General features: G+C 32.2%; 3 protein-coding genes across 4 annotated transcripts; 1 reads left to right on the plus strand and 2 right to left on the minus strand.

The window, feature by feature from the left end:
* Positions 1-14,382: 14,382 nt before the first annotated feature.
* LOC127708480 (protein ecdysoneless homolog) lies at positions 14,383-77,619 on the minus strand. Of its 2 annotated transcripts, XR_007985279.1 has the most exons (15): positions 77,418-77,619; positions 71,243-71,360; positions 69,995-70,082; positions 69,241-69,419; positions 68,562-68,703; positions 66,423-66,473; positions 63,184-63,312; positions 60,257-60,391; positions 39,581-39,666; positions 38,303-38,412; positions 33,077-33,254; positions 28,578-28,639; positions 27,801-28,039; positions 23,753-26,865; positions 14,383-17,324 (listed from the first exon to the last, which is right to left on the minus strand). XR_007985279.1 is itself a non-coding variant. In XM_052213356.1 (14 exons), exons 1-14 carry the CDS (start codon positions 77,617-77,619, stop codon positions 26,488-26,490), a joined length of 2,097 nt encoding a protein of 698 aa, XP_052069316.1. In that variant the 3' UTR covers positions 14,383-26,487. The 2 variants fall into 2 exon arrangements, 1 of the variants encoding a protein (XP_052069316.1); XM_052213356.1 differs by having other exon boundaries at positions 14,383-26,865.
* Positions 77,620-77,764: 145 nt separating this feature from the next.
* LOC127708501 (ragulator complex protein LAMTOR2-like) lies at positions 77,765-84,521 on the plus strand. The gene is made up of 4 exons (XM_052213392.1): positions 77,765-77,882; positions 81,743-81,905; positions 83,168-83,257; positions 84,316-84,521. Exons 1-4 carry the CDS (start codon positions 77,815-77,817, stop codon positions 84,370-84,372), a joined length of 378 nt encoding a protein of 125 aa, XP_052069352.1. The 5' UTR covers positions 77,765-77,814; the 3' UTR covers positions 84,373-84,521.
* A 4,134-nt stretch (positions 84,522-88,655) lies between these two features.
* LOC127708484 (apurinic-apyrimidinic endonuclease-like) lies at positions 88,656-99,416 on the minus strand. The gene is made up of 7 exons (XM_052213361.1): positions 98,374-99,416; positions 97,891-98,027; positions 97,158-97,317; positions 94,322-94,417; positions 93,059-93,190; positions 91,015-91,119; positions 88,656-90,086 (listed from the first exon to the last, which is right to left on the minus strand). Exons 1-7 carry the CDS (start codon positions 99,407-99,409, stop codon positions 89,899-89,901), a joined length of 1,854 nt encoding a protein of 617 aa, XP_052069321.1. The 5' UTR covers positions 99,410-99,416; the 3' UTR covers positions 88,656-89,898.
* Positions 99,417-103,097: the final 3,681 nt, after the last annotated feature.

Raw genomic sequence — 103,097 nt, forward strand, 5'->3', positions numbered from 1 at the left:
ACATTTCAAGTTTGGCACATTGAATTCGAAAATTACTGTAAAAGAATTATAAATTTATCAAATAACATCCCTTTCCCATCGGAAGATACCAAGACCTTGTTGATAAATATTCCGTATCAACTTCACAAATAATACATGATGGTCTTGAAGTATAGATTCTAGATGCTGACGTTGTTTATCATCTTAATTACGTGTTAAAGTGTTCTTTTATTTTCCTTTGTAAATTATTAACCTTTACTGTTTAATTCATTTTTGATAATATCCTTTTGGCGTGGCTCGGTACTTATGCATTCCGCCAATGTGTTGTTGTGCTGTGGTCATTTTTTTTTATTCTCGTCTTTTATTTTTGCTTATGTGCTATGTCTATATGCCATTTTGTTTTTCTTTGTTGACATATTTGTTTGTTTTCGTAGTGATTAAGATTATAACACAATGTTGACTGCTGTACCCCTATTTTTGACATTTTTACCTATTTTGTCTGTTTGTTTTGTTCACACATTGTTGTCAATATAATGGAATTTTATGCGACTGTCATAGAAGTGAGAGGTTTAGCTAGCTATAACACCAGGTTTAATCCACCATTTTCTACATAATGAAATGCCTGTACCAAGTCAGGAATATGACAGTTGTTTTCCATTCGTTTGATGTGTTTGAGCTTTTGATTTTGCCATTTTATAAGGGACTTTCCGATTTGAATTTTCCTTGGAGTTCGGTATTTTTGTTATTGTACTTTTTTCCTTTTATAAATATGGACACTTAAGATTATTTATCTGATTTCTTTTAAAAAGTTAAAAACACTACTGATTAGCATGACTATTACGTTTAGAATATAAAAGTATTCGGTAAACAAGAAGTGATGAGCGATGAATCTGAAACAACGGTATATTATGCTGAAATAAAGCCATATAACAAATTTCAGGATGCTCTGATTTGTAGTTCCTGAGGAAGATACGACGGAAATTCCATAGTACCGACGGACATACGGACACACAGGGATAAAACAGTATAACCCCCGTTCCTTTTTTGTATTGTTTTTAGTATTTTTGACCTAAAATATAGTAGATAAAGAAAAATTGTAAACAGCAAAACTGATCGACAAGACAAGATTTGGAAATATATTATATTACCATAGCTGAAATTAGCAATTGAAACCATATAGGAATTAGTGACCTTAAATGACGATTTGTTTTGGTTGTGGTTATAACCTATAGAAGATAAAGAGAAACTGTAAACAGCAACAAACTGATCAGCAAGACAATATATACAAATAGGTCGACAAAGCTGAAATTGTAGGTCCACTTCTAATAGCAGTTATTGCCCTAAAATAACAATATTTGCCCATTTTTGTATTTTTGAATTTTTGACGATAACTATAGTAGATAGAGATAAATTATCAACAGAAAAAAGAGCATCAGCAAAGAAGATCAACAAAAAGAAATCTTAATCGTGAATCCTATTCTAGTCCTCGATGTTGAAAATGCACTAAGATCCCGGTGAGTCTCTATCTAGTCTTGAAAATCTAATGCATGTTTAAAAATAATATATTTTTTGCAGACATTTATATTAAAACCGTTCTAGTAAGTGCAACGTTATTATAATCTTTATAGCCCTATCGTAGTGTTTTGGAAGTTAACTATTCTTTTATAATTTTCTAAGTAAAATATTTGTACAGTGCTACATATCATATGGGTGCGTTTTTTCAATTAGTTGCATGTGACAATTCATTACATTATTTCTGTATTCTTTCATTTCTTTTGTTGAAGGATCGAAAGTTTTTAACTGGGTGTAAATTGATAAAACATTTAATTAGTGGCCTACTTTTACATTGATGCCCACAAATAATGTATGACCATATGAGGTTTTGTTGTATAGTTATAAAGACTTATTAAAAGGACACATACAAACTCATTTAAAAATGCAAGTGTTAAACTTTACACTTCACACTTTACTGACAATATTACATTTCTTCCATTTATTTTTATTTTTCATGGCACAAGGTTCTATTAAATTATCTGTTTAATCATATATAACAGTTTATAAAATTTTAGATAAAACATAAGTTATCATAGTGCAATGATATGTTTTTGATTGTATGAATTCTTTTTCATGAAAAAACAATAACAAACAAAAATCAATCTGGTTATAAAAGCCTTCAAAATCACATGGCCAAATATAGCATTTCTTTGCAGTAGAACTTATTGGGAGTGCTTTGAAAGTTACTGAATAATGGATACAACAACAGTGTACAAAACACGACATAGAAAACAAAAGACTGAGCTACATGAACCTCACAAAAACTTGGTGTGATCTCAGTAAAATAAGGTATGATATAATTTCTCTTTGCTGGAACAAGTCCGGAAATAACATATTCCATAAACGGATCATGTTTTGCTAATTAGAAACCCCTGATGGTTTCGTCTCAATTAAACTATGACCTGTGATGTAGATAAACTATTGAAAATATTATCTATTGCATTTGGACGGCAAGCAATATCAAGATCTGAATAAATCCCACCGAAGCAAAAAAGAAGAAATTAAAAACCAATTGTTCAGAGAACAGTTGAAGGTCTTTCCATCCAAAATGTGTATCTTTTGATAGAAAAATATTCAATTCTGATTTATAATGTCAGATGATAGCTTGATTTACGCTTATTCTACGCTGATTCTTAAAATATATGGTTTTTATATACTTGTACTCAAAATAAGAGAGATAAGTAGGTTCTTCCGGTTTCAAATGAACCCAAATTCACAATGATTCCTAAAATATAAAGTTCTAAAAAAAATTCTATTAAGATAATGAAAAAAATGGCTACTTCCCGTCTGTTCAAGGTCATTTCTGGTTGACCTTTCAAGGTCTAATGTCTAACAGCCTAATGCAAAAAAAACATGACTTTATCATGAACAAATAATAAGTTACAGTAAAGGTCAAAATAAATCTAGAGCATCAAATTAAACTCAAGGTCATAAAGTAAGAACCTCAAATCACAAGACCTTAGGTCTCTACTATATATGGTTAATGAATTATATCACCGTACAGCTAGTTTTAAATATGAAAGGGGAGAAAACTCCAATTTAATGTCAACGTACCCTTTCAACCAAAATATATGTGTTACGACATGTTGCATATAACAATTTAGAAAAATATTTTGTCGATATCTTATACGGCTTCAGGTAGTAAGTAATAACAAGCCAAAATCAAATTTTAGAACATGACCTTGGCATCATTTTTCTTTTAGTGGACCAAGGACCTCAAATCAAAAGACCCTAGGTCTCTATCACTTATGGTTTACCAGTTACAAATACATATCACTTATTTCAAATACATAAGGGGGAATAACTCTCATATGGAGTCTCTGTAACGCTTCGGTCAAATTTAACGTAACATTCTGAGGATATAACAAGCAATTTGGAAAAATAAATGTGTCACTATCTATTACTGTTGCAAAGGAGAAGTCATAACAAGAAAAACAGTGTTCCGGGAGATAACTTTTAAAAAGAAAAGTGTTCAGCTAAAAAGGGTCAGTTTCAAAAGCGTATAAACTGTATGATGGCATATACAAAAAATCTAAGCGACATCTTTTGAAACAACAATACAGTGCAAAAAAAATCTTGGCGGAAGAAAAATAAATTAAAAACCAATTGTTCAGTGAACAATTGAAGGTCTTTCCACCTCAACTTCGATAATAAAGTTTTAAATTTAAAACACGGTGTTAGAAGATGTCTCTTCTGGTTCATTTTGATTTGTTATTTCAAACTGATTTGCAAAATATAAAATTTCTAGGTACTTTTCATTAAATAAGTATGAAATAGGCTACTCCCGGTTAAAATAATGTTACTTCCGGTTGACCTTTTAAAGGTCATATGTCTACCAACATAATGCAAAAGACCTAATGGTCTTATAATCAACCAGTATGAATTTTTAGCAAAGGTCAAAATCTAGAACGTCAAATTGATATTTAACCTTGAAAATAATTTCAAGGTCATAGGTCCGTGATCTCTAATCGAAAGATCCCAGGTCATTCACTTTTATGGTTTAGGAGTAATACTGATTTCAAATACATAAGGTGAGAAAACTCCTTTAACGGGTGACGGAAACACTTCCACTCAAACGGGTTGAAATTGCGCCATGTCGTGAACAATTATTTGGCAAAAGCATCTTATCATTAACTGTTACGGTTTCTTTGGAATAAAGATAACAAGCAAAGTTCAAAATTAAGAACACGATCTTGACCTATGACCTTTACCTCAATTTCCTCCTGATGAACCAAGGACTTCATATCAAAAGAAGTTAAGTGTCTATGACTTATGGTGTATGAATTTATTCAACATATCGCCTATGTTAAATTTGAAAAGGGAAACAACTCCCATAAGATGTCATTGGATCACTTCGGTTAAACTTAACCAAAACATCTTTATGAGGAGACAAACAATTTGGAAAAAAACCATTACGGTTACAGAGAAATAAAGATAACCAAAAAAATCAGAACAAAAGCAATAGGTATTTCCACCGAAAAGTGGAAAGGCCTAAAAAAAAAACACAATCCGAACAAAAGCAAAAGGTCCACGCAAAGTGGAAAGACCTAAATATCTGGCAACATTTACCCTTTGAATATTAAAGAGGTAACTGTCGTATGAATCTATGAACCATGGAAATGTATCATTTATAAACTTCCTAAACATCAAGTCGTCCCAAAATAAGTACGTTATCTCTATGTTTCCGCATTTTTGTTTATGCTATGTTTTTGGGCTGCTAACCATATTTCCGGTACATTTCTATCTTTTAAAGTTTGATGCACTATCATAGTTATTCCTTTATACGTTGCAAAATTATTCCATTCGTGTGATATCAATAAACCAGGATCTTTCATCATCGACGAACGTGTAACATAAATGAATGTAATCCATAAATAAAAGCTCAACATTAGGAGAAACAATACCAAAATCACATTTAAAACAAATATTTTTTTAATTCTCGATAAACATGATAAAAGAACATAATGTCCCATTTAGTGTTACGAGATGAATTGTTAAAAAATGTATAAAAACAAAAAGATATAGGATATGCATTTGATCACATGGCATTTAAACCAAACTAAATCGGTCATGGATCATAATTTTGATACAGTTGGCTGATAAAATAATCAATAATGTAAAACATCCGAAATTTTATTTGGCGAATGTACCATGTACGGCCACGGCTAACAATAAAATTTGTGGGGCTGCCGAGCAAAATGTATATGGCAAGCCCCTTACTTAAAACATTAATTGTTATTCTTATCCTTACATGTAATTATCCTACATCCTAATAATATTTATATATCATTATCCGTATCCTTATAACATTTATATATTATTATCATTATCCTTATAATATTCATATATTATTATCCTTATCCTTACAATATTCATATATTATTATCCTTATCCTTATAATATTTATATGTCATTATCCTTATCCTTATAATATTTATATATTATTATCCTTATCCTTATAATATTCATATATTATTATCCTTATCCTTATAATATTCATATATTATTATCCTTATCCTTATAATATTTATATGTCATTATCCTACATCCTTATAATATTTATATATTATTATCCTTATCCTTATAATATTTATTTTTCATTATCCTTATCCTTATACAACTTATATGTCATTATCCTACATCCTTATTATACTTATATATTATTATCCTTATCCTTATAATATTTATATATCATTATCCTTATCCTTATAATATTTATATATCATTATCTTTATTCTTATAATATTTATATATCATTATCTTTATTTTTATAATATTTATATATCATTATCATTATCTTTATTTTTAAAATATTTATATATCATAATCTTTATCCTTATAATATTTATATATCATTGTCCTTATCCTTATAATATTTATATATCATTATCCTTATCCTTATAATATTTATATTTCATCATCCGTATCCTTATAATATTCATATATCATTATCCTTATCCTTATAATATTTATATATTATTGTCCTTATCCTTATAACATTTATATATCATTATCCTTTTACTTCGTATTTTCACTAATCGTGTTACTTTAAAGTCCTATGATACTTCAATTTTTTTTCAAAGTTGAATACGTTTTATATAATTAAATGGCTAATTTTACAGCCCAAGTGCGAGGGTAGAACGGTGATAAAAGAGGGACGAAAGATACCAGAGGGACAGTCAAACTCATAGATCGAAAACAAACTGACAACGCCATAACCAAAAATAAAAAGACAAACAGACAAATAATAGTACAGATGACACAACATAGAAAACCAAAGACTAAGCAACACGAACCCTACCAAAAACTGGGGGTGATCTCAGGTGCTCCGGAAGGGTAAGCAGATCCTGCTCCACATGTGGCACCCGTCGTGTTGCTTATGTTATTACAAATCCGGTAAATAGTCTAATTCGGTAAGTACATTCGTGAAAAGGGAGGGTATTGTAGTTACGTCATAAGGAACATATCCGATATCATAATGTGATAAAATGATGTTTAACAAATGTGCACTGTAAGGTAAATAGTAATTATTGATTCTTATAGAACAAATTAAATACACCAAATCATTTAACAACTGTTATGTAAAATGTTTCAATTAACAAATGGGAAAGCTTGGAAAAAATAGAAAAAATCTTAACATCGCTCTATCAATTCACTTATTTTTCACATGATCCACGATTCAGTGTTGATTGTTTTTCGATGTCACTATCCGGTAAACTTCACCAATAAACTCTAAAGTTAATAAGCTGGCGATGAGCAATCACTGACTGAAATATAATTTGTCAATAAATGTAAAAACTGTGCATAGAGGACTTAGTTTTAGTATATATGCATGCATTGGTTTAATAATTTCCATAACATTATAATTACAAGAATCTCGTTTCATGATTTTAAACACTAACTGTTAAGTAAACACATGTTTATTTAATGAACATTTAAACGATTCTTGAATACAAATTAATCGGATACTGGCCCAGGGATTGGAAGTTCAGTATAAAAAAAGGAAAAAAAAATAATAAGTCACGTTACACATTGATAGTGTCTATCTTGTGTCGCTAACCTTGCGCCATACAAAATTCCGTACAGGCAAAATGTACCTTCGTCCTTTCCTTTTGACTAGCTTTACAATCATCAATGTAAACGCAAAAACTAAGGTCAACAAGAAAATTTTATAACAGGATGACCATTTAAGTTTTGTATAAAGAAACCAAAGGACTTTTCCGTCAACACCATGCCAACTGCCACCTTTAAAATGTTTTAAATATTTGTGTCCATATAAGGAGTAATTGATATGTAAAATCTGTGACTTTCTGTTGTACAACTGAGCTTTTCTAGTCAAATATATTGATCCAGTGGTCAACATAACAGTAAAATAAGGTATGATATAATTTCTCTTTGCTGGAACAAGTCCGGAAATAACATATTTCATAAAAGGATGACGTTTTGCAGCAATTATGAGGTCATTAGAAACCCCTGATGGTTTCGTCTCCACTAAAACGATACCCTGTGATGCAGATAAACTGTTGAAAATCTTATGTATTGCATTTGGACGGCAAGCAATATCAAGATCTGAATAAATTCCACCGAAATAAAAAAGAAGAAAATATCTGGCAACATCTACCCTTTGAATATCGAAGGGGTAACTGTCATATGCATCTATGAACCACGGAAATGTATCATTTATAAACTTCCTTAACATCGAGTCGTCCCAAAATAAGTACGTTATCTCTTTCCCGCATTTTTGTTCACGCCATGTTTTTTGGGCTGCCCACCATACTTCCGGAACATTTTTATCTTTCCAAGTTTGATGCACTATCATTGATATTCCTTTGTACGTTGAAAAATTTTTCCATTCATGTGATATCAATAAACTTGGATCTTTCATCATCGACGAACGTGTAACATAGATAAATGTAATCCATAAATAAAAGCTCACCATTAGTAGAAATAATACTAATATTACACTTAAATCAAATACTTTCTTAATTCTTATATAAAAAAACATAATGTCCAATTGAGTGTTACGAAATAAATTGATAAAAATGTATAAACAAAAATACAATAAAACACCATAAATATGATATGCACTGGATCACATTGTATTTTAATAAAGCTAAATCGGTCATAGATGATGATTTGACATATACTTGGCTGATAAAACAATCAATGAAGGCATAATCTTTCAATCAGTTTAATTGAGGTCTGGAGCTGGCATGTCAGTAACTGCTAGTAGTCTTTTGTTAATTCATGTATCATTGTCATTTTGCTTAGTTTCTTTTGTTAACGATTCTGACATCGGACTCGGACTTCTTTTTAACTGAATTTGATACGACTGTCATACAAGTGAGAGGTTTAGCGCTATAAAACTAGGATCAATCCACATTTTTCTACATTTAAAAATGCCTGTTCCAAGTCAGGAATATGACAGTTGTTGTTCTTTCGTTTGATGTGTTTCATCATTTGATTTTGCCATTTGATTAGGGACTTTCCGTTTTGAATTTTCCTCGGAGTTCAGTTTTTTTGTGATTTTACTTTTTACTTGCGTATTGCTGTGTGTTTGTTTTTTCTACATTGGCTAGAGGTATAGGGGGAGGGTTGAGATCTCACAAAACATGTTTAACCCCGCCGCATTTTTGCGCCTGTCCCAAGTCCGGGGAGCCTATGGCCTTTGTTAGTCTTGTATGTTTTTTTTAATTTGAAATCAGTTATATGTTTCGAAGTTTAGTCTGACGTCCATCTTCACTGAACTGGTACACATTTTTGTTAAGGGGCCAGCTGAAGCCCGCCTCCGCGTGCGGGATTTTCTCGCTGTGTTGAAGACTCATTGGACGCCTTGGGCTGTTTTGTGCTCTTTGGTCGGGTTGTTGTCTCATTCCCCATTTCTATTCTCAATTGTATTATTGATAATGTAAAACATCCAAAATTGTTTTTTTTTGCGAATTTACAATGTATGGCCACGGCTTACAATAAAATTGGTGGGGCTGCCGAGCAAAATGTAAATGGCAAAAAACACCAAACTTAAAACATAAACCGTTATCCTTATCCTTGTATATCATTATCCTTATCCTTGTAATATTTATATTTCATAATCCTTATACTTCACATTATGTAGCTTTAAACACTAACTGTCATTTAAACACGTGATTATTTAATAAACATTTAAACGATACTTGAATAAACATATAAACGATACTTGAATAAACATATAAACGATATTTGAATAAACATATAAACGATATTTGAATAAACATATAAACGATAGTTGAATGAAAATTAATCGCATACTGGCGAAGGTATCAGAACCCAAACACAGAAAAAGAAAAGAGTTTATTTTTAGTAACGTTACACATTTATAGTATCTATCTTGTGTCGCTAACCTGGCGCCAATCAAAATGCCGTTCAGGCAAAATGTACTTTCTACGTTATATACATTCTTCAATGCATTCAGCTTTGCGCAAAATTTGGTTTGTAGACCCGTGACAATTTTCTTTGGTTTGTTTGGTAACACAAAACTAATAATAAATCAAAAGAGCAGCAGTATTGTACCCAATATTTTGCAATATTTTGCATAATAGTACTATTATTAATAGCATTATTATTAATTTGTTTGCACAATTGTTTGTGGAGGATGGGTGGGAATTAAAATAATTCCTATAACACATATGCAATACTTCGCTTGAGCCAAAATGTATGCTGCCGTTGTCTCCAGACGTTCAAGTTGAAAAGGCAGCTTGATGTTGAATTTTCTGTGACGTATATATCAACTGTTACTTGGATACATTTAACAGATTGAAGTTATCAGTTTAAAGAAATTTGGTGAAAAATGTACGTGCTGTGCAGTTTTGCAACGAAAATTTACAGGCAACAGACCCTCGGTGGTTAACGTCTCTCGCTGGTTAACTTTAAGTGCCGATGCAACAGATAGGTACGTGCAGTATTGTGTGATTTACCGACCAATGATAAAAAAAAAGCAATGAAAACAGTTCTGTGTGATAGTCCAAAAGAGGTTAACCCATATGCTTCTGTTGTATTCTCCGAAATAGATGCGTCTATAAGTCGTCCAATTTCATTTTCCGAGAAAAGACGAATGAAATCTTCTGGTAATTGCTTAGGGTGGTTGTCTGCACCCGGTTGTAGATCTCTGAATCTGGTCCACTGAATTCGAGAAATGGCATCTGCTATGCAATTGTGTCGACTTTCAATTAGGCATGCTTTAAACTGCAGCTTAAATAGCATGGTTTGCAGGACAAAACGCTAGACCAATTGCAAAATAAGCTTTGATGTGAACGATTTCTTGTTTATAATAGATATTAATGCTTTGTTATTTGATGTGAACGATTTCTTGTTTATAATAGATACTAATGCTTTGTTATTTGAATGAAAAAATATGAGTTTTTAAGCCAGCTGTGTTTTGAACAAATAAATGGAAAGTAATATTGCTACAATTTCTAAAACAGGGATGTCCTACACAATATCAAACCGACCACAGTAAAAATGTCCAATAGCGAGACATCCAAGTTCAGAATTTTCAGCACTATCATTGAACAGGTTTAGCTGCCCGTTTGTAAGCCAAATGTTTTCTCCAAGTTTTACATGTGCCATTACGCTTGTCAAAAAAAGTTATCATCTGCAATCACTCTTGAAACCCTAATAAAGCTCCGGCTTTTGAATATCCCACATTGCGTCACAAAACCCCAATTGAATGCCCTGATTGACGGAATAGCTCTAAAACAAAAATGTGACAATTTAACCACCCTTAATTTTTATAACATATATACAATACTTTGCTTTAGCCAAAATGTATGCTGCTGGTTTCTTCAAACGATCTATTTGAAAAAGCAACGTCACGATAAATTTTCTGTGACGTAATTATCTACTGTTGCTAGGATACATAAAAAAGAGTGACTGATACACATTAAATTACATGTTATTTACATAAAATCAATTCATCAAAAATAATCTTATTCACCCATTTACAACCAATTGAAACTGTTAAGAAAATTAACATTTTGTACACGCTTTTCGGCCGTCGCGACAAAGTTATCTCTCAAATTGAAAAGAAGTTGACGACACAGGGTCCTATTCCCAAAATGTAGCGAATAGTAGGTCCCAAAACTCGATGTGTCATGTCAGTCGTCAATCCGGACAAGTGACCCTTTATCTGTATTTTATAGTAGATAACCCCAAAAAATAAAATCAAGATCTGCAAGCATTACAAAAAACTAAAATTAAAAACATTTGAATCGGGAAGTCATCAAATTAAACATTTCGGAAGTAGCTTTACAAAACTATTCTCATTACAAAGTCGAAATTGAAAAAAAATAATGAAATACTGGACGACAGGGTTTTGCAATTGTGTCAGCTAACAAAACAGAAAATAATGCCATCGCATGTTGTGTACTAAAAAGTAATGAACCAAGGTACTAATAACAAACATTTCAAGTTCAAGTACGTTTATACCGACTACATCTACTGGAGATAAAAATCGTACATTTATACAATTCAACAACGAGTGAACTGCAAAAGTCTGCTTAACAGCGCATGGTCTTATTTGCTTCCTAAATCATACAAGAAACCATACAAGGAGAAGTATAGGACCACATTTCAAGTTTGGCACATTGAATTCGAAAATGAAATGAATTATGAATTTATCATCCTTTTTCCATTTATAACTATGGACACAAAAGAATTTGATTCCTTGTAAAAAATTAAAGACAATTAAATAACAAAAGTATTCGGCAAACAAGAAGTGAGCGATGACATCTGAAAGAATTACGTCACAAGCTGGCATAACGAATTTAAGGAAACTCTGATTTGTAGTTCCTGGGAAAAACACGACGGACATTTCATTGGACAAACGGACATACGGACACAGGGATAAATCAGTATAACCCCCATTCGTTTTTCGTATTGGTATTGTATTTGAGCCCAAACTATAGTAAATAAAGAAAACTTGTAAACAGAAAAAAGATCGCCAAGACAAAAATTGCAAATATATTATATTAAGATACCTGGAATTTTCAGTTGACTCCTTATAGGAGTTATTGACCTTAGATGACGACTTTAACCGTTTTGTTGTGGTTATAACCTATAAAAGAGAAAGAGAAACTGTTAACAGCAAAACTGAGCAACAAGACAATATCTAAAATAGGCCGACAAAGTTGAAACTCTACGTCCACTTCTAATAGGGAATTAGGAGAACTCGGACCAAAGACAAATCGGACCAAGACATCTCGGACAAATTTAAAGACAACTCGGACTAGTTTGAAACACTGTTCAGACCAGTTATTTTGTCTAGATTTGACTGACCTTGTTTTATACATATACATGTATAACATTGAAATTAAATCGAACATTTAAAACTATAGACTCTCAACAATTTTGTTACAATATTTTTAAAACACTTATGTTATCTTTTAACGTACGTGGAAGTCTGTGAACCCAATTTAAGATTTAATGCAAGTCAAACAATTTTTAAAGCGTTGAAATTTTTTCCTATTTCTTTATAAATAAAGTAGTTATATATTATAAAAAAAAATCATATAACATCATTCTTGACTTTAGTTCTCTTTCAATGTATAGGTAATTGATTGAATAAACTCATCATAGATACCAGGATTAACATTTTGTACGCCAGACGCGCGTATCGTCTACAAAATACTCAGTGACGCTCGAATAAACACGGATATCAATTGGATCCGAGTCTAAATCAAACACATGACACATCATTTATAACGAAGTATTTTTTTATATATTTCATTAGGAATAAATTATTAGCTGATATTAAAAAAAATCGCCAACTCGTTATTTCCTGCATGTATATCAAAAATATGTGTTGATCAGCATTTAATGGGAGAATTAAAATAAAACACTGTGACAGTCTTAATATTTTCCGTTGTACTTTGTCAATAAGACAGATGAAATTAACAAACAATTAATTAAATATGACTATTTTGCAATTACAGTGATAACTATTTAATTGCTCTTATCAAATATTTTCCATCCTCCTTTGACGACTGTACTCTTTACAGCAAAATTAAATTATGTACTTCCATGTGATAAAATCGCGTCATTAGTCCAGAATTTTATATGAATTAAGTGCGACTGTACAAGTAAAAAATCTCATCATCAAGAGGTTGGTTTATCTCTAATATTTTTATATTTAAATGAGATGTCATAGCTGATTAACGCATCTCTCTGCTGTTGTGGTATATTCTTTTTTATATAATGTATTTAATGGCTGTTTGGCATTAAACATTTGTATATCAGCATTTTATATTTAGTCATTTATTACATGCTTTTGTAAAATTAGTTATGGTAAAGTATGGTTTTATACTAATGTCAATGTTCTGGGCTATTTAATTTACTTAAATGCTATCTTTAAATTTGTAAAATAAGATCAATCTGAAGCACCAATTTTTGGTGGGGTTCGTGTTTCTCAGTCTTTACTTTGTTTTCTATGTTGTGTTTTGTGTACTGTTGTTTGTCTTTTTCTCTTTTTTGCCATGGCGTTGTCAATTTATATTTGACATGAGTTTGAATGTCCCTTTGGTATCTTTCTCCTCTCTTACATGTAAATTATAGAACTTTCTTTTTCACATTGAATTTTATCATCTTGCTTGCCATCACCAGTTCATAGATATGCTAGGATATACAAGAGATATGCGAGTTTCTTACTACTAAGAGAGAAACAATATCAAACACACTATACTTATAAGGCAGGCTTTTATTACATCTTCAATGATCTTCAGTCTTCATATATCGAGTAGGAGCTGAATGGTCATATAGCCCTACCGTAATGTTTGGGAAGTTAACTGTTCTTTTATAATTTTCTAAGTCAAATATTTGTACAGTGCTACATATCATATGGGTGCATTTTTTCAATTAGTTGCATGTGACAATTCATTACATTATTTCTGTATTCTTTTAATTTTTTTTAGAAATTATTAAGCTATAAAATCTTACCTGATGATCCTGAAATCTATTTACTTATTGTACATGTTGTATCAACTTATTAAAGATATCAGGCTTCTAACTTTGTATAACAGACACTTGTTTAGTCTATATAGTATATTGCCAGCATAAATTTTATTTTCAATGTTGTGTTGACCTGTGCTGTCTTGTTTGAAGGATCAAAAGTTTTTAACTGAGTGTAAATTGATAACACATTTAATCAGTGGACTACTTTAAAATTACATTAATGCCCACAAATAATGTCTGGCCATATGAGGTTTAGTTGTATAGTTATATAAGACTTATTTAAAGGACACAGACAAACTCATTTAAAAATGCAAGTGTTCAATTTTACACATCACACTTATAAAATAATTGACTGATAGAACAACAATATTACATTTCTTCCATTTATTTTTATTTTTCATGGCACAATGTTCTATTGAATTATATGTATAATCATATATAACAGTTTATAAAATTTTAGGTAAAACATAAGTTATCATAGTGCAATGATATGTTTTTTGATTATATGAGTTCTTTTTCACGAAAAAACAATAAACAAAAATCAATCTGGTAATAAAAGTCTTTAAAATCATTTGTCCAATTATAGCATTTCTTTGCAGTAGAAATTATTGGGTGTGCCTCGAAAGTTACTGAATAATGGGTACAATGTATAATGATGAGAGTACCACACTTTCTGCAAATTAAAAACTCCATAAATAGCTATTTGAAAGTATGAAGGTGACCCAGTGAAAGAAGAAAAATCAGCATCAACAACATACCTTCTTTTTCCAAAGGCAATCCAAAATGTTCCCCCTACATCCAGGTTGACCTAATTTGCAGAACCTTCCTAACAGGTCTACTGTTTACATATATCACAATAAACATGTTTACATAATTTACCTCTTCAGCAAACAGCAATCCATCATAAGCCATAAAGGCAGATATGTATACTCATCTTCTTAGGGATAGGAACCAGAAAAATCAAGTAAGTTAGTGAATATTTACACTTTGGGGAAACACAAATTATGAGAACTTTTAGAATATTGCAAAAGGAAAAACATTGCACTATGAGATAAATATGTTTACAACAATCCTTAGGTAAATGGACATTATAATAGTAAATAAGTAGCAAACAACATTTCCTAAACAAATAAAATTAATACTGACACAGAATGCATTACAAAAAGTATAAACATGCATGTCATCATGGTTAAATTGGAACTCTTGAATAAAATGTAGATAACTTTCCTGAATTATTATACTATGGAAATGTATATTATATAAGTTGTGATTTTGAATTTGAGTGTGTCTGCCTTTTAACATCATGTAATTACATTACATATATGTTTCATAAGAATCTGTAATTTTGATTTGCCTACAACACCACAATGTATTCCAAATTATATCTTATTTCCAAATAAAATACAACATTCATGTGCAATGCAAAAGAATCAAAAAGCTTGATATAGCTTGTAATTTTATGGTTTTAACATTAAAAAGTAATTATAAGATGTAATAGAATAGAATGCTTTTTGTAATTATATAGGGTCATAAAAATATTGATTGTGCACATATTTTAGCATAAATGCTTCTTTTTTAAAATATAATAGGGGTGTAAAAGCATTGATTGTGTGCATATTTTAGTATAAGTGCTACCAGGAGTCACACTTTTACACCCTAATAAAATTTAAAATGAAAGAACCTTAGTGAGCGCGCTCACATACCCCACGTCCCCACATTGTCATTGGAGAAATAAAATAAGTGTAAGAAAAAAAAATTGTATCAGAAAAAAAAATTGAATCATAATTTCCTGTCAATATGCACATCTACATAGTATGTCCTTATTATCTACACAGTTTCATGAAATTCTGTAGTGTGGTTTGAGAGGAGTTGCGATGACAAAAGGTTGCAGTAGTATATTGGGCAAATAAGTTCAAAGGGGCGTAACTCCTGGAAAAAAAATTGAATCGTAATTTCCTGTCAATATGCACATCTACGTAGTATGTCCTTATTATCTGTAAAGGTTTCATGAAATTCTGTTGTGTGGTTTGAGAGGAGTTGTGATGACAAAAGGTTGCAGTAGTATATTGGGCAAATAAGTTCAAAGGGGCGTAACTGCTGGAAAAAAATTGAATCGTAATTTCCTGTCGATATGCACATCTACCTAGTATGTCCTTATTATCTGAAAAGGTTTCATGAAATTCTGTTGTGTGGTTTGAGAGGAGTTGCGATGACAAAAGGTTGCAGTAGTATATTGGGCAAATAAGTTCAAAGGGGCGTAATCCTGGAAAAAAAATTGAATCGTAATTTCCTGTCGATATGCACATCTACATAGTATGTCCTTATTATCTGAAAAGGTTTCATGAAATTCTGTTGTGTGGTTTGAGAGGAGTTGTGATGACAAACTGTTGCAGTAGTACATTAAAGTAAATAAGTTCAAAGGGGCGTAACTCCTAGAAAAAGAATTGAATCGTAATTTCCTGTCGATATGCACAACAACATAGTGTGTCCTTATTATCTAATAAAATAGTTTGCTGAGCGCAGCCTGATACGACCGCAGAGGTCGAACCCTGAACAGTTGGGGCAATTTTGGACACAATATTGAAGCTTGATACTGTCTGAATTTGGATTGTGATCAAATTTTTGACATAATATAGGTTTCTGACACAAAATAAATGTGGTCAAAGATCTTATAAATCCATTGCCCAATACTGTGCAATTGAAATTTTAAAAATTTTGAAAAAAAAATATGAATCCCTTAAAAAAATTGGGGAAAAAATTCCCCCCCCCCAACTTTTTGAAACCCTTAGAGCAATAACCCCAAAACTCAATCCCAGCCTTTCCTTTGTAGTATGGAACCTTGTAGTACAATTTCAGAGAGATCCATACACTAACACACAAGTTATTGTCTGGAAACTAGAAAAATGCTTGTTTTTGGCCCCTATTTCCTACATAATTGGGGCAATTAACCCCATACTCAATCCCAGCCTTCCCTTTGTTATATGGAACCTTGTGGTACAATGTCAGAAAGATCCATACACTTACACACTAGTTATTGTCTGGAAACTAGAAAAATGCTTGTTTTTGGCCCCTTTTTGGCCCTTAATTCCTAAACTGTTGGCCCCATAACCCCTAAAATGAATCCAAACCTTCTACTTGTGGTATTAAACATTGTGGTACAATTTCAGAGCAATAGAAATACTTATACACAAGTTATTATCCTGAAACTAGAAAAATGCTTGTTTTGGGCCCCTTTCTGGGCCCCTAATTCCTAAACGGTTGGGACCATCATCCCCAAAATCAATCCCAACCTTCCTTTTGTGGTATTGAACCTTCTTAAAAAATTTCATAGAGATCCATTAACTGAAACTAAAGTTATTGTCCGGAAACCAATGTGTCTTCGGATGACGACGCAGACAACGACAACATCATACCATTATACGATCCCAAAAATTTTTTTGAAGTCGTATAAAAAGGTTTCGTGAAATTCTGTTGTGTGGTTTGAGAGGAGTTGCGATGACAAGAAACAGGACTGACTGACGGACGGACAGACAGACGGACGGACGGACAGACAGACGGACGGACGGGTCAAAAACATTATACCCTCCGCAACTCGTTGCGTGGGGTATAATAAATAGAGAATGTGTCCATGGGACACATATGATGCTCCTGCTTACATATAACATTATAAAGGGACATAACTAGAAAACTGTAAATATGACACCACCCAAATTCGAAATTTGATCTGTGTGTATAAGTTTCATAACATTTGGTTGAGGCAAACTTAAGTTAGAGAAAGGAAACTAATTTTTGGAAGTGCGTACGGACGGACGTACAGACAGACAATGGTAACATTTAATGCCCACTCCGCCATGGCGGGGGCATAAAAAGAAGCATTCAATTCTTAAATACATGATCGATAGTCTATTTAAATACTGAGATAATTTAACCCTGAAATAGTGATGGGTTAGATAACAAAATGTATGATATACTGGTTTTATGTTAACTAAAGTTTTGTATTGTTTTGAGAGGTTTTTGAATCAGAACATTCTTGAAGACTGGTACTGAAACCAGACATTTAAACATTAAAATAGCACAAGACTAGACAATTAAATCATTCAATTACTATATACATATAATCTGCATCATTTGCATACATAAGCAAGACATAAATGCTAAATAAAGTTAAAATTTAAATTTGACCAAATTTATGAAATTATCTTTTAAAATTTACAAAAATTGCTGTTTAGTATCAATTTTCTACTTATCTTTATTAACAAAACTATCATGCAACCAAGCAATTTTCAAATCACTAATTTCTTATTTTGCCTAAATTTAAAACAACTGTCAGGAGAAATGGAATGTGACGAAGCTTTAACAGTTATATTTTGTTAGGTTGAAGATGTTGTGCTAGATCATCTGACATACAGTAATAAATAACCAAAGATGTAGTCAATGTTGCAATATATTTTTTCATTGTGATAATTTAGCTCAACTCATAAAACTAAAAGCAACCGGTTTTGTATTGTACTGATTGCTGATAGTTCATCAGAAGTTAAAATAAAGGACCTATGTATTAATAAACTGTTGAAACAGAGATATAACTCGCTTTTTTGTTATTCTGACAGTTAAATGCAAATGTTCAAATTAAAATAGCAATATGTTAGTTATGCAAAATATTCAAAGTCAATTTACCATGAATGAAGCTACAGGGCCAAACAATCTTCATGGAAATGAGATGTGCCAATGCTAATTCAACTGCATACCAAATATTGACCTACCACTAATGGTTCCCCATAAACTGACCTAACCACAAACTAGTACATATAAACTAAGCAAAAGTTTCAAAGTCAATAGACTATGGCTGAAAGATTGGGGCCAAATTATCTCCATGGAAATGAGATGTGTCAATGCTAATACAACTGCATACAAAATATCATTGACCTACCACTAGTGGTTCCCCATAAACTGACCTATTCACAAACAAATACGTTGTTGGTGCGGCCACTGACACAGGAAACAGCATCCTATGTCTTACTTTTTTACTCTGTCAAGGCGAGACAAAGATACAAAAAAATAAAAACAATCACACAGAGATTTGTCAGGTTTGCCATGCAACACATTCAAAAATAGATACGTGTTAAACTGACGTATTCTAGGAGTAGTATTAATGAAGAAGGATTCCTTCAATCTTCTTTTCTAACTTTTTACTTAACTTTGAATTCACAATTATAGACTTAATTCTTACAACATAAGGAGATGTAATATGATTGTCGATGAGACAACTTTCCATACAGACCAAAGAAACAAAAATATGAACTATTACAGGTCAATGTAAAGCCTTCAACAATGAGCAAATCCTAGCTATAAAAAGCCCCAGTATGACAAAATGTAAAATAAATAAAAAAAGAAAACCAACAGCCTGATTTACACTACAACAAGGAATGAAAAACAAATGTTGCAGATAGCAACTAACAACAACCACTAGATTACATGTTCCTGGCTTAGGGTTGGCAGAAAAAAAATGAGATGAGGTTTAACATGCTGGTGAGTTCTGAACTGTTTCCTAACCAGGGACAGTTGTATTACAATATAACATATGAACAAACTGTAAAAATCAGTTGGAAAATGCTGGACTCATCAGATCAGTACTAAACACAAAAAAAAATCACAATAAGACAAAAGACACAAAGTACTGATGAAAGAGTATTGACCGACTTAAAAATTTATCAGTTATACATAGATTACGTTAATTGAAATCTATAATGTCACTACACAAGTCATTAAAAAAGAAAACACAAAATGTGACATCACAAAGAGGTAAATCTACTCATTATGCTGATATCGTACATATAATACGAAGTGATGCTTCCTCTCCATCAATACATAAAATATGAGTCAGAACAAATAAAAAAAAAATCCAAACATTTCCAAGATATAAAAAAAATAATAAACATTAGGAAAAAAAATACAACAAAGTTTCAAGTTAGCTACTTTACTGGGAAATTTTTAAAGTTATACATATTTATTTATCTATATATGGAATAACCATTTATTGTCTTTGAATATAAAATATATTTGTACAAGCCTAAGAAACAAGTAGAAATGCAAGGTTCCCAGAGCATTTCTATCCTGTTTTTTGCTAATTCAGAATATAATTCCTATTCCAAACAATTGTATAAATATAGATTCTACCACTGCATCGAGTGTGATACGATATTTATCCACTCGAGACAGTTAAATATTTAAAATTTAACTGTCGAGAGTGGATAAATATCGCTGTACACGAGATTTGGTGGTGGAATCTGTTTCTCTAATGATTTTCAAACAATATGCAGGCAAATTTATTCCTTCTTTTCGAATGATCTGCAAAAAGATGTGCTCTTTCTATGTGACATCATCAGGCATGGTCGCCTTTTTTCATGCTGTCACAATAGGAAATTCAGAGGAAAGCAAGAAAATTCGACGTCATAATCGGATTTTAACCAATGAAGAACTGAGATCAAACGAACCACACGTTGATTAAATTTTTTTTATACAATGGGTGCAGAAAGGGATAAATTGACGAAGAATTAGAGAAAGGATTATTCAGATGGAAGATATGAATATCCAACAATTCTATACACCTAAGCAAAAGCATGAATCAAATTCCATAAAAACATATTGGCAATATAACAAACAAGGCTTTATACAGTCAGTGACTATGTCACAAATGATTTTACAGTAAATACAATCTGACTGTAAACATAGCATAGTTGAAGTATAAATGATTATATTCTTCCATCAGTTAAGAAAGCATAGATAAAAAAAGCAACATGTCCGTATCACCTACTAAATATTGAAGTTATGCGTACTGTATATCAAACAATTTTAATGTGAATTTTCCAGGTACACATTGAACCATGATTATTTATCCTACATGAACATTTCAATGTTCATTTAAATGCCTTTTACAAGGTCATGAAATGCCAATAATGAACATAGCACAAACTTTACTGCCCAATCTAAGGTCGAAGCCAAATCTAAAACCTGATGCTAAAATACCAAAAATATGGTATCTCAATGAATAATAACATTATTTTCATACAATAAATTATGGACATATTGTACATAAATACAAAGTCAGCATGATTTGCATTGTAATATGCAGATACTTCGTTAAATGTGAAAATTGTCTTAAATTCAAATCATAAAATATACTACAAAACTGTATTCAGAAATAAATGTCAGGATGCATTAGGGGTAGATAGGAAGGCATAATTCTATCCTACATTGTAAAATAAATCAAACGAAATGTTTAATTCTTTCTAAGGCAGATTTTTAACAAACAAGAATACACCCAACAAATTTTAATAGAGGTAAATTATACCTCCCTATCCACCTCTCAAATATTTCTTAAAAAGAGCTAATCATTAGATAGACATAAATTTGTTGGCCCTATTATTTCAATATGAAAATGCAACCTTAATGAACATAATTATATGTGTAAAGGTTTGGGTAAAAAAATAACTTTACAAAAATTTTAAAAAACACAAAACCACAATAAAGTTGACCTTGACAAAAATGTATAAGTGTATAGTCTTTAAATTCAACATTCCATTGTTAAAATCCACAATCGATGCTTAATTTACAGTATGTGTTTTGCTCATCGTATGATGATCTATCATAGGTAAAAATACAACCTTCAACAATGAGCAATAAAATGCTCCGCAGGGCGCAGCTTGATACGACCGCAGAGGTCGAACCCTGAACAGTTGGGGCAAGTATGGACACATTATTCAAGCTTGATACAGCTCTGAATTTGGATTGTGATTAAATATTTGACACAGCATAGGTTTCTGACACAGAATGAATGTGGTCTAAGAACTTAAAAATTTTAAATTGGACATTCACCTATTATGGTCCAATATCCAAAATCTAAATACATGGTTAGATTCAGCATATCAAAGAACCCCAAGAATTCAATTTTTGATGAAATCAAACAAAGTTTAATTTTGGACCCCGATTTGGACCAACTTGAAAACTGGGCCCATAATCAAAAATCTTAAATACATGTTTAGATTCAGCATATCAAAGAACCCTAAAAATTCAATTTTTGTTAAAATCAAACTAAGTTTAATTTTGGACCCTTTGGACCTTAATGTAGACCAATTTGAAAACGGAACCAAAAATTAAGAATCTAAATACACGGTTAGATTCGGCATATCAAAGAACCCCAATTATTCAATTTTTGATGAAATCAAACAAAGTTAAATTTTGGACCCTTTTGACCTCAATGTGGACAAAGTTGATAACGGGGCCCAAAAATCAAAAATCTAAATACATGGTTAGATTCAGCATATCAAAGAACCCCATATATTCAATTTTTGTTGAAATCAAACAAAGTTTAATTTTGGACCCCGATTTGGACCAACTTGAAAACTGGGCCCATAATCAAAAATCTAAATACATGTTTAGATTCAGCATATCAAAGAACCCTAAAAATTCAATTTTTGTTAAAATCAAACTAAGTTTAATTTTGGACCCTTTGGACCTTAATGTAGACCAATTTGAAAACGGAACCAAAAATTAAGAATCTAAATACACGGTTAGATTCAGCATATCAAAGAACCCCAATAATTCAATTTTTGATGAAATCAAACAAAGTTAAATTTTGGACCCTTTGGACCTCAATGTGGACCAATTTAAAAACGGGGCCCAAAATCCAAAAACTTAATACACGGTTAGATTCAGCATATTAAAGAACCCCAAGAATTCAAGAATAAAACCCCATTGAAATTGATCAAGAAATAAGCAATTTATACGAAGTATCTTCTTTTGCACAATACTGTGCAATTGAATATTTCTTGCTATTGCGCAATACTGTACAATTGACAATTTCTTGCTATTGCGCAATATTGTGCTATTGGATATTTCTTGCTATTGCGCAATACTGTGCAATTGAAGATTTCTTGCTATTGCGCAATACTGTGCAATTGAAGATATCTTGCTATTGTGCAATACTGTGCAATTGAAAATTTCTTGCTATTGCACAATACTTATTAGATAATAATTTACACATCCTGTTTGGTGTGTATCTCCTACCATATCATTATTATTTGCTTTTAAATATTAATCAGAAATAACCAACTTAAAATGGAAAATTTTAAAAGAAAAAAAAAAGGAAAAAAAGAAAAAAAAAGAAAAAAAAAAAAATCCCCCCCCCAAATTTTTTGAACCCCCTTATGATTCATCACCCCCAAACTCAATCCCAGCCTTCCCTTTGTGGTATGGTACCTTGCAGTACAATTTCAGAGAGATCCATACACTTGAACACAAGTTATTGTCTGGAAACTAGAAAAATGCTTATTTTTGGCCCCTTTTTGGCCCCCAATTCCTAAACGTTTCAGGCAATTACCCCCAAACTCAATTCCAGCTTTCCCTTTGTGATATGGAACCTTGTAGTACAATTTCAGAAATATCCAAACACTTACACACAAGTTATTGTCATGAAACTAGAAAAATGCTTGTTTTTTGCCCCTTTTTTGGCCCCTAATTCCTAAAATTTAGAGGCAATTACCCCCAAAATCAATTACAGCCTTTCCTTTGTGATATGGAACCTTGTGGTACAATGTCAGAGAGATCCATACACTTACACACAAGTTATTGTCTGGAAGTTACAAAAATGCTTATCTTTGGCCCCTTTTTGGCCCCTAATTCCTTAACTGTTGGTACCATAACCCCCAAAATCAATCCCAACCTTCCTTTCGTGGTATTGAACCTTATGGTAAAATTTCATGGAGATCCATTCACTTAAACTAAAGTTAGAGTGCGAAAACCAATGTGTCTTCGGACGATGCCGGACGACGCCAGACGACGACGACGCCGGACGACGACGACGACGACGCCAACGTCATACCAATATACGACCAAAAATTTTTTAATTTTTGCGGTCGTATAAAAACCATACTGTTAAGTAAGTAACAACTACTGCTATACATTTCCTAGTTGTTTATATCCTTATCATTTCATATATGGTGGATAGTTGTCTCATTTGTAGTCATACTACATCTCCCTACATATATATATATTGAAAGCAATTAATTGTAGTTACATATGTTCTATGTAAAACTGTAAACTAAAGTTAATTCGAAGAAATAAAACAAATGTAAATTTATATTCATTTTTGCCACAAAGAATGCAAAACTTTTAACAATTTTTTTTAAAATATTCTAACTAACATGATACATTTGTTTAATATTTCACAAAACTGAAATATATGAACACTTTTGTCAGTAAATAACCACAGGTTGCATACATTTTTCTTCAATAAATCAACTTTTTTCAAAATTTATGAAAAGAATACTGCTCTCAGGTCCTGATGACACCACTCATTTGTGAAACATGTAGACAAATCAATCTTTATTCATGCGGTATAACATGGGTGTTGTCTTTGATTTCTATAATTGTATTTACATGTAGAAAGACAACTATCAAATACCACTTTGGTATCTACCCCAACTTTACCCTACAACACGTCAACTACCTCAGGGTGTTGGTTCACTATACCCATTACTATTTAATAATTAAAGAACCTTTGTGAGCACGCTCAGATATGCACATCTACATAGTATGTCCTTATTATCTATAAAGTTTCATGAAATTCTGTTCTTTGGTTTCAGAGGAGTTGCGATGACAAGAACAGGACTGACGGACAGACGGACGGGTCAAAAACATTATACCCGACGCAAAAATTGTGTGGGGTATAATTACAGATAAAGTACTTCAGTACAGGTGATGACAACAAAACAAAAACATTCAGGAAATATTTATTTACAAACATTAGAAGAAATTCTTAAAAAAAAATGTATGATTGATCTGTACAGAGACAGTTTTTTAAAGTTTATAATTGCACAAGATATTAATTTAAATTGCAAGTTACATGAATAAACTCAAATGAACTTTATGGATGCTTTTCAGTGAAGAAAAATAGATCATATAATGCAAGTCTCTTCCTTTATTGCACTTATTAATATATCTATGAAAGAGAGAAGAATACATAAACATATATATATCAAAAACACACATTTAAAATGTGATGTTTTTATAACTACTTATAAATTTCAAAAATCCTGATTGTATTTCTCATAATGTTAAAACACTATACTTTTGTGATGGCTGACAGTTTTGTAACATGTTTCCTTTTGTCACATAATATTTGCTGTATTTGCATGTGAGAAAATATATATTCTATGCTATTTCATTCTGCAGTACATCAACGGATTTCATAACTGAACACCTTTGTTAATATGTATAAAAAATCCTTTAAAAATGCCATATTTGATTTGTGTGGTCCTGAATCAAATCAATTAAAGTATCCATTCAATGAACAGTAAGCCATAAAATGGAATCAAATTGAAATCATTTCATGAACAGTGACACCTACTTTTTCAGAATTTATACATCAAACTTAATAATGAAATATCAACTCTTTGTATTGGCAACTGAATCAGAAACTGTTCTGTCAGAGCTGCCATCTTAGAACTTTGATTGAATACAGACATTTAACAAGACTATCTAGTCAAACAACAAATAACTTTTATTATTTAAACAAATATTACATCAAAACCCATCTTGACCTCTGTTTTTGTTATGAGAAATAACATAGTACATTTTCTAATGGATAAGATCAAGAATTCTCAAGTTACAGCATGGAATCTATATTAAGTCATCTTCCAATCAATCAAGGACCTTACCTTTTGAACAGCAAAAGTTAAAATCAAAACGTTACCTCCATTTTTTCATAAGTAACAACATATTAAAATTCTAAATGCAATTATAGAACAGTTTTCAAAATATTGCACATAAACAACATAAAGTGCCATTTTCCAATCATTCAAGGACCATAATTCCTGAATGGCAAAGGTGAAAATCCTCTATATTGAATTTGACCTCCATTTTGTCAGCAATAAAAATATATTCAAATTTGAATAGCATTGGTTGAATGGTTCTTAACTTATATCATGGAAACAACATAAAGTGCCAATTCCCAATCAATCAAGGACCATAACTCCTAAATGGCAACAGTGAAAATAGTCAATAATGACCTCAAATTTGTAAGCAGTAAGAATATTTTAAAATTTGAAAAGCTTGGTTGAATGGTTCATAACTCATTGCATAGGAAACAGCTGGAGCAGCCAGCAAACCTATTGTACTACTCCAAATTAATAACTGGATTTTTGGCCAAAAAACCTGGTTAAAAAGCAAAAATATCAACTTATCATAAGTGGTCAAATTACAGAAATAAGATTGTATGATAGTTAAGAAGGTTAGCTTTTAGAGGTAATATTTCCACAACATAAAAGTCTTGGCTGTATTTTTGATTATAGGTAGAGGTAAATTTCAAATGATATGGCATTTTTAAAGTAATCATTGAATCAGAGTATAATTATAATATATATTATGCAATCATAATAAAATCTCTGAATTATAACAACCATAGTAAATGTAAAAAAATTAAACATTAGATTCTTGTCTTACAAGCAAAGGGGGTTTAGAGTCTGCTGACTTTTTTGGTGATCGATGATGTCGTGGAGGTGCTACCGGAAGATCAGTAGGTTTTGGCCGAGGTGGAATTTTAGGACCAGATTTCTTCTTTTCTCTTGAAGCCGAACTTCTAGAAGGAACTATTGTGTCATCATCTTCCTCAGCCATTGGTGCTGGTGCTTTGATTCCCATGGACCCCAGTATGTTTGAGGCTGGACCAGCCAGTCCTTGCTGGGACTCCAGAGATTGTAACATATTTTTTACAACAGTCATATCAATGTCAACAGGTTTGAAGCCATCATCTTCTTCTTCAATACTTTTCTTACTTTTTTTACCATTACCATTTACCTATAAAACACATTTTGACATGCTACAATATGAAATCTAGCATAAGACATATACCCCTTATCTTATACAAGCATAACAAATAAGTCAGCTAGAAACATCTTACAGTGTAAATAAAGTAATGGTACACATCTTTCAATTATATGGAGTAAATCTAGATATTATTCAAACAAGAGAGAACAGCAGTCACACACATTTTATTAAAGTAATTTTGGGGAAGTTTTATGCACAAATATATATGTACTTTGAAATCAGACTAGTGTCCTTGCAACATTTGTTCAAATAAGTAAATAAGCATGGATTCCCCCTCAATTGACTTATTGTAAAAATCCTCTTTCAAGCAAACTTTTCCTAGGTCTTTAAAATAACTTATGTCTACAAAATGGTTGAAAAAGGCTTGACTTATCAGATCAACATAATTTACAAAAAGACTGTAGATAGAGAGTCCCAATCTAAGAGTTTTTGCAGTTACTGAAAGTTAGTTCAAAGCTAATAAACAAATTATGTTTCCCAGACTAGTAACTCTGTTTGTGCTGTTATAACTTTTACATAACTAAGTGAGTACACATTGTCTGTCATTGAATTTTAAATGTAATCATAGTATTTCATATACATATATTAATTACAAGCACAGCATATACAGTGTTGTGATCCATGTGATATGTACTTGATGGGTATGTGTATATTCTTTAACAGCATTACTGTACCAATTTCCTCATATTTACAAAATAAAAGAAGAATGTGTCTGAGGACACGAATACCCTAGCTCATGCTTTGCAACTAAAATGGGATAGACGGACGGAAAGACAGACGGTCAAGGGTAACACTCAATGCCCCCATAGCCCCCGGTGGGGGCCTTAAAAAACATAATATCTTGTCCATATCCTTTCTCAGTTTGTGTTAACACCTTGATTAAGAATTTCCCAACAATATGTTACCTTTGGTTTTGAAGCTGTGCTTTCACCTCCACCTACTCTTTCAAAACTTTTACCAACATCTGTTGTGGATAGTTCCCTGTCCATCATGTTCATATAATCTTTAACTGTAGGCTGAACTGGTCCTTTTCCTTTCTTCCCTGACTTTGAAACAGGTGGCTGATCATCAACATCTTCATCAGATTCCTCCCATCCATACTCACTCATGTCAGAACTTGATGCATCATCATTGTCATTAAACTCTGGTAACATAATTAAATACAATACATTACTTTCATGGAGCATTCTGTTCTTTCGTGTCTTTAATTTATTGAACTTAGAAACCTGGCCTATGTTTTACAAAAAAAAAATCTTATGACTAAAATTGGTCACAAGTCATGAACAATTTTGTTAAATAATGAACAATTTTGTTTAATTATGATCAATTTCAGTGTTTATGAACAGGCCTGGCCCTCATTAAAACTCTTTAACACTAAAATCTAAACTGCAGATGACATGAAAGCGTTGACTTTAGTAACACATGTTCTCAGGCAGTCATTTTGATCTTAGACACACCTGCTTTCATCTTAATATTTGATTCTGACAATGTTTCAAGTTTCACCAATTTAATGAATCATGTAAAAGGAATTGCAACTACAAGGTGGATTCTAAAATGAATTGATTTTACATAACAAATATAACCAATAATTTCTGAATTTAAAAGTTTTTTCAGTCATGAATTCAAAGTTTCCAACATTCAATATAAACTTATGTCTATCAGTATTTGTATTTACAACATACCAAACATTTTCTGCATCTGTGTAATAAACCCAGTACCATCAAACTGTATATCATCATCCTCTCTGGAAAAATTAAAACATATATTATTAAAAAACAGTTTTATTTCTTATCAAAATATATATACAGTGATGTGCCATTTGAATATTTATCATAAATCTCATATATGACAATAAATATTTTAAAAAATTTCTTCCAACTATAAAAAATACTGTTTTGAAATGTACAAGTCTAAAATGCAATATTCAATAAAATGCTTCGCTGGGCGCAGCTTGATACGACCACAGAGGTCGAACCATGAACAGTTGGGGCAAGTATGTACACAACATTCAAGCTTGATACAACACTGAATTTGGATTGTGATTAAATATTTGACACAGCATAGGTTTCTGACACTGAATGAATGTGGTCTAAGAACTTAAAAAATTTTAATTTAACTATTCAAATGATATTATTATTATTTGCTTTTATATATAAATCAGAAATAACCAATTTAAAATGGAAAATTTTAAAGAAAAAAAAGGAAAAAAAAATCCCCCCCCAAAATTTTTTGAACCCCCTTATGATTCATCACCCCCAAACTCAATCCCAGCCTTTCCTTTGTGGTATGGTACCTTGCAGTACAATTTCAGAGAGATCCATACACTTGAACACAAGTTATTGTCTGGAAACTAGAAAAATGCTTGTTTTTTGCCCCCTTTTTTGTCCCCAAATTCCTAAACGTTTAGGGCAATTACCCCCAAACTCAAACCCAGCTTTCCCTTTGTGATATGGAACTTTGTAGTACAATTTCATAAAGATCCATACACTTACACACAAGTTATTGTCATGAAACTAGAAAAATGCTTGTTTTTTGCCCCTTTTTTGCCCCTAATTCCTAAAATTTTGAGGCAATCACCCCCAAACTCAATCCCAGCCTTCCCTTTGTGGTATGGTACCTTGCAGTACAATTTCAGAGAGATCCATACACATGAACACAAGTTATTGTCTGGAAACTAGAAAAATGCTTAGTTTTTGGCCCCTTATTCCTAAAAGTTTTGGGCAATTACCCCCAAACTCAATTCCAGCTTTCCCTTTGTGATATGGAACATTGTAGTACAATTTAATAAAGATCCATACACTTACACACAAGTTATTGTCATGAAACTAGAAACATGCTTGTTTTTTGCCCTTGCCCCTTTTTTGGCCCCTAATTCCTAAAATTTGGAGGCAATTACCCCCAAAATCAATCCCAGAATTCCCTTTGAGATATGGAACCTTGTGGTACAATGTCAGAGAGATCCATACACTAACACACAAGTTATGTCTGGAAGTTACAAAAATGCTTATTTTTGGCCCCTTTTTGGCCCCTAATTCCTTAACTGTTGGTACCATAACCCCCAAAATCAATCCCAACCTTCCTTTTGTGGTATTAAACCTTATGGTAAAATTTCATAGAATTCCATTCACTTAAACTTAAGTTAGAGTGCGAAAACCAATGTGTCTTACGACGACGATGACGCCAACGTCATACCAATATACGAATTTTTTTGCGGTCGTATAAAAAAACAAATTGGCATCTGATACCCAAAAACAATTGCCTAGCATTTTCAACTTTCAAGAATGGAGAAATACTGAATCACATATTAAAAAAAGAGACAGTGTTTGAATCAGTTTCTCCTATATATAAGAAGACATAAACATTCTTTTTTAAAGAGGTGCAAAATTGTTTTTCTTCTGTGAGATGTGTCAGTCAGCATGGTTGATTTTTTAGGACATCACTATTGCTAAATCAGAAGACAATAAGACACTTTGACATCATGTGTGAATTTTGACCAATTTAAACAATGATGAATTGAGAAAAGGAGAACCACACATTGATTGAAAACAAAAAAATTATCAATCAGTCCTAAAAGTATAAATCGGTTAACAATTAAAAGTAAACTAGAGGCTCTAAAGAGCCTGTGTCGCTCACCTTGGTATATGTGCATATTAAACAAAGGACAAAGATAGATTCATGACAAAATTGTGTTTTGGTGATGGTGATGTGATTGTAGATCTTACTTTACTGAACATTCTTGCTGCTTACAATTATCTCTATCTATAATGAACTTGGCCCAGTAGTTACAGTGGAAAATATTTTGTAAAAATTTACAAAAATTTACAAAAATTTACAAAATTTATGAAAAAAATGTAAAAAATTGACTATAAAGGGCAATAACTCCTTAAGGGGTCAACTGACCATTTTGGTCAAGTTGACTTAATTGTAGATCTTACTCTGCTGAACATTATTGCTGTTTACAGTTTATCTCTATCTATAATAATATTCAAGATAATAACCAAAAACGGCAAAATTTCCTTAAAATTACCAATTCAGGGGCAGCAACCCAACAACGGGTTGTCAGATTCATCTGAAAATTTCAGGGCAGATAGATCTTGACCTCATAATCAGTTTTACCCTATGTCAGATTTACTCTAAATGCTTTGGTTTCAGAGATATAAGCCAAAATCTACATTTTACCCCTATGATCTATTTTCAGCCATGTCGGCCATCTTGGTTCGCGGGCGGGGTCATCTGACACATTTTTTAAACTATATACCCTAATGATGATTGTGTAAAAGTTTGGTTAAATTTGTCTCAGTAGTTTCAGAGGAGAAGATTTTTGTAAAAGATTACAAAAATTTACGAAAAATGGTTAAAAATTGACTATAAAGGGCAATAACTCCTTAAGGGGTCAACTGACCATTTTGGTCAAGTTGACTTAATTGTAGATCTTTCTTTGCTGAACATTATTGCTGTTTACAGTTTATCTCTATCTATAATAATATTCAAGATAATAACCAAAAACAACAAAATTTCATTAAAATTACCAATTCAGGGGCAGCAACCAAACAACGATTTGCCTGATTGGTCTGAAAATTTCAGGGCAGATAGATCTTGACCTGATAAACAATTTTCTCATGTCAGATTTGCTCTAAAGGCTTTGGTTTCAGAGATATGAGCCAAAAACTGCATTTTACCCTATGTACTATTTTTTAGCCATGTCGGCCATCTTGGTTCGCGGGCGGGGTCATCGGACACATTTTTAAAACTATATACCCTAATGATGATTGTGGACAAGTTTGGTTAAATTTGTCTTAGTAGTTTCAGAGGAGAAGATTTTTGTAAAAGATTACAAAAATTTATGAAAAATGGTTAAAAATTGATTATAAAGGGCAATAACTCCTTAAGGGGTCAACTGACCATTTTGGTCAAGTTGACTTAATTGTAGATCTTACTCTGCTGAACATTATTGCTGTTTACAGTTTATCTCTATCTATAATAATATTCAAGATAATAACCAAAAACGGCAAAATTTCCTTAAAATTACCAATTCAGGGGCAGCAACCCAACAACGGGTTGTCAGATTCATCTGAAAATTTCAGGGCAGATAGATCTTGACCTGATAAACAATTTTATCCCATGTCAGATTTGCTCTAAATGCTTTGGTTTCAGAGATATAAGCCAAAATCTACATTTTACCCCTAAGTTCTATTTTTAGCCATGGCGGCCATCTTGGTTGGTTGACCGGATCACTGGACACATTTTTTAAACTAGATACCCCAATGATGATTGTGACCAAGTTTGGTTAAATTTGACCCAGTAGTTTCAGAGGAGAAGATTTTTGTAAAAGTTAACAGACGACGACGACGGACGACGGACGCAAAGTGATGAGAAAAGCTCACTTGGCCCTTCGGGCCAGGTGAGCTAAAAATGAAAACCTTCATAAATAAGAAACTGATAGATTATTTAATAAGTATATGTAACATCTTGTATCAATGAACTAACATTATGAATTATTTGTCAAAGTTGTTTGAGAAATGGTTTAACATGCACACCAAATTGTTTAATGGAACAAATGATCAGTCTAACCTATAAATACCTATGACAATAAGTTATATATTTACCCTGGGAATTCAGCTCTCTCTACAACAGATATTTTGTTGTCAAAAGACTTCATACCATTACTTACCCTGAGAATTCCACTCCCTCTACACCAGATACTTTGTTGACAAAAGACTTCATACCATCACCTACCCTGGGAATTCAGCTCCCTCTACACCAGATACTTTGTTGACAAAGACTTCATACCATCACTTACCCTGGGAATTCAGCTCCATCTACACCAGATACTTTGCTGACAAAAGACTTCATACCATCACTTACCCTGGGAATTCAGCTTCCTCTACACCAGATACTTTGTTGACAAAAGACATCAGACCATCACTTACCCTGGGCTCCTTCTACACCAGATACTTTGTTGACAAGACTTCATACCATCACTTATCCTGGGAATACAGCTCCCTCTACACCAAATACTTTGTTGACAAAAGACTTCATACCATCACTTACCCTGGAAATTCAGCTCCCTCTACACCAGATACTTTGTTGACAAAAGACTTCATACCATCACTTACCCTGGGAATTCAGCTCCCTCTACACCAGATACTTTGTTGACAAAAGACTTCATACCATCACTTACCCTGGGAATTCAGCTCCCTCTACACCAGATACTTTGTTGACAAAAGACTTCATACCATCACCCATTTTATTTAAATCTGAAATATCTCCTGTTTTAGCCATGTTTGTTGGATCTAGACCAGATGATTTGAACATTAACCTATCAAGCTCTTCTGGACTTATCTGTAACCAGTTATCATCTAAAAAATAAACAGATTAACAAATTATCAATGGTCTTTTAAACTCAAGGATGTTTCTCTGCTATATCTCATCTCAGGGCTGTTACCCTTTTATCTTTAAACTCAACGAAGTTTCTCTGCTATACCTCATCTCAGGTCTGTCACCCTTTTATCCTTACATTCAAGGATGTTTCTCTGCTATACCTCAACTCAGGGCTGTCACCCTTTTATCTTTAAACTCAAGGATGTTTCTCTGCTATACCTCATCTCAGGGCTGTCATCATTTTATCCTCATTTGAAGTACAATAGATAATCTATAAGTCTCTTAATAACTGACAACAGAACCTACCACAAATTCAAATAGTGAAATGTATTCATGCAGGATTCTGATATAGTTCCCTTTTACAATAAACAAAGCCATATGATTTTATTCTATTTAAGACTATAACAATGCCATCAGATCTATTCCTCTGATAGTCAGCATTCATGATCTCATACCTTAACATGGACATCAGATTAATAATCTTATATCCAGAAATAAATCTTTATATCAAAATATATTCTTATATTAATATATTGTATAGTGGGTTTTATTTATTGGTATAAAATTCCACCGTTTTGGATCAAAAAGGTATCCAAACATTTAGGCTAACTTTTGGTTGCAGATTTGATTTTCCACATACTCATTTTGGGGGATGCCTATATGTAAAATGGATTGTCAAATAACACTGTAACATACCTATATATCTAAGATCTAATTCTGTCTAGATAAGAAATTCAAAAGACAAAAACAGCAGTTTTATGCACAACAAAAAAAGCCAAAATTGGATGAATGTGCAATATGTGAGTCACTATACATTTCAATGACAATATATCTAATCATATTATTGGTGATTTAAGCATCCCAATATAACATTTGATAAATTAATCATCTTGTTACAATGTGTATATGGTTTATCAATAGTATTATCTAGATATTGGTCACTATTTGTTTAAATAAACAGCTGCACCATGAGTGCATGATACGCCCGTCGCTTTTTCAAAGAATAAAGTTCAATAACTCCTCACTGTCATATCAGAAATTTATAAAATAAACTAAAGGGAGGTTGTTTTAATAGATATAAACCAGTCACCAAAGTTTCATGAAAACTGCTCAAAGCACTTTTGAGTCATTGTCTGAAAACTGGAAAATCACCCCTTTTTTAATGAATAAAATCCCATAACTCGGAAACGTAAAATCTAAAATTTATATAAATCTTAAGGGAGCTTATATCAATAGATATAAACAATACACCAAAGTTTCATGAAAACTGCTCAAAGCGTTTATGAGTTATTGTCCGAAAACTGGAAAATCCCCCTTTTTTAATGAAAAAAAAACCCCATAACTCAAAAACTGAAAATCTAAAGTTTATAAAAATATAAAGGGAGCTCAAATCAATAGATATAAACAATTCACCAAAGTTTCATGCAAATGGATTAAGCGTTTTTGAGTTATTGTCCGACATGTTGATAATGGATGGACGGACAACGGTATACCATAATATGTTCCGTAAACAGGCATATAAAAACACATGAACAATAGACCACTTGCACATTTAATGACGTTTCGTTTTCAACTGTTAAATAATTAAAAATATGTTGGGACCTTTGATGTACCTATAAAGTTATGACTTTTATGAACTTATGACAAACACCTTTATTTAACTTTGACCTTTCTTAAAAGTTAGTTCAACCAATGATTAAAACTCATAAAGTCTAATAAGTGAGAAACTCAATTATACCTCATGACATCATTTTAAAAAATAAACTGCTTCGCTGAGGGCAGCTGGATACGCCCGCAGAGGTCCAACCCTGAACAGTTGGGGCAAAAATGGACACAATATTCAAGCTTGATACAGGTCTGAATTTGGATTGTAATTAAATATTTGACATATTATAGGTTTCTGAATAAATGTAGTCAAAGAACTAGAAATTGGTTATATGAATAGAATTTATATTCAATTAAAGATTTCTTGCTGTTGTGCAATACACTGTGCTGTTGCACAATACTTAGTAAATCTGTTGTCAGACTATAAACAAATAAAAGTTCAATTAATTCTCAATATCGTATTAGAAATTTATGAAAATGTAAAGGGAGCTTACATTAATAGATATAAACAATTCACTAAAGTTTCATAAGAACTGCTAAAGTTATTGTCCGAAAACTGGAAAATACCCCATTTTTTAATGAATAAAACCCCATAACTCAGAAATGATAAATGAAAAATTTATAAAATTCTAAACTGAGCTTACATCAATAGATAAAAACAATTCACCAAAGGTTCATAAGAACTGCTGAAAGCATTTTTGACTTTTTGTCCAAAAACTGGAAAATCCCCCTTTTTTATGAATAAAACCCTGTAACTCGGAAAACGTAAAATCCAAAATATATAAAAATCAAAAGGGAGCTCATGTCAATAGATATAAACAATTCACCACAATTTCTTGCAAGTTGGTGAAAGCATTCTTGAGTTATTGTCCGAAAACTGGAAAATCCCCTTTTTTTAATGAATAAAACCCCATAACTCGGAAACGTAAAATCTAAAATTTATAAAAAACGAAAGGGAGCTCACGTCAATAGATATAAACAATTCACCAAAGTTTTATGCAAATTGGTTGAAGCGTTTTTGAGTTAATGTCTGACATGTTGAAGACGGACGGACAGACGATATACCATAATACCTCCCGTAAACGGGTGTATAAAAATTGAAAATGTACCATATTATATAGATCTGACAACCTTACCATAATGAAACTTTCCCAAAATCCTTCATCTATTGAAAAGTACTAACATGTGCATAAAAATTGGCAGAATTTATTTTGACAATTTTGGTTGATCTGTTTAAAATAAGCAAAAATTAACATCCCGGGAAAACAACCTGGTATACACTATATGATTGTTGGTCACTTCTTTGCTTGGAAAGAAACTGACATTCAGAAATGGATGCATAGAGTACTATAATGCCCCTCTCCCTTTCAGAATTGATTTGGTAGTTTAAATTTTAACTATAAATTCTTGCAGTATGTATAACAAAACCTGCATGTTATGATAAATCAGAACATTAAAAAGAAAACAGTTGTGCCTATAATCTTTTATATGCAAATTTCTTATCGCAAGTTAACATAAAGTACATATCTTTTTTATGTTGTTCACAGAGTAAATATTGACATTAAATTTATTAACTCACATGCAAAGTTTAATCAAAAAAGAAAAAAAATATATGGATCTTTACATCAAACAAAAGATCATACATTGATGGCACACCTTCTGCTGTTGAATAATATCAATGGCATGTCACCAAGTACAATATCATTTTAATGTTATAACAAAAAACTTTCAAATCATGAATTTGTAATGATTAATTCATTACTTGTTTTAAAATTTCTATAGTTTTTATACTGTTTTATCTACAACTACTTAATTATATATAAGCATTATTTACAAACCTCTTTAAAGAACTATACAAAATCATCCACTTACATCAGAATATTATGACTATAAATATTTTTTGTAAGAATCAATGAAATTAATGTACCGTGAATTGTACATATATAGAAAGCCAACAGATGCAACCTATAAAGAGAAACTATCCTCAACTTACCATTAAATATGAATCAACTGAAGTTACCTTGTATTCAATCATTTACCTTTCATTGGAAAACTGCAAACAAAATTCCATTACAAAAACCTGCTGGAAACTTAACCTGCTTTTTAATAATAACAAACATTTTCCTTTGAACATGTAATTCAATAAAATGAAGTTTGTCCTTAAAACGTAATAATCTGTTACAGCCTTAGGATATGTATCGATTTTATACCTGAATTATAAAACAGACTGTAAAAGTTTCTGTTCACTTCATTACATCTTCTTTGTAAATTGACTCTTCACTTTCATAGTTCTATCTTTGGAACAGAAGCATATGTGGGTCATACTAATAAATGATTTCTATGTTGCCTGTTTCAATTAATATGTAAGTTCTATTTTTAATAACAATATCTTTTTGTGATTTGTGTTTGCCAAACTGTCATTTTTCAGATTTGTTTTTGAATGACTTTATTTAACCTATATGCCTTAGAGTAAACCTTTAAACATTACTCTACCAATTGTAACTTGAATTGTCACATTAATTATGTCCAAAATAAGTACCAATATAATGTGTACTTATACATAAATAAATGTTAAATTGAACCAAAGTATATAATTATTTATGGGAAGATCTTAGTCTCTTGACCACAACAATTAATCCAAGTAATTTGATCTATCTAATGATTACACAGTATAGACAGAAGACCTATAGTTCTTTCAAATATGTCTTCAATACTTAGGATACAGACTGGATACTTCCCACCTAAATATACAAACCAACAATTACTTTCTCCTAATTTTGATCATTACCATATAGAGATGATTAAAAGGAGATGTGGGTTATATATGAATGAGACAGCAACCCAATGACAGTAAAGGTCAACATAATGTATATTCACATTAAATAGGTCTCTCTCTATATATACAATCAGTCAAATCATTTGTGAGGAAGTAACAAGAGATTATCAAAGATCTGTCATTAATGCTAAATTCCACAAAACTGGTATATATATACATATATATATATTTTATCTGTCCAAGAGCAAGAACTCAAATAAAAACTTTGTTTTGGGTTCTTTTAAGCTTTTTAGTAAATATCTTACAAGAAATGTATGCATGAGATTTCTGACAATGTTGTTTCCAGATAATTTTCAAGGGGCATAACTCTATTAAAAAAAAGTTGGTCGTCACTCTTCCAAGACCTTGCTGGTAAGCCTTTGATACTTTCATAGGAATTAGACGAGAAATGTAGGTGTTAGAGTGCTTACAATGCAATGTGCAATATTTATTGTATTTCGAAAGGACATTACTCCTGTAAAAAATTCAAGGTATTGGCAAACAGGAAGTATGTGTCTGAAGTCATTCTGTTCAGTAATATCTGAGAAATGTGTGATGTTATTAATTGTTGGATAAATAGACAAAATAAAACTAAAAAGTACAAACCATCAGGAGGTTGGAGATCTGTCTCAGCGTCTCTCAGTTGTTCTATGTCTACTGTTATCCTATCTAAGATGTCTAATACTTCTTCTCCTTGGCAGCTGGTACTGTCACTTCTATTGTCATAAAAAATAATCATTACTGATGGGTTGATATAACAAATATGTATAAGTGAATTTCCTGATAACCAAAAGACTACAGGAAAACACTTTAAAATGGGTCAAAGTCTCAAATAGTAAAACTGTAGAAGTTGATAACTTGTATCCTCGTTCATAAATTTTACAGAAAAATTACTATGTAAGAAAGTCTGGAAAAATGAGAAAAAAGTTCTCTAATAATCTCGTAATAGCAGGTGCATAAATTCAACATATGTGCAATCTTCCTGTGAAGTTTCAGGGAACTGGGTTGAACACTGTAGTAGAAGCTGATTACACAAGTTAGGTTCCTACTTTTCCCCCCAGCCCAATATCACTATACTATGAGCCATTTTTGGACTTTTTTCAACCCTGCCAAAAATGGTACAATATAATTAATCTAAACAGCATTGATAGTGCACTTTGACTCTGTATAATACTTCTCTATAGTTATTGGTGAGAAAAAATTGCAGTTTGTAAGGAGTAGTCTTATTAAGCTATGAAGAACATTGTGTACTGTACAATCATTGTTTTATACTACATGTATATAGCTATGAAGAACATTGTGTACTGTACAATCATTGTTTTATACTACATGTATACAGAGTACGATAGTTCTTTATAATTTGCCATAATTGATTAAAAATGTAAGAAAAGCCACAGTCAAGTCAAGTTTCAAGAAATAAGGAACCCTTCAGAACTTCATCACTATTTCATAGGCTTGATAATTGTAAATACTAAATAAAAAGGTCTTTGGCATAGTGGTCCTGAATGAGCAGTTTGTAACCTGGTTTCACTAAAATTCTATATGGTATGAGGTAATACAGAATTATGAAATGTAGATTTATCTTTTAATATATTTCATGGGTGTATATGATGTTCATAGCACTTTAAAAACATATATTTTTAATATAGAAAAAAATCCAATCATTAGTCTTTGAGAAAAATACCTCGGTAATTATAGATGGCACTTTTGTTATCATAAGAGTTTGCAAAAATACTACTTGCATCTTATCATTCTTTATTTTATTTAGTATATCTATACACTTTTCCTAAATAAAAACATAGGCTAGCAGAATATTGTTGGGCATACATTCATTTTTTTTCAAAAGAAAAATTATCCAAAAAATCCAAAAGAAAAATTAGTTACCTATTTGTCAACTCTATCTGTTCCGAGAAGAACTGTCTGGCCTTTTCTAACAACTGTTTATATAATATAGATCCCTCTAATTCATTCTAAAAAGTATAATTTATTACAGAATGAGGTAATTGACAATATAGTGACTACTCAGGAATGAATGTAACAATAATGTGCTACTAACCTGTAGTACAAAGTCCAATATATTAAATGAAAGGTTATATAACAGTTATCATCCAACATTATTTGTCCTGAAAATCACAAGATAATGTCATCAAAAAATTAAAATAAACATGTCTAACTCAGGAGATGAATGTTTTGAACCTTTGAAATTCAACCATTAGATTACTACATAATCATGTTACAAAAACATCCGTTTTGACAAAATACAATTTGTTTTTTCCAACAGTGCAGCAGGAGGCTATTTATGGGAGAGTTTCATTGCAGAGATTAATATTACTCTCACTATCACTACATTCTTTAGATATGGTGAATTCCTTTCCATATCAATTAAAGTTATCATGCCCAACTTTTTGCAAACAAAAATATTTCATTCTTTCAACACAATAGTTTTTGTACAAGACTTATCAAGAGCAGTTACAGTAATGATGATTATACAGAGACAAACACAAGATTTAGTTGATCTATTGATCAAAAGATACCTCCATCCACAGTAAATGAATTCTTAGAAGTTCAATATCATCTGTAGACAGGAAACCCTATTCTTCAGATAATAAAGGTGCTAATTATTGAATGGTAAGTGCCATTTGACTTGAACTGTATTTTGTAGTTCATAACATTGCATTAAAATCTAAAAAGGATTTTGTTGAATGCTATATGAATTATCATCTGGAAACCAGAAACAATTTCAATTGTTAAGGTAACTAATGGGGCATAACTCTTGATAAATTAAAAATAAATTGCTTCACTGCGTGCAGCTGGATACGACCGCAGAGGTCCAACCCTGAACAGTTGGGGCAAAAATGGACGCAATATTCGCACTTGATACAGGTCTGAATTTGGATTGTAATTCAATATTTGACACATAAAAGGTTTCTGACACAGAATAACTGTAGTCAAAGAACTTAGAATTGGTTAATACACTTTGCTGTTGCAAATTGACCCCCCTCCCCCCACAAAAAAAAAAAATTTACCCCCCTTTTTTTTTTGCTTTTGTGCAATACACTATGCTGTTGCGTATTAACACGATGATGCAACATTTGCAGATATTTTTACTGGTCTTCCTTTATAAATATGCATTTCTTTAAACATAATTTAAAAGCAGTGTAAGGGAGGTAATCAAAACATTGTATTTGGATTACCTCCCTTACACTGCTTTTAAATTGTCTTAATTGTTCATTAACCATTACTTTATACATAATTCAAAAGCAGTGTAAGGGAGGTAATTCAAATGATGCATTTGAATTACCTCCTTAACACTGCTTTAAATTATGTTTTGTACTAAAGTATTTGTCCATTAACCAGGACACCCTTGTTTTCCCCCTTTTTTGCCCCTAATTCCTAAACGGTTTGAGCCATAACCCCCCAAAGCAAATCCTAACCATCCCTTTGTGGTATGGAAACTTATGGTATAATTTCAGAGAGATCCATACACCGTTCCACAAGTTATTGTCTGGAAACTAGAAAAATGCTTATTTTTGGCCCCTTTTTGCTTAATGGTTGATACCATAACCTCCAAAATCAATCCCAACCTTCCTTTCGTGGTATCGAACCATATGGTAAAATTTCATAGAGATCCATTCACTTAAACTTAAGTTATTGTGCGAAAACCAATGTGTCTTCGGACGACGACGCAGCCGCGGCCGCTAACGACGATGCCAACGTCATACCAAAATACGACTTTTTTTTCAAAAGATTTATCTAAGCAGTACTTAAGTGCCAGTCTTTGTAAGAATCAGGCAATTTAGAAAAAAATCAAAACGTGGCCAAAAACACCCTTATTTGAAAGTACCCTCATCCTGAGTTAGAAATGGGAGGTCTTTCGTTTTTGCGCGTCTGGTAATTCGAGAAATATTTAGTTGGTTAGAACGATAGCAAATTACGGAGTTAGCTCCCCTTAATTGTTAAATTCAGTGCATTTCAACCAAATTATATCTTGAACTACAAGAACAGGAAAAGGAAATGAATGTTATATTCGTGCACAATTATACATTTTGAACATAAATTAATGTCAACTTGAGTGGGTTTTTGTTTGTCGTGTTTTCACCACTGTCTGATTCTTAGGCAGATTATCACCAGGAAATTAAAATTGTGACAGATGGAAGAACAGAGGAATATGTGTATTCCCCCATGTGAAGAAGAAAAATTCCTTTTTCTATACATAAATAAAATGCTTCGCTGAGCGCAGCCTGATACAACCACAGAGGTCGAACCCTGAACAGTTTGGGCAAATTTGGACACAATATTCAAGCTTGATACTGTCTGAATTCGGATTGTGATCAAAATTTTGTCATAATATAGGTTTCTGACACAAATTAAATGTGGTCAAAGATCTTACAAATCTATTGCGCAATACTGTGCAATTGAAGATTTCTTCTTGAAACTTTTCAAAAATTCAAATTTTGAAAAATTTTGAAAAAAAAAAATGAATCCCTTAAAAAAAATCCCCCCCCCAAACTTTTTGAAACACCCCCCCCCCCCCCTTGGAGCAATAACCCCAAAACTCAATCCAAGCCTTTCCTTTGTAGTATGGAACATTGTAGTACAATTTCAGAGAGATCCATACACTTAAACACAAGTTATTGTCTGGAAACTGGAAAAATGCTTGTTTTTGGCCCTTTTTTGGTCCCTCATTCCTACATGTTTGGGGCAATTAACCCCAAACTCAATCACAGCCTTCCCTTTGTTATATGGAACCTTGTGGTACAATGTCAGAGAGATCCATACACTTACACACAAGTTATTGTCTGGAAACTAGAAAAATCCTTGTTTTTGGCCCCTTTTTGACCCTTAATTCCTAAACTGTTGGTCCCATAACCCCTAAAATAAATCCCAACCTTCTATTAGTGGTATTAAACATTGTGGTACAATTTCAGAGATATCGAAATACTTATACACAAGTTATCATCCTGAAACTAGAAAAATGTTTGTTTTGGGCCCCTTTTGGGCCCCTAATTCCTAAACAGTTGAGACCATCATCCCTAAAATCAATCCCATCCTTCCTTTTGTGGTATTGAACCTTCTTACAAAATTTCATAGAGATCCATTCACTTAAACTAAAGTTATTGTCCGGAAACCAATGTGTCTTCGGACGACGACGCAGACGACAATGACGCAGACATCATACCATTATTAGATCCCAAACAATTTTTTTCAGTCGGTCGTATAAAAATGGTCTTGCAAGGAAGACATGTGTCACCTGCCGTCTCTAAACAATATCAGCAGAAATGTGAACTTCATGCTGATATGGCAAGACCTAAAATAAAAACTTGATCCTGGTGTGCTACATCAGGTCTTCTCTCAGATGACAACAAATTTCAAAGATACTACAAATCACAGGTCATTGCTCCATTTTAAACTCCCAAACTACTACCAAAACAAACCCATAAGATGTCATCATTACTATTTACAAATGATGCAAACCACATCTCCTTTTTTCTATATTGATTTAAATTGATTTTTACATTTTTCAAGCTTACTATTAAAGCGAAAAGTAACCAGAGATGTTTTGAACAGAAAACAGGAAGCAATTGTCTGGCAGATATAATAAAATGCTTCGCTGGGGCGCAGCTTGATACGACCGCAGAGGTCGAACCCTGAACAGTTGGTGCAAGTATGGACACAACATTCAAGCTTGATACAGCTCTGAATTTGGATTGTTATTAAATATTTGACACAGCATAGGTTTCTGACACAGAAAGAATGTGGTCTAAGAACTTGAATTTTTTTAATTTATCTATTATAGTCCAATGTCCAAAATCAAAATACATGGTTAGATTCAGCATATCAAAGAACCCCATATATTCAATTTTTGTTAAAATCAAACAAAGTTTAATTTTGGACCCCAACTTGGACAAACTTGAAAACTGGGCCCATAATCAAAAATCTAAACACATGTTTAGATTCAGCATATCAAAGAACCCCAAGAATTCAATTTTTGTTAAAATCAAACTAAGTTTAATTTTGAACCCTTTGGACCTTAATGTAGACCATTTTGAAAACGGAACCAAAAATTAAGAATCTAACTACACGGTTAGATTCGGCATATCAAAGAACCCCAAGAATTCAATTTTTGATGAAATCAAACAAAGTTTAATTTAGGACCCTTTTGACCTCAATGTGGACAAAGTTGATAACGGGCCCAAAAATCAAAAATCTAAATACATGGTTAGATTCAGCATATCAAAGAACCCCATATATTCAATTTTTGTTGAAATCAAACAAAGTTTAATTTTGGACCCCGATTTGGACCAACTTGAAAACTGGGCCCATAATCAAAAATCTAAATACATGTTTAGATTCAGCATATTAAAGAACCCTAAGAATTCAATTTTTATTAAAATCAAACTAAGTTTAATTTTGAACCCTTTGGACCTTAATGTCGACCAATTTGAAAACGGAACCAAAAATTAAGAATCTAAATACACGGTTAGATTCGGCATATCAAAGAACCCCAATAATTCAATTTTTTAAAATCAAACAAAGTTTAATTTTGGACCCTTTGGACCTCAATGTGGACCAATTTAAAATCGGGGCCCAAAATCCAAAAACTTAATACAAGGTTAGATTCAGTATATTAAAGAACCCCAAGAATTCAAGAATAAAACCCCATTGAAATTGGTCAAGAAATAAGCAATTAATACTGTGCAATTCAATATTTCTTGCTATTGCGCAATACTGTACAATTGACAATTTCTTGCTATTGCGCAATATTGTGCTATTGGATATTTCTTGCTATTGCGCAATACTGTGCAATTGAAGATTTCTTGCTATTGCGCAATGCTGTGCAATGAAAGATTTCTTGCTATTGTGCAATACTGTGCAATTGAAAATTTCTTGCTATTGCACAATACTTATTATATAATAATTTACACATCCTGTTTGGTGTGTATCTCCTACCATATCATTATTATTTGCTTTTAAATATAAATCAGAAATAACCAACTTAAAATGGAAAATTTTAAAAGAAAAAAAAAGGAAAAAAAGAAAAAAAATGAAAAAAAAAAAAATCCCCCCCCAATTTTTTGAAACCCCTTATGATTCATCACCCCCAAACTCAAATCCAGCCTTCCCTTTGTGGTATGGTACCTTGCAGTACAATGTCAGAGAGATCCATACACTTGAACACAAGTTATTGTCCTGAAACTAGAAAAATGCTTGTTTTTTTCCCCTTTTTGGCCCCTTATTCCTAAAATTTTGAGGGAATTACCCCCAAAATCAATCCCAGCCTTCCCTTTGTGGTATGGTACCTTGCAGTACAATTTCAGAGAGATCCATACACTTGAACACAAGTAATTGTCTGGAAACTATAAAAATGCTATTTTTGGCCCCTTTTTGGCCCCTTATTCCTAAATGTTTTGGGCAATTACCCCCAAACTCAATTCCAGCTTTCCCTTTGTGATATGGAACCTTGTAGTTCAATTTCAGAAAGATCCATACACTTACACACAAGATATTATCATGAAACTAGAAAAATGCTTGTTTTTTGCCCCTTTTTTGGCCCCTAATTCCTAAAATTTTGAGGCAATTACCCCCAAAACCAATCCCAGCATTCCCTTTGTGATATGGAACCTTGTGGCACAATGTCAGAGAGATCCATACACTAACACACAAGTTATGTCTGGAAGTTACAAAAATGCTTATTTTTGGCCCCTTTTTGGCCCCTAATTCCTTAACTGTTGGTACCATAACCCCCAAAATCAATCCCAACCTTCCTTTTGTGGTATTGAACCTTATGGTAAAATTTCACGGAGATCCATTCACTTAAACTAAAGTTAGAGTGCGAAAACCAATGTGTCTTCGGACGATGCCGGACGACGCCAACGTCATACCAATATACGACCAAAAAATTTTTAATTTTTGCGGTCGTATAAAAATATAGTGTCAAATCTTTCATATGGATTTTTTGGTAAAAAAAAAAGATGCAACATTTGCAGATATTTTTACTGGTCTTCCTTTATAAATATGCATTTCTTTAAACATAATTTAAAAGCAGTGTAAGGGAAGTAACCAAAATGTTGTATTTGGATTACCTCCCTTACACTGTTTTAAATTATCTTTATTGTTCATTAACCATTACTTTATACATAATTTAAAAGCAGTGTAAGGGAGATAATTTCAATGATGAATTTGATTTATCTCCCTTACACTGCTTTAAATTATGTTTTGTACTAAAGTATTTGTCCATTAACCAGGACAACCTTGTTTTTCCCCCTTTTTTGCCCCTAATTCCTAAACGGTTTGAGCCATAACCCCCCAAAGCAAATCCTAACAATCCCTTTGTGGTATGGAAACTTGTAGTATAATTTCAGAGAGATCCATACACCGTTCCACAGTTATTGTCTGGAAACTAGAAAATGCTTATTTTTGGCCCCTTTTTGGCCCCTAATTCCTTAACTGTTGGTACAATAACCCCCAAAATCAATCCCAACCTTCCTTTTGTGGTATTTAACCTTATGGTCAAATTTCAAAAAGATCCATTCACTTAAACTAAAGTTAGAGTGCGAAAACCAATGTGTCTTCGGACGACGACGCCGGACGACGACGACGACGCCAACGTCATACCAATATACGACCACAAAATTTTTTTGCGGTCGTATAAAAACAGGACCCAAAATTAAAAATCTAAATACTCGGTTAGATTTGGCATATCAAAGAACCCCAATAATTTAATTTTTGATGAAATCAAACAAAGTTTAATTTTGGACCCTTTTGACCTCAATATGAACCAATTTGATAGCGGGCCCACAAATAAAAAATCTAAATACATGGTAAGATTCAGCATATCAAAGAACCCCATATATTCAATTTTTGTTGAAATCAAACAAAGTTTAATTTTGGACCCCAATTTGGACCAACTTGAAAACTGGGCCAAAAATCTAAAATATAATTACATGTTTAGATTCAGCATATCAAAGAACCCCATATATTCAATTTTTGTTGAAATCAAACAAAGTTTAATTTTGGACCCCAACTTGGACCAACTTGAAAACTGGGCCCATAATCAAAAATCTAAACACATGTTTAGATTCAGCATATCAAAGAACCCCAAGAATTCAATTTTTGTTAAAATCAAACTAAGTTAAATTTTGGACCCTTTGGACCTTAATGTAGACCAATTTAAAAACGGGACCCAAAATTAAAAATCTAAATACACGGTTAGATTTGGCATATCAAAGAACCCCAATAATTCAATTTTTGATGAAATCAAACAAAGTTTAATTTTGGACCCTTTTGACCTCAATATGAACCAATTTGATAGGGGGTCCACAAATAAAAAATCTAAATACATGGTTAGATTCAGCATATCAAAGTACCCTAAAAATTCAATTTTTGTTAAAATCAAACTAAGTTTAATTTTGGACCCTTTTGACCTTAATGTAGACCAATTTGAAAACGGAACCAAAAATTAAAAATCTAAATACACGGTTAGATTCGGCATATCAAAGAACCCCAATAATTCAATTTTTGATGAAATCAAACAAAGTTAAATTTTGGACCCTTTGGACCTCAATGTGGACCAATTTAAAAACGGGGCCCAAAATCCAAAAACTTAATACATGGTTAGATTCAGCATATCAAAGAACCCCAAGAATTCAATTTTTGTTAAAATCAAACTAAGTTAAATTTTGGACCCTTTGGACCTTAATGTAGACCAATTTAAAAACGGGACCCAAAATTAAAAATCTAAATACACGGTTAGATTTGGCATATCAAAGAACCCCAATAATAATTTAATTTTTGATGAAATCAAACAAAGTTTAATTTTGGACCCTTTTGACCTCAATATGAACCAATTTGATAGGGGGTCCACAAATAAAAAATCTAAATACATGGCTAGATTCAGCATATCAAAGTACCCTAAAAATTCAATTTTTGTTAAAATCAAACTAAGTTTAATTTTGGACCCTTTTGACCTTAATGTAGACCAATTTGAAAACGGAACCAAAATTTAAAAATCTAAATACACGGTTAGATTCGGCATATCAAAGAACCCCAATAATTCAATTTTTGATGAAATCAAACAAAGTTAAATTTTGGACCCTTTGGACCTCAATGTGGACCAATTTAAAAACGGGGCCCAAAATCCAAAAACTTAATACACGGTTAGATACAGCATATTAAAGAACCCCAAGAATTCAAGAATAAAACCCCATTGAAATTGATAAAAAAATAAGCAATTTATACGAAGTATCTTCTTTTGCACAATACTGTGCAATTGAATATTTCTTGCTATTGTGCAATACTGTACAATTGACAATTTCTTGCTATTGCGCAATATTGTGCTATTGGATATTTCTTGCTATTGCACAATACTGTGCAATTGAAGATTTCTTGCTATTGCGCAATACTGTGCAATTGAAGATTTCTTGCAATTGTGCAATACTGTGCAATTGAAAATTTCTTGCTATTGCACAATACTTATTATATAATAATTTACACATCCTGTTTGGTGTGTATCTCCTACCATATCATTATTATTTGCTTTTAAATATTAATCAGAAATAACCAACTTAAAATGGAAATTTTAAAAGAAAAAAAAAAGGAAAAAAAGAAAAAAAAAGAATCCCCCCCCCCAAATTTTTTGAACCCCCTTATGATTCATCACCCCCAAACTCAATCCCAGCCTTCCCTTTGTGGTATGGTACCTTGCAGTACAATTTCAGAGAGATCCATACACTTGAACACAAGTTATTGTCTGGAAACTAGAAAAATGCTTATTTATGGCCCCTTTTTGGCCCCCAATTCCTAAACGTTTCGGGCAATTACCCCCAAACTCAATTCCAGCTTTCCCTTTGTGATATGGAACCTTGTAGTACAATTTCAGAAATATCCAAACACTTACACACAAGTTATTGTCATGAAACTAGAAAAATGCTTGTTTTTTGCCCCTTTTTTGGCCCCTAATTCCTAAAATTTTGAGGCAATTACCCCCAAAATCAATTACAGCCTTCCCTTTGTGATATGGAACCTTGTGGTACAATATCAGAGAGATCCATACACTTACACACAAGTTATTGTCTGGAAGTAACAAAAATGCTTATTTTTGGCCCCTTTTTGGCCCCTAATTCCTTAACTGTTGGTACCATAACCCCCAAAATCAATCCCCACCTTCCTTTCGTGGTATTGAACCTTATGGTAAAATTTCATGGAGATCCATTCACTTAAACTAAAGTTAGAGTGCGAAAACCAATGTGTCTTCGGACGACGCCGGACGACGCCAGACGACGACGACGACGATGCCAACGTCATACCAATATACGACCAAAAAATTTTCAATTTTTGCGGTCGTATAAAAAGTGCTCACACATTATAAGTCATCACTGTCAAGCGGCTGATCTGATATATATGTTACAGTGAATTTGTATAATCAGGGATTATGAAGAATCCCTGATTTTTCAGGGATTATGTAGAATCACTAAAATCATTAGTGATTATATATAATCCCTGAAAATGACCAGTGATTTTACATAATCACTGAACATTTTATTAATCATTCTACAAATTCCCTGAAATGATTTTAGGGATAATCAATAATTCAAAGATCCTTTGTTTGATAAAAATTAAATATAGACAAATTATCATTTGCTTTTTTCTTATTTCTTGAAAGTTTAAGTGAATAGTAAGCCCGGATTAAAATTGTTTAAAGGCTCCTACCATCTCTTATATTTCATACAGCCTACACTCTATACATCGTTATACATTAACATAGGATGGGGGCTGTTGGACATGGATCTAGAAAATAATAAATCTAAAATATCTGACGAAAAAATGAATTTTGTAAATTGCAAAAGCAATAAAAAACTAGATAAACAGAAATAAAAGTACTAGTTATCAAGTACATGTACATATTTCCACAATTGGCGTCTCATTAGTATACTAATGTTTTGATCATATTTGGGACTTGTTGTTGTTAAACCTGTTGTACGTTAGTTATGGCGTTGTCACTTTATTTTTGATTTTTTAGTTTGAATGTCCCTCTTTAAGCAAAGAATTAAATTCACGTAGACAAATTTTATCGACCGCAAAAATACATTGGTATCACATCGTCGTCGTTGTCGTCGTCAGTGTCGTCCGAAGACATATGGTTTCCGGACAATAACTTTAGTATAAGTTAAGAGAAATCTATGAAATTTAAACACAAGGTATATAACCACAACAGGAAGGTTAGGATTGATTTTTGGGGTTATGGTTCCAACATTTTGAGAATTAGGGGCCAAAAAGAGGCCCAAATAAGCATTTTTTTAGTTTCCAGACAATAACAATTGAGTTTGATGGTTAATGCTCCAAATGGGGATTAAAAAAGTTTAAAAGGGAGGGTTCAATTCTTTTTAAGGGGTCCATAATTTTTTTGAAAATTTTCCAGATTTCAAATTTTTTAAAAGTTTCAAGAAGAAATCATCAATTGCACAGTATTGCGCATTAGATTTGAAAAATCTTTGACCACTTTTATTTTGTGTCATAAACCTATATCATGTCAAAAATTGGATCACAATCCGAATTCAGATAGTATCAAGCTTGAATATTGTGTCCAAATTTGCCCCAACTGTTCAGGGTTCGACCACTGCGGTCGTATCAGGCTGGGCTCAGCGAAGCATTTCATTTTTAGTTGATATGCAATCTTCTTGATTTTAAGTCCATCATGATTTAACAAGATCATATGACAAAAATGTTCTAAGTGTAAATCCACAGTGTATGATTGTGGTAAAACAAATGGTGTAGAATGTTATGGAACATCTGTTTTGTGTATTTTGTGTTCCAATGAACACGAAATTCTAAATGATAGAACTTGCTCAAATAATGCATAGAAAAACATACAGAACGAACGATCTGTTATGATTTTAATATATTTTTACATGATTTCCAAAACCAAAGTAGAATAAGGTGAGCGATACTGGCTCTTGGGGGCCTCTAGTTTTGGTATCTTAGATGTTTGTACGTAAAACTATTTTTCTCTTAGACGTGTAGTAAAATCTCATTCAATATATGAAGGACAAGGTTTTTAAAAATGTGGATGTTGTAGTAAAAGCAGATGTGCCACGATCAAATAGATGTGCCACCAAAAAAAGCAGGACAAACGTGCAATAGTCGATGTCACCCAAATTTAGTTTGTAAAAATAGATGATTGTTTTTGAAATATTGTTCTTAACATTTTAATATAATTTGTGCTTTATATTTAAGTTTATTGTTCCTAACATTTTAATATGTTGTGCCTAAAATTTTCAATGTATTGAGGTTATCATTTTAATATATTGTGCTTAACATTTTACAATTTATGTTTATAATGTGGTTTTAATATGATTATTTAAGAATTAATTATTCAACTTTTATTCATTTCCTATAAAATAAATCGTTTTTATCATTTCAGTTATTATGTATAATCCCTGACATTTTTTCTAGTGATTATACATAATTCCTGAAAATTTTAGTGATTATATATAATCCCTAAACTGACCAGTGATTCTACATAATCCCTGAAAATTTTAGGGATTCTACATAATCCCTGATTATACAAATTCACTGTAACATATATAGGAATTCATTCTGTTCAGTAGGACTGGAGGAATGTGTGACAAAAATATTAAGTTTAATTCACTATATTGAAAAAAATTTTTAAATCAAATATTTTTCTTACTGATTTTGTGGCAATTTTTTGTTGAAATATCACTACAATATCTATACAAGCAGGTAACTCATCATGACCCCCAAATAGACATATTTTACCCTTCTTTATAAAATCTAATTTAGCACTGTCAGTTAATGATAGATTTATTAACTATAACTACCAGCATTATTGGTCAATAATAGCTTGATGAGAAAAAAATTACCAATTTATTACATATTTGGTATTGATTACATAGACAATCAACTGACGAAATGTCAAATTCAAGGTTAAAATTAATTACTTTATTCATTTGATTAAGTGTTTAATTATCTGTGTTGTTTGTCAACTTAAAAATTGAAGGCTGCAATCAATAAACTAATAACATTGGTATCAGTGAAACAAGTTACAAGGTGACCATGACACAGCCAAAGTTCTCCCAAGGCCTTATAGTACCATGGTACTACCTGAATAGATTTTATAAAAGAATTATTGTAAGTGATGTTCCAGAATTAAAAGCATGGGGGGTGGGAGGCACTTTTTTAAGATACAGACCACCCATAAAAATAATGTTTTTCGTTTTACTTCTAATTCTTGCAAAGTTTTAAGGAAAATGCAACCACCCATATTTAATTACTTTGATTGCCTCCAATCCCCCCACCGTATTAGCTACTATTTGGACAAAAAATCAAAATACGATTCTTTTTGTTTCCAGTATTAATAAAAGCAGAATTTTGAAATAATATTTCGTGTAAGCAGTCAGTTTGGCCCAAATTTCTCAAAATAAGCTAAAACAAGAATGTGTCCATAGTACACAGATGCCCCACTCGCACTATCATTTTCTATGTTCAGTGGACCATGAAATTGGGGTCAAAACTCTAATTTGGCATTAAAATTAGAAAGATCATACCATAGGGAACATGTGTACTAAGTTTCAATTTGATTGGACTTCAACTTCATCAAAAACTACCTTGACCAAAAACTTTAAGCTGAAACGGAACAGACGGAAGGACGGACGGACGGACGGAGGGACGAACGGACGCACAGACCGAAAAACATAATGCCCCTAGGTGGGCCAGGGGCATAAAAATATCGCTGATGTATTAATGACTTGCAAGTCAATCATTCAACCTCAATTGAATCTGTATTCATGTGACTATCAATTTAACCCCTTAGCTGGAGATTGGTTACACATGTATTAGGCATTTTTAGCTATTAAAAGGCAAAGAATGTCAACATTGAAAGTGAAACAAGGGTGAACAATTTCAGGCATCTAGGCTAAAATACATATGAAATGCTGATATATATTATCAAGTCCATGCATTGTTTATTTTAGACTTTTTGCAATTTGGACATACATTTTAGTATGTTATAAATCAAATATGAGAATTTGAGTCAAATCAGTGAACATGGTTTTGACAGCTAATGCCCCTTTAATGTACTGCTCATGGTCATCAAAAGAGGTCTTGATCTTTCTAGAAGGTAAGAACTCTCAAGTTCCTCAATGAATACCTTTAATTAACAAATGAAGACCAGCAACAAGTTCTGTTCTTTTTACATATTTGTTATTTTCTAGTATTTCATTGTATATTTGTTTCAGGTATGGCCATCTATATTTCTCTATTGAAATTCAAATAAAACTTTTTATTATTATCTTCTTGTTTGCAAATCCATTCAAAATAATGCGTAATCCATCAAATTCCTCATGGAGATTTGCAGAAGATGTTTACAAAACAAACCCTAACCATTGTTAAAGACTGATAGAAATCTTGTCAGTCCATAATTATCTCCCTTTAACTTTATAATGTTATCTACCATTTTGTAAGTAAGTTTCAAAGAAATAGGAGCAATGAATACTATAAAATGTATACATCTATAGTCACTATTCAAATGTTAGAAAATTAAATATCTTTCACATGTATCAGGCATCAGTTATCTCTTTCATTAGGTTTGACCTCTTTTTTCATTCTTTTTGTCACTTTTTTCGACCCCATAATACACACTATTAAAAAAAAAGAATTCTATTGATGTATAAATTTTCTCATTCTTACTGTTTTTTTTGCAAGGATTTTTGTGCTTACTGTTTGTCCATTTGTAAACCTGAAGTTCTGACTAAGTACTCATTTCTATTTGAATATCACTTTCCTATAACCATATACAAAGACAAAGATATCAGATGATTAACAGTAAGCCTCCATGGTACTGTAATCTCCCTGTTGTACTGTTTGGTATTAGACATACAGTTTAATAAAAATCAAAGTTTTAAAGAATTGTTATTATTTACATCTCTAGTGATACAAACAGTTCTGCAAATTGTACCAGTGTTTGATTGTCTATTTTCAGTTTTCCGAATCCTTAAAAAGTGATAAACACAACTTTATGACTACTTAGTGTAGTAAACTATTGACACAGAGTTATGTCTCTTCTGTATCATGAATGTAATTTTGATAGTAAAATACCAATGTTGAAGCTAAATTTGCAATATTTTATCATGTAAACTATGCAAAACAATCAAAGTCAATGAACCATGCATCAAAATTTTAACTAAGCAAAAGTTTCAGTCAATAGACCATGACTGGGGGACAGGGTGAAATAATCTCCATGGATAATAGATGTGCTAATGCTGATACAACTGTATACCAAATATCATTGAGTTATGGTACCACTGATGGTTCCCTTCAAACTGACCTAAACACATACTGTTACCTTGATAATATATTTGCCTTAATTAATCAAGAATTTTTTTAATTTTTCTGTGGAAAATTAACCAAGAGAACTTACTTTAAATAAATCGAACACAGACAGCAATAATTGTCCATTTCTTTAATTCAGTTTCACACGAGAAAAGTATATACAAGTATTTACGAAAAAAAAAAATTTTGTTCCCTATTGCTAATTTTCCCAATTTGGACTGTGATATTTCTTTGGCCCCTTCTTACAGTGTGTATATTTCACAATTTGTTTGTTATGCCTGTGTCTGTTGTGAAATTTTAGATTTCAATGAACGTAATCTATGTATAACTGGTAAATTATTAAGTCAGGAATTTCTTTACCACAAATTAATTTAAACTTTTACTAAATTCTTCCAAAGATACAGATTTGGTTAGGAAGTTTGCTGTATCTGAATATCACACTCTAAATTTTAGGATTATATTGTTTAAAAAGCCCGTAAATTTAGATATGATCCATGTAAACCCATTGATCCTTAAGAATAGATTTATTCTTAAAGGTTATCAATTTAGTATTGTAGTAAAATCTTTTAATATTGTTTTTATCAATACTAACATTGATTTTGTTTTTTTATTTTATCTGGGCAAGAATAACCACTACAGATTTGAATAATTAAAGCCAATTAATAAATTCTCCAGGTGACAGAGAAAAGTCATCTAACCAAGCCTACTACAGGACAAAAGGTATTACACCTCATTTGTTGATTGTTGACTGTCAGCTGATTATTGTTATTCCATTATTTTTTTGTGATATGCTCCACTTAGCTATTGGTAAACACGCAAGAAATTTTTGATCCAAATGGCAATCCAAATGTAAACAAATGAAAATGGCGACCTCCATGATGGAAAACAAAAAATGTTTTTGCAAAATTACTTCATCCATTTGTTTAAATTTTGCTTATTGAATTTGTTAACAGTCAAGGGTAATCTGTTTATGCCTATATTCATACAGTTATCTACATTACAATGAAGTTTTATTGAAATCCATCCAAATTTACATTTATTTAAGAGGGGTTTCAATTACATTTATAGATAGCCAAATACATGTAGCTGATCAGTGTTCCCTCCTGGCCGTTTTAGTGCTGCAGTATTCAGCGCTATTACATTTTAGTGCTGTACTATTGGGCATACTGCAGCACTAACCAATCACAACACAGCACTATTGATTTTTTCAATTTTCAAATTTCCTGTGATTACCTGTACAATTTCAATCAAGTGCATGTGATGGCCTGGTTGATTTGTCTGAGATTTTACCTTACAGTGTCAAATATTGGAGGGGCCAGCTCAATGAAAGAACAAAATGGCGTCAATGGCAGAACTTTTACTTTCAAAAAGACATTAACTGGACCAGACTCTTTTTTACAGGACATTTACACATATGATTGGGTCAAAATACAAAAATTTACGGGTCATTTGGTCCAGTAATGTATATCACTTCACTGGACCAAACCAATTTTTACTGGTCTTTGCCCAATATCCAGCGACCTTGGGAATGACTAGGATAAGCAAAACGCAAAATCGTGTAAATTTACATACCATTATTGATAATCAAGTTAACTATCCAATTTTCAATTGATTTTAATTAAATATCATTTCAAATCAATATAAACAGAGGATTGCTTGGGTTTGAAATGGCATTTAATTATTCATAGAAACAATCATGTAATTAATTTGTACCAGTACCAACTGTGTCATCTCTATTTTTCTCTGAGTGTATAAATATTGTTATTTGTCTGTTCCTGAAAGACCTATCTCGGAATTGGAACTCTTTCTATGCTTTTGCATAACTTTTATTTTTAAATAGAATTATTTCTTATGTCAAATTTTGGTTATGATATCTATAAAGGAGAATGTTTGTAGCCCAATTCTTGAATTGTTCCTGACTGCTTTGAATTTGTATTTTAACCAGTGAGATGAATCATGTCCCCTTTCTTTCACAAAATTAGTATTTAAATAGAAAGTTGTATCCTTTCCAATATTACTTTCTAAAAAAAATAAAGGTTATGTTATGTTAAAATGTTTGAATTCCTTGGTATGGGCCTGTCAGAAAAATAAATTTCACTACAAGGCAGTAATACTTTCACTATATTAACTCATGTTTCTTGCATATTATTTTAAATAAATTCTCACATCAATACATATAATACATTATTCTATTTTCTAATTATTTGGTCAGCATTTAATAAAATGCTTCGCTGGGCGCAGCTTGATACGACCGCAGAGGTCGAACCCTGAACAGTTGGGGCAAGTATGGACACAACATTCAAGCTTGATACAGCTCTGAATTTGGATTGTGATTAAATATTTGACACAGCATAGGTTTCTGACACAGAAAGAATGTGGTCTAAGAACTTCAATTTTTTTAATTTACCTATTATGGTCCAATGTCCAAAATCAAAATACATGGTTAGATTCAGCATATCAAAGAACCCCATATATTCAATTTTTGTTGAAATCGAACAAAGTTTAATTTTGGACCCCAACTTGGACAAACTTGAAAACTGGTCCCATAATCAAAAATCTAAACACATGTTTAGATTCAGCATATCAAAGTACCCCAAGAATTCAATTTTTGTTAAAATCAAACTAAGTTTAATTTTGGACCCTTTGGACCTTAATGTAGACCAATTTAAAAAACGGGACCCAAAATTAAAAATCTAAAAACACGGTTAGATTTGGCATATCAAAGAACCCCAATAATTCAATTTTTGATGAAATCAAACAAAGTTTAATTTTGGACCCTTTTGACCTCAATATGAACCAATTTGATAGCAGGCCCACAAAATAAAAAATCTAAATACATGGTAAGATTCAGCATATCAAAGAACCCCATATATTCAATTTTTGTTGAAATCAAACAAAGTTTAATTTTGGACCCCAATTTGGACCAACTTGAAAACTGGGCCAAAAATCTAAAATCTAAATACATGTTTAGATTCAGCATATCAAAGAACCCCATATATTCAATTTTTGTTGAAATCAAACAAAGTTTAATTTTGGACCCCAACTTGGACCAACTTGAAAACTGGGCCCGTAATCAAAAATCTAAACACATGTTTAGATTCAGCATATCAAAGAACCCCAAGAATTCAATTTTTGTTAAAATCAAACTAAGTTTAATTTTGGACCCTTTGGACCTTAATGTAGACCAATTTAAAAATGGGACCCAAAATTAAAAATCTAAATACACGGTTAGATTTGGCATATCAAAGAACCCCAATAATTCAATTTTTGATGAAATCAAACAAAGTTTAATTTTGGACCCTTTTGACCTCAATATGAACCAATTTGATAGCGGGTCCACAAATAAAAAATCTAAATACATGGTTAGATTCAGCATATCAAAGAACCCCAAGAATTCAATTTTTGATGAAATCAAACAAAGTTTAATTTTGGACCCTTTTGACCTCAATGTGGACAAAGTTGATAACGGGGCCCAAAAATCAAAAATCTAAATACATGGTTAGATTCAGCATATCAAAGAACCCCATATATTCAATTTTTGTTGAAATCAAACAAAGTTTAATTTTGGACCCCGATTTGGACCAACTTGAAAACTGGGCCCATAATAAAAAATCTAAATACATGTTTAGATTCAGCATATCAAAGTACCCTAAAAATTCAATTTTTGTTAAAATCAAACTAAGTTTAATTTTGGACCCTTTGGACCTTAATGTAGACCAATTTAAAAAACGGGACCCAAAATTAAAAATCTAAAAACACGGTTAGATTTGGCATATCAAAGAACCCCAATAATTCAATTTTTGATGAAATCAAACAAAGTTTAATTTTGGACCCTTTTGACCTCAATATGAACCAATTTGATAGCAGGCCCACAAAATAAAAAATCTAAATACATGGTAAGATTCAGCATATCAAAGAACCCCATATATTCAATTTTTGTTGAAATCAAACAAAGTTTAATTTTGGACCCCAATTTGGACCAACTTGAAAACTGGGCCAAAAATCTAAAATCTAAATACATGTTTAGATTCAGCATATCAAAGAACCCCATATATTCAATTTTTGTTGAAATCAAACAAAGTTTAATTTTGGACCCCAACTTGGACCAACTTGAAAACTGGGCCCGTAATCAAAAATCTAAACACATGTTTAGATTCAGCATATCAAAGAACCCCAAGAATTCAATTTTTGTTAAAATCAAACTAAGTTTAATTTTGGACCCTTTGGACCTTAATGTAGACCAATTTAAAAATGGGACCCAAAATTAAAAATCTAAATACACGGTTAGATTTGGCATATCAAAGAACCCCAATAATTCAATTTTTGATGAAATCAAACAAAGTTTAATTTTGGACCCTTTTGACCTCAATATGAACCAATTTGATAGCGGGTCCACAAATAAAAAATCTAAATACATGGTTAGATTCAGCATATCAAAGAACCCCAAGAATTCAATTTTTGATGAAATCAAACAAAGTTTAATTTTGGACCCTTTTGACCTCAATGTGGACAAAGTTGATAACGGGGCCCAAAAATCAAAAATCTAAATACATGGTTAGATTCAGCATATCAAAGAACCCCATATATTCAATTTTTGTTGAAATCAAACAAAGTTTAATTTTGGACCCCGATTTGGACCAACTTGAAAACTGGGCCCATAATAAAAAATCTAAATACATGTTTAGATTCAGCATATCAAAGTACCCTAAAAATTCAATTTTTGTTAAAATCAAACTAAGTTTAATTTTGGACCCTTTTGACCTTAATGTAGACCAATTTGAAAACGGAACCAAAAATTAAGAAACTAAATACACGGTTAGATTTGGCATATCAAAGAACCCCAATAATTCAATTTTTGATGAAATCAAACAAAGTTAAATTTTGGACCCTTTGGACCTCAATGTGGACCAATTTAAAAACGGGGCCCAAAATCCAAAAACTTAATACACGGTTAGATTCAGCATATTAAAGAACCCCAAGAATTCAAGAATAAAACCCCATTGAAATTGATCAAGAAATAAGCAATTTATACGAAGTATCTTCTTTTGCACAATACTGTGCAATTGAATATTTCTTGCTATTGTGCAATACTGTACAATTGACAATTTCTTGCTATTGCGCAATATTGTGCTATTGGATATTTCTTGCTATTGCGCAATACTGTGCAATTGAAGATTTCTTGCTATTGCGCAATACTGTGCAATTGAAGATTTCTTTCAATTGTGCAATACTGTGCAATTGAAAATTTCTTGCTATTGCACAATACTTATTATATAATAATTTACACATCCTGTTTGGTGTGTATCTCCTACCATATCATTATTATTTGCTTTTAAATATTAATCAGAAATACCCAACTTAAAATGGAAAATTTTAAAAGAAAAAAAAAAGGAAAAAAAGAAAAAAAAAGAAAAAAAAAAATCCCCCCCCCCCAAATTTTTTGAACCCCCTTATGATTCATCACCCCAAAACTCAATCCCAGCCTTCCCTTTGTGGTATGGTACCTTGCAGTACAATTTCAGAGCGATCCATACACTTAAACACAAGTTATTGTCTGGAAACTAGAAAAATGCTTATTTTTGGCCCCTTTTTGGCCCCCAATTCCTAAACGTTTCGGGCAATTACCCCCAAACTCAATTCCAGCTTTCCCTTTGTGATATGGAACCTTGTAGTACAATTTCAGAAATATCCAAACACTTACACACAAGTTATTGTCATGAAACTAGAAAAATGCTTGTTTTTTGCCCCTTTTTTGGCCCCTAATTCCTAAAATTTTGAGGCAATTACCCCCAAAATCAATTACAGCCTTCCCTTTGTGATATGGAACCTTGTGGTACAATGTCAGAGAGATCCATACACTTACATACAAGTTATGTCTGGAAGTTACAAAAATGCTTATTTTTGGCCCCTTTTTGGCCCCTAATTCCTTAACTGTTGGTACCATAACCCCCAAAATCAATCCCCACCTTCCTTTCGTGGTATTTAACCTTATGGTAAAATTTCATGGAGATCCATTCACTTAAACTAAAGTTAGAGTGCGAAAACCAATGTGTCTTCGGACGACGCCGGACGACGCCAGACGACGACGACGACGACGAAGACGACGACGACGCCAACGTCATACCAATATACGACCAAAAAATTTTCAATTTTTGCGGTCGTATAAAAAGTAGAAAATAAAGCAGAGTATACAATATATAAATATCTTCTTACCTTGAAGTAGCCATGTTTGATCAGAGATTTGAGGTATCTTTGCCATCTTACATCATCCACTGATAAGTTGTGGCCATTTGAATTTTGTTCTTGTCTCTCAGAACACTTTGAACATAAAATTTCAAAGCCATGAGCCTATAAAAATATGATAATATATAAGTTGATTTGTAACAAGATTAGATTTGTGTGTAGGACATACACACTAAATACGAAATTTTCATGTGTAGGTCAAGAGTTTAATGCTGTTCATACTTTCCTAAACATTCAAGAACTGTGTTTCACAATATAGTAAGACTGCAGATATGTATATTTCAATAATGCCTGTAAATAGACCATAAAATGTGTGTCATTGTTACCAATTTAATTGAATTATTTGTACCCTACAACAAAATCATTACAATGAACATCTCTCTTATTCCATCATAGAGTTTCTGAGATATAGACCTAAATAAAATGCTCCGCTGGGCGCAGCTTGATATGACCGCAGAGGTCGAACCCTGAACAGTTGGGACAAGTATGGACACAACATTCAAGCTTGATACAGCACTGAATTTGGATTGTGATTAAATATTTGACACAGCATAGGTTTCTGACACAGAATGAATGTAATCTAAGAACTTAAAAATTTTTAATTTACCTATTCAAACCATATTATTATTATTTGCTTTTATATATAAATCAGAAATAACCAATTTAAAATGGAAAATTTTAAAGAAAAAAAAGGAAAAAAAATCCCCCCCCCCCAATTTTTTTAACCCCCTTATGATTCATCACCCCCAAACTCAATCCTAGCCTTCCCTTTGTGGTATGGTACCTTGCAGTACAATTTCAGAGAGATCCATACACTTGAACACAAGTTATTGTCTGGAAACTAGAAAAATGCTTGTTTTTTGGCCCCTTTTTGGCCCCTTATTCCTAAACGTTCAAGGCAATTACCCCCAAACTCAAACCCAGCTTTCTCTTTGTGATATGGAAGCTTGTAGTACAATTTCATAAAGATCCATACACTTACACACCAGTTATTGTCCTGAAACTAGAAAAATGCTTGTTTTTTTGCCCCTTTTTGGCCCCTAATTCCTAAAATTCTGAGGCAATTACCCCCAAAATCAATTCCAGCCTTCCCTTTGTGGTATGGTACCTTGCAGTACAATTTCAGAGAGAGATCCATACACTTGAACACAAGTTATTGTCTGGAAACTAGAAAAATGCTTATTTTTGGCCCTTTTTTGGCCCCTTTTTCCTAAACATTTTGGGCAATTACCCCCAAACTCAATTCCAGCTTTCCCTTTGTGATATGGAACCTTGTAGTACAATTTAATAAAGATCCATAATCTTACACACAAGTTATTGTCATGAAACTAGAAAAATGCTTGTTTTTTGCCCCTTTTTTTGCCCCTAATTCCTAAAATTTGGAGGCAATTACCCCCTAAATCAATCCCAGCATTCCCTTTGTGATATGGAGCCTTGTAAGTTATGTCTGGAAGTTACAAAAATGCATATTTTTGGCCCCTTTTTGGCCCCTAATTCCTTAACTGTTGGTACCCTAACCCCCAAAATCAATCCCAACCTTCCTTTTGTGGTATTGAACCTTATGGTAAAATTTCATAGAATTCCATTCACTTAAACTAAAGTTAGAGTGCGAAAACCAATGTGTCTTCGGACGACGACGACAACGCCAACGTCATACCAATATACGACCACAAAATTTGTTTGCGGTCGTATAAAAAATGACTTAACAAAAGTCACTCATGCTAGAAAAAAAATTGCTCATAGTGACCAAAATATTTCTAAACTGCACTGATCAATCTGTATGGATTATAGTAGTGGTCATATACTATTGATGAATAATCCAAAATTTCTGAGAAATGGACTTAAAAGGACATAAATAGGTAATCAATTTTCTCTTTTGAATTGTTTTTACATTTTGTCACAGTGGGGCTTTTATGTCCATTTGAGCATTTACCAGAGTATATCTATTGTAACATAATCTTATTGTGCTGCATAAGACTATGTAACATTGAAATGATGCTAAAATATAGATATATTAAAAAAATCACACAATAAGTCATCAAACCAGTGGGAAATAGACATATGCATATCCAGATCTTTAACTAATTCCTCATTCCATGACAGAAATAGACTTATGCATATTTAGAACACTCACTAATTCCTCATTCAATGACAGAAATAGACGTGCATAATTAGATCCTTAACTAATTCCTCATTCCGTGACAGAAAAGGGAAAGCAACATTTGAAGTGGGGCATATAAATAATCATCTATTAACATACTATAATTAATGTCAATTAAAAATATCAATTTTTGAAATAACAAATGAAAATTTGTGTAACGGCTTAATCATGTGATCTACTAACATATTTTGTTGTGATATCATTTGAAATTGCACAGCAATCTAAATTATAAAATATAATAGGGGGTTTGATATCATTTGAAATTGCACAGCAATCTAAATTATAAAATATAATAGGGGGTTTGGAAAGCACTACAATTCACGTTTGATATGTGGTGATTATAATAGAAAATTATCCTTAACTGTTATAGGTAATAATCAATTAAGATCGTGTGCATGGCAGGGTAAAGAAAAAAGTTCCAACCTACTGACCCCCCCCCCCCCCCCCCCCCCCCCCATTTCCCACATGCCACTCTCATTTAGTTATTTCTTGAACAGCCCTTATAAAACTTTAAGAAAAGAGGTTCAAGTAATCAAGTAAATCCAGGAATTTCTGCAATGTTTTTGTAAGCACAATATTGCAACATGATGACAAATCAATCACTCTTCTATTTGTGTAGATAGATTTTTTATTAGTAAATAAAAGAAGACAAGAATCGAGTTTGTCTGTCACCCTACAGTAGCTCTTATCAACATATATTTTATGGGGAGACAGACTCCATAAGATTGGTGCTCACCAATTTCATGCCGAGATCATGTGACAAATATTTAGGGTTTGATGTGCTGGGCATCTGAAATCCACTGCGCTTGTCAGGTTGAAATTCTTGTTGTACCAGCTGAGCATACAAACATCGTGTGAATTTTACCTGTAAAAATATTGTAGTTTCACAAATATGTTATATCTGATTTCAATATCTTTTTTTATCTACTTATAATACTATTATTAGCAATATAGCTGTCAATACAGGCATTTGTCTCACTGGTTCTGCTACAAACATAAAACAACAATTTGATGGGTTGCACTATTACTGTCTGCATATGGGACTGGATCAGTCACACTCTTTGAATCTTATCTTGGATTGTCAGTGGGTTTAACCATTATCCTACTACAATTCATTAAGGCAGCAATGTCATGCTTTAAGTGAGTCTGATTTAAAATTTGAGGAATAAATGCACCCCGTCCCAAACTAGCATCCTCATTAATGGTTGTCTGTGGTAAAACCATGCATGATTTTTTAACAGAATTTGGTGCTGATGGTAGATATTTGGTTTTCTCCTTTCCATTTATTTCACAATCTTTCTATACTGGAGCTTAACATATTGTATAGACACTTGTTGATTGTTCAAGACCAAAGTATGCTACCACTATTACTACTTTGGTTTTTTGTGTAATTGGGTTTCTGTCTTGTTGAAAAATTCAGTAAACAAACTAATTTGCAGGACTATTTTATTTATGAGACTTTCTTGAGTAGGAAAATAAGGCCAACTAAAAATAATTAGATTTTCATCCAGATTTTTTTTTTAAATGAGGCGGGTGGGAGGATTTTATTTTTTAATTTTTATTTCTTCTGAAACCCTTTTGTAATGTATTCTTCATATGCAAGGGTAATAATAAGCTTATTTCATATATATATATATATTTGAACGTTGTTTTCAATTTAGACTTGTATATATACAACTTGTCTAAACATCAGCCCAACAATGTTAGATTTGTAAATTTGCTTTACATTGTTGGGCTGATGTTTAGACGAGTTGTATATACAGAATGTACACAGCCATGTATCACCATCACTGCTGGTGATCTGATGGATAAATCTGTTGTAGAGTTGTCACTGGTTCAGACGTACTTATATATATATATATATAATCTGGATCTGGTGTACAAATTTTAGCACCTCATGTTTGTGGTTTACCAACTTTGCCGCAAGTTTATTGTTTTCTATTTGGTATTAAATTAATATGAAGATCCACTTTGTTACATCTTGTGATCAATTTATTTGGCAATTGTCAATGGCAGTCAGCAGGGTTTAAGAACATCAGTTGTTCGTCCTGTTAGTCAAATGCGTTTTGTTAAAATATACTTTTTCACTTTTTCGGTCTTTTGGAAAATGTTGTTTGTGCTGTATTTAGACCCTTCTACAACGAAATTTGTTTTACATGCACACGTATAAAAATTGCGGTTTTTATCCAACGCAATCATAGGTTTGAACGTAGTTTTCAATTTAGACTTGTTTATATTTTTTCGTTTGGGCTTGTATCATATTTTCCCTCCGGTTTATATGATCCGTTCATCCTATTTTGACTCTTTAAAATTCAAGAGTCTATCCTAAATTGAGGTAAATTATATGGCCTTCCAAATACCATTTCAATCCCTAACATCACTGAAGAGACATTTATTGTTGAAATCTGGATCTGGTGTACAAATTTTAGGACCTCATGTTTGTGGTTTACCATCTTTGCCGCAAGTTTATTGTTTTCTATTTGGTATTAAATTAATATAAAGATCCACTTTGTTACATCTTGTGATCAATTTATTTGGCAATTGTCAATGGCAGTCAGCAGGGTTTAAAAACATCAGTTGTTCATCCTGTTAGTCAAATGTGATTTTGTTAAAATATACTTTTTCACTTTTTTGGTCTTTTGGAAAATGTTGTTTGTGCTGTATTTAGACCCTTCTACAACGAAATTTGTTTTACATGCACACGTATAAAAATCCAACGTGGTTTTGATACAGACCTTGATACAGGTCTGAATTTGGATTGTAATTAAATATTTGATATATTATAGGTTTCTGAATAAATGTAGTCAAAGAACTTGAAATTGGTTATATGAAAGATTTCTTGCTGTTGTGCAATACACTGTGCTGTTGCACAATTCTTCTGTTGTTAGACTATAAACAAATAAAATCTTATTACTCGGAAACGTAAAATCGAAAATTTATAAAAATCAAAAGGGAGCTTACAAAAATAGATATAAACTATTTACCAAAGTTTCATAAAAAAATGCTGAAAATGCTGAAAACTGGAAAATCCCCCTTTTTGTAATGAATAAAACCCCATAAATCGGAAACCTATATTCTGAAATTCATAAAAATCAAAAGGGAGCTCATGTCGATACAAATAAACAATTCACCAAAGTCTCATGCAAATTGGTGAAATTCTTTTTGAGTTATTGTCTGAAAACTGGAAACCCCCCCCCTTTTTTAATGAATAAAACCCCAAAACTCGGAAATGGTAAATCTGAAATTAATAAAAAAAGGAAAGGGAGCTCACATCAATAGATATGAACAATTCAAAAAGTTTCATGCAAATTGGTGAAATTTTTTTTGGGTAATTGTCCGAAAACTGGAAAATCCCCCCTTTTTTAATGAATAAAACCCCAAAACTCGGAAACAGTAAATCCGAAATTTATAAAAAAACAAAAGGGAGCTCACGTTAATAGATATGAACAATTCACAAAAGTTTCATGCAAATTGGTGAAATGTTTTTTGAGTTATTGTCTGAAAACTGAAAAATCCACCCTTTTTTAATGAATAAAACCCCAAAACTCGGAAATGGTAAATCTGAAATTTATAAAAAACGAAAGGGAGCTCACGTCAATAGATATAAACAATTCACCAAAGTTTCATGCATATTGGTTAAAGAGTTTTTGAATTAATGTCCGACATGTTGGCGACGGACGGACGGACGGACAGACGAACGGTCAACGGTATACCATAATACGTCCCGTAAATGGGCGTATAAAAACTGAAATTCGTAGAAATTCTTAAATAAAAAAAATCGGGGCGGGACGATTTTAGAGAGGCGGGCAGGGATGAAAATCTATCAATTAATCTTAATTGGCCAAAACTGAAAAATTTTAACGAAGACCTTCCTTTCATTGTATACATTTGTCATGTATCTTACTGAACAATTTCTACTTTTGGAATATATGGTATAGAAATATTATTGAAAACTGAGATGTTGGATTAACTTACCCTGGATACCACTCTAGTTCCTGGTCTAAAATATCTCATTGTTCTGCATGCCTGAAAGTATACCAAAGAAAAAAGTTGCATGTGTTGTCCTGCTAAGCATACTCCACATGTATTTCATAGTATAAAAAAAAACAGGAAGAAGTTGTCTGACGTTCAGAAAAGCACTCACATCTCACAACTTTTAACTGACACACTGCTGACCAAATGTGGTCATTATGTTTAGTATTTCATGAGAAAAGTGCTACGTAAATATTTATTTTCATACACACACTGAAAATTCAAAGTATCTGCAAACAGAAGGTGAGTTTCTATAGAGAGGAAGTAGGCGTCTGAAAGATCCAAAAATTGCTCACTTTTAAACTCAATAATGTCAAGTTGCTTACCAAATATAAAGGCATTCTGTTCAGTACTTCCTGAGAAAAGTGGGACAAAAATATCCTTTGTTCGATGAGTTGGAACAATGGACAAATGAGAGACAAGGTGATTGCAATAAAGCCCCACTCTAAGATTAGAGATATAATTATTCATTTAAGTTTACTAAGAACTATGCCAGAGCACATTTACATAACTAAACCAGCACTCTGACATCAGAGGTTGAAGTACAAACAAAGATTCATCACTCAAACATTTGCATTTTATATAAGCATATACATGATGCATCCACTTATTCTATCATGTATTTATCAAATATACAGCTGACTTCAAAATAAGTATTCATTTATCAAACATACATTAACAAAAAATCAAAATTTCGCAAGAAGTTAAAAACAACCAAATGAACAGATAATTTGTTTATCTTTAGTATACTATATAAAATAGAGTGGTAGCTAAAGAAGCTACATGTAATAACTATGTGTCTCGTATACAAATTCACCAAAACTGACCTAGAAATAAATGCAATGTGGGGTCTAGAAGCACATTTTTCAAAAACATACCATCCATAAAAAATTCAATATAAACCTCTAAACCAAAAATACATCATCACCAATAATAATTTTAATAATGTGCCTCCTAATCCCTTTATTTGATTATTTAGTTGCACAAAATTAAATTCTATTTACCTGTTTGGTAATTGTGTTAAGTATCAGGTACTAGCTTAAAAAAACAGAAGTTAGACAGATAACTGTGTAACCCTATAAATTGTTGGACAAACAGCTGAACAGAATATATAACAATATGCCTCTCAATTATTATAAAAGGAGCATAAATAAATCAGTTAATCAGAAAATCTTTAATAAATAACCCTCTTCCTTAGCAATGACCTTAAGGGACAAAGGAAATGAGGGTTAAAAGTCAATAAGACAGCATCCCAACAAAAAAATTATCAAAGTAAATTTTTTAGGGACAAAGGAAATGAGGGGTAATAAAGAGCTGCGTCATGAGCGTCACTTTTTCAATCGAATAAAGTTCAAGAACTCCTCAATGTCACATCAGAAATTTATAAAAAACTAAAGGGAGCTTATCATAATAGATATAAACCCGTCACCAAAGTTTCATGAAAACTGCTTAAAGCATTTTTGATTTATTTTCCGAAAACTGGAAAATCCCCCCTTCATTATGAATAAAATCCCATTACTGGAAACGTAAAATCTAAAATTTATAAAAATCTAAAGGGAGCTTACGTCAATAGATATAAACAATTCAAAGTTTCATGAAAATTAGTTAAAGTGTTTTTGAGTTATTGTCAGACATGTTCACGACAGACGGACAGACAGGCGGACGAAAGGACAGAGGTATACCATAATACGTCACAAAAATAGGACCTATAAAAATCAATAAGACAGCGTCCCAACAAAAAAGTTATCAAAGTAAATGTTTCTAAATGTCAAATGTTTCTAAATCCAATTTTCCCCATATTAATTTTTAAGGCTTCATCTGCCTCTTCTTTTACCTGTTTCCTTGATTTTCTGTTTGTGTGTTTCTATAAGACATAACTATGTTTTATTATATATTACAGAGGAGAAAAGAATGTTCTATCGCTAGGGTTATCACCCAGTATTATTAACCATCAAGTAAATCAAAAGTTTTTCAAACTGAGAATTCATTAAACATTGAAAAACAACTGAAATGAAAGTGGAGCAGAATTCAATAGATGAGCTAAAGGATATTTACTACTTTGTAAATTACCAGTATATTTACCTTCAAGTCTATGGGATCTCTGTAGTAGAATGCATTAACCCCTGCAGCTATTAATGATGGTTTTGTATCTAAAACAACAGCAAGATTGGCTGGGATGTAACAGTGAGCATAATGGACTTCTTTCTTCACTCTATCAGATAATCTACATATACAATATAATCATATAAATTATAACATAAACTTTGGGCAACACCTGTTTTACATGCATGGACCATAGTGATTGCCTATAATTGCTTACATCCACTTTATTTGAACTTTGGTGGATAGTTGTCTCATTGGCAATCATACCTCATCTACTTTTTATATATCCATTTTCTTTTACTGCACTATTTTCAAATGAAAATGACAAAGACAAAGCACAATTAACCATGAGTGGCCATTGGGCAGTAAATTATAACATTTTGTTATGTATTATGGGATGGTTATTTATTCCACATTTCACACCATACTGTATGGCAGGTACACCACTGGGGAGGTTATCTAAACAGGAGATTGTGGGATAGACTTTTAAAACTTACCCCTCAAACCTTTGTCTTACAGCATTATTTATTTCAGTGCTAGCCAGTGTGGCAGTGTTGTAGTTTCTGACACATTTCACAGCATACTGTATGGCAGTTATACCACTAAGGGTGGGTGGTTATCTGAACAGGAGATTGTGGGATAGACAGTTAAAACTTACCCCTCAAACCTTTGTCTTACAGCATTATTTATTTCAGTGCTAGCCAGTGTGGCAGTGTTGTAGTTTCTGACACATTTCACAGCATACTGAACGGCAGGTACACCACTAGGGAGGGTGGTTATCTGGGCAGGTGATTGTGGAAATGGAATTATGTGCAGATTTCCTTGAAAAATATAAACCTGAAAAAATAAACAATTCATTTGAAAAATTCAGCATTTTTACATATTCTTGATTGATATGCTGGAATAACATGTATAAAATATGCTTACATGAATTTGTACATAGAACAGTTATGTCATGTATGTGTTGGATTTAACCAACATGCTGAATTTACACAAACAGGGAGTAGTGCTACTGTCTATATTCATATTAAATTTGATGAAGATGTAATTTTTAAAGGGGCAATTTAAATGGCTCTCTGAACCAGGCAGAATGAATAATAAAATCTCCCTGTAATCATTCATTAAGTAGTATCAATATTTAGTTTGCTCAATTTTTTTAACATGGCAAAATCATTTGTTGTTCTTTATCTTAAAAAAGCTTTTCATTTCTAAATTTAACTATATACTTGATAATTACTGCATTTATATATGTAAAATATGTAACTGAATAATCATTTCCAGTGGTTTTTTTTACAACATTCATTTTGTATCATGCTAGTCGTGTTTTTAATTTTTACTAGTAGCAGCTGCTTTTCCTGTAACATGTTACATAATTTCAACAAAAAAATGCTATAAATTTTGGAGATAAATACTCTATTTTCAGCAGTATCAGGTTCCAGCCATTTAGGGAGATGGTCAGCAGCCTCAATCAGCATAAACTCTTCATCACTATCCTTTATTCTGCATTAGAAAAAACATGATACTGAATCACATCTCGTTACTAATAAGACTGTCATAAACAGGAAACAAATTATACAAGTGTAAATATTTGTGCAACGATTCTAATAAAAGATAATCATGATAATTATATACAAATAAGATGAAATAATATTGTATTGATATAAACAGTGTACATTTTTTTGGTACATTTCTTCTATTATACCATTATGTTGAGTTATTTGTTTGTGGTAATTTTACATCCTCTGAGGCCATAAAAAAGAATAGGTTTGTTTGCCCTAACCCTACCTACCCAGAAAATAGCTGCCTACTCAAAATCTTTTATTGCCCTGATGTGAAAATATTTTTTTTTTATTCAGATAGGCATGAAGACTAATAAACATCTGATACTTAAATTTCTCTTTACCAAAAAAAAAAGAAAATGCCTACCTACCTACCCACTGTCTCAATGTTGGGTAGGGTTTGGGCAAACCTAAAATTTTTTAAGTGTGGCCTGAAAAGAAAATCTTAGGTCACCATTTCCATGATTTTAAAAGTTAGTGATAAGGATCAGAACTAAAACTCATCAAGTATTCTGAGATTTAAAGCTGCATTTTCCTTCCTGTCAATCCTGTGTACTTCAATTTTTGTCATCCGATGATATCACCAGATTTGAAAATGTCCAAAACTAAAGGGAAATCAACTGAAAATGTACCCTATATTGTTGGTTTTTTTAGCTAAAAGTTGCTTGAGAAGGGAATATGTGATATAATTTAGAAATATCATTACTGTGAGAAAAGAAATTCAGAGGAATTTTAGTTAAAAAAAAATGTCTATACCAGATCACTAGACACCCTTACCATTTAATGTACCGGGATATGAATATTCCACTTACAGTATAGTTCATCTATAATGTAAAGCAAAAAGAAACAACAAGTCTTCAAAAGAGAACATGAATCACTGAGTCATGAAGATGAGATCAAGGACACTTGACACATGTCTGGCAAAAAAAAACTTTCAAATTCAATACAAATATATTTTTAGTTGGAATACACAAGTTTTATTACAGATCACACATTACCAGAATATCAGATCATATATTTACTTGAATAATTTGAAAATATGTGAATTCTGAAATTTTATAACTCTTTATTATTCTAAAAAAACAAGCTAATAAATCTTACTTTGCAACTAATCCATCAAACTGTTTGGTTAATGTGAATAATAGGTAAACAATAAGCCATTCATCCTCAACGTTATCACCATAACAGGTTTTACCATACAGGTGAGGTGGTAAGTTATCTAAAAATAAACATAAGACATTACACATGCCCTTTTTCAAATGTAATTATAAATTAACTTCCTTGTCTTGTTAAAATTCTTTTTTTAGACTTTTCAGCCAATGGCTTTTTTTCTATTTTTGTGATTTTTTGTCTTAGTTGGGTCATCATGGTCATGATGCGCAATTCATTTCCCATAGGCGACAATGGTAGCCCTTTCTTCCATTACTCTGTCCATATCTTAAACTTGGATATGTATGATGGCTCGTTTCCAAGCCGAGACATTTTCACACATGCATGTGGTTAAATTTTCGGGGTACGAAGTGAGATTAAATTTTTCCCAATTGGGCAACCCCGAAAGGCCCCACAAGATGCCACTTCAGCAAGTGAAAAGTCCTTATTTTCACACAGTTAAATTCTCTGGAAATTCAGTTCTTTACAAACATTTAATAACTTCAAATTTTTTACATCTTTACTGTACAGTCTTCTGCTCTTCAAAAAAGCACAAATGGTTAAGCTCAGTTTCGTTGCATGCAGGCTTTTTTATTTCTATTTACAGTTTGAGTACCTTACTCTGAAGCGCATTAGGGATATTTACCCAGTTATCTACATGATAGATCAGCTACCTTTCACAAATCATTAAGATGTAATAAATTTAGAACCTTGGTAATATTTTGCAGTCATAATAACATGATGTCAAAACTAAGAGTTGCATCAGCCATCTAAAAATCTAAAACTATATTGTGTGATTTGGTCGTTGTAATACAATCTGTTCCCCTATTTAAAGAGAGCAAATAAACTGAAGAAACAACTTTTTTCTAGGGGATATGCTCGTGTTGCATTCTAAAATTTATTTCTCAGCTGCTCAAGTCCTACATGAAGTATACAAGAAATTTGTATTTAAGATGTGAAAGTACCAAAATGTCATTACAAAAAACCCTAGAACAGTCTAGAATGGTCTAGAAGCAGTTTAAAAACAGGGTCAAATTTGGTTTGTGAAAACTATGAATAGCTTATCATCAGCATATATTCCTTACGTTGTGTTAATGACAACATGCTCTTTGGTGCATAAGCAGGATCATATAAGTTGTAACTATATCTTTAACGTTAAAGGAAAAACAAAAAAACATTCATGTGATGTCTCAAAATACTTTTATTAACTCTTAAGTCATATTTTTTTATTTTATTTGCTTTAAACCTGTATTTTAATTCAGTATCAATCCAGATGTTGCTGGTATTTAATTGCACTTCAATCAGCCAATCATATACATATAAATGTGCAATCAAAAGCATATATTTTCTGTTGTCAATTTGTCAAAATGTTTTTACTCCGCAACCTTTTTTTTATGTCAAAGAATTTTACGACAATTGAAATTTCCCATAATTACATCTTCTAACATCAGACTCGGACTTCTCTTGAACTGAATTTTAATGTGCGTATTGTTATGCGTTTACTTTTCTACATTGGCTAGAGGTATAGGGGGAGGGTTGAGATATCATAAACATGTTTAACCCCGCCGCATTTTTGCGCCTGTCCCAAGTCAGGAGCCTCTAGCCTTTGTTAGTCTTGTATTATTTTTAATTTTAGTTTCTTGTGTACAATTTGGAGTTTAGTATGGCGTTCATTATCACTGAACTAGTATATATATTTGTTTAGGGGCCAGCTGAAGGACGCCTCCGGGTGCGGGAATTTCTCGCTGCATTGAAGACCTGTTGGTGACCTTCTGCTGTTGTCTGTTCTATGGTCGGGTTGTTGTCTCTTTGACACATTCCCCATTTCCATTCTCAATTTTACAATTCTAAAGATGATTTTTGTGAACTATTCCTTTCTTTAAAGATAGCATAGGGGGAAAATGCAGTTTTTCTGAGTAAGTATGACCTTGAAAATACATGATGAAGATAAGCATAACAAAATTCATTTCTAAGCCTGGTCAAACTAAGTCCAGATATTATTATATCTGCTAAGGGTATTTTTTTTTTTTATTTTTATAAATCCCTAATTGATGGAAGGCGTCAAACAAACAATCAAAGTACTGAAGTACTGAACATCGGATGACCGCAGGTTCTTGTGTATGGTCAAAAGCACATGTCACAGAAACAGATCACATCTCTATACCTGAAACTGAGGTTAATTTACAGAGATTTTTTTTTCTGATACAAGTTCCTGCTTGGATGATGAATAAATGACAGGAAATTCAACCTCACCGTAATAACTATTATATTGTAGTGATACAAATCAGTATACCTTAGACTATTATACTAATATAATAATAGTTCCAGAGAATACACTGGTTTGTTGTTATATATTATATTAATATTACGGTTGCATGTATATATAATTTTCATCTATTTGTATATCATTCTATTCTACTATTATTATAGTGCAGTGCAAGTGCATGGTGGACACTCTTCTGTAAAAAAAATCAAAGCCTTAAAGGCTGTAAAAGCAATTGCTGCCATGTTAATGCTTTGTGGACTTTTATTTTTCATCCATATATATAAGAATTAAACCTGACAGGACAGGAGTGTTGACTAGTGAGAAGCAAGATGGTTTTAACTTTATATCAATAAAAGACTTTAGCAGGAAATCATTTTAAATATGTTTTATATTTCACAAGGAGACAACAAGTTTACAAGGCTAAAGTTGGGGTTAATTATACATGTGCTGAAACATATAACTAAAAAAAAAATCAATATGGATTGTCCCCTGGTAGTGTTTGTAACTGGGCAATAATTTCCTTTATTGATTTTAATTTTAACAATTTTCATAATTAATTTAAATTAACCATTCAGTTAAAACATTTCAACTTTCCAGACGCAAATGTTGAAAAACGGGCAAGAAATAAAATATCTTACAAGACATAAACATGTAAAAAATAAATATATATTTCAGCTTACTAAAAATATTTTCATAATGTTACTTTGACATCATTTCTTAAAACTAAGTCCCAAACATAATTGCTCAGTTAATATGTGTCATCCTCATGCGATACGAGATAACTATAATTCTGATGCAATCCCGAAAAGGGGGGTCATCACTAACAAACATGAAATTAAATTGTCATTATACGAACTAGAACAAACAGCTCTATGTTGCTTTGATATTTATCAATTTTCAGGAAACATGTGAAATAAATTTCAGGTCCATTTCATTATAGTGCCTAACAAGATTGTGTGAGGTAGACGAAATTGACCTTAAAACGATAGTATTGTCTTTTGAAGTCCAAAAATAGGCAGATCGGACATATAAGGACTTTATCTAATGACTACATAAATTTGGGATTTATTATTATTATAATATTCTAATGAAACTGAAAATTGTATTTTTTTGTTAGGATAAACAACAATTTTACCTGGCGTAGCCGTGCATAAAATGTTTTTCTGCGAAAAATGGCGTATTTAATGGAATAGAACGTTAATACAGTAAACTTTCTCTTTTTTCTCCGCAATAGGCTATCAAAAATAATTTATCTAATGTGTATATGGAAAATTATGTGAAAAGATAAAAAGTGGCAATTGTTACCTTTCATACCTTAAGCAGTCAGGGGTACTACTTAAACAAGTGATTTCAGAATCACTCCCTCGAGTGATTTTGGCTGTGAAGTATTAAAAATTTTCACACAGACTTTTTAAAATCACTGAAACAAGTAATTTTAGAAGTTAAAATGTAATCACTTTAATAAGTGTTTATAACATTTTCTTGATATTTTTCCCACAAGCTTGATTTTTTTATTGGTAAAAAGACAACAATTCCATTGAAAAAACAACTATGTATATGCAGAAATTGTCTTTTGCTTGATAAGCCTGACACTTTTACAGTTTTTTTAAAATATGCAAAAACTGGAATAGTTTGTAGATCAGGTCATAACCTTGAAGTAGATCATTCTAACTCTAAAGAAAACCAATCAGGTTACCTAATATTGTTGATATTTGTCTGAAAGTAAGAGTAGTTAATGAACTTTTGATTACAGAAAACTTCCCAAGGGTACTTTTAAAAGCTTTAGCGCACTAACTTACTGCCCAAGCGCACTGGTGAAATTAATATACAAAGAAAAAGGGATAATTGATTTATGTAGGAAAATTATAGAAAAGATTGTGAAAATATGGAAAATCAATGAAATTAGCATTTGAAGATCAAAGAAAACACTAAAATCACTTAAATAGGTGATAACTGAATTTATCAAATCACTGAAATAAGTGATGATGAAATCACTTGTTTAAGTAGCACCCCTGACTGTTAAGTTTCATTCATATACTGCTATTATTGTTGTTGTTACCAATTATGTAAATCAATTGTATCTGATTTTATGCCCTTTATGGGCCCTGTAATTTGGAAAATACAAAAAAAAAATCTATTCATTGATAAAACGTAATATGGACTGGTCCAGTGTCCAGTTTGCAGGTCATTTAATTTACTGTAAACATTCATGCACGCTCTGATTTAATCGATATACACGTACGAAAAAGCATGAACAGTTTGAAGGTAATCTAATAATAACTTAATCCAATCAAATTGCATAAGATTCAATAACAATGTCCAGTCCACATCATAATGAGTAATAGGGGTAAACTTGGTAGGGAGAAAATGACAGATATTTCAAGTTAATATTTATGCAATAACGAATTAAAATTTGTCAACCAAAAGTTTTGCTACAATTTCAAAAACATGTCGTTCTGTATGGGTATAGTTTTCGGATCTTTCATTAGCGTATTTAAGGCTATAAAAAGTTTGGGCTTCAAAAGTTCACACAATTATTGACTTTATACAGAAAATTCGTCCTTGTAAAACATTTAATAGTTCACAAATGATACGCGATTTTAAAGTAAAATTATTTCTTAAAACACTGCAAAAAATTTCATTCATATTGATAAAGTGGTATCGTCATAAAGTGCGTTGAAATGAACAGTGGTATAGCAAACAACGAATTTCCTCACAAAATGATATCACACACTATAGTAAGGGGAGTCAGTTAAGTTTGTTTATTTTTAGATTACAGGTAATCATTTGACATAACGTATACAACCTGTGTGACCTGTGTAGTGATTTTGATTTTACGATAAATTCATGAATGAATGAACGATAATTTTATGAATGAACATGAGCACCTGACCTCTTTCATAAACACCAATTAAACATATAAAACCGTATTTAAAAGGAGATAGTTCAGTCAAATTTTCAGTACTAAATCAACAACTGAAATGATTCCATTTTTTTATGAACATGATGAAACATCGTACGAACGGAAAACGGAATCGCAGGTATAAAAATGCACTTTTTTCCCTTGTAATGACCGCGGATCTATAATTTTTATAGATCGGTTGAAATCCCAAAACTAATTTGCATAATGGAAATTTAGGCGATAGCAATACATCGGAATGACCTGAAGGTCATCCTCTGTAAAAATTAACATAGCCTTCCAAGACGACATAATTATTTGGACTAGGTAAAACTCGGTTTGAAAACTAATGACAATTTGACCTAAGCAAAAATTAGATTAAAATGAAGTTGAGTTGTCAATTTTAATGCTCTGGTGTCAATAAATATGCAAAATTTCTTTTATTTGTTGGGTGGCATGAATTTGGATTTTAAATTAATGGATATCAAACAAACAAAAGACTGGACAGACAGGCAAATAGGCAACATTTTCATATGTCACAATAATTATGTTATCACATCATACAGTGTTGATTGTTCAATGACATCATATACATGGATTGACTGCTAGTTATTATATATATAAGCTAACTGCTGAAACTCATTTATATATAAAAAATTGAAATTAGTCAATTGTTTGAGTCTGATCTCTAACACTATCTGCTTACATGAGTCCAGTGTTTGTCTGAAATTTAGGCCAAGCTGAAGCATACATTTATTACTCAGATTGGTTGCTTAATGTCCAGTGGCAAATATTAGATGCATGTTCAGGACAGTATTATTCAGATACACCTGTGTCTAAGTACTTGACTGACCAAGGATGAAAATACCACACATCTTAAGCAAATTTTAAAGAAGGGTTACAATTTATTGGTGATCATTCAATATCAAGCAGAAATGTATTCAGAAAGTAAACAAAGTAACCTTTTTCAGTCACAGCAGTTAAATTAAACTGCTCTTTTTGCCAAATGTGGTCGACAATTGTTGAACTAACAAAAGCAAGATAAGCGTCAATATATTCAAGCAAAATTTTCCGCTTCGTCTCTTGACATAAAGATGTGTCAACCAAGGGGAAAAGCCAATATTCAGCAGCATCGTCGGGTAGACGATCTTTCTTTTCTGCCATGCTAATTCAATGATGACTGGTTTGTAATAATTAACTACGATAGCTTACCGTACATTGTACAAATTCCTTGAAAGGGTACCAGTCAAATTTTGCGGAAGTTCCGCAAAGGTCGTAACCTCAAAAAATTGGCCAATCATTTAAAACATAGCAAAGTGCTTTGGGTCCGAATCATGTGATCATTTTTTGTGAAAGAAGATGTTGAAGCCAAAAGCATTAACTCAAGTTTTGAGTCAGGCAAATACTGGTGGTGTACAAAGCACACTGTAAGAATATTTACTGATATCAAAGTTCGTGAATTTAATAAAACGCAAAGTATGCTGAAAAAATGTAAGCCTCTAAAATAGCCTAATAGGTTAAATAAATAACATGCCAGTCATCACATAAATAGAGTATTTACACTTGTATGTGGTCGACAATTGTTGAACTAACAAAAGCAAGATAAGCGTCAATATATTCAAGTAAAATTTTCCGCTTCATCTCTTGACATAAAGATGTGTCAACCAAGGGGAAAAATTATTTTCTTGTTTACAAGAGTGAAAAAAATTTGTACACACGAGACTTCAATATTTTACAAGAGAGACAATCCAGTGTCAACAGCGACACCTACAGAATACAGAATACACTTGTATGCAAATTTGTCGACCATTACTTAAAATCACACAAGTTCTAAATTTGCATCACTATTTAAAAATTTTTTTAGGTCATAATAAAAAGTGATTGTTCCTTGACATCAGAAGGTTATTTGGAGACAGAATTCAACTAAATACCGAAAGTTTTACTTACTTAAAGCCCATACAGGAATCGGGGTCATTTCATATCAAAGAATAAATCCGATTTATAATTTTTTTAAATCATGGTGATATGACTCACTCTTGTGGGACCAATTGACACGGTACAAATGGGTGAAACATGCCAGTCATCACATAAATTGAGTATTTACACTTGTATGCAAATTTGAAGAAAAGACCTGTTATCTACAGCTGAAATAACACTAGACTGTCTAGACACTGACTGTGAAATATGCTGGAATAAGATTGAGATAAAAAGCAGTAAACCACTTTATACAGGCTGCTATTACAGACCACCAGACAACAATATACAATACAATACAATATTTTTATGACATAAACATTACAGAGTGATTAAAGAAATATAGCATCTATTGAAAGCTTAAATACATCGCTAACCAGACTAACACATTCAAGTAATCTTCCAAACTTAGTACTCACTGGTGATTTCAAGATGCCTGACATAAAATGGGAAATAGATGAAGACAACAACTTCCCAGTAAAAAAACCAAACAACTATAGTATGGAAACCAATAACAAGTTCATAGAAGCACTTGAAGAAAACTGTCTAACACAAATAGTAAAAGAACCAACATGTCAAGATAACATATTAAACCTTGTATTAACAACAAATCCGTCAAGCATTGAAAATATATCAGTCCAAGATGGAATGAGTGACCATAGCATAGTCATCACTGACATAAATTTAAAAGCAAAAACAAAAAAGCAAGTATCATGAGTACCAAGGAAAGTATATATTTATAAAAAGGGCAACATGAACCGAATAAATGAACAACTAGATAAAGAGTTGAATAATGTTATACAAAACATGCAAAAAGCAAGTACAAATACCACACAAGAATGCTGGAATGAATTTAAAGATATATTGTCACAGGCTATAACATCAAATATTCCAACCAAAATGCTGTCATCCAGATGGAATGTACCTTGGATCAATAGAGAGATCAAAACAATGATCAAAAGAAAACAAAGGGTTTACAACAAGGCAAAACGTACTAACAATGAAACACACTGGGAAGAATTTAAGCTCCTGAGAAAAACAGTAAAATCTAAATTAGAAGAAGCACACCAAAACTATATTTCACAAATATTGGAAGTAGATGAAGAGGGAGAGAGAAAAACACCTGTTGTTTGAAAAAAGTTTTGGCAATATTTTAAATCAAAGAAAAGGGACTCCTGTGGAATAGCACCACTTAGTTCAAATGGAAAACTAATGGAAGACAGCAAAGGTAAAGCAGAAACACTTAACCATCAATTTGTATCTGTTTTTACTAATGAAAACACATTAAGTCAACCAAAACTGAATGGCAGCCCATCGCCTGATATAGACCATCTAGAGATAACAGTAGAAGGAGTAAGAAAGCTATTAAGTAATGTCAACCCGAAAAAGGCAAATGGGCCAGATAACATACCAAACAGAGTCCTAAAGGAATGTGCTACAAGTATCTCGACATAAAATAACAACAATATTTCAGAAAACATATGATGAAGGGGCTGTCCCAAACGATTTGATTACAGCTATCATCACAGCACTTTTTAAAAAAGGGGACAAAAGCTTGCCAGTAAATTACAGACTTGTTTCATTGACGTCAGTTACATGCAAACTCATGGAACACATCATTTTCAAACACATTATGCAGCATCTTGAGAAATATGAAATACAAGTCGATTACCAACATGGCTTCAGATAGAAAAGATCATGCGAATCTCAATTAGTAACAACAATTGAAGATATAGCAAAACATCTAGATAAAAAAGAGCAAGTTGATATGCTAATATTAGACTTCAGTAAAGCATTTGATGTAGTGCCTCACATACGGCTTCTGCGGAAATTAGAGCACTATGGAATAAATAGCAAAATAATTGAGTGGGCAAGGCCTGGCTCACACAACGTCAACAGTGTGTAGCAGTTGAAGGTGAAACATCTACAAACGCCTTTGTAAAATCAGGAGTACCCCAAGGTACAGTTTTAGGCCCATTGATGTTTCTTTTATATATCAATGATATTGGGGATGACATCAAGTCAAAGTTGCGCCTCTTTGCAGATGATAGCCTTTTATACCTGGCAATAGATTGCAATGATGACTGCAACCAATTACAAAAAGATCTGAACAAATTGGTCGACTGGGCATCTAATTGGCAGATGAAATTTAATGCGTCAAAATGTTATGTTCTAAGAATAACCAACAAGAAAAATCCTATCAGACACAACTATCACATGCATGGCCAAATTTTAGAAAATGTAGACCAAAACCCATATTTAGGAGTTCAGTTCACCAACAACCTGAAATGGGATATACACATCAATAACATCACGGCAAAAGCAAATAGATCATTAGGCTTTCTGAGGAGAAACATCAGCAAATTCCCAGAAGAAATTAAATAAGAGCATATCAAGCCATTGTTAGACCAAACGTTGAATATGCAAGCAGTGCCTGGGATCCATATCAGGAAAACCACATCAAAAAGATAGAAATGGTGCAAAGAAGGTCAGCACGTTTCATAAAACATCAATACAGCAGAGGACCTGGGTCAGTTACTAGCATACTGAATGAGCTAAAATTACCATCATTAGAGACCAGACGGAAAATAAAAAGGCTTTGCTTGTTCCACAAAGCTTTACATCATAAAATAGCCATAAATATTCCAGAGTATGTAGAACAACAAAGCAGGACAACACGTCAATATCACCAAAGTAAATTTAGAAACCTTCAAACTTCAACCAACACCTACAAATACAGCTTCTTTCCATGTACCATCAAAGACTGGAATAGCTTACCAATAAGACTGTTAAATATAGAAGATACAGAGGCATTCAAGAACAGCCTCACATCTTATTTAACAGAGTAGTCACACAACAAACACTAAATTTTAGTTTCACATGTAAATATGTTTTTAATGAGCACCATATCAAATGACTTAATTAGTACTTGCATGATGGGTCTTAGACCCTTTGCATTTCAACGATGTAGACAGTAGATGTAGATGTAGAAACATTTTTTCAACAGATAGACCAGTACAAATTTGCTGGAAAGTGTATGCTCCTTTATCATGTTTAAGGTGTAATCATATGCTCCATGTATATCATGTTTTATGAAGAGGGTCAATAAAAAGGAAAAACTAGAACAGGATTAGTATAGTTATTGCTCTCATCCAAGTTGTTACATTTAGGTACATTGTACCATTATTTGTCAGACTAAATGGAAAGCTTCATGTCTTGATAGCTATGCATTATGATATTTAGAGCACTGCATATACACATGCATTAAATTATGTTGATGCTGATACTTATAATGTTATTTATTTATTTTTAGCTTGTTAAACAATGAAGGAGCATTATTAGCCTATTCTGGTTATGGTGACAAAGATGCTGCAGTGTCAGCTGCAATAGCTGGTAACATCTGGACGGCCTATCAGAAGAGTGGATCTGCAGCTTTTAATGATGATAAATTAAAATTAGTTATGTTGGAATGTGAGGTAAGAAAAGGACAAACAATTCAATGAGACAGGATTAATTCCAGAAATTAAAGGGATGGTTTCAGGGGGGTTAATCCTAAGTTTTGTAAATTTGTAGGAAAAGGTGGTTTTTTTTATCCAACAATGTCAATAATGTGGTAAATTTTAATTTTTGTTAAAATATGTCATATTTTGAGAAACAACTTTAAAAGCGATGGTTTTTAGGGGGTAACGGCTAATTTGTGTAAATTTTTAGAACAAGGTATTTTTTTTTAGATCAAACTCTTGGAACATCTATCTGATCCCTTATGTCAAAATTGTGGTTAATTTTTAATTTTTGGTTAAAAAATGCCAAATTATGAGAAACATGTTTTTAATAGGATTTCAATGAAAATCAATGTGTACATGTACATGTAGTTACAATTTGCTGTTCCAAAATGATTCCCTGTGTCAAAAATTATTGGTTGCCCTTCCATTTATGAAATGCCCTCCAAAATACATACATGTAGTGGTTGGATTTAAACAAAACTTTATATTATCAAGAACGCATTCTGAATTAAGTGCTTGTATCAAAGTTCTGAAATTTGACACCCAATACACATGCATAAAATATTGCTTTGTATGCATCAGTCTTTGTGCCTCACACAAAAATTCACAAGCAGGGCCCTTGCTGACACACCAGTTTTCTTGTTTCAATGATGTATCACCAATAACATCAGATAGGATTGTGTGACAAAAGACAAGAACTGACTTTAGACAACGGGAATACAATGTATAAGGTTTAGGCAAGGTGGAGAATACAGAATTTAGCTGTGTGTATTGTACTTATTTGCATATAATACACACTCCCATTTTATCCCCAGATCTTGTGGAAAAAATTAAGTTTGCTTTTATATGCTGCTTCAAATTATGAATCGGCCCTGTCCTCCAACCACAACTACTGAAAATGTGTCTTAGCCTAAGTAAGTAAATTTATGTTGATGAGATATGCATATTTTCAGACTTGTTTGATGAATTAACAAAACCAGTTTGAACAAAAGGGAATGAACACAGAATTTAAAAAAAAACAAAATTTTGCTCTACTCACAGTAGTTAATTTAATTTAATAACAGGATTAAACCATTCCTGGTTAAAAATGTTTCAGCCTTGTATTGACTGTTAACAGATTTTTCAACAGTTTTGGTACATGTATATGGATAACAAATATTTTTGCATTGATTTTATTATTATTATATGTTAAGAACTTTTCAGTTTGATTACATTATAAACTTTCTATGTTTCAGACAGGAAAAGTAGCCATAACAAAAGTTGCAAATTTAATTCTTTGCATGAGTTCAAAAGAAAATGTTGGATTTGGAATGTTAAAAGCAAAGGTAAGTCAGTGTATACTTTTACTTAAGATCATACATATAAAGTTTCTCGAGGTACATTTTAAAGTCATATGATCCTTCTAAATTAACAAAAAAGATGAATATCGTTAGTATACTTGAAGGCTTAGTTTTACTATAAAACGTGTGCATAGACTTTCTTTTAAAAGAAAATCCTTTATTTTATCCAAGTCTTCAGAAATGTACTGCTATTGAAATATTGTCTCTAAATCACGCACAGACAGCTTTTACAGATAAGCATGCATTGCTTCAATAATTTCCTTGTATAATTAAAATATTTTTGAAAGGTTCCATAAAAGGAATTAATTAGATTTTAAAATATTTTTTTTGTCTCCTTTCTCTTACCAAAAAAGGACAAACTAGTTATTGAATTGAAACTCATTCAACAAGAATGTGTCCATAGTACACGGATGCCCCACTCGCACTATCATTTTCTATGTTCAGTGGACCGTGAAATTGGGGTAAAAACTCTAATTTGGCATTAAAATGAGAAAGATCATATCATAGGGAACATGTGTACTAAGTTTCAAGTTGATTGGACTTCAACTTCATCAAAAACTACCTTGACCAAAAACTTTAACCTGAAGCGAGACAGACGGACGGACGCACAGACCGAAAAACATAATGCCCATAAATGGGGCATAAAAATGATATGAAAAGTTTAAAGGAGTAAGTTTGGTAAGTGTCATTATTAGCCGCGAACTATTAAGCCTATTGTTTCCAGATGAAAAAATGTTTTAATTTGAAGAAAAGACATGCAAGAAATTTAAATTGAATTTTTTTTATCTGACTTTTCTGGTAAAGCGGTGCCCTTCACACCACAAGTAGGCCGAAAAAGAGATTTTAATTTAAGTTCAAAAAATCATCTAGAGTTCACCCGAATTGAGGCCTAGTTCAACATAGAGCACAGGCTTCGACAAACTAAATATTCAAGTCAGATATGTAAGTTGTTATAACAAACATAATGTTAAAAGATCTATTTTGTTGACACACTTGTATTTAGCATTTTTTAAGTGTAAACATACATGTTAACTATATTTCAGGCAGAAGCATTAGCCCTGTATCTAGAAGAACCATTGTCACAAGTGGCAGCATCCTGACAGTAACTAGATGTGGTCATCCATCCTTAGCTATTGATCACCATAATGTCACCAGTCTCTCCATGGATTTCATATTAACTGTCATACTAGATGACTAGTCAAAAACTTGTTATATTGCTTATTGTTAAGTAAAATTGTGTAAATAATAATCAGCATTTTTTTTATATTAATTTTCTGGTTGAAAGAGTGTTTACCCTATGAAAGTATGCAGGCATTATGTTTTCTGATCTGTGTGTCCGTTTGTTATTCCATCTGTCCCATTTCAGGATAAAGTTTTTGGTCAAGGTAGTTTACCATGAAGATGTGGTCACATCAACTTGAAACTTGGCAAAAATGATCATTATGATGTGAACTTTTAAAATTTTAAGCCACAACAGTAGGGTTTTGACCCAAATATCAAGGTTCACTGAACATAGAAAAATAGTAGCAGGGCATGGCATTCTATAGACATAGATTCTTGTTGTGTTCTGTTTTTGTAATATCAACTAGCGGTATTCTTTTAACTTAGAACTGAATAGAATGCAGCCAAGCTCTATTTAATGTGTATGTGAGTAAAACTTAGCTTTGTGGCAATCATCAATAACAAAGCACAAAATACATCAACAAATAGAAAATGCCATGCTATCAACTGATGCCCAAACTGGCTTCCTACAACTAAACTAAACTGATATAGCTCCGACATTATTTCAGTAGGGCTTCTAGAGTCAATAACAGAAAGTTGAAATTACAAAACAAAATAGCAATTCATGTATACCCTTGGATCAACATATGCAACAATGTGAAATATGACTTTGATCCGTGCAGGACATATGTAACATTGACATAAGTCCTACTTTAATCCCAGCAAACATACTTGGGTTGACCATCACATATTATACAGGGTAGTACATTTTGACATAACATGGTCCCTAGCATCAACCTGATGTGTATTTTCATATATTATTTTTTCCCAATAATAGCAGAATAAGTCAATAATTCATAAACAAAAACTTGTGAAATTGCCTCAATAATAGTGACATTCATTGCCCAACAAATATTCTATACAACAATCTAAAGACTACAACAGGATATCTGTTAAACTGGACAGAAAACAACAAATTGGGCAAAAAAAAAGAACACAGGGAGATTATATAACAGTTTGAAAAGGCCTTACCGGTAACTAAATATATATACAATAAGCTGGATAAATTCTCAAACCAACATAAACTCCATATAGACGTATACACTGGAACATGTTTAACCACCAGGCCAACACTACACAAACAAAACATAAATTGTAACAATAAATTTTCTCCCTTGCTGCAATATTTGAATTATTTTAGTAGTCAAATAACTGTGAATCTGTGACAATAGAGATTTTTCTGCCATTTGATATACAATGTTATGCTGAATTATGGCACCTTTCCCAATCTAAATTCTGTCTCTTTCCCAAAATGTCATAAACATACAAATGTTCTTAGCTGCCACACATTTGTCAAAATCCTAAAAAAATTATAAAATTCTGGACTTTTTATTATTGTTATTTTTCCAACCTTAGTAATGTTAGTTTTACCTAAGTTCCCCTGGAAACTTTGTTATTAACAATGCGATAATATCTGTTCCTGTTGGAACAATATTCCTTACCCTTTATTCCGTAAGGAACAAATTTTGTAATATTCGTTCCATTGAGAAAAAATATGACAGAATATTTCTTCCAATTAGAACTTCTATTTCATGACATGTATACCACAGTGGTGTCATGTGTCCTAGGCATTCAAGGTACACCAAAGTGTTGTCATGTGTCCTAGGCATTCAAGGTAAACCAAAGTGTTGTCCTGTGTCCTAGACATTCAGTGTACGCCAACGTGTTGTCAAGAGTCCTAGGCATTCAAGGTAAACAAAGCGTTGTCCAGTGTCCTAGACATTCAAGGTAAACCAGTGTTGTCCTAAGTCCTAGACATTCAAGATATACCAAAGTGTTGTCCTGTGTCCTAGGCATTCGAGGTAAACCAAAGTGTTGTCTTGTGCTCCAGGCATTCAAGGTAAACCAAAGTAATATCCAGTGCCCTAGGCATACAGGGTAAACCAAAGTGTTGTTCTGTGTTCTAGGCATTCAAGGTAAACCAAATTGTCCTGTGTCCTAGACATTCAATGTAAAACAAAGTGTTGTCCTGTGCTCTAGGCATTCAAGATAAACCAAAGTGTTGTCATGTGTCCTAGGCATTTAAGGTAAACTAAAGTGTTGTCATGTGTCCTAGGCATTCAAGGTAAACCAAAGTGTTGTCCTGTGTCTTAGGCATTCAAGGTAACCCAAAGTGTTGTTCTGTGCCCTAGGCATTCAAGGTAAGCCAAATTATTGTCCTGTGTCATTCAAATGTCAAGTTGTATACAGTACAAGTGCATGGTGGATTTTCTGTTCATTAGTTATTCTTTAGGAAGAATTTTTTGAAGGTAAGTTTATAGTACCCAACGATAGAGTTGTCATAGACAGTGTTGGATATTTTGTTTAGGCTTTCAAAACATGGTCTTTAGCATACCTGATGAAAGGACTTCCAGTTGTTACAAGCAAGGAAATCATATCATACATTTCTCAATAAGAATAACAAGAGTGAACACGCTGAAATGTCTCGCCTTCTTTACTGACCATTGATTTTATGTTTATGTTTTATATAGTCCTAAATATAAAGCTTTCCTACAATTATCACATAAACTTAACATGATCCAAGAAAATGAGGTCAAGGTCAGATAAACCAAACTGGAAATACATGTACACCTTACAATCATTCCATACACCAAATATAGATGACCTATTACTTGTAGTTTCTTAGAAACGAACTTAACCGGGAAACTTAACACTGACCAATGAACCATGAAAATGAGGTCAAGGTCAGATGAACCATGAAAATGAGGTCAAGGTCAGATGAACCATGCCCGACAGACATGTACACCTTACAATCAATCTATGCATTAAATATAGTTGACATATTGCTTAATAGTATCTAAGACACAAACTTAACCATGAAAATTTAACATTGATCAATGAACCATGAAAATGAGGTCAAAGTTATGATGACACCTCCCAGTTTGACATGTACACCTTACAATCATTCCATACACCAAATTTAGTAGACCAATTGCTTATAGTATCTGAGATATGGACTTGACCACGAAAACTTAACCTTGTTCACTGATCCATGAAATGAGGTCGAGGTCAGATGAAAACTGTCTGACAGGCACGAGGACCTTGCAAGGTATGCACATACTAAATATAGATATCCTTTTACTCATAATAAGAGAGAAATTAACATTACAAAAAATCTTAACTTTTCAAGTAGTCACTGAACCATGAAAATGAGGTCAAGGACAACGGACATATGACAGACGGAAACTTCATAACATAAGGCATCCATATACAAAGTATGAAGCATCCAGGTCTTCCACCTTCTAAAATATAAAGCTTTTAAGTAGTTAGTTAACGCCGCCACCGCCGGATCACTATCCCTATGTCGTGCTTTCTGCGACAGAAGTCGCAGGCTCAAAAAACCCACTAATTCTTGGCCCCCATTGCTTTCTATGTAAATTCTGCAATATCACTCATACATAGCCATCTAGACCTAACTTTTTTAAATAAAGTGACTGTCAATTCATGTGAAAACAATACTTTAGCCCTGCTTGTGCTGAAATATTGAACATAACTTTAATTGATAATATAAGAGAGTACTTGTTCACAGAAGTTCTGAAGTGCAAAAACAGGTTTTTATATATAAGATATGAGAGACAGGCAAACTACTGTGGATTCATTTATTTTCGTGGGTACCAATTATCGTGAATTGCGGAAAACTTGCCTTTTCGTGGATACGTGATTTCGTGGTTTTGCCAAAGTCTGCACGCAACCTGATAGACATTTGTATTTCGTGGAACATTTAAATTCGTGGTTCACCTGTACCAACGAAACCCACGAAAATTGGTACCCAACGAATAATAATGAATCCACAGTATGCCCTTCTATTTCAATTTCATATAACTTTTTGATTCTTCAAAATAAACATTCATTCACAATGGTTCAACCTTCATCCCAGGTCCTTAAGCTTTCATTTGATACCAACATTACCCAAATATCTTACATATTTTGAAAGTTACAGCTATGTGTGGGAACAATTTTGTGTAAAAATTGTACTTTCGTATATGTTCTTCGTGACCAGTCCCTTATTAGTGGTTCTATACCTTTTGTCACAACGAGAGCATTTAAGGCAAACATGATCGAGGCACTGGAGATTTAACATCCTGATAAAAAAACAACCATGTTGAATAAATCTATGTTTGTTCATGTCTGATGATTTTATTTGTTCTTAATTAAATCTATAACCTTTAGAAGAACTGAGATATCTATTTGTAAGATTTTTATTGTTCTTTTTTACGTAACTAAGTAGAACTATTTTGGAAGACTAAAACTAATGTCTCTCCTTCATTTATAGAATTGTTCCAGAAAAGAAAATATACATATATGGTTATTGGATGGAAATCTTAAATAGATAAAATTTATGATTAGATAAAATCTATGAATCTATGCACTTAAAAGGTCTTGTAATGGAAATTCAGAATGGTTATGGGATGTGGATCTGAACTAGTAGTGATTTTTTAACAATTTACTAAATAGGGAGTGAACATGACTCCCAAGGACAAAACCTATGGTGCACTGTTGTTGTCTTGCCATGGCAATCAAAAATATTATAGTTACAGAGTGGGGTTCTGAATATTTTTCTTGATATTTAACAGTAAATGATATGAAAGGGTGGGGCAGCTAGTCCCCAGGAACAGAACCTGTAGTAGACTACAAATCTATAATCAAAGCAATTAATATATATGGTTTAGAGGTGGGAATTTGAACCATTTTTTGGATAATTATATTTATATAAAGGGGTTATGCATACCCCCACCAGGTTTCTAAGGCTATTGTAAATATATGGTTTTGGAGTGGACTTAAAAATGTTGCTTAAATTAGTTATTTGACCAAGAGGCCAAAGGTCAAGGTCATGATCATCACTTTCCATGGTACTTGACACATAATTGAGGTAGTGCACCCATGTACCAAATATCATAATCTTATATCAGACTATAAAGAAAATTGTTTGCCGACACAAAAATGTCCCGAAATCCAGAAGAACTATGAGAAGAAATAATTCATGAACATTACAACTCACTTCAAAAAAGGGGAGACATACCCAGTCTTCTTCAAAAGTTACAAATGAATAATCTTATAAATGATTTCATACTCAGTCATCCTATAGATGAATTTCTAAATCTGTAAAATAAAAATGATATTTGCCAAATCTGATCTTTCAGAATATAATATATAACACAAAATCTGATCTTTCAGAATATAACATATAACACAAAATCTGATCTTTCAGAATATATAATATAACACATTTACAATAAACATATATTTTAACAGTTTAAAGTAGCACTGATACACATCTGGTATTATTGGTAAAGAAAACATATGGCACATTTAAAGGATTGGTTTTCCATGCTGACTTCAACTTATCAGGTATTACACATAGTATACAACATGTTCACTTCCTTAGCATACGAATCATTGTCAGCACAGGGAGTTTCCAAAATCATTGGAATGTGGTTAAACTTTGGACAGTTCATAATTCGATTAAATCCAGCCTTTCCAATGTGACCTTTCCCAATATTTTCATGACGATCAAGATGGCAGCCAAGCTTACCTGAAAAAATAAATACAAATAATCCTTCAGTACATTTTCCTGAGTTTAGATATGATAATTTTATGAGCTATAATATGAAATTAAACATTTGTTTACAACAAAAATGAATTAAACTGGACAGTAGTACCATAACTTTTATGAAAAGTATTTTTTTTCTCTAACCTTGATCTGAATAAAATGTTTCTTTAAATTTGTCATCACAGAAAGAATTGCAAAGTTTTTATTAATGTGAAAATATGTAACAGAATGAATACTACAATAATCAAAACTGTTTTTATTTCTGATAGGCATGTACAGCAACCACATTAAATAACCTTGCACTTAAATCAGCTGACGGAGATTCACAAAAACAAAAATTTTCCCACTTACTTACAGCTACTTTGGTATTCTAATCAAACCTGCCAGATGGTGTATTGATTTGATTTAAAAAAAATATCTATTTGAATTGACATTAACTGTGGCTGCTGTCATAGCTACTGCAGCAGCTATTCCAGCTACTGAAACTGTTATGATTAATAGCTGTAGAGGTCCTAAATCAAATTTAATGGGGATCATAAATGTGTAATATTGTATCATTTTTCAATGTTTTACAGCTCAATGACCTATATACATGATATAAGATTTTCTAATTGATAATTTTAATCATTTTATAATATGATCTATTGTTTTTGTAACAGCAGTGATGTTTGCTGATTGGCATGGACATTGGAATATATACTTTTGAATCTAGACATACTTAGTATGATTGTGGCTAGCTTTCATTTGATTTCAGTTGACCCAGTTGTTTTTAAAAAATAAATTTATCCTGAAAAGTAGAAAGACAAATTACCACAAATGATAAGAAAAAGCTTACACAGCACTTCTAGGCCAGGTACTCTAAAAATATGATTTTCATCTCATATTTTCAATCTAAATACAATAATTGTACCTTTTGAATCATTTATATGCAAAGCTTTTAAATACTGGAACCCAACTATTGATTCAAAATCTGATAACATCTGATTGAACCCTTCTTCCGTAGAGAGGTCAAATCCTGAAAGAAAAAAAATTAAACTATTAAATTGGCACGTGAGTAAAGGTGCTGTTTGGTAATAAATGATATCAGCAGGGACCAATTAACAGTATATTACTACATGTATATAAATATTTTAAAACTAGCTTTTTATTCAAAATTTACAAATACTTTTTTGTAAAGTGATATATAAATGCACATCAAAATGTATAAGGCTTAATAATTATGTAAATTGTCATATTTACATTTAAACATGATGTGCACATCTACTTGTGATGCCTAATAAGTATTTTAAATTATGTTGAATAAAAAACATATATATGTAAGACTCTAAAGTGCGATGGTCACACTAAAGTGCGATGGTCTACGCTAAAGTGCGATGGTGTCTCATGCTAAAGTGCGATGGTTGTTTGTTTGCTAAAGTACGGTGGTATATTGAGCTAAAGTGCGATGGACCAATAGGGTAAGGTTCGAGGGCTTTAAAAACGTTTAAGAACATAAGATGTAAAAATAGTCCTTTTGCAAAATCTAGTATTCAGAGGTATACCATATGTGATAGGCATTATAATCTACTGGTAGGCTGAAGTGATTGTTTCTAAATTTAGAAGACCGACCACGTAATAATTGCTAAACAGGTAATTTAGGTGTCACAAAATACTATATTTCTTGTAAGTGAATTTTTAACAATTCGGGCGTATTAAATATTGTGATAATTGGCATAGCTTGCCATTCACACAGTCTATCACTAATGGGAACACCTCCCCTTACAGTCATTATTGTAAATTACAAATACAAAATTCGATTATTGTCGGAATATGTAACATTTATTTGTTTAAGCTTTAAGAGAATGAGAGAAAAAGGCGATATTCGCCGAGTTTTCTCCTTTTTCGTAGCGACTACACATACATGCTATATTTTCCTATAATGTACAAACTAATATTTTAGCCGACAATTTATAATTTACGCATGCAAACATGTACCTTTATTTTACCGATGTTACTTTTTAAAGCGACAATATTTTAACGGGGACCGCAAAGTAAACTGCAACATAAACAATGATTTAAATGTATCCGTTCGCTTCCAATAAAAGCACGATACAGGATATTTATGCGAATACTATTTTGTATCTAAATAGTAAAATGGTCGACTGCAGGATACAAGTTCTTCTTCCAGCTACCGAAAAAAAAACACATTTGCTTCAGACGTCAAAGCACGGTTAGGTTTAAATCAATTATTAATAAGTCATTGACATTTGGTTTAACAGTTGTTAATCAAATATTAGTAATTTATCTTCCGGCGTGTTCATTTTTAGTTTGTATAAACGACTGTTAATGTCATAATCAAACTACGTTTCTTACGTCTATACTTTCGTGGACCATCAGACTTTAGCGTATACCATCGCACTTTAGCGTGACCATCGCACTTAAGCGTCCCCATCGCACTTTAAAGTCCTACATATATACCTTCGGTTATTCCAAAACCAATATTAATGGGGTTAAAAAAAAACTGCTGTATGCTCATGTACCAGTCCAATATGGTGAACCTCTTCTGTGGTCATCTTTAGCAATTTCTATATGTTTTTGTTCTTTATAGAATTTGGTGTTAATGCCAGATGCTTTACAATCTCTGTTAAGTTTAGTCACAAATTTTTTATTACTTCAATTGATTTAGAGCTTGGCATTTTGTATAAACATCTATCTATCGTTGACCACTTAATCTCTAGATTTTTTTGGTGTCATTGGGTTGCAATCTTTGAGAATATGTTATGTATTGTAGCTCATCACATTTAAGTTTGCGACCAAAACATAAAAGGTGTGTTTTTTTGTTGTTGTCCCTGCATAATGTGACAGGAAAGCATTATAGACAGATTTTTTTTTCAAAAGTAAACATATTAAGTGTGCTTTAGTATGTTATAATATAAGAGTAATGCCATTAGTAACAGTTGATTAACATGTCTTACCAGCAGCAAAAGCATGACAGGTATCTAGACATACACCCATTCTTGATTTGTCCTTCACTCTGTCTATAATTCCTCTCAGTTCCTCAAACTTTCCTCCAATTGTATGTCCTTGACAGCTCATGTTCTCAAGAACTGTAATAATCAATCAAATCAATTTTGTCAAAATAACTCTAATTGACATATGTCGTTGGATGATTATATGATGTAGGTAAGCTTAGTTCTGTATGCCTCCCAAACATTGGTAAAGGAATCTTTCAAAATACAAGAAAGAAAGCAAAAGCCAGCCTGTATTACTCACATAACTTATGTATTACAGCCTTTAGAGTGCCATAATTGATGGCAATTGCTTACATCCACTTTATTTGAACTTTGGTGGATAGTTGTCTCATTGGGAATCATACCTCATCTCGTTATTTTTATAAAACAATCTATTGGCAATGTGAGCTAATTTATGAAGTTGAACGTTTTGAAAAGAAAGTAAACCTGACACATGATTTTGACTACCCCTTGAAATAAGAGCAATTTTTTTTCTTAGCAATATGCCACCTATATTTAAATCCCACAATATGCTGTGCAAGAGTTTTTGATATGTAGAGAGCGTGACAAACATGGATTTCTGTTTCTATAGTTAATGTCACAATGCTTGCTTTTTATGTGTTTTTTGTGTCATGGATTGATACCCAATATCCTTTGTTTTTATATTATATACACAAATAGGAAATGTAGTATTTCAAAGCCAATTTAAACTGTCTGTCCTACAATACAGGACAGCTGAACATGGACCTAAATTCAGAAAAATAAAAGGAAAAATATAAAGGTTATCTCTTGATTAAAAAAAAGCTTTGTAAAATTCCAAAAAGATTTGAAGTTATTCAAGTTTTCAAACTTTTGACTACAGACTGTTGGAAAATGTTGACTGGAGCTAACCATTTTCTACAACAAGTCCGTTCATCAGTAAGTAAAATACAGATTCATAAAAAAAACAATTTTCAAAATTTTGCTCCAAATGCTTTTTCTTGATCATGAAGATGCTTCTCGATCGCTATGTCTCGCCTATGTATGAGACAGTAAGGAACAAGATAAATGAATTAGAACTTGGAATTCTAAGGTTCCATGCACAATGGTTTAAAAATGTTTTGGTCAAAGAAGTCACTGATCTTTATTGTTTTTGTTTCACTACAATATACATAATTTTAAAGTCAGATAAACTTGTCTTACTGTATCTTATTTGAAGTTAAACTTTTCCTACCTAAATAGTCTCACCTGTAATAACACCACTGGCTTTAGAATGGGCAAAATTTATGCTGGCTGCAATGTTATCCAGACATTTTTCTACACTTATTTTTCCACATGTTGAACCTGTAACAAACAAGATGATATTTATATAAAATGTTAGTATATAAAAAAAATTAACATTTCATATAGATAATTGTTTACCTGCATTATATTACATTTAAATCAAGGGTCCGAAAACGGTCATATTTGCCAGTCATGTCCTAAAATGAAAGCTTTTTGTCCTAAATGGCAGATTGGGATTTAAGACAAAATATTTTTTTTACAGAAATAATTTCGATCAGTTCATTGAGATCGAGTTTCTTTATCGCCATTTTGTTCTTGTTTTTGTAAAGTAATCCCTTTCCTGTAATAAAACTGCCACTCCAGTATAGAATGATAATCCTGAGGGCCCTCCTAATAACCATATTAATGACTCAGTGATCTCCATGGATGAAAATTTAATGATGGAGGAACTTTCACCATGACAAAACCCCGCGTCTATGGTGTGGCGTGATCGAAAGTATTTCATTCCTTCATTTCCATGTAAGGAATTGTGAACAGGCTGATACATTGCTTATTATATTTATTTCATTATAGAATAACAAATATGTTCATTATATTAATTGTCATTTGTAACAATTACAATGCCAAGCCTGTATGGCTAACCCCTTAGTAAAGAATGACAACAAGCTGTCCTTAAGGTTCCCATGTCGTTTTCTTGCTATTTTGGTAATTGTATAGGGCTTAAAAATCTGGGAGATTTTTTTTCACTGTCAAATTCAGAAGTCATATACCGATTTCAACGATTTGCAGCATCAACAACAAGAAGTTTTGTACCCGTTTTGTAAAACGCTGAAGAAAGATTTGGAGGGCAAACGTTTACAACTTAAATGGTTTTAATGACTTTAAATAGCAAATTTCATAGTAATATACTATGCAACATGCATCTTTCAATTCTGAATGTAAACCAGAAAACTGGATGTATCAATTTGATTGTAAACTACGAAATGAATTCGGAATTACGAAAAAAAATTCTTCAGATTATCAAGTTGCAGTTAATATTCATGTATTTACTTTTAAACTTGTAAAGTGATTTAATATTATCGATAATTGCTGTACTCGTGTTATTTAGCATGAAATTATGTTCTGTTTTTCATCTTATTTTGTACTCGTTTAAAAAGGGGGTGCTGATTGGGTAAATTAATATAAAAGCACGTGTTCGACTTGTTAAACTTTTTTCTTTGTAACTGAATTCAAATTATTTTTTTTTCAATCTAAATTTTCATTAGCATTTGCTTAAATATAATTAAATAATGCAATCAATCGTCTATCTTGACCAAGTGTTCTCCTGTCAAGTGTGTTGATCTATATGTACAAGTGATTAGCGATAATTAGCGGGATATCCCTCAGGGCTTTAAAAAATGATCAGGAGGACCCTAGGAATTATAATACAAAAAGCCTAAGGGTTATGCAATTACATGCAATTGATTATAATTGTTAACAAAAATAGCAGCGGCTAGAGAAATGAAAACTAATTTTGACAATGGCGGGGATCATTTTACGATGGCAGAAGATAACTTAAAGATGGCGGGGATCATTTGAAGGTGGCAGAAGATATTTTAAAGATGGGGGTGCGCCATCATAAAACAGGTCATGAATATTGGCTAATGATCGCTAATCACTTTTTACCTGTGTTTTTAATTCACACCTGACAGTGATCACAAGCTCAGAACTAATATTATAAAGAACTTAAAATTCAATGACAACTTTCTTCATTATTTAATTACTTTTCAGCAAAGACAATCAACAATTCTGATTTAAAATTAAAACTTGATTTAATTTACATAGAAAAAAGTTATTTTTCATGAGTGTAAAGTGTGCTTTATTTACTATGTATTAAATACGCCTGTGTGAAATTGTCTCACCAGATTAGACACTTGATTGTAAAATTCAAAATGATTTCATGCTAAATTAAACGAATGCAAATATTATCTGTTATATATATTCAAACACATTTAAAGGTAATTAAATCCTGTGATTTCCTGTCAAACAAAACAAATCCCAGAAATGAGTCTGGAATTACTCGTACTTTAGTATTGTCGTGAAACTTCCGGCTTTAATTTCGTCTTCAAAATCAAAAGAAACGTTAGCGATGTCTTAGAAATTTACCATTTTGAGTCATTAAAATCATTTCAATTTTAAACTGTTGCATCCCATTGTTCTTGAAAAACGGTAAGAAAATTCATGAAGTAAATGCCATGAAACAGTCAACACAAGTTCATTGATGATTTGAATCTAGTGTGAATAATTTCAACAGTTTGAAAAAAAAGGGGCCCAACTTTTAAGTCATCTCAAAATGACTGAAATCGTGTGAAAAAATTTCCGGATCCTTGATTTAAATAGCCAACTTCATCAATAAAGTTAGAAAATGTCAAGAGTTTTTGTATTAACAAAGTTATGACAAAAGGGAAATAATTCAAATTGTTTTGAGCTCTTTTCTTTATACAATTTTCAATAATGAATATGTTATCAGAAGTTGTTGACTAAACATGCACCAGGAAAGTGTGACAGAGGCAAACCAAAATAGATTCCTTCTGATTGAGATCAAAGATTTGTATTAGACCTGCATTTCAACAGCTGGTTTTACAATTGTAAAAAATATGCACCCTAGGACCTAGAATTCCTTCTCTGAACATCTCTGGACAGACACTCATATATACATACATATAGTGTTTACCTGAAATTTTAGGTAGATGCATATGTTGATTTTAAAAATTAAAACAAGAGAGCACATTTTTAATTAAGTTTTATCAATCACAGTTACCTGGATGGAAATTAAAAATTGTTAATCCTAACTTTTCACATCTTTGCAAGTCATCGATCAGCAACTCTCTACTTTTCTGCAATGTATTTTCATCAGGTGAGCCTAGGTTCATCAGGTATGAACCATGAGGTACAATGTATTGAGGCAGAAATCCATATACCTGTCACATATTAAATCAAATAAGATAATATACATATTTTGGAAAAAAGAAAAGACATAAAAAATAAATGCAACTTAAGTAGAACAATCTTAATATTACATTCTGGACCAACTTTTTTCCACATTTTTCACTGTCTATCTTAGTCATGAGGTATGTTTTCCACATTTTTCACTGTCTATCTTAGTCATGAGGTATGTTTTCCACATTTTTCACTGTCTATCTTAGTCATGAGGTATGTTTTCCACATTTTTCACTGTCTATCTTAGTCATGAGGTATGTTTTCCACACTTTACTCTATCTATCTTGGTCACAATATTTATTTTTTCTTTTAATCTATTTTCTGCATTCTTTCTTGGTGTATTGTTTTTTCTCTGTTTTCAGTTTTTTTTTAAACCAGGTCCAGCTGTCATACATTTGTACATGTTGTAAATTACTGACTTTTCTGTTCTGAATCATGTGTTTGGGTTATCTGGACTTTGTCCCTTTTAGTTTAATTTTAGTCTTCAATGGTAGGTAATTTAAGGACAATTCACTCACAATTTTTTTTTTATTCTACTAATTAAAATATCAAACCTGACAGGTTTCCCTGAATTTTTCAGCTGCTTTGTCTTCTAAAGGTTTACAAGCCCACTGTCTTTGTGATTTCAAAAACAAACCAAATGCAAAAGACTTCATAGCTACAGCTTCCAACACAGACTTGTATATTCCTCCTATAGTAATATATTACTGATTAGATCTATTGTGAAACGAATTTATACATATATACAATTGCTGCTTGCTATGACACTCACCAATTAAATAAGACTTAAACATATAAATTATGAAGTGAGATGAATGTAGGATATCAGATATATCCTCTCAAACACACATACAGTTTTTTCTTTAAGCAAGAAATAAACTTCTAAACAATCGAATCTACCAAAATCAAGTTTGAAATAACATTTCATTTTTAGTCTATTGTGCATACATTTTTGATGCATCCCCCCCCCCATAAAAAAGCCAAAGAAGTTTCAAAATATATTGGAGAGTGAACAACCATAAACAACACTACCTTACCTGCAATTGATACATGAGCTCCAACAAACTTTTCTTGATTCAGGTCTACTTTTCTCTCATCAACTACTACCTCAGAGAACTCTTCAGTTTTCTTTTTCTTTTTCTTTTCTTTTAAGTTTGCACTTGTGTCCTTTTCTCTATTATCTGTATTATCAGCTTTTTTCTTTTTTCCATCTAAGGTTTTCTTTGATTCCTTTTCATCAACATCAACATCAATATTTTCTGTCTTTCCTTCTGAGATTGATAGATGGAGATCAATCTTATCATCATTTGTGGTTTTCTTCTTTTTTCTGGTGTCTATATTAGGATCTTCTTCTTGATTTGTTTTCTCTTCTTTTCTTTTTCTTTCTTTTTTCAATTTAGTTTCTGTTCCTAGACTTGATAAGTTTTCATTCTCTTCTACTTTTTCAACTTTGCTTGGCCTCCCCCGTTTTCTCACATTTACAATTTTTGTTTCATGTGATTTTAGTTGCTTCTCATCTTCTGAAATATTTTCTGTTTTAATAACTACATTAGATGGATCTTGTTTCGTTCTTTCTTCCAACTTAAAGCTTTGCAATTTTGTGTTCTCTTTACTACTGCCTTTTGTCTCAAGCAACTTTTTCATTTCTTTTTTCTTTTTTAACATCTTTTTCTTTTTTGCCAATTTTGCAGTATCTTCTAATCTTACTTTGACTGTACCAGGTTTATTTTTTACTTTAACCTCTACTTTGATTTTGATTGTTCTCTTTTTAAGCATCTTTCTCTTTCTGATTGAAACTGGTGTTTTTACTCTGTCTTGTACATGCAGTTTTTTGGTCTGAACTTCTTTGATATGTTTTGATTCAACTTCAAAGTGTTTACATCCCTCATACTGGCCTTCTTTGTCACCATCCTCTTCATCTGTCATGAAGCCATCTTCATTACTCAATTCAACTGTACCTAATTTATCTCCATGCTTCTTTCTTCTTCCAAGAGACAACAGCTTTGGCTTCTTAATGACAATTTCTCCATCTGAAGTTTCTACTTTCTCTTCATTTTTTGATTTTGTCTTCATGTTAATCAATCTGAAAATAAAAGTTTCAAATTTCATACTACAACTTCTAAGACTAAATTATGGAGCTTTTGCTTACATTCTGAAAATAAACATGCTTTTCAGAGGATATTCTTTAAGTAAAATATACTTCTTAAAATATGCATACCTGTCAACCTCTCAAAGTGAACCTGCATTGAGTAAATAAATCTCAGGTCATAATGCGTACAACATTTTTTCAGGCTGAATCGAATAATGAAAATATATATATGTACATATAATTTATATAGTCAAGACATACTTTAACACAAAAAATACAATTATTTCAAACAAGTGTTATATTCAGCTGCAGCTGTCTTTGCATTCTTCAAAAGAACATGAAGAAGTGCACTAGATTAAGCTCAAATCAATTTAAATGGGTGTTTATTCTACATGATAGTAAAGCACTCATAATGTATCATTATTAAGGTTAGCCTGGAATTCTGTTTCTATTTTTCTAACTGAAAAGAAAGCTCTTTCGCTGTCAGCATTGCTGTTTGGTAAAACTAGTAATTTTTTTGAAATTTAATTTTTTTGACAAAACAATTAACCTACATGTAGGTATGTTTATAAAAAATGTCATGTAAACTTGACATTTCTCCCCCAAAAGTGCCAATGTCAGTTTCAGGAGAATTCAATTTTGGTAATTCTTCCAATGGTGCTAACTCCCGGTAAACAAATCGTAAATTTGAAAAACATATATTTCACTTCTAAATACTGGAAACAATACTGGTCAGAAATCTGGGTGAAAACGGGTCATTTTTCTGAATTCTCTGGTAATTTAACTACCCGGCGGGTATTTAAAAAATCCTGGGTGAGGGTGAAATTTACAGGTTCACCCGCAGAATGCAGGTCAGTTGACAGGTATGAACATGTGTAACGGTAGATCTGTCAGAGACTTGCAAATTCAGTGTCTTATAATTTGGCCTACGAACTGGGAATGACAAAACAATAAAAAAAAAAAACAGGATCCCTATGCAGGCATATTCTTTTCTTTAATTTTCACTTTTTAATTAATTTTCATTAAAAACTTCTAAGCATTTACTTGATATCTTAACCCAATTAAGAAACCTTCATTTTTATAGAAGGCTTTTTCATGCACTAGTTTTTTAACCAGAAAGGTTGAAAAACATAATCATAAAATTGAGAATGGAAATGGGGAATGTGTCAAAGAGACAACAACCCCACCAAAGAGCAGAAAACAGCCCAAGACCACCAAAGGGTCCTCAACACAGCGAGAAAATCTCACACCAGGAGGCGGGCTTCAGCTGGCCCTTAAACAAAAATGTGTACTAGGTCAGTGAAAATGGATGTCACACTAAACTCTGAAACATATAAATGAACTAAAATTAAAAAACATACAAGACAAACAAAGGCCAGAGGCTCCTGACTTGGGACAGGCGCAAAAATGTGGCGGTGTTAAACATGTTTAGTGAGATCTCAACCCTCCCATTATACCTCTAGCCAATGTAGAATAAACAAACACACAGCAATATGCACAGTAAAACTCAGTTTAAAAGGAGTCCGATTCTGATTTCAAAATAGGTAACAGAAGAAACTAAGCAAAATGACGGTGATAGTCATCATACATAAATTAACAAAGGACTACTAGCAGTTACTGACATGCCAGCTCTAGACCTCAATAAACTTGATTGAAAGATTATGTCTTCATCATATGAAAATCAAGCACAATCCCTCCCGTTAGGGGTTTAGTATCATACTATCATAAAATATATGAGAAGAACATTACCATTTTTATTGGGTTTTTTTATCATGTAAATTCATTGGGTTTCAAGCTGGAAACAACAACAAAAAAATGATGTTTCAAAATGTTGTTTGATGCATGTAACCAGTGGCAGATCCAGAACTTTTTATAAAGGGGGGGGGGGGCACTGACTGCCATAAGAGGGGGCCAGCTACAGTCATACTTCAGTGATTCCCTATATAATCAACCAATTATTTTCCCACAAAAGGGGGGGCCCCGGCCCCCCAGGGCCCCCCTGGATCAGCCTGTGGTAACAAGTCAAATATCTGACAAATGTTGAGTTTTGTCAAACACTGTTTTTTCCATGTTTTCACTCATAAGAAAAGTTTTGATGAACCCTAATGAAAAAGCATGTACCTCTATCTGCTGTCAAGGAACATATATATAATATATATACATGTACATTTTATATGTCCCTAGTATGCATGTATGGTTAAAGGAGGTATCAGTTAAATTTTGTAACTCCAAAAGAAAAGTTTGAGAACCCTAATGAAAAAGCATGAATATGTCCTGGTTATAGTGTGTGATAACGTTTTGTGAGGGAATTCGATGTTTGCTATACCACGTCTCATTTCAGCGCACTTTATGACAATACCAATTTACCAATCAGAATGAAATTTTTTGCAATGTTTTAAGAAATGATTTTACTTTGTATCCATGTATTATTTGTGAAACATCAAATGTTTTAAAAGGACGAATTTTCTGTATAAAGTCAATAATTATGTAGACTTTAAATACGCAAATGAAAGATCCGAAAACTATACCAATACAAAACGACATGTTTTGGAAATTATAGCAAAACTTTTTGTTGACAAATTTTCATTCGTAATTACAAAAAAATAAACTGAAAATATCTGTAATTTTCTTCCTACCCAGTTTACCCCTATTGCTTATTATGATGTGGACTGGTCATTGTTATTGAATCTTATACAATTTGATTGGATTAAGTTATTATTTGTTTACCTTCAAACCATTTATTTTTTTATACATGTATATTGATTAAATCAGAAGGTGCATGAATTTATGTACAGTAATTTAAGCGACCTTCAAACAGGACACTAGACGAGTCCATAATATTTTTTATCAATGAGACTAAAGGTATGAAACTATTATACCTTTTATTACATTATTTAAAATAATATAATGAAAGGTAAGAATTGCCAATTTTAATATTTTCACATAATTTTCTACATATAGAGTAGATAGATTATAATTTTTAATAGCCTATTCCAGAGAAAAAAGAGAAAGTTTACAAATAAGACGTTTCATTCCATTAAACAAATCATTTTTCGAAGAGAAATGCTGAAATACATTTTACGCACAGCTACACCAGGTAAAATTATTGTTTATCTTATCAAAAAAAAACATTTTTCAGTCTCATTATAAAGGTTATAATTACAATTAATCCCAAACAAAAATGTCAGTCAACAAAGTCGTAATATGTCCGATCTGCCTAATTTTGGACATCAGAATTTCAATACGATCGTTTTAAGGTCAATTTCGTCTACCTCACAAAATCTTGTTAGGCACTATGGACCTATTTAAGTGAAATTACTGTGAAAAAAAAAAGTACATGTAGATGTTGGGTATATATGCTAATGAGACAGCAACCAAACAGCAAAAAAGTAAGACATCTGTATTGTCTTTAAGTTTAAGAACAGTCTTACAGTCAGCAATCTAAACAATAGGCAATTAAATCTCTAAATTAATCCCCATAAATTTAGACATCATCACAGAATCAGTTGTCTTTAGTCTAAATAGTGTATAAAATTAAAAAAAAATATTAATAAACCTAGGACCAACAGCTAGATGCTAAATCTTGAAAAAAAATTCTTTAAAAACAAAGATTTGTATAGTGTCATTAGACTATTTTAAGGACAAATCCTTGAAGACATTAAAAGAAGAAAT

The sequence above is a fragment of the Mytilus californianus genome, unplaced genomic scaffold, assembly GCF_021869535.1.
Source record: "Mytilus californianus isolate M0D057914Y unplaced genomic scaffold, xbMytCali1.0.p SCAF_7, whole genome shotgun sequence".
Lineage (NCBI taxonomy): Eukaryota > Metazoa > Mollusca > Bivalvia > Mytilida > Mytilidae > Mytilus > Mytilus californianus.

Bases quoted from the DNA above. Each gene is read 5' to 3' on its own strand.
- LOC127708501 (XM_052213392.1), top strand. From the start codon at position 77,815: ATGTTGAAGCCAAAAGCATTAACTCAAGTTTTGAGTCAGGCAAATACT. The intron at 77,883-81,742 runs GTAAGAATATTT...ATTTATTTTTAG, and splicing joins GGTGGTGTACAAAGCACACT to CTTGTTAAACAATGAAGGAG. The intron at 83,258-84,315 runs GTAAGTCAGTGT...ACTATATTTCAG, and splicing joins TTGGAATGTTAAAAGCAAAG to GCAGAAGCATTAGCCCTGTA.
- LOC127708484 (XM_052213361.1), bottom strand. From the start codon at position 99,409: ATGAAGACAAAATCAAAAAATGAAGAGAAAGTAGAAACTTCAGATGGA. The intron at 98,028-98,373 runs GTAAGGTAGTGT...ATATTACTATAG, and splicing joins AGCTCATGTATCAATTGCAG to GAGGAATATACAAGTCTGTG. The intron at 97,318-97,890 runs GTTTGATATTTT...AATATGTGACAG, and splicing joins AATTCAGGGAAACCTGTCAG to GTATATGGATTTCTGCCTCA.
- LOC127708480 (XM_052213356.1), bottom strand. From the start codon at position 77,619: ATGGCAGAAAAGAAAGATCGTCTACCCGACGATGCTGCTGAATATTGG. The intron at 39,667-60,256 runs GTAAGAAGATAT...TATACTTTTTAG, and splicing joins TCAAACATGGCTACTTCAAG to AATGAATTAGAGGGATCTAT. The intron at 28,640-33,076 runs GTAAGTGATGGT...TAATTTTTCCAG, and splicing joins GAGGGAGCTGAATTCCCAGG to AGAGGATGATGATATACAGT.